The sequence below is a fragment of the Enhydra lutris genome, unplaced genomic scaffold (assembly GCF_002288905.1).
Source record: "Enhydra lutris kenyoni isolate GAN:26980312 unplaced genomic scaffold, ASM228890v2 scaffoldscaffold75, whole genome shotgun sequence".
Lineage (NCBI taxonomy): Eukaryota > Metazoa > Chordata > Mammalia > Carnivora > Mustelidae > Enhydra > Enhydra lutris.
Genome location: NW_019154159.1, coordinates 1991503 through 2127140, shown reverse-complemented (window position 1 = coordinate 2127140; position 135638 = coordinate 1991503). Strand labels below are relative to the sequence as shown.

The window sequence follows — 135638 nt, the reverse complement described above, 5'->3', positions numbered from 1 at the left end:
ACACGTACATACGGACACAGGTGCACGTGCACACACAGACACACTACACACGTACATACGGACACAGGCGCACGTGCACACACACTACACACGTACATACGGACACGTGCATATGTGCACACGTGCATGCACGTACTGGTGGTGACCCCAGGTGACAGCCCCGGGTGGGGAAGCGAGGTCTCTGGGTGTGCAAGTGCCCTGTGGCTGGCTCCCACACCAGGCACATGGGGAGGCGAGAGCTGGACATCTGCGAGCAGCTTTCTAAGACCAGGGCTCTCTGACCGAGCAAGGGCCACTGGAGAGGGGAGCTTGGGACCGAGTTAGACACCCTGGAAGAGCCCTTCCAGCCTGGTTCTGCTTGGGGGCTGCAATCCTGCCCTCCACGGACAGGAGCAATGGGTGAGGCGCCCCCTGCCACCCTCCCATCCCGCCTGGGCCGTAGGCCATCTGCTGTGCCCTGCCCACCAGAGCCTCGCTGGAGGTCAGGAGGCTCTCTGCCCTGCACAGCCAGGCGGTGCGGTCTCTGGGCTCCTGGGACCACAGGTGCCCTCACCACCGCCTCCCCTCCCTTTCTGGCCCCGACAATGACGGCTACAAGCAGCATCGCCTACAGGATCTCACCAGACCCCAAGAGGCATTCACGAGCTGCCCCAAATGCCGTAGGTCCTGAGGGTGTGCGGGGCAGAATGACGACCAGCCCTGGGGGGCCCCCTGGCGCCAGCAGTCCGCAGCCTACACTTCAGGGCTCAAATAGGCCCAGGGAAGCGGCAGCTCCTGGTGGCTCATGTGTCCCCTCCACACACACCATCTCACACCACCCTGGGGGACAGGGCATACGGGGCTCAGCTGGGGGCCCTCCCATTCCCAGGCACTGGCCTTTCTTCAGGCACCACCCAAACACGCTGTTTCTGGGCTTTTCTTCTCTATGTCCTGCAGCAAGCTACCCTACAGGCTCCAGTGTCACATGGTGAGTCACCTCCCAGCGCCTCCCGACTGGCCTTTGCTCTCCCTGCCCCCCCNCCCCCCCACCGTGTCCTTCCTGCCAGGCCAATCTGTCCCTCTAGTGTCCTCCTGCTGGTGGAGACCACGAGCTTTAGTCCAACTTGGTGAGAGCTGGCAGCAGAAGCCTGGGCTGGGGGTCCCAGGGGCCCGGCCCGAGCAGCCCGCCGACTGGCCCCATCACCGTGCATTCTCACTGCTCTGATTAAGTCAAATCCCCAGGGACACAAAGGCCTGAAGTCGCTTTTAAGGAACCAAGTTGACAGAACATCATTCACGTGCGACACGTCAGCCATAAGGCATTCCCGCCAAAGGTCTTCTACTCACGCCTCGTTCAGATCTAACACCCTATTCCCAGCAACATCAGTGACAACGCAAGGGACGGTAAGCAGAAAGGACTGGACAAACCCCAGAGGGGGACACTCCACAAGTCACTGGGCCCAGTCTCTTCCGAGGTCCTTGTCATTAAAAACCCCAGGGGGGTGGGTCTTGCTCTGGATGACAAGTGACATGAGACACTTGATCAAGGGCTGGGCACTGTCCTTTATCAGGTCCTGGTTTGAACAGCCAGCTGTGAGGACATTTGGGGGTGATGGACAGACCTGAATACAGACCGGGCGTTAAGTGACCTCAGGGAATTATGGTGGATTTTGTTGGTTGTGATAATGGCCTTATCTCAAGAAAAAAGTCCTTGTTTTGGAGATATGTATACTCAGATACTTTAGATGGAAATGTCACAAAGACAGTAACTTATTTTAAAATGATTTAGATTTTTCCAGCACAAAGCAAGTGCGTCAGAGTGTTAGCGCCTGTTAAACACAGAATGTTACTCTGTGCTTTTCTTTGTGTTTGAAATTTCACATAATGGTTTTCAAACTTAATAAAAACCAAGTACAGATCACCCGGAGGACATAGGACCCAGGATAAACGCACAGTGGCAGCAATAAAGAGAACTTTGTGGCTCTTACCGAGGGGGAAGGAGGGTGGCTGTGTTGGAAACAGCACGTGGGTGCTCATCAGATGACAGAGCCCTTGAGGCCCCCGGGGGGCCTCTCACTCTCTCAGATGCACATGTCCCACCAGAAAAGCTGCCCAGGGTGACCCAGGCCTTAGACCAGCCCAGAGGATTCTGGAACTGTGGGGAGGCCACTGTCCTCGGGCAACAGCTCCCCACCCCAAGACCTTGGCTCTCTTCATCCCTTTACTGCACCTGCTGGAAGGCCAGGCTGCCATCCACCTGCTGAGGCTTCTGGCCAAGGTCAAGGCAATCCTTGAATCACATACCCCTACAGACCAGGCCCGTGCCCTAACTCCCCTCCAGTGAGTTTGTTCTGTTTCTGGAAGGAAGCTGTCCTTTGAGGCTGGCGGAATCTTCTGGAGCACAGTGCCATACGCCGTGGGCTGCCCCCTGAGCGGTTTCTGTCCAAGAGCCTCTCAGTCGGTTCCCAAAGGTCTGGAGGGGCGGGAGCCTTGCCAGGAAGTCCTTGCATGAGGAGGTTCCTGGTGATGGCGGCAAACGCAGCGGGCTGGCCAGTCCGTGGGTCCTCCCAGGCCACCGCGTTGTGGCTGCAAGGCAGTCCTTGTCCACAAGAGGAGGCACGGTGACCTATCCCCACGACAGCCGCCCCTGAAACCAGACATAAGGACAGAAGGGTCGCGGGTGTCTGTGTTAGGGCCGTGCATCCACCAGAAGGACCAGAAGTGCTGGACCATGCGCGAGCCTGGAGCCGGCCCTTCGGAAGGGCCGGGGCATACCGCGAGATCCCCAGTCAAGGTCATGTCTCCAGGGGGCAGTGCTGGTTCTTAGGGCCAAGTTCATGGGCTGTTCCCCATGTAACGTAATTCAGAGACAGACATCAGTGAGTGCCGACCTCTACACGGTGGCTGTGCTCGTTAGCTTGTCTCCCAAACATCGGGTGACCCCCGAGGTAGCCTGCGCCCCTTGCTGGGAGGAGTCCCAGCTTTTGGGTCTCTTTCCCCTCCTAGGGCTCATCCAGGCCGCAGCTGTAGGGCCGGCTGCCCGTTCTCCCTGGGTGTCTTCCCTCGGACAGCAGACCCGTCTCCATCGGCTGGGAGAGGATGTGGAGGACAGCACGGCACAGCGGAGAGCCCGCGACCGCACCGGGCTGGGCTGGGGCTGGGCTGGGGCTGGGCAGGGGCAGCGGCTCCGGGGTCCCCATCATAGTCAAGAGCCCTAGAGGTTTCGGGCCAGTTGTGATCACCTCCGAGTGTGCGACCGTGAGGTCTCGAGTCAGCCTGCCGTCACTATCATCTGCCTCCTCGCCGCGGCTAATAGTTCTAGAACCTTCCCACAGACGGGCCAGGCCCGATGCCTGCGAGCTCATTTCACCCGGAGACCAACCCTCCCGAGGTGTAGAGGTCTGGGAGCCTCCCCAGGGCTGAGGACTGGGACCCCGGGTTTCGCTGGCTCCCGTCAGGAAAATGGGCCACGGCGGGGCCGTCTGTCTCTCGGTCGGTGGACGTGCGGCCGGTGGTACAGGAAGGCCGCAGTCAAGGGGCAGGTCCCACACCGCAGGGCGTGGGGCTCTCGGAGGTGCTGGGACAGAGACAAGACGACCCTGCCCCGCCAGGTGGCTCTGTCAGATGGCGTCCCAAGGGAGGCAGGGAACCGGCTGAAAACAAAATGGTGTTTGCCCCTTTGAGAGTTAACATCCCCCCACGCTGCCTGCTGTGGGTCAGAGCCGCGAGCCCGAGGACGCGAGAATCAAACGTGTGAATGACCGGACGCATCAAACTCAGTCCTTAGGGTGTGTCTGACCCCCCAACACGACACACACCTGCCCCGCTTCTATCTCTACCTCCAAATAAATGTGTCGGTGCTTTAAGACAATCCCACTCTGTGCTGAATGTCGTTTACTAAACCCCAAGTCAGGAGAAGTCACCAGGGGAATCTGGCATCACGAAAGGACTCTGACTGGGGGTCCCTTCCGACAGCCTTGCCCAGGACACATCTTAACCCACCGGCTGGTGTCCTAGGAAGGTGTTTACTGAGCAGACTATGGGCCACTAGCCTCGCACAAGGGACACGTCTATGCACTCGGGAGTTTGCGGTATTTATCGGGGAGAACGACGAAGGTGGCCCCACCATGAAGCTTACCGCGAAACAGCCAGTATGAAGGCTGGCATCGCGTGGACGGGAGCTCTTCACTGTTGGCTAAGTGTCTGGGCTCCCCAGCCGGAAGGCTATGTTCTCTGCGCAGGATTGAGTGGGAGCGGGTCTGGGTCAGGGCCCAGCATTCAAACGCTCTCGGCTCTCTGCACCGCCAGTGAGGTTCATTCATGATCGCCGCGATTTCCAGGAGAGCGCTGGACCCTAGATGAAGTCCCATTACACCTTCTGTTAAAATCACGCTCATCACATCTACCACTGCGTTTGCGATAGACCAAGCCCCAACCAGGAGCCCAGGGCAAGAGGTCAAACCCCCGTTCCACCACCACGGACTTGCTGTGTTACTTTGAGCAAATGTCTTAACCTCTCTGGGCCTCAGCTTCTTCCTCCCAGTCCTAAGAGTGTTGGATGAGAACTGTGATTCTCACCGGGGATGGTTTTACCCACCCAGAGGACAGCGAGCAACTTCTAGAACCGTAGTCTGTCGTCACAATGAGGGGATGCCAGTGGCATCTAGAGGGGAGAGGCCAGGGAGACCACTGGACACCCCGCAGTGCATGGGACAGCTCGCACAGCAGGGGACTATCCCGCCCAGGACATCAACAGCTCTGGTATCAGGAGACCCCGGGAGCAGAAAAAGCCCCGCCCATGCCAGGTCCAGACCAGGCTGTGGGGACGACAGGACGGATATGCCTTATTGGGCTGGATGCAAACTGGGGGAGTGGAGAAGGTCCACTGCCCTTTCTCCATGGTCCTTCCACAGAGTCTGGTGACACCTCTCAGGAGCTTCCCCGGCTCTGGGAAGAGCAGAGAGCAGGTCAGGGCTGACGGCCGCGAGGCTAGAATGTCCCATTCGGGGATCCCTGGAGTGTCGGTGACTGAGGCCAGTGCACCCTGCTTCGGTTTGTTCATCTTCACGGTGGCGGCCGCCGGCTACCTGGAGACGGGTTGGGGTCCCTGCAGGCGGCCCCTGCGACGCCCCTGAAACGGATCCGTGTCCACTCGGTGCTTCCAGAGGCAGAGAGAGCGACAGTCTGCCTTTTCTTCTAACGACAACCTGGGTGCCTCGTTCCGACCTGCGCTGGGAGCCAGAGCTGGTGCAGGGGGGTCCGGCACGGCCTGTCGCCCCGACGCCCGTCCGCAGCAGGGCAGGCTGGCGTCCAGGCACAGGAGGGCCGAGAAGCGTTCCCCGCGTGCAGCTGGCCTCCTCTCTTGTGACTTCCCAAACCAAGCAGCTTTTTGGGAGGCACGCTGGAGTGTTTAAAAATGAGGCAATAAAATAAACCACTTGTTCTCGGAAGACAGCCTGTTGGTTATTAGGCTGTTTGTGCTGAGTGAACGCCGGCCGGGAATGCGGACGGCGGGGCCCGGGGCTGCCCGCCACGTGCACTGGCAGCAGGGACCCCCCCCGCCCCGGGGACACGGGCCATGTGAGGGTGCCCTCGGCCAGAGGGAAGGTGTGCAGGGACACCGGGCTTGCCGAGCGCTGCGATTTGATCCTGCGATATTTCAACACTTGGCACCGTCTCGCCGTCCGCAGGCAGCTGCCCAGCTGGCCCTGGGGATCCCGACCACCTCCGCCTTCCTGCCCGCGCCAGCCAGTCCCTAAGCATTTCTAAAGAGAGTTTTTGTGTTTTTTTTTTTTTTTAACATTTTATTTTTTAAGTCTCCACACCCCGCTGGGGGCTCGAACTCAGAACCCTGAGACCAGAGTCGCACGCTCCACCGTCGGAGCCTGCCGGGCGCCCCCAAGAGGGCTCTAAAGAGCTGGAAGTGAGGGCGCCTGGGGGGCTCAGTCGGTGGAGTGTCTGCCTTCGGCTCAGTCAGGATCCCGGGTGCGGGGATCGAGCCCCGCATCCGTCTCCTCCCCCCTCTCATGTTCTCTCACTTCCTCTGCCTCCCTCTCAAAAAAAATAAGTAAATAAATATTCTTAAAAAAAAAAAAAAAAGAGCTAGATGTAAGTTTTGTCCTACAGCTACCAAGTCTGGAGAACCAATTAGGCCTAATCCAGTCCTCACGTCGCTCCTCACACAGAACCAACATTGGACGCGTCAGAGGTGTGAAGGTAAAAAAATAAAACCACGAAGTACCTGAAGAAAATGAAGGAGAATTTCACATGGGGAGGTCCTTTCCGAGCAGGATGTAAAACCCAGACGCTCTCAAGGAAAGGAAGAGAAATCTGACGTCATAGAGATTAACATTTTCTCCTCGAAAACAAGCAAAGAGCCCAAGCCCCGTGACAAACAAGACAGCCGCTCCCAGCACAGTCGGAGCTAGAGCTGCCAGCCGGTGGCCTGGCGGGACCCACGGGGCCTTTGGGGCCTGGCTGCCCCACCCCCACCGCTGGCCTCACACCTCTGTCAGGACGAGCTCCTTTCCGCAGGGGTGACAGCAAACCCTGACAACACGGAGGCGATTCCCTCCCACTCGCATGAGGTCCCTGAGGCTCAGGCAGCTCCGCAAGGCAGCAGCCACACCCCGAGGGGACACCGACCCAGGCTGACCTGGGAAAGTGTGCCCCCCGCCCCCGCCAGAGGTGACATCGTCTGTTGGGCGGAGCAACCTCATGGGCTCCTGGGAGGTACGGGTGGTCCCAGCACCTGGTGAACTGAGGTTTCCCTGCCACAGCCCTCCTGCTGAACACATGCCTGTCCCACGGCCTCTGTGTTAGTGCCTCCCTCGTTCTAGAATGTTCTCCTGGAAATCTGCCAGGCTGGCTCCCTCACCTTTGGGTGAGGCCTTTCCTGCTCACCCAGCTGAAGACTGCGACCCCCATCGCACCCCATTACCCTGTCCGTCGTCACGCTTACACTCCCCCAGCACAGGTCACCATGTGAGATGACAGGAGAACGGAGATCACCTTAGCTGTTTCAAGCAGGATGTTATAGAGGCAGCGGCTGCTCATGTCTGGAAGTGGAAAGGGACACACTGGGACTCCCACCTGCAGGCAGCGGCCACTCACCTGGCAGCAGTGGGCCTTCTGGAAGCTGGGGCTACAGGGTGGGACATGCGAGCCGCCATGAGGCTTGGGAGTGGGACACAGTGGGCGGTCATCCCACTAAGCCAGCCCCCACCCCAACCTCACGAAGAAGCTTCCAGTCAGAGGCCATGAGGAAAGGGAACAAATGAGGGTCCAGCCCGTAGGTCTGCCCGCTGTGCCCCCAGGACCAGGCAGGGAGGGCACCTGCCGCCATCCTGAGCCTGCTCTCCCTGGCCAGCCCTGTCTTTCTGCCTAGCTTCTAGGTACTCCATCCAAGCTCCCCTCAGGCCGGGGGCCACCGGGAGGGCTGAAGCTGGAGACTCTGTGGCGTATGGTGAGTGTTACTTAGGCAGAAAAGTAAAGATAAGGAGAGACGAGCTGGAGACAGAAGGGTATGGAGAGGAAGACCCCCAAGGGGCCACAGGGCAGCTCAGCAACAGTACGGGCTGAGCACAAGCCCTGGGCGCCTCCCTGGCACCGGCACAGGGACCCCTTTGCCAGATGCTTCTCCAGAGCAGAGGGTGTGGGCCCTGCCAGGCATGGGCTGTTGCAATGCCTGACACCCCCAGCTCTTAGCCTGGGCAAGCTAAGCCAAGGGAGGCACGTCCAAGGGCTGGGAAGAGACTCTGACTCACTAAAGAACTCCAGGGGTCTCTCCACATACAGCCATGGAGCCTTCTAGAAGCAGAGCATACCGTGTTCCTCTGAGGTTTGGGGTGAACAGAAGGCCGGCACATCCCACCTGGGAGCAATCATAGAGTGCAGCCCGAGGGGCAAGCACCCCGCAGACTGTCCAGAGCCCCCAGACCCAAGGAAGCATCAGCTCCCAGGACCAGGACCTCCCTTCCACACACCTCTGAAGGGTGCTGAGCTCTGCGCCCATCCTGGCATGCAGAGCATCAGCACAGACCCAGCACACCCGCTCACCAGCGCCAACCCGGGGGGCACGCGAGGGCAGCAGCATCCCTGCAGGAAGAGCTTGCGGGGCGGCTCCCGGGGCAGCCAGAGGGCTGGGGCTCAGGATTCGCGTGGTGGGGAGGGTCCCTTCCCCGGCCCCCTTCTGGGGTGAGGCAAGGCAGTCTGCAGAGGCTTTCTAGCCTCTAGGAGCAGGGCCCAGGGTCCACCATTCTTTTAGGGGTCCACAAAAATGTTTTAACTTTAATTTCTTCTAAAAGAAGAAGAAAACAATGAGTATCTCAATGCTGAGTCTGTAAGGATCTAGGCTGGGTCACACCCACCTTTAGACCAACCCACTCGTGAAGTCTACTCATTCCACGTTCGCTCCCCAGATGCTCTGGGGGTGTCCATCCTGTGCCAGGCACTGTCCTGGGCCCTGATGGGGACAGACGCGTGAGAACAGCAAACATCCCACCTCATGACCCCGCAGAGCTGTGTCTCCCTTGCCTTCTGGCTGGTTGAGCCCCCCGATAGAGGGAAAGAGAGAAGGTGCCAGAAGGGGCTGTTGTCCCCCTCCACAGCCCCTGGCTCCAACAGACGTTCAACCCACCAAGCTGTCTGTCCCATTCCACGGGCGTCAGAGTAGAGGGGCAATCAGGGGACACGCTCTTCCTCATGACCCCCTGCCATCCTGTGGCCATTGCACTCCCTCTTGGGAAGAGGGAGGAGAGCGTGTCGTTAAGCTTTCTTATTTCGCTTCTAACTGCAAGCTGTTCTTCCTGGCGTCTCCTTTAGGGGCGTGTCTTCCACCCGATGTCCAGTGTGCTCTCTTCCCAGAGGACCCCAGTAGGCAAGGCACAGGCACTGAGTGTCCTCGGTGTGGGCACGGAACTCTGCACCCTTGTCCTAAGCAAGACCAGGACTGTACGAACACGCCATGTTTGCAGAGCACTTGGAATTGAACATGGTCTCATCATCATTTGCTTGTTGTGTCTTTACAGCTACCCCGATGAGACGGGCCTGCCTCTTCCCACTTCATGGTAAATGATGGCAACAAGTTGGAGGTCTCCGGACTTGGCCTTCACAGTGAGAAGTGCGGCTCGGGGAGGCTAAGTGGCTTGCCCAACGTCCCCCAGCCTGCTGGACTCGTAGCCACCTGCTCAGACACAGCCCTGTCCCCCCTCCAGGCTTGACCATCCCCAAGCTGCAAGAGCTGAAAACAGACCATTCTAGACTTTGCCACCTCAACTTGAACAGCCCACGATTCTATTCTACATTCAGAATATAAGCCTATTGATGGAAAAAAAAAAAACCAAACCCCAAACCAAAACACACAGACATAAACCAGAGAAAGAGGATTCCAGATTAACCAGCTTTTTTTGCAAACGTCAAAGGCTTTGCAATTCTGAGGGTGTGGAGCACAGCTCCTGTATTAGTGGGGGTTCTCCAGAGAGCAGGAATCAAGGGAACGCATACGTAGAAGGAGATCTGCAGTAGGGAATAGGCTCGCATGGTTACAGAGACTGACCGGTCCCAAGACCAGCAGTCAGCACCTGGAGACCGGAGGGCTTCGTGGTGTTTTCTGGTCCAAAGGCCAGCAGGTTTGAGATCCAGGAGACAACTTTTTAGCCCAAAGGCAAGATTAGCTGATATCCCAGTTTGAAGACATTAGGCAGGAGAAATCCTCTCTTCCCTTGTGGGGGGGCAGCCTTTTGTTCTATTCGGGCCTTCGACTGATTGGATGCAGCCCACCTGCATTAGGGAGTGCAGTCCGCTTCAGTCAGGCTACCCATCTAACTGTTACTCTCATCTGAAAAAGCACATCCCCAGAAACACCCACGATAACGTTTGACCAAGTATCTGGGTACTGTGTGGCCCAGCTACACTGACCCATGAACTATGGCTCCCCTTCCGAGAGATTTCAGGAGCCATGAGAGCTGGAGAATGTCCACCCTCGGCCCTGACTTGCAGAATGGAGCTGGAGAAAGGACGTCGCCACTACCCCATGTGGGGACAGAGGATGCGTGTCTGCTATGGGGCCACAAGGTGGCAGCGGGGGAGGCCCTTCCCTGGCCGGAGGAGCCAGGAGGGCGCCCAGCTTCAGCGGGCTGGAAGGCAAGGCTCCCCTTGGGGGCTGACCTTGGGTGTCACTCTGGCTGTAGCACCAGGACTGTCAGATCATGGGTGTAGACGGGGTTCAAGTCCACGGAGACCCACATTGCTCTACAGACGGAGCTGAGGGCGTCCTCCTCCCTGCAACTGGGCCGCTTGCCCCTCGCTGGTTCCCAGAAATAGCCCGGAGAGCAGGCAGCTCACTGTCTGTCCTTCACGGGTCAGGGGACACAGGGCGGTTGGGCTGGTGCACGGATTCCCAGTGATTTGCATATCCGAGGCTCAAGACTGTTTCTCAGTGGGTGTCACCATGGGTCCTGGAGACAGAGTTCTTTAAACCCAAAGGCAAGGTCAGAGCGGGACACTAGTCTGGCCGCTTCTATTGGAGGAGCACGGGCAAGGGGCAGGGCTCTCGAGGGCCGGCCTGACAGCACGAGAACAGCTGTGCGGTCCCCTGCCACCAGGGAGAGGGCTCCGTTTCGCTGTCCCACGCACACAAGCCCGAGATCAGACGGGAGCTGCTGTTCCCAACTGCTCCAGCCACGGCTCTGGTGATGAGGACAAAGGAAAGAAAGCCTGAGTCCCAGCAAGAGAGCCGCTGTGACTCTCCCTCAAGGCAAATTACCTGTCTGAAGTCCTAGCCGAAAATACCCCCACCCCCAAACCTGTTTTCTAAAACAAAACACGGAGCCAGAGAAGCGCCTGAGTCCGACCAATGACTCACGCCCAGGAGCTGCGCGATTGCCCCATGCCCACGGGGTGTCGAGACACCGTGTGGGTCTGGGGGTTCTCACTGCGCTGGTCTGGTCCCAGCCAGATGCATCCCTATCACTGGCCAAGACTCCCGGATCAACCACGTGGACGCTGCGGCTGCTATGGTGACGAAGAACAGAATCCTCTGCATACGTTGACCCTGTTTCCTGCCCCTTTTAAAAAGTTGTCTGATTCAGGGCACCCGGGTGGCTCAGTGGGTTAAAGCCTCTGCCTTCGGCTCAGGTCATGATCCCAGGGTCCTGGAAGCGAGCCCTACATCGGGCTCTCTGCTCAGCAGGGAGCCTGCTTCCCCCCGCTCTCTGCCTACTTGTGATCTCTATTAAATAAATATTTTTTTAAAAAGTTGTCTGATTCAGACACAGAGTGGTAGCAAGCATGTACCACCCCATCTGCGGGCTCGCTGGCCTCGGGCCTTCAGGCGACACAGCCCTGAACCCGTCTGTGGTCTCCCCCCGCACCCTGGCAGCCTGACCCAAGGGGGTGCGGCCCCCCACTCGAACACACCGCGCGGACACCCACAAGCAGTGCTGCTGGCTAGAAATTCCCTGGCTTCCTTTCTTCCCCTAAAAATCCCAATTATTCCATTTCTTCCCCCGTAAAGCTCAGCCTTCGGAAAGCCTGATTTCGGCCCAGCTGCCTCCATCTTGCCGAAGCGACCCCCGGCGCTGTCCTGCTTTGCCCACCTTCAAGCCGTGTCCCCTTGGATGTCCCTTCACCTCTGTCCTTCCTGATCTGTACGATTTTCCCCTTCTGTGCTTTTCTCTTAGAGCCTTATCTGCTGCATTTTTCACTGTGTCCTAGTTCTGTCTGAGTTTCTGAAGTGGTTTCATTCATTTCTAATTCTTGTCACTTCGTTTCTGGGCTTTTCTAATGCATTCTTTCCTGTCCTATTCTCTTAATGTCCTTTAGTTCCTTAAAACAAAAACAAAAACAAACGCAGGCAGACGCACACCCAGAGGACTTGTGGTTGCCAGAGGGGCGGGGGTGACGAGGGACAAACTTCCAGTCATGCAGTCGGGCGTTCCCAGAGACGAGAGGCCCGGCCCGGGGATGTCGACGAGGCGGTGGCGACATGGCCTGCACCAGGCAGTGGCCACACGGGCCGCGGCGAGCGCAGAGGCAGGCACAGAACCGTTGAGTCGGTACGCGGTGTCCCCGACGCTAACGCGACATTGTGTGCTCAGAGGAAACTGTTGACGTTTGTCTGTCTAGCAGGCGCATCTTTCTGGCCTTTCCTGGTCTGTAGGACGCTCTGCACCTGCTCAGCTTCGTATAGACTTGACTTAGACGCTTTTCTGATGCTTATTTTTATGTGAAAGTAGATCGTAAACTTCCAGAATGAAAGGGGCTTCAAGAAAGCGTCTTTAGTTCTCCGGAGCTCCTTCTCCGGTTGCTCTGGGGAAGGTCACGCGAAAACCCTCCCTTCGCGGCTGCCTGCCCGGCTTCAGCCTCCTCTCCCTCCCTCACGCCCTGTCCCTAGTTTTCATCCCACTCCTGGCGGGTTTCCCTCAGTGTGGGGCCCTTCCCAGGGAGCCCGGCAGGCCGTGCTGGAGGCTCCACGGAGCCGACGGCCGTGCCGCACACACTGGCCGCGGGCACCCGGGCTTCCACACCAGGAGGAGGGCTTCGCCGGGCCCTGCTCCCGTCCCCCCGACTGGTCCCCCGGACTGAACGCTGACGAACACTGGGGCTCGGGACTGTGCTGCTCTGGGCCTATGCTCAGGGTTTGCGCAGGTTGCCCATACAGGGCGGGCGGGTCCTGGTAGAAAATAGTTGCCATTTTAACCCTTTCTAAGCCCGCAGTTCAGCCGGCTGCTGCTTTACAGGGCTGCGGTCCTGTTCCCTGAAACCCTGCTTTCCGAAGCCCTTTCATCAAACCAACCCGATTCACTGGGGGGGGGGGGGCACATGGGCAGCTCAGTCGGCTGAACGTCTGCCTTCGGCTCAGGTCACGATCCCGGAGTTCTGGGGTCAAGTCCTGCGTCAGGCTCCCTACTTGGCCAGGGGTCTGCTTCTCTCTCTGTCTCCCTCTGCCACTGTCCCTACTTGTGCTCTCTCACTAGCTGTCCCTCAAATAAATAAAATCTTTAAAATAAGATAAAACGGATTCGTTGGTATGTCATGACATTTTACTGAGATCACTTCCGCCTTGACCGGAGAGCTGAGAGGTGCCCTACGCTTGTGCTCAGGTATGAAAGGAAGTGACGCGTTTAAGCAGAACCACATATTGGAGGTTCGGCGACCCAGAAGAACACTGTGACCGTTGTTCAGGACACCCCACTTGTCGCCTCGCTCTGAGACGGCCGAGAGACAGCAGCAGGCCACCCAGGCTCACCCGTTTCTCATGCCATCCCGGTGAGAGCCTGACACTACACCCACTGCCCGGCAGGCGCAGGCCTCACCCGAGGGCCGGCAGAGGCCTCCGCGCCCGAGAGGGGCTGCTGCGCGCCCTGCCCTCCCCCCAGCAACACGCTACGGTGGGAGGCACGCGGGGGCCGCTGCGGTGGGAACGACGCAGGTCGCCTTCCTCGGCTGCTGGCAAACGCACGGCTCACAGGCGGCCACGGATGTGCGGCCACATCACGCCCCTGCTCCGTCCCCTCTGCCGACTCCCACACACCCTGACCAGGAAAACAGACGACGACGGGGGCAGGCCAGCACGGTGTCTATCCCGGGCTGTTCTGGCCTCGCAACCCTACACACAACCGGCAAGCAGCCGGCGACAAGGGGGCCCAGGTTCCGAAGTCCACACCTGTCCACTTTCTTCTCTCTGAAGCCACGTGATTCGAGGATCCGTGTCGTTACTGAAGAAACAGTGTCTCAGGCAGCCTGCCACGAGCCACGTCTGGCCTCACGGAGTCCAAGGAACACTTGTCGTAGGAGCGAGCGAACCATCGGCTCTGGGTGGCATCTGCGGGTTGGCCGCTCACAGCTGCCTTCGGTCTGCAGGACCGCCCACGCGACTGCAAATGGTCCCGCACATGCGGGGCTCCACTCTGGAACTTCTAGAACCCAGCACCCTGGATCCAGATCTGTCCTCGACCTCTCCCATCTCCTAAGGTCCCACTCTCCAAAGGACGCTGCCGCTGCACGTCCCACAGGAAGAAAGAGACATGCTCGTCTTTAAACAGTTCACATTTATTATCGATAACAGTAAAAAAATCTTTTAAAGACTATCAGTATTGTATTACCAAAGGTGAGGTAATATGTTTACAAAACATTTACAGAATTTGATATGCAAATAAAGGATTGAGGAAGAAAAGTGAGTTAAGACACTAGTAACATTGGGGAAACCAAAAGAACCCTTAGTGCAGAAGAAAGGCGGAGAGTAAGAAATGCAGGGCCTGGAAGGAGGGGCACAGCCGGGTCCACGTGCCGCGGCCCCCTCCGAGGAGAAGCAGGTGCCGCGTCACTCGTGAGCAACCCTGCCGGCGTCTGCGCAGTGATGTGCTTTGAACTCTTAGAGACGCGTTCGACTCTCTGGGGACAAGACAGGGCCACTTCTGAGTCAACTTAAAACGAACACGTCTTCAGACTGGGGGAGGGAGGGACGGCTGCAACTCAGATAGTTCTACAAACATCCCTGGGCTGAGGTGGCCTGTGGAGGGAAGCGTGTTCTTGGCAGCTGTCAGCAAAACCGCCATCTGAGACACACAAAGAGAGAGAGAGAGAGAGAGAGAGAGAGAGAGGAGAGAGAGAGAGGGAAGGGACCACCTTCAGGTCCTTATAATTTAGAAGCAGGAAGCACTGATCGGAAGCAGCACAGGGGCGCTACCTAACCCTAATGTGCTTTCTGGAAACAAGGCTTTAGGTGCCGTGCTGAACCTATCTTTTCAAAGGGAACAACTCCAGGAAGGCCGGCAACCACGGAGAAGCCCCGTCTTTAGTGTGTGGGCCGCCTCACGGGCCTCACCGCCCGGGCATTCCTCCAGAGCCCGCTGGGGCTCACCCACGGGGCACCCACGCCCTCCACACACTTGTCCACACCGTGGCCACCCGCCGCAGGCCCTGGGAGCAGATGGGAAGCAACGCGGCCCAGGCTTCCGTGCCTCACACCTGTCGCTAACAGCCGCGCGGCTTTGGGCTCATATCTTTAAAAACACAAACTCTTCCAACACCCACCACCACACATCACATCCTTATCACAAACACTAACCCAACGCAACATCCAGACAGATTCTCAAATGACCTGCTTTTCCCATTTAAAAAGCTGGAAAAAAACACGGACCAACATGAGAACACCATGCTTGGGAACTGGGAATCCAAAACAAAACACAAAAGGCAAACCAGCTCATATTCTGATCTGCTTCTACGAAGGCTCCCTTGTAACTAGACCCCACTCTCCACCTGCCCCATTTCTCACCAATACCCCAGTGACGTCCACCCCACACCCCACCTCCACCCCTGCCACACACGCATGTGTACCCCCCACGCACTGACACCCACTCCAAAAGCCCCCACTGCCACACTCACACACGTACCCCACACTGCCGCACTCGCACACACTCCACACACGTGCCCCATGCTGTCAGACTCACGCACGTGCCTCCCGCTGCCGCACTCACACCCACATGCCCCACACACATTGCCACACTCACACAAACCCACTGGCACACTCACACGTGCATCCCCCACCATTGCCACACCCACCCCCCACGCCTGCACGTGCAGACACAGCCCCGCAAGCCGGCGGTTTCCGTCTATGCGGCGGGGGGGGGGGTCCCCGTCAGCCCCTCGCTCTCCCGAGGCGGCCGCGCAGCGAGAACACCGATCAGCTCAGACGAACACTGGACAACTTCCAACGGCAAACGCGACTGAGTCTCCAAACAGCCTCCTAGTGACGAGGGAAACCACGTGGGCCCTGAGGCTATCGAGCCAAGAGGCGGCAGAGGGCGCGAGTCTTGAGTGAGCTTAGAATTAGCATGTGCAGAATTAGAATTAGCATTTGCAGAACGACACCAGAAGAAAAAGGGAAAGGATCCCTGATGCGCGAGTTCACCTACAGAAAAATCCTGCTCTGAAAGTACCAAAAAGATGTGGAAAGGAGGAAAGAGAAGCTGTTTAATGGTGGCGGTGCTCTCCTGCTGCTGTGGGGGCCCCCGAGAGCCCCGGGCCCCACCCGCACCCACCACAGGACAGCGGGTCACCTGCCCAGGGGACCCGAGTGGGCTGCTCCCACAGGCTGTCCCCGAGCGCTCCCCATGGAGCAGCGCTGCTTGGAGGACAGGGCCCTGGTGGGCAGCCCCCTGAGCCGCGGGCCGTGCCAGGGACAGCAGGGGGCAACACCGTGACGCAGTGCGGGGACAGGCCAGCAGTTCCTGCTCCGTGTAGGAAGGAGGACCACCGCCGGAGGACGGACGGATGGTGTAGCAATTCATCCGCTAGTGGACAGGGTGTGGAGGTGGCTGGAAACATTTTTTGCATCAACATTTGAGACGAAGTCAACCTCTTAATTGTATACAAACTACTTTGCTTTCGAAAGAGCCCTTGTGCTCTGGTTTGCTTTTGCGCACACTGTGTACAAAATCTATGGCTAAAGAGTGCGAGTTAAAACGACCCGTCGAGACGGTCTGGGCTCAAGGCCTACGCCTCCATCTGGAGAGCTATCTGCTACCTAGAGGGTGAGGAGTCTGCACAGTGTGGCCGCCGGGCGGGTGGCGGGGAGCGGCAGGCTGTCCGAGGAGGCGCGCTGTCCCCTCCGTGCCCTGGGCACGGGCGCCGCGGCACTACCTGGAAATCATGGAGCTGGACTGGGACTGGCTGGAGGAGGTGGTGGCGGCGCTCAGCTGGGAGAACCCGCTGTGGCTGGACTCCAGGCTGGTCATGGAGCCTCTGCGGACGGCACAGGGAGGGGAGAGACGTGAGGCGCCACGGCAGGCCGCCCGCTTGGCACCCCCGGCACTCACACGGCAGGCTCTCCCGGAACCGCGGCTCCCTGCCGGCTTGGCCCACGGGTCCCCCGAGCCCCCACCCCCCAACCCCCTGTGCTGCTGCGGGCCGGGGGCGGGGAGCCCGTACCGGAAGTCCTCGGAGCCGATCACCTCGGTGTAGTACATCACTTTGCACTTGTGCGACGACACCTGCAGGGAGGCCAGCACATCGTCCACCCGCGGCAGGCTGGTGGCGGCGCACGCAGGCATGCTGTGGAACCTCCACTGCAGGATGTAGAAGCCCGGCCACCTGGTCACGTGCGAGCCCTGGAACGAGTGGGGTGGCGCCGGCTGAGAACTCCCGCTGAGACCCCCCGCTGAGACCCCGCCTGGCCCCAAGCCCCAGCGCGCACCGCCCGGCCGGCCCCGCGGCTGGAGAGTCGACTACGCGCTCCTGGGCTGGTTCCACTCGGGTCCGCGCGCCCTGCAGCCAGGCCCCTCCCAGGTGCCGGTGGCCTCTGGGAGGGACTCTTGGCGCCTGTCCGCCCCCAGGACTTGCAGCTTCCGGGGAAGAAAAGCTGCCGCAGAAGCAGGTGGCTGGTGGGATGGGATGAGGGAGCGTGGGCGGGGACCCCTCATCCAGCCTTCAGAGGCTCCAAACAGATCATCTGACCCGGCAGTGCTCTCTCAGACCTGCTTCCGATGCTCTTACTAGAGCATTCTGGCTAACAGAATGCAATCTAGGGCAGAACGTCAACCTCTGAAAATTATCTTCTTCACTAATTCTGGAGCTTAAACTGTTTATTATTTTTAAAACCCAATAAAATACTCTCTTTTCCTCTACTTCTCGGCCCCCCCCGACTGACAGGCTCCTCCCTGAGAACTGTAAAGGCGGCAGAATTACGCATCTATCGCGCAGGCCAGAGCACCTGAGAACCACCGCTCTTCGCATAAGGACTCAACACGACCGGCCACGATACGAAGAATGAGCTGACAGAGCATTTCTAAACGAACGCGAGGGCTCAGTGACGACAGCTAACAGCTTCCCCAGCACATGCTGGTCTCCCTGCTGTTCAGGGTGACTGTCCTCTCGGGGAAGGCTGGATCCCAGCTGTCCACGGGCACAGAATGCCTTTCCCTGCCTTCCATGTCGCTTCTGTGAAACTAACTTCGAAGAAAACTCAGGCACTTGAGCTAAAAGTCATGAATTCATCCCAGAAGCCTTGCTCAGGTTTGAGCTCCCTGTCGTCGGAGCCTCCCTGGGCTTCCCGGGTCATTCTGACTGTAACGAGCACTGGACACAGCCACGGGCGCTCCGTGGCGGACAGACAGCGCCAGCCACGCAGGACAGCAAGGCGGCAGCAGACCCCTCCCTTTAGAAGACAAAACCCCCAAGCTGTGGAGGGCCTTGGACGGCCTACCTGCACGCTCTCGCCTTCTCTGCAGATCAGGGGCGACTCCACCACGCTGTAGTCGCGGCCCAACTGCCACACCCGGTCTATCAGCTGCACGTTGTTCCCTCCGGGGGAGGTGATGCTGTGTGCCCCCAGGGAGTCCTTCTTGGGGGGCTGGGGTGACCTCTTGGAGTGGTAGATGTTGAAGACGATGTCTCCTTTGCACACGTCAAAATCCCAAGTGATCACTGAAGAGGCATCCACGATCTGAATGAGAATCTGGAAGCAGAGAGTGCGTTCAACGGGAGCCCCCGGGCCCCGGGGCCGACACAGTGGCAGCCTTGTCTCTGCGGGGAGCTTCTGGGCCCAGGCGTGTGTGTCGCAGGAAGGAGGGAGGCCTGTCCCGTCAGCCCATCGGCCGTCTCTTCACCCTCACCCACCGTTCCGCCCCCAGCTTCTCCTGCTCTCCCTCCTCCCAGCCCTCCTGCTCCATGTCATAGGCCGAGCTCCGCGGCCCCCCTCAGCTGCACCCGCAGCCCAAACTCCCCGCTGCACGACCCTTAGCACCCGACATGCCGGCTGCCGGCCGTAGAAATGCCATAACAACACAGAGCAGAAGTGACTCAAGGTGGTTCAGAAGTGGTTCCATGGACTGTTCTAGGCTGGCGAGCACGAGGATGTCCCAGAGAAGGTGGGAGCTGAGTAAAGGGCACGTAGAGGAACAGAAGGAAGCGCTCCAGGCAGGGGCAAGGGACGACTCACAAGGAACAGTGGCAGCCAGGGCCCGCCAAGTGGCCTGGGGCAGGGGAGGGCCGTGGGGACTGAGCACCCACCTCAAACGGGAACCTCCTCACGGCGCCCCCGGCAAGGTTCCCAGCAGGGACTGATCTGAGTCAGACCTGAGCGCGTTACTGGGGGCTCAATGGGAGAACCGAGCGCGGTGGCGAGAGCTCAGGCGGCGGCACCCCCTCCTCCCGGGGCGACCCGGCTGGCGCTTCGCCCGTCAGGCCGACCCCGCGATTCCACCACTGCAGCTTCTCAGCACACAGCGACCCCTCGGGATCTCCCTAAACAGCAGATTCCACGGGGCACGACAGTTCTGTCTGGGTGCCGCAACCGTCCTTCCGAGGCACAATGGCTCCCCCGGGGCCAAGCTCTCCCCAGACGCGGCCCCCTCTGCGGACAGCCCCCCCCCCACACCTTCACCGCAGGGACACGGAGTTCAGCCCTTATTTCCGGGCTCTTATGGCCTTCACTTGTGTTTTACTTAACCCCCAGGGCAGGGCTTAGCATTCCGATGTAGAAAACTTCCACCTGCCACATGCCCCGCGATGCACGAGAACCGTCCCCGCCAGGGAGCTCCCTACCACGACCACAGACCACAGACGAGAGCGAGTTACCTGAGACCAAGAAGAACTCGGCCCGCACCAGTCCTCTGAATATGGAATTACCAGAAATAATCCTCAAGACACAGCCATGAAAAATCTGAGACTTCCCCACTGAACCCACGCGCACGGCAGACCAGATCTGCCCCTGCCTGTTCGAACGCGGCAACCGCAGCCGCCTGCGCCACAAGCGGCCGCGCCGGACACACGCCAGCAGGGACAGATGGCAGGTGGCAGTGAGGGGTCGGCTGGAGCGCACGGCCCCGGCGCGCTGAGCTCTGGCTCGGTGCCCCGCGCCGCCGTCCGGAGCAACCAGCCCACCAGGCACAAACGGCACCGCCCAGAGCTCGGGAAAGCACACTCGGTCGTGAGCCTCAGAGCCCAGACCGCCCACCATGTCACAGGACGCACAGCGTCAGCAGGACACGGCAGTCCTCTCGCTTCCGCCCCAAACGTGACCGTAAGAGGGGAAAACAGAAAAGTGCTTTCTCCGGATCCTGCTCGACTTACAAAAACGGGCAAATTCTTCCACGAACAGAAACAACCGAAGTGCAGTCATGAAGAGACAGACACGGAAACCAGCCTTGCGGAGTCGTTAGATGACCTCAGGCGCAGAGTCCGTGTCCCACGGGGAAGCCTCCCACCAGCCACACGCCCTGCGCCCGCGCGTCCCTGGCAGAGCAGAGGTCAGGAGGCCTCGCCGCCTTCTGGGCGCAGGTCCCTCGAGAGACGCTTGTCCCTCAACGCACACTTTCACCCCAACTAAAGGTTTGGGAAAAAAAAAAAAAAAACCCTAAAGGCCAAGACCAGAAAAAGCATTTGATGCTTCCGAAGGCGCTCCTGCTGGGAAGATGTGCTGAGGAAGGTCCCTGGGGAGATGGGGTCCCCGCCACCCGGGCCCTCGGCGCGGACTGCGCACCTCGTGCGGGGCTCCTTTGAAGACGCTTGCAGACTGGTAGATGGTCTCGGTCCAGAGCCGGAGGTCCTCGTTCTCCAGCTCCTCCGCGGTCCTGTACAGAGACTTGGGGACCAGTCCGCCCTCGGGCACCTCACACTGCAAACACAAACACAGCAGTGAACACTGTGCACACGGAAGGGGCCCTCTGAGAACCAACGCTCCGTGGCGGGCCACGTCCCGGCAGGCGCAATGACCCTGGCCGCTTGGGAATGGAACACGCCGGCACCATCCTAATGCTGGCCGCAGGACTGAGCAACCTAACTTTTTAAAACCTCTTAGATCTACGTGTACAGGCTGATGCTAATTTCCCAGAAAATGTGCACTACTACGTTAGAGGTGCGGGACTCCGTTACTAACGCTGCTTCGCGGAAGAATGACAAGCAGTTACACGGCACTGTAAGGAGAAAACACGACGCTAAGAAATGTTTTGTTCTCGGGGCGCCTGGGTGGCTCAGTGGGTTAAGCCTCTGCCTTCGACTCAGGTCATGATCTCAGGGTCACAGGATTGAGCCCCGCATCGGGCTCTCTGCTCAGCAGGGGGCCTGCTTCCCCTCCCCGCCTCTGTCTGCCTCTGCCTACTTGTGATCTCTGTCAAATAAATAAATAAAATCTTAAAAAAAAAAAGTTTTATTCTCAGCAACTACAGGCAAGTTTTATTATAAACTATGACAGTTAATATATAATCAACAATGAAAGCTTTGTTGTCTAACCCAAGTCGGATCAGTCCATAACACGAGACAGAAAGTAATTAAGGAGAGCCCCTTCTCAGTCCGCCTGCAATGGGCTAGGTTAATTAGAATCTATATACTTCACACATTTCCTAGCTGACCTTGACCCAGTGACTCAACACTGAGGTTCAGAGAACCCCAGCACCTCCTACATGATCAGCCTGGGAGGTGGTGAGCCAGAGGCAGCCTCTGTCCGACGGACCCTGCAGGGAGTGCAGGAGAGCCTGGACCCATGGATGGACGAGGACGACTCTCACCGTGGGGAGCACGTCATGGTTGGTCCGGCGTGCCATTGAGTGAGGTCTCCCTCTGCTCCAGCTCAGTCAGAAGGACCAGCCACTTCTGGACTGTTCCTATCGTGAGTCGTCTGGGTGTCTCTCCACAGCTGACCTTCCAGGTTAATCTCCCGGCCCTCGATCAGGGAGGGTCCTGAGGCTCCCCAGCCCCTCACACCGCGCTGTGCCGATATCTGCCATTCCTGACGCGGGACCGAGGTCCTGAGAGCTGAATCCCGCTGCTGTCCAAACTCCTCTAACCAACCCGAAGACTCCCCTGAAAACCCGGGTTGTTAACTAAATACGCGTATCCAAGCTAGTCTGTACACCTCTCAAAAGGACAACTTTATTTTCCATAGGCTGATAGAGATCCTTTCTCTAAGGACAACAAGACTCCCCTCTGGCTTTAGCTGTCAACAGAGGAAGCCACCTGGGCCTCTGCAGCCTTCGGTCTCCCTCACCCTCACGGGAGCCGGGCACGCCCCGGGGGCTATGGTGCTCAAGGACCCCTCATCACAGTCCAGGGCAGAGAGGCAGATGTGGCCGCCCGATAGCCTAGCCACGCCGTGAATCAAAGCCCCCAGATGACAGAAGTCGTTCTCTTAACGTGTCCCCTTCAAAATGTCACCCTTATTTAATGTCAAGGGGGCGATCTGGCAGAACCACTTGGAGCTTTTCAAAGTGTTTTCATAAAATGCACAATTCCTCAGAACAGTTATAAGAATCTGAGCTGCACAGAACTGAGCGAATAAAGGTGCAATTACATTAGGCTCCAAAACAAATTCTCATTATATTTAACAATGAAGAAATACACATGTTGCCAACAATTACCAAAATGGGTCTGTGTGGTTTAGCCCTGGGTCAGAGAAATGTCAGCCAAATAAAGAAAAACAAAACAGAACAAAAAACAATAATCCAAACTGAAAGTCTGAAAATCGTTTATGCCAACCGACACCCACCTTTCCCACCCCCGTGAAGCAGCCAAACACAGAGCGGCTTGCCTCGACACATACCATGCACTCCCCGCTCAGGAAGTCTGGAATGATCTCTTTATCGATGTAGTCCAGCAGGCCTCCGGGACCCTGGTAGTCATTTCCTGCATAAATCAGGAATTTCCTTCTGGTGTTGTCATCAATGAACGGACTAACCTGCAGGTAATGAGAAAAGACACGCAGTCCTTTCGCTTTGCTGTGTGACTTCCACAGATTAAAATTACCTTGTGACAGTATGAGTGGGGGGCGGCAGGGAGCCTGACACACTTTTTCATAACGTCTATTTGCGTAACAAAAGGACTCTCAGAGCTCTGCGGTTTGAGAGGGCCTGTATGTTTCCACATTTGCTGTTTCCTGACTAGTTAAGACGAACAGACACAGGGACAGGAAAGCCAGCCCAGGCGCCTCGTACGCGGCTCCCGGCTTGGGCAGCGGCGCGGCCACACCCACCAGCGTCCAGAGGACCGGGAAGACGCGGGGGGCGCGCAGGATGAGGAGGCGGCCGAGCGTCTCGGGGTAGTTGGCCTCCACCACCTCTATGATGCGCAGCAGGGCCTTGACGCCGGGTCTCCACAGGTGGCGCATGTTGAGCCCCTCCAGGTCCACCAGGCAGGTCCACGAGCTGCGGGGGTGCAGACGTGTGAGCCACGCACTAGACACGCACGCGTGCAAGCCACGTCCTAAGTGATCTTCTTGACAGTACGAAACCGCCATTGAGAGCCGTTTCCAAAACCAGACCAGTTTCTAAAACGTCAAGCGCCAGGAACTGCGCTTCCAGCCCGTGGCCCGCGGCGCACGGACCCATGGGGGAGCCCCGGCCCGGAGCAGCAGCAGCTCAGCGGCTCGCTGACAGCGAGGAACCCCACTCGGACCCGCGCGCGACCCCGCAGACAAGGCGCCCGATGCGCTGGGCCTGACTGGCCGGGCCACCTCGACAGACCAAGCGGGGCACGAGTCTGGCTTCTGACGCCCGGAGTGCCCGAAGCGCCAGCAGCTCCCCCAGCAGACAGACATACTGAAGCTGGCGCTGCAGCCCGGACTGGACCCTCGAGACTCCCTCCTGCCAGGCGGCGCTGCCCTCCCAGGCCCCCGCTGGGCCTTTCTATGTCCACCCCCGCACCACCGCACATTTCCTAAACAGTTCACCGTAGCGACAAGTACGGCTCAGAAATGCAGAATAACGTCCTCGCAGCCCTGCAGCTACGACAGACAAAGCTGACCTGCGCCCCGGGGCTCCCAAGGACCCGAGGACTAACCGGACAAGCCGACCCACTCAGACTGAGGGGACAGCAGTGCCTCACTCAGGGGTACAGATACCAAAATCCAGCACCTACCCCTCCCAACCAACCCAACTGCATGTACAGCTTTCGGTCTTCTACCTTCTGGAATACTGCAGAAAACGGAAAGCTATTTAGACTTGGTTCTAGAAATCTAAAAGCCTAAAAGTCAAAGCAGATTTTGGCCCCAAAAGTCAAGTAGAGGTATTTACCCCACATTCTCAATAAGCTGGAAGGGAAAACAAAATCAATATCTACCTGATAGGTCGACCGAAGACTTTTGTATTTTCTTCACACCGTCTCAGCCCTTCTTCGTTTATGGAAAGAACCTGTGTGTGAAATGGCCACAAAAGCCCACGATTAGTCTAAGTAACAGCACTGCGTCAAGCTATGAAACAAAGTGACAATCACACAGCCCACTGAGCAGAGAGCCCGATGCGGGGCTCGATCCCAGGACCCTGGGACCATGGGCTGAGCCGAAGGCAGACGCTTAACTCACTGAGCCACCCAGGCGCCCTCATTTGTTTGGTTTTTAATTTAAGCACATCCTTCTCTTCGTAACTGTCCACACTGCGGAGGCTGAAATGGGGGGGGAGCCTGGAGTTCGGGGGGCAGGAAGGAAGCATTTATAATCGTCCAGGTAAGAGATGTGAAGACCTGCGAGTAAGGCAGTGCCGGTCAAACACTACTATGAAGAGGCCTGACGTGAGAGAGCTCAAGAGGAGAGGGGAGGGGTGGGACCAAGCCAGCAAACAAGAGGACCCAAAACTGGTCCCCACGAAGTCATCTTGAGGGGCTATACAGATTTTTTTGTTGATGCTTCCCTATGAAAAACATTTTTATAACTTCCGTGCCCTCTTTTGAAATTTAAAAAATATATTAACAGAGTGGCCTGTTTTTAAATGGGAATTTTATGTTTTAATTATCATTGCTTTGAAAACATACAGATTTTACAATTTTTATTACGTTAGTCACCGCACAGTACTTGATTAGTTTTTGATGTGCTGTTCCATGGTTCACGGCCTGCGCCTAACGCCCGGTGCTCCATGCAGCCCGCGCCCTCCTTAATACCCATCACCGGGCTCACCCATCCCCACAGCCCCCTCCCCTCTGAAACCCCGTTTGTTTCCCGGAGTCCACAGTCTCTCGTGGTTCACCTCCCCCTGTGATTCCCCCCCTTCATTCCCCCTCTTGTCTCCCACTGTCCTCCACGCTATTCCTCATGCTCCACAGATAAGTGACCGGCCTAATGACGAACGCTCTCCATGCTCGCTAACACGGTGAGGTCACCGCGCCGCTGGCAAAGGGAGGGGGCGGCGACCTCCCCAGGAGGCACTTACGTATCGCAGCAGAGCCTCCTCCCCGAGGGCTCGCACCAGGCCCTTGGTGTCCATCTGTCCCAGCCGGAGCACGTACAGCGGCCGCCCGTCTGCAGGAGGGGAGGGTAAGGGAGGATCAGCCGCGTTCCTGAAGAGAAGCTGACGGTGCCACCCTAGAAGCCTTAACAAGGAGCGCGCTTTCCCACAGAAGCCGCGGCTGGCTGTGTGTGGACAGGAGCTCCCCCCAGCCGCTGCCCCTGTGCCCAGGATAAGACCCACCAGCCACATCTCAGCCTCTCATCCGGCTCTAACGACCGGTACTGACGGGGTCGCCGCTAGGCCTCCTCACTTCAACCACCAGGGGGCGGAGCAGAGCTGACTTTCAGTGGCAGGGTGTGGGGAACACCTCAGAATACCCACAGAAACTTTTTTTGTGTGATTTTTTTATTCTGTGATTATGGAGTATTTTAAAATTTTGTTTCTTAGAAAAAACACTTTTTTTTTTTTTCATTTCACGAGTTAACAAAACGTTAACGTCTAGATCTTTTTAAAAGCCAGCGTCCCGATTCCTACCCACAGGATCAGGATAAATGAGGACTTCCAGGACATTTTTAAATCCGCCCCAAGCAGCACACGTTGGCTCTACGTGTTTATAGCCCGGAGGTGTAGCACACGGAACCCGAGAGGAACCTCCCTCACTATACAAATGCCCTGTCTTCACGGGCTAGCGACACAGAGGGAGAAAGATCTCGGTGGCCACAGTGTCCCCTGGAGTCCACAGAGTCTCCAGAGCCTGGACTCCTGACACTCGGTGCCAAAGGGGAGCGGCAGAAAGGCCAGGAACGGAATCTGCTACTGACAGGCCACTGAGACTTGTCTTCTGATACTGGAGGGCCAGCCCTGTCGTCTTGACCAAGAAGTCCAAATTTTCCTTGTATTTACCACCCGGCCTCGGTCTAGATCTGTTCTACTTAAAACAAAAAGGTCTTTGTGCTCCTAAATCTTGTTGAAAGGAAGATTTATAAAAGTTGTTTCCCATATTTATAAAATACCTTTGTTAATGTTTCACTAGCAAACCTTAATCTTTGAAGGGTGGGCAAGCAGAATAAACATATGTTGCTAGGAAAAACAAAGAGCTACAATTAATCCGGAAAAGTACAGAAGATGAGGTCCGGAAAACAGACAAATCCGAGCAGCTCTGTTTTGGAAGAATCTGCTGGGGTGGGGGTGGGGGCAGTTCCAGGGCCACCCTCATGCCCGCTCTACACCCACGATTCCATTCTGTCCACGGTCCAGCTCCGAACCAGCAAAGAGTGAGAGTGAGCATGACTCTGGCAAACGCCGGCTCTCCTGCAAGGCGCGCTACGGAGAGCGATCCAAGAGAACTGCGCCCGGCTTAACCCACCCTTCGTTTGGGGGCGTCACTGCCTCGGCTTGTGTTTTCCTTCCTGCCCAAAACGCAGCTGAAGTTCCTCACTGTTTTGATAGAGAAAACCTGGCTACATGTTGTCCTAGATCTTGTAGGGATTGCAGTTGAGGAACGTTCCTTTACTAGCACTGTGCTCCTGAAAACACTGCCCTCCAACATGCCGGTTTTTTAATGAGTCAAAACAAAGTCTTTGTGACCAAGAGAGGAAGTGAAGAAACTTGGTGGCCAAGGGGCCACGAGCCGAGGGAAGGAGCAGACAGCCCGCCTCTGCTGCTCTATGGGGGGCTTCGGGGGGCTTCCGAGGGGGCGGGGTGGAGGGGGCTAGACGTATGGATGGACCCCACTCTGTTCCCGGGAGGGGCCCCTTCGACCACACACAGTGCGGCCTCGAAGCGTGTCCAGGACGCCCAGCCCACCTTTGTCGTGGTGGTGCCAGCCCCCCGCATAGTAGTCCTGCAGGACCTGCGGGGGGCTCCAGGTCTCCAGAATGTAGTCCACCTGGTGCTGCTTTCGCCAAGTCAGGGACTGACACAGGATCTCTCTGGCTTTGTCGATATTGAAGTCCCGGGCGCGTAGGAACCGAAGAATATGCTCATCTTTCGGGATCTAGTGAGAGGAAAAGATGTTTCTAAGCAATGTTAAAAGTTGCTAAGGGGGAAAAAAAAAAACAAGTTACTAAGGGAATAACACTCTAAAACTGTCACTTTTCACCACAGGGAGCTGCATTATCACGCTACTTAAAATTAACCGTTACTAAAGAAAACCTTCCTCAATGCTTTAGAAAATCGGTATCGTTAATCGGAATAATCTTTATCGTGGCCCATCTCTGTTTCGGCCAAGTAGAGCAAAGGCATAAATAATTCGTTAAACATCAGATGCTTCAATCCACAGGACTGACTGAGGGTTACGAGCCGGGTGCACTTCTCCGCACTTCCAGGCCACTGGAACAGTGTGACAATACGCAAGCGCTGACTGTGGTCGGGCTGGTGACATTCGTAACGCACTCCTCCTCTAAAGTCTGCTACCGTGTAAGGTGACCAAAACCATGTCGGAGTCTCCTCTGGCCTGGCTGTCTTCCTCTGCGGCCGCGCGCTCGCCGCTGGTCCACAGGAGACAGGAAGGCGGTGGGAGGCGAGCCTGCCAATGACCGCACTGCTGGGAGAGCACGAGGCACGGAGATGGCGCCCAGGCCCGGCTTCAAAGCCTCACCCCAGTGCTCACTCGCCTCAGGCAAGTGACTTCACTGCTCTGTGCCTCAGTCCCCTCCTACGACAGAAACGCCACCACCTCAGGGAGGACCTCATCGAGATGGTGAGAGCGCCTGGGCCAGGGTGAGCGCACCACAGCTGACAGCCGTGAAGACAGCTGCTGTGGTCTCAACAAGGGACACTGAACAGTCCTCAGAACGTGGCTCTTGTAACTGGGGCTGACAGCTGACGGAACTCGAGCGCGGGCCCACTCCATGCAACCCCAGCTTCCCTTCACTAAGTGACGCCAGCACCCAGCCGGACACGCCAGTCTGCCTGTGCTCGCCACCAGCCCCCTACTGGTATGAAGCTTGTTAGAAAAACCGGATTTCTGAACAAGGCTAAAATTCTACCAAAAACCTCAAAATGAAAGCTCACATACTTCTGGTCTTGGAACCATCTGTGAAATCCTTCCAAAGCTTCTGAAAATTAAACCATCTGAATCCTTGGGGGCGCCTGGATGGCTCAGTAGGTTGAGTGTCCGGCTCTTGGTTTCAGCTCAGGTTGTGATCTCAGGGTTGCGGGATGGAGTCCCAGGTTGCGCTCCTCGCTTAGCGGGGAGTCTGCTGGGTATTCTCTCCCTCTTCTTCTCCCTCTATCCCTCCCCCCACTCTATCTAAAATAAATAAATAAATAAATAATCTTTTAAAAACCTGAATATTTGGAATATAATATTGCCTTGTAACTTGACCTGGAATTGTTCTTAAGGGAGACCCTCCCCTGGTAAGCCTCGAAAAGCACAGCTGACTGTACACAGCGGGGCATCTCAACTCGCCAGGAGGGACTCGGATGCCACACCCAGAAATACAGCTCCCCCGACACTGGGACTGAGAGGGACATCCCCAGCTACGGCAATCGGGAACATGTACTCTCTGAAACTACAAGCAGGACCAGGTCCAGAGCAACAAAGACAGCACCGTGCACAGGGGGTGTAGGTTCTCACTTTGCCCTTGTGGGTCTCCTGGAGCCACTGGCGAAGCCGGATCAGGCAGCTCTCCTGTAGCGGGGTCAAATCACCCAGGTACCTCTTGATGTAGTCTGCGTCCAGTTTGTCTGCAATAGAAGTTGCAGGACAACATTTACACAGAGAACACTGGAACGTGAAGGCTTCCAAACTGGTCCTGCTCAGCAAAGTTAAGTGTGGTTCCTTGAGTCACGGAACTCAACAATACCCCAGGGGCTGCAGAGCCAAGCCGGCACCCTGGAGACCCTCGCTGAGAGTCTGTAAGATCAAATCACTGACCGAGCCCCGGGTCCAGCTAGTGATTCGGTTACATTCCCTGATCACTGCGTGGTCAACTCTATTTGCAAAACTGCAACACTACTCACGACAGGAGAAAATCTGTACCAGATGATGAGTGACTATTTTAATTCAAACTTATATAAAGAAGACCTACGTGACATAAAACTATGAAATAAACCAAGCATGTAGACTTAAACCTATTCTGAAAAGAGCTACTGCGCTCAAGAATACAAGGGGGGGCGCCTGGGGGGCTCAGTGGGCTAAAGCCTCTGCCTTTAGCTCGGGTCATGATCTCAGGGTCCTGGGATCGAGTCCCGAGTCAGGCTCTGCTCAGCGGGGAGCCTGCTTTCCCTCTCTCTCTGCCTGCCTCTCTGCCTACTTGTGATCTCTGTCTGTCAAATAAATAAATAAAATAAAATAATGTATTTTAAAAAAAAAAGAATACAAGAAATCTTCTTCATGATTGGGTACCTAAAATACAGCAAACGCTCACGAGGTGGAAAAATAAAACGTGTCCCCAAACCAATTTAAGTCTCCGCCACCTGCGACCTACTGAATGGCAAACAAATCACACAGTTTTGCTACAGAGAAGAAAGTGTGGGAAGAGAAACCAATACTTCAACAAAACTTAGGAGTGGTAGAATTTTCTTGGGTGGTTTCACAGAGGGCGTCACTCTGAGAAATAAACAGGTGTGTGCGCGTGCATGCGTGCACGTGTTGTGTGTGTGCACACGTGTTTAGCACAGCACACCGGCTACGTGCAGACCCCAGAGCCAGCCACCTCAGCTCAGTCCCAGGGCCACCACCCGCTGGCTGTGTGACTCCGTGCAAGTTACTCAGCTCCTCTGGGCCTCAGGTCACTCATGCAGAAAATGAGGGTAATAAGCACTTTGTAGTAAGACGGAACCACGGTCAAGTGAGTAAATTTTCATTAAGTGCTGACAACAGGGCCTAGCACAGTTTGATGGTGATACAGCTGTGAAAAGGATCCGTTGCTACCTTTCACTCACTAAAGATGCCCTGAAAATAAACACATTTCCTGGTATCAAGAAAAGAATAACTTGATATAACCCTTCCTGCCCATTAAAAAACATTAAATGTTTCTCCATTCTAGGAAAAAAATAAAAGGTGGCAAAGGGACAGTGATTATCTCCATGCGTCCTCAGGAAACAGGCATGGGTGGAGGAAGCAGAGGGGAAAGGACTCCTCGGAGTGCCCTGGCCTGGCTCGCGGGACGACCCTGTCTCCAACGCACCGTCCGGGGTCCCCGCCACGGGCTCGGGCGGCCCGCTGGGGCTGCTGAGGGCCTCGCTACCCGGCCCCTCCGCCTGGGCAGCGTCTGGAACCACAATAGCCAAGGACGCTGCCTGCTTCTTACGCGACGAGGAGGCCTCCGAGGACGGGGCAATGGAAGGGGGAGTCCAGCGGGGCACGAACGTTATGCCTTCTTCTTCCAGCTGACGAAGGTAGTATTCGATGATTTCTTTTCCCTTTAAAACAAAACCAATTTTAAAGGTTAGCGTATATTCAACGTTCAAATCTTTCATCTCCCGCAGGTTTTTAAAACACTAATAAAAACTGAATTACTACAAAATAAATCTATAAAAAGAAAAGTGAAATGCCTTTGTGTTTTTTGTTTTTCTAATTGTTTTACTTCTTCTCCAAAGGTCTAGGAAATCATATCTAAAAAGACAGAATTTCTTTTTAGGACGAGTTAGAAGCACTGATTTATCAAACTTGTACTCAGCGTATGCTTTGTGTCTCCATCCAAATTCGAACACCTTGAGAAGAAAGCAGGCCTTCCAGAAGCTCTCAGAACCCCACATGGATATACTTCACAACCACATTCCACACACTGAGCAGCGGGATAAAAATGAGAAGGAAATGGGGGCGCCTGGGTGGCCCAGTCGGTTAAGCATCCGACTCTTGATTTTAGCTCAGGACATGGTCTCAGGGTTGTGCGTTCAAGCCCCACATCAGGCTTCGGGCTCAGCGGGGAGCCTGCTTGAGATTCTCTTTCCTTCTCCCTCTGCACCTTCCCACTGCGCTCACGCACTCCCCCCACCCAATCAAATAAATAAATCTTAAAAAAAAAAAAAAAAAAAAAGAGAAGGAAAGTTTTTCCACAGATAATAATAATCCAACGGCTGGGGACCCCCAGGAGATCCCCAGCAAGCGTCTCCTCGAGCAGTGTCTCCTGCCCACAGACCCGAAGGTGGCAGATGGGGGTGCTGTCCGCCGGTGGCTCCTGCCTCACCCAGCCCACCCCAGCCTGCCAGTGATTCTAAGCAGGGAGCCACGGCCAGTGGCCACAGGCTCCCTGACTCCACTGGCTGCCAGCATCATCTGAGCCCCCATCCTACCCTACAGCGCCCTGGAACACAAGGCTCGGGGAAAAGCCAAGTACTTCCTTGTCTTGAAACGGCGGGGATCCCGAATGCCCATTCCAGCCTTCTGAAAGCACTGCCGGCTCGGAGCACCTCAGAGGCTCTTGCCTCCGCTTTCCATAAAATCCCAATGTGGACTCACTTTTTTAATGTTGCTGGTGTACTGTTTCATTGCAATTTTTTCCACTGTACTTTCAAAACCAAAGAAAGATTTAATATCTAAACTTGCAGACTGTTCAAAACAAGTCCAATCTTCATTTTCAGGGTGAACCTGTAGATAAATGAGAGATATTCCCATTAACTTTGCTGACAACTGACAAGGTCATTTGCTCTTCAATCAACTGGTAACCAAAAGAAAACATTTTATTTGACCAACAATGTTATTATCATGAAAGCACTAGATGGAAAAATGTACAGGAAGGTTCAAAATCATGAAAAGACTTAAATAATATTTCTAAAGTACTCTAAAAAATTTCTTAAAATGACTGTTCAAAGGAGAGCTTCAGGGGCGCCTGGGTGGCTCAGTGGGTTAAAGCGTCTGTCTTTGGCTCAGGTCATGATCTCAGGGTCCTGGGATCGAGACCCGCATTGAGCTCTCTGCTCAGCAGGGAGCCTGCCTCCCCGCCCCTCCCCGCCGCCTCCTTGTGATCTCTGTCAAATAAATAAATAAAATCTTAAAAAAAAAAAAAAAAAAAGGAGAGCTTCCTTTTCATTCTTGGTTCACCCGTCACCGTATTCACCGAGCAGTGTTCTCCATCATAAACAAATCAAAGATCCTGGCCTTATGAAGCTGACGGTCTGGACGGGGAGAATGGCAATTAGCCGTAAACGTAAGAGGTAAGAAATTCTGCCATTGTTGGAAGACAAGTGCCAAGGGAGAAAGGAACAGTGGTGGAGCAGGCTAAAAGGACCAGGGTGTGTGGGGGTGGGGGGTGGGCCACAGGGAGGCAGCAGAATTCTACAGGGTCTACAGGGTGTTTAGGCCGGCTTCATCCAGAAGGACAGACAGAGCACAGACTGAAGGAGGTGAGGGCGGGAGCCAAGCAGAGACCCGGGGCAGAGTGCTCCCAGCAGAGGGCGCGCTTGCAGCCCTTAGGGAAGCGCGCCTACGAGATCCGAGCCCCAAGACTGCGCAGGCTTGTGCACAAGACAGGCAGGACGGCAGATGTGTGATTAAGAGAAAATGCAAGGCCTTATAAGCCACTGGAAGGCCCCTGGGCTCCTCCTCTGAGGGAAATTCAGGGACACTGTACAGAGTATGCCATGATCTGATACATTTTAAAAGGATCATTTTGGGTTCAGTGCTACGGATATGTTGTAGGAAGGTACGAGAGAAGCAGACAGACCCTATTAGATCCTTCTAATAATCTGGTAACAGAAGCTATTGAAGATGGGGCGGCAGATAAAAGCCCTCAGCCTCATCCTAGAGGAATGCATTACAGGTACCCCCCTCCCCAGAGTCTGCATTCCCCCACTTTGCTTTTCTGAAAGATCTACATATTTACCTAGTTTTGATAACCAAAAGAAATCCAAAGAGGATTTCCGCTTTTAGGAGAAAGGGCAAAAAGCAAAAACAGCATTCACTGTTTTGCAAAAGCTATTAGAGAGCAGCTCACACCCCAAGCCCAAGCCGTGAGACGGTCGCCAAGGCCCCTCCTGGAGAGCCACACTCGGCATCCCAGCATCAGGACTCCGGAGCCTAGAGCCGAGTCTCTGAGCATCTGGGCTTTATCTGCATTTACTTAGTGCATTTGTTAGCAAGATGTGTCCTAAGGTCTCAGAAAACCTTAAAGAGGTTATTTTTTTTGAGTCTGGGAACGCTAACAAATTTTTCCATACAAACTCATGGTAATTTGCTGTTTCGCTCTGCCCCATTTCGGCATACATTCACAGGAACACTCTACTTTCAGAGAGCGAAGGAAAACTAGCTCGGGCCCTTCCGCATATACTTCTAGAGTGTCAGAGTGGCGCCCGAGAGGAAGGGACACATTAAGGTAACATTTAAAGACAAATCAAGGCATCACCAGGCTCCCTTAACTGCTACAATAACGTAGTCCATTCTGCAGTAAACCACACCCGCCACCTTGCTGATCCCACCAATGAAAAATGAGGGACCACAGCTGCTGCGGAGCCACCCTTCGAGACGAGGCAGCGGATGGCGGTGACAAGTGGGGGCCAAGCAGCCCCCCCCCCAGAGTGCGGTGGCCGCACGCGCGTCTGTCCCCGGAGGCCAGTTACTCACGGTGTAGCAGCAGTGCTCATTGATGATGACCCGGTTAGAAAAGGTTTCGTTGTGGGCCTCAATGTGCAAAGTACGTTCCCGAGAATTCAGTGAGTTTTTCTGGACAAAATAAACATAATCAACTCCTGCAATCTTTAGAAAACAAAATGAAGAGAAAAAGGGCTTATTAATAACACCAAATGCAACACGGGCTTTGAATATAAGTTCCTCTAGTTTGGGGATGGCCTAAGGTGTCCCCACAGGCACCTTTTTAAGCAGCCTCGGTGCGTCTATGTCCAGCTTACAGCGCCGTTCTATAACGTGAATAGCCCCATCTTCACTCTTGAACTCATTCACAGTGTCACTGTCCACAAACATCGGGATCAAAGGACATGTAGGAAACCTCCTTTCATAGGCCTGTAAAAGAATTTTTTAAAAAAGAAATTGAACAGAGACGCAACACTGATATTCTCCCTGGGAAAAAAAGCATCTCTTAATACATGTCCACATGTTACATCTTCCTTTTTACATTATAAACTTCTATTGAAAAAAAAAAAAAAAAAGATATTCTATGTTCATGGACTGGGAGACTCAACACAGTAAAGATGTCAACTCTCCCCATATGGATATAGAGGTTTAACATAATTCCTACAAAATCCCAGAAAGGCTAATTATTTTTTAAGCTACAGACAAGATTATTTTAAAATTGATAAGGAAAAGCAGAAGAACTGAAATAGCTATAACAATTTTGAAACAGAAGACTAAATTGGGAGGAGTCACTTTACATGATACGTACGGTATTAGCGCCGACTACACAGCTACAGTGATCCAGGCTCTTGGTACTGGCAGAGGGACAGACACAGAGATCAATGGACAGAGCAGAGAGCCGTAAACTAACCCACACAAATATGCCCAACTGATTTCTGACAAAGGTGCAAAAGCAATTCAATGGAAGAAGTGTAGCCTTTTTTCCCAACAAATATTACTAGAAAAATTGCACACCGATAGGCAAGAAAAAAAAAATGGACCTCGGGACTAAAAATGGACCTAAACCACATGCCTTATATAAAAATTAACTCAAAATGGATCAAGGACTTAACCATTTTTGTAACCTTCTTGAAATGACACCACTATGGGGGCACCTGGGGGGCTCAGTCAGTTGAGTGTCCGGCTCTTAGTTTCAGTTCAGCTCCTGATCTCAGGGTCATGGGAATGAGCCCCGTGTTGGGTTCCACGCTTAGCACTGAGTCTGCTTGAGAGTCTCTCTCTCTCTCCCCCTCTGCCTCTCCTCCCCTAAAATAAATTAAATAAACTCTTAAAGAAAGAAAGAAAGAAAGAGATGACACCACTGTAGAAATGGAGAACAGATGAGCGGTTGCTATGGGGTAAGGGCAGGGGGTGGGGTGTGACCGTAACAGGATAACAAAGAAAGATGCTTGGAAACTGTTCTGTATCTTCACTGCATCAACATCAAGCCCTGGTTCTCACGATGTACCAGAGTTTCCCAAAATGCTACCAGTGGGGGAAAATGGTTAAAGAGCACATAGCATCTCTCCGTCTTATTCCTTATGAATAATGTATTATCAGTATATCGTGAATCTTCAATTATCACAAAATAAAAAAATTAAGAAAAGAAAGTTTCACTTGTTATATAATTCATCCGAGCTTTCAGAACACGCACTCAGGCACCTGAGTTTGCCGTGTGTGTGTGTGTGGTCATCTGTGAAGACATCTTTGCTGAAGACCTTGCTACATTCACACTAAAACCTAAGCCACCCAGCAGCTCACAGGGGTGTGTGAGCAGGAAACCACTGGACTCGGGATGACAAGTGCTGGGCTGTAAGAAGCAGCATAAAAAAGAAGCCCAGGGCCGGGGCATCACTCCTCCAGCAGGTGGCCTAAAAATGCGGGGGAGGAGAGGCTGAGTTCCCACCTCAATCACAACCAAGCACAGACTTAAGAACTGTACAGTGTTAAAAAGATGAATGAAAATCTGAAGGCAACGCAGACTGCTCTGATCCTCCCTAGGACTAGGTGCGAGTGGTCTGGGGCATCAGCGAAGTAACGAGAGCGCCATTTCTGCAGAAAGTTTCCTAATGGGCCCCGTGAAGAGGGCTGATGTGTGAACAGAAGTAATACTCTGATCATAACACCTTTTCTGAAACCCCGTAAAGCACCAGAGCCACCCGCTAACCCCTCTCCGGCTGGTTTTCACTAGTCCTGCTGCAGGTGACCCGCAACCCCCGTACATCTCTCCTCCCCCTCCCTAACATCGCAGGGTTACAGCAATCCGAAACCTTTGGGCTGTGCTGCTGCCATCTCCGTATTTACCAGATCCCACGCTAGCGAATGTGGGAGAGAGGAGAAACGGAAGCAGACGGTTCAGGAAAGGGAGTCAGGGTAACATAAAAGCATGTCCTAAGAATAAGCAAGTGCATAAAAGGCTTGAGGAGAAAGAGAACACCCTCAAGCTTCGGAGAGTTCGTGGTCTGGGAAGGCTGCACGGAAGAGGAAGCGCTGACACTGGTCTGTTTTTAATCAGCAAGGAGGGGAGAGATGTCCAGGAAAGAGAACCCAGGAGTGCACCTCAAGGGAACGTCGGGGTGCAAAGAGGCACCCAAAGCTGGCGGGGGGGGGGACGACGGTGGGCTGCGGTGACACTGTGACAAGGCAGGTCTCTACTGGGACTGACCACATGGCCAGGCCCTGGGGGTGCAGCGCTGGTCGCCCTGGAGCTGACCACCTCTGCACAGGATGGAGGAGGAGGAACTGGACCATGTGATGAGAGTCGCCTTCTCAGAAAATTAATGACAGTCTCGCATAGGACAGTCTGGAAGGGAGGCAAAATTTATGTGGCCACCAGTTGTATTTGGTTTTTTGAATGTTTTTACTTTGAAAGTCAGAAACATTCTTCGTATTTATCTACTCTCCTCCTCCACTCAAATACATTCTGAATCCCATTACTGCTATAGTCTCGATAAATCACACAGTATTTGTCTCTTAATGCGTTTTAAACGAACAACATTTAAGAAGTTTATCTAACTGCTCAGATAACACCACAGATAAGTGTCAAGGAGGCCCTAAAATTAGTTAAAGCACTACACACATGAACAAGTCTAGAAAAAAATTTGCTATCCTTTGTCCTACAGCCACTGAAAACCATCTAAGCCGACTTCCAAACTGTAACGCACGAACGAGCAAACGCACGAACGAGCCGGCCTCGCGCAGCGCAACACCCTGACATACTGACTGCGTGACAACACTAGGGCTTCAGACACAACAACTCTCTTTAACCCACTGGCCCACCCAGGCGCCCCAAAACAATTCTCTTTAGGTTACATAAAGGAAAAGCAAGCACTCGCCAAGAAACGACATAAGCTAGGGTCTCTCTACCCAAAGGCCTATTAGATCACTTTCCAAATACCCATAACAGCTTTTAAACTCCTGAAAGAGAGGGGCCGGCACTGGGCATTTCCCACGCAGCCCGGCCCATGGTTCAAAACACAGTACAAACGCTGCGGTCCCGGTAAAGCCATCGGCCGCGGAGACGCCGGTGCACAGACGCTCACCCGCACCTTACTGCAAGCACCGGGCCGGAAGCATCCACCTCCCTCCCTCTGTGCCGGTCACCCTGCCCCAGACGCCTTACTCAGCCACAGTGCAGACACCAAGTGCCATTTCTCTTGGCATTGCCTAAAACAACGTCACTGTTGGATAAACATTCTTTGACTTATGGAATAAAACCTTACTAAATAAACCAACGAATCCAGCTTTTCGTTTCTGTGCTCACCTAACCTGGGCCAATCTTTCAGAGATATATATAAGATTAATGAATTCTGCATACCGTTGGCACAGAAAACCCTAACTTTCTAGAAGCCTGCAGAAAGCCTTAAGTCTCTGAAATTGCTTACAGATCCCAGATTCCAGGTTTCCAGTACCAATTACAACCTACTAAGCTGCTACAACCTCTGAAAATTAGCAGCACTCCAATTTAATTACAAACATTAATACATGTTCTAGTTTTAGCCACAGGAAGGGCCTAGAAGCAATGACATCTCAGCAGCCACGAGAAACATGGCATCTAGATCGTGGTTTCAATACCACCCCTACCACGGAGGAACGCACGCACCGTGAAGTGGCTGATGACAGGTCTGGAGGAAGGGAAGGTCAAGGTCAATCTGAAGAACTTACCAGAAATCAAGGATGTGCTCGGTGACCGGTGGAGACAGGAGAAAAGGACACAAAAACCAACCCGAAGGGGTTCCCTCCCCAACTCTGGGGTCATTTGAGCACCAGAAAGAGAAAAGACAGTGAAGCTTTATAAGCCACAGAGTAACACTCAAAAAAAACGGGCAGGGGAGGAAATCATGCCGGAAAATGTCACCTAATAACCACCAGAGCGAACGACACAATCGGAGAATCCCAGCTGTGCAAGCACCAATCCTCGGTCACGGGTGCAGATAAGGACCCTCAAATGGCACTGCTGGGGGTGGCTGTCAGATGGGGCATCACAGTCTCACACGATCATCCCGCAGCTTACCAGGTGCGAGGGGACAAAGGAGCCTTTATGCGGAAAGATCTAGCAGACACCACCTGGGCCGAACAGTTCAACTCAGGACCAACAAGCTGACAGGCCCGGCGGGGAGCACGCACAGCGGGCGCGGTCCTCACAACGAAATGGTGAGCCTGGAGCTCACCGCGAGGAACCAACAGACGGGGCCAGGCTACGGAACGCTGTGCAGAACCACCAGCCTGCACTCTTAAAAAGAAATGGAAAAAAAATTAAATGAAAAATGCTAATGTTTGAAAGATGAACACAAAAAAGCAGAGAACGATCTAGAATAAAGGCAACTAAAGAGACAAGACCACTGAACACACTGGCTCTTTGATTAGAATAAAACAGCTGTACGGACGACTTAAGGAAACGTGAGCACGGGTCACACGTGAAACAGTCATTCTGTCGGTGTGAAATCTCTCCGTGTGACGCTGGCGACCGTCAGGCAGAAGTTCTCTTCTTAGGCAATACGTGCATTAGCATTTGGGTCAAAAGTGTTACGATATACACAACTGACTTTCCCATGGTTCTGCAAACATATGCTGTGTGTGTGCGCGTCTGTGTGTGTGTGTGTGTGTGTGTGTGTGTGTAAGAAAGCAAGCAAATGTGCGAACTGATCTAAGTGGAAATGTATACAGGGGACCCGTGCCCAGGGTCCGTACAGGGGCCCCCTGCCCAGTCCTGCCACCGGAGCTCTGAGGCCCAGAGAGCTCCAGCTTCCGGCTGTTCAAGAGAAGACAGCAGTCGGAATTTCTGTGTGACGCTTCCCTATTTTTAAAACCTTGTTTGGGCCAATGAGCCCAAATAAGCAGGCCGGCAAGTCTTCTCTCGGCGCTCAGGAGTCTCGGGGAGAACCGAGGAGAACCCAGGCTTCCACTCGCCCTGCGTTCAGATGACTGCCCCGAGGAGAGCCGCAGGGACTTCCAAATGTCTTCTCTCTCGCGACCATCCGCGGTATCATCAAGTCACTTCCTCGCACTCAGCATTTATCAAACACAAAAATCAAGAAAGGCTGAACAGGATTAACTCTTCCAGAGGGAACTTCTCCAGAGAGAGAGAAACGTTCTTCGCTATCTCTTAAAAAGGAAAAGTTGCTTTTGCCAGAGAACTAACTGTTATCATCATTCGCTCACTCTTTTCGTTTAACACAGCAATTGTCTCACTAACAAAACAAAACCAGGCCCTGGCCCATTTGCCCCTGGAGGAACGCAGCCTTCTGGGTAACTCAGCTCCCTCCCACCTTCCTACACCCACTCTTCCTCTTGCAAAAGGGATTTCTGAGCCTGTAACTCGGGAGCCTGGCAACAGTACTTTCAGTTTTTAACCAACCTTTGGATGCAATTTGGAGATGTGAGAAGCTTGTACTGTGCTGAAGAAAACCATATTTTAGTGAAGACATTTCAACTTGAGAATTAATGAGCTTAACAGCCCATTCTGCCAGGAAAACCCATTTAAAAGAAATTCCATTTAAAGAATCTAGCCTTAAATTGAACTATGTCTGTACACAATTTAGCCAACAAACTAAGCCAGCTGCTTTCCATGTAACAACTTGGATATTCTATGGCACTGGACACGACCATCAAACTCACTTAGACAAAGATCTGGTTCTACCCCAGGAAGAATCCGTAAGGGAAAAAAACTAAACATGGCTGAAGTGTGTGTCAGAAGTCACTAGGGCTCAAGGAAGCAAATATAAAAGCAAAGTGACCCAAGTCCCTCAGAGTTAGGATTCCGTAATTCACAGACTGTCGGAGGGGCAGGGACAGGAAGGGGCCCACCATCTAAGCACCGCGTTACAATCCCAGCAAACCAACAGAGGAGGACACAGGGATGGGGCTGCTTTAGAGACAAGACAGGAACACACATCCCGTAGACAGCAGTGGAACAGAAGACAGGGAGGAGGTGACAAGTGTCAAGGAACTGTACTGGCGCTACAATGCCTGAGAGAGCCCAGGGGAAGGGCTCCGGACCGGGTGGTGAAAGGCCTTCCCCACGCGCACCTGCAGAGGGGAGCAGAAGGCGCACAGCCCGGGGCGGCCTTACAGACCTGCTTACAGAAGGGCGGTTTCTCCGAAGCGGGCCAGGGCCCAGGCCCAGGAGGTCCCTCCGAGAAGAGCTCCAAGCCCTAGGTCTGGTGCCGAAACTCAAAAGCATACCGACAGCTCGGCGAACTATAGATACGGAAAGTGTCCATCGCCCGGGAACCTGGGGCCTGACACTGTCTCCTCACAAACCAGGGCTCAGCTGGTGGGCTCCTCGACCTCCACTACTACTTCTGTTTCGTCCCCAGAAGGGGTTCCGAGTTACGGGCTACTTGGGAATGCACGTGTTCATACTTAGCAGGATATTTACAAACGTACATTTTTGAAAGGGTGAGCCCTTTTAAAGAAAAGCTGTCCTGGTTGGCTACGTTATACTTTATTCATCCAAATTCATTAAGTGACACCCCGGTCTGATGAGCGAATTTTCAAAGGAGCCCAAGGGCATGAGCAAGTGCACGAGGGTAGCACAGAGCGCACAACCGGGGGAGGGAAGCACTACGTTTACAGCCAAATCCTTGTCCTCAACCACCGTTTTCAGTGAGACCCACATGGCCAGCCACGGCAGACTGAACACCCACCGGGAAGCTCAAACAAGAACACACCATGGCTCTACTAAAGCTATAAAGAAATCTGTAGGGACGCCTGGGTGGCTCAGTTGGTTGAGCGGCTGCCTTCGGTCAGGTCATGATCCCGGTGTCCTGGGATCGAGTCCCACATCGGGCTCCTTGCTCGGCAGGGAGCCTGCTTCTCCCTCTGCCTCTGCCTGCCACTCTGTCTGCCTGTGCTCATGCTCTCTCTCTCTCTCTGACAAATAAAAAAAAAAATTTTTTAAAAAAAAAAAAAAAAAAAAGAAATCTGTAAAAATCTGGTCGATCCCAAGCCATCTCCCTCTGAGATCAAACACATTTGAAGTTTAAATTATGGATTTCCTCTGAGAAAACCTCAAATCCCATGGTTCTGATCACACCTTCTTTCCAGGGACCATTTAGTGTGGAGAAGGCATGACTTCAGCAGCCTCCAGGGCTGTGAGCTCTAAGGACGAGGAGGGCAGGGAGATGAATGCCCCAGTAATCAGGCGAAAACACTTGGATTCTCTCCTAGGGCCTCCCCGTTGGAGTAGGAGTGCGCCGTGCTGCGGAAGGCACAGCCACAGCGAAGAACAGATGGCAGACGCCGCTCACATGCCAGGCGCCGACACGCTCCCAACTGCAAACAGTGGAGACAGTTTCCACCAGAAAGAAGCACCTTCTTTTTGCCATGTCTCTCTCCAACACGCGCCCTCACCGCCACCACACCGTGACGGAAACCAGCCATATTACTGTGAAAACACACGGGCGCTCCGGAGAAGTGTGCAAATACCGGCAAGGCACACACGCGTGTCACCGGTGCCCGCACTCACATCTCCACTCCTGGGCTCCAAGAGTTCTCCGCAGGAAACAGTATTGTGAAAGGACAGAAGAATGTCAGAATTTCCTTTAAAACCCACGTATTTTCAGTTAGAAAACAGCACGCAGACGCAGGGCATGGAGCCACTGAGCGTTCCAGGCCTCCATCAGGGAGCAGTCACTGCGCAGTGCCCATCTGTGTCCCCCGCCCGCAGCCCACACCAGGCTCCGCTACACCTGCCCTTTCACTGGCCTTTAGAAGACCAGCAGTGACAGCAGCGGCACGGTTCTCCACGGCCTGGCAAGAACTGTGCGGTAAAAATTACCCACAATATTAAAAAGACTTCACATGTAGGAAGTTTTCATTCCGGAGAAGTCATTAATCTTACTTACCCATACTATGATCATTTTAAATAGCATCCAAAAAAACCACACAATGGTAGGGTATTTTCGTCCTCTTAAAGTAACTGGGGCCAGGGAGACCCAACCGGAGCTTAACGCCACTCCAAGAGACAGTGTTCTTTGTCACAGACCTGAACAAAAGGTGGGATGGAGGGCCCTCCCCCCAGGTGCCCGGCAAAGGTCTCTCCCGAGGAGTAACACTAATTAGCACTATAGGAAGTTCTGCCAATTTTAAGATTTTCTACCATAAATTTTCCTAACACTTTGGGTCCTAGAAATAAATGCTAGTACATGATCCAAAAAAAAAAAATAATAATAATAATGAGCAAAGGACTAAGGAGCAGGAACAACCCCAGCAAGAGCTGGGCACCCCCAAAGTGCCCCTGCCCTGCCCCACCCCACAAAGGCCAGTGAGCCCCAGGCTGGATTTTATCCTGCACACACAGCACTAAGGATCCCACTAACCAGCTGTTCCTGGTTGACAGCAGAGAAATGACTAGAAGTCAGTATTACACAATAGGCAGCAGAAGTCCCAGGACTTCTCAGCATCTGAACCATTGCTCTAAGAACAAAACAAGAAGGAAGACAAAGAATTATCCTTAGAAGAAAAATAATCATGTAAATCTATTAAAAACTTAGCACGTTTGGGGCACCTGGCTGGCTCAGTCAGTAGAGCACGTGACTCTTGATCTCAGGGTCATGAGTGCAAGTTCCATGCTCAATGTAGAGCTTACTTAATTAAAAAAAAAAAAATGAGAGGGGCACCTGGGTGGCTTAGTCGGTTAAGTGTCTGCCTTCGGCTCGGGTCATGATCTCAGGGTCCTGGGACCGAGCCCCGATCGGGCTCCCTGCTCAGTGGGCAGTCTGCTTCTCCTTGTGCCTCTGTCCCTCCCCCAGCTCAAGCGCGCACGTGCGCCCGTGCTCTCTCTCTCAGAGAAAAAGATAAAATCTTTAAAAAAACATAGCATGTTTACATTTGGGTAAAGCTAAGTCACCAACTCACAACAGCAGGATAGTTTCCGGTGTTCCTGGTTAAAGACAGACATCAAACCCTTTCTTCTCTCCATGAGGCGTGCAGCCAATCCTACAGCGGAAGTCTTGATTTAGTAAGGTCTTCTAGAATCCTCTATCTTACAGTATTCGTAATGTATTCCTTTTAAGAATTTCCAAGTAAGGCTACCTGGAAATTTTTAATAACGCAATTTAATAGACTGACACGGAGCTCTCGAGCTTTCAAACCCAACTCCAAGCACGATCTAGCGGTCCAGCCTGCTTGATTAACTGCGCCCTCTGCCTTCTGGCCTGGATGAGAAAGCTGGGGCCCGCCCGGGTTCAGCTGTGTCCGGCTCCTGCAAAGCGCTCAAGACCGACACCTCACACAATAGCCCGGGGTGATTTCAGTTTGTTTACTGTCTTAAAGATCATCACTGATGACATTTCTGACTCTTCGTCCTTAGGCTTGGTCACAGGGAGCTCAAGGCTTTCCCAAACTTCCCTTCACAGCAACCTTAAAATCGCAATAACTTCTCCACGGTGCCCCAAAGCCAAACGAAATAGCATTTATTATTAGGGCCAAACAACTTAAAAAGCATTTGCGTCCTCATAACTCAGTAACCATCTGAAACAATAATACATTTAAGTTGAGGGAAAACGTATTTTTGTTTCCTTCCTAAATACCCAGGATTACCTGGGAGCATGTGTACTTGGGTCCTACAGAGGCTTGGAATCACAGTGGACACTCGTACTCGGATTTCCTGCTGCTCACTGTTCTCAGGTGGCAATGGCTTTTTAGCACAGCAACCAGTGAAAACCCAGCTCCACAAAGATCCTCACACCATTAAAAGAAATTCAAGGGACACCTGAGTGGCTCAGTGGGTTAAAGCCTCTGCCTTCGGCTCAGGTCATGATCCCACGGTTCTGGGATGGAGCCCTGCATCGGGCTCTCTGCTCAGCAGGGAGCCTGCTTCCCTTCCTCTCTCTGCCTGCCTCTCTGTCTACTTGTGATCTCTTTCTCTGTGTCAAATAAATAAATTTTTTAAAATCTTTAAAAAAAAAAAAGAAATTCAAAGGCGCCCGGGAGCCTCAGTCAGCTGGGCAGCTGCCTTCAGTTCAGGCCGTGATCCCTGGGATCGAGTCCCACGTTAGGCTCCCTGCTCAGCGGGGAGTCTGCTTCTCACTCTCCTTCTTGTTCCCCCCTCCAACTGTGCATGTGCACCCTCTCTCTCTCTCTCTCTCTCTCTCAAATAAATAAAATCTTAAAAAAGAAAAAAAATGCAGTGTGATCTAATCTTAAAATGTGAGGCGCCGTGGGCTGGAAGCTTGCGCGGTGTCCAAGAAATGATGACTATCCCCGTGTTTCCTCCAAAATTAAAAATATCCTACAGCCCTGTGGTGCTCTGGGGGCCTCAGAACAGTGAGAGAACTGTGGCTCCCAGTGCTCTGAACTGTACCCATTCGCTCACAAATTCTTCTGCCTGTGTAAAGAGGCGGCATTCAAAATCTAAACAAATGAGCTCCATCCAATCGATCATCCTCCACCATCAAACTTTCTATCAAAAACAAAGGGCCAGTGTTCTAGTAAGTTTCCAGTGTCTGCATAGAGACCTTTAAAAATCAGAGAGAGGGGCAAGCAAGCTTTTCCTGTAAGTGAAGGGCCAGATAACAAATATTTCCAGCTTCACAGGCCAGACAGGCTCTGTCGAGAACACGGCGCCGCCACCAACACGGGAACCAACGAGCACAGCTGTGCACCGATGAGACTTGACTTACAGACACCAAGAAATGAACTTCATACACTTTTTACATGTGAGGAAACTTTATTCTTTGGCATTTTCCCTAACCATTAAAAAATGTAAAAACTATTTTTTAGCTTTCTATTTTAGAAAACAGGCAGCAGGACATCGTCTGCCCACTCCTGATCAGAGATTGTAACAGGTTCCATTTAATTATTTTCTCACAAAAATTCAAGAGTTATTTAAAATGCCAATCAGTCAAAACTGTGAAGGACAAAAAAACTTTAAATAATACAGGAAGAACTGTAAAGCCAATAGATTACCACTTACCATCTCTGTATTTATACTCAACTAAACTGTTCTCCATTTGATGACAGAATTCCAACAAATACTCATCTAACTTATATACACAAATTTGACTACACACATTTCACCCAAAAAACAAGTGGGGAGCAGGGGAGAAGAGGGAATGAATTTGAAAAGCAAGGAAAACACCCACCATTCCAATCACTGAACAAAGGACTCCAGAACCATCCCGGGAACCAGCAGCCCTAACCACACGTGGCTATGTTCCTCGGGACATCTGAGTGGCTCAGTAGGTTAAGTACTTGCCTTCGGCTCAGGTCATGACCTCAGGGTCCTGGGATCGAGTCCCACATGGGGCTCCCTGCTCAGTGAGGATCTGCTTTTCCCGGTCCCTCTGCCCCTCCCCACTGCTGGTGTGTGCTGATAAATAAAATAAAATCTTAAAAACAAAACAAAAAAAAACAGTTCCGCAGTCTCAAGAGCCACATTTAAAGTTTAAGAAGTTGCTCTGCTATTCTTGGCTGGCTTACAATGCATAACTGAATCCTGTAACAAACGTTTTGATCTGACTATTCCACTCCTTTGGCCTAGTTAAAGTCCTGAGAATGTCCGCAGGGCTGTGCGGCAGATGCCCCAAATCCTAAGTCTTTTTTTTTTTTTTTAAGATTTTATTTATTTATTTGACAGACAGAGATCACAAGTAGACAGAGAGGCAGGCAGAGAGAGAGAGGGGGAAGCAGGCTCCTTGCTGAGCAGAGAGCCCGATGCGGGACTCGATCCCAGGACCCTGAGATCATGACCCGAGCCGAAGGCAGCAGCTTAACCCACTGAGCCACCCAGGCGCCCCCAAATCCTAAGTCTTATGATAAATTTCTTCTCTCCACAAAACCCAGAGAGTCATTCATACTTATTGATAAACTAATTATATTAGTCTGAGTTCCAAATCTGTTTTATTCATTAGGCTCTGTTATTTAAAGCCTTTCGTTCAGGTGCAGACTAGAAGTCTGTAACCCTATTTAACAACCTCTGGCAGCAGAGGGAACTTCTTAGAAAACACGCAACCTCTGAACACACACACTGATCACAAAGGTAACTTAACATAGGTTAATTCCTTCAAGGACAGCCTACTGGGGCGGCTCAAAGCTCTCTTCAACCGTTCTGAGGCTGCTCCCCTCCCCCTCAGGCCCCCCAATCCTGCTCTACTCTCCCCCCAGCTTGATCCCTGGTATTCCTTCCCTCTCTAGGTCCCAAGAGTCTTAGACCTAGTTTTGTTTTCTGCCTAGAATGTGACTTTAGTAACTGCTTCTCTTTTTTCCTTTTGCTGACAGCCTAAAAAGTATCCCTTTTATTTTCTAGTTCATAAACATTAACCCAGAGTTTTAAGATAAATTATAGGAAAAATAAAAAATAAATAAATTACGGTTTTACTCTTGATTCTAACAGATCCAAAAAGCTCAGAAAAGCCCTACAGAATTAAAAAGTGTTCTTTTTTTTTAAATGCCAATGTTTTCTGCTGCAATATATAAAAATAAACAAATTGTGCTATGCCCACCCAATGAAACACTCTTCAGCAATACAATGTAACGAACTATTTATTTATGCACGCATGAATGAATCCAAAATAATTATGGTGAATCAAAGAAAACAGACCAAAAAAAGTACATGTGAATCTATTTCTGTAAAATTCTAGGAAATGCAAAGCAATTTATACTAACAGAAAGCAAATCAGTGGTTGCCTGGCGGTAGGAAAAAGGAGAAATTACAAAGGGCATAAAGCACTTCTGGGCTGATGGATATGTTAATTATCTTAACTAAGTGATGGTTTCAAAGGTATATACACATGACAAAACTTATCCAACTGTACATCTTTAAAATGCACAGTTCAGTATTCATCATTTTTACCTCAGTAAAGCTAAAAAAAAATAAAAATAAAAACACAAGTATATATAGGTTTAATTGACAGGCCAACTTAGGGAAGCATTTTCTAGCAGTGCCCAGGATTTCCTGATAAAGAAACCCGATTCCATCAGCCAGCATGGAGCAGGCACAGGTCAAGGGCATTTGAAAGGGATGCAGCGTGGAAGGCTTTGTTCCTAATCGTCAAACACTGGAAGCAGCCACCATGTCCCATAAACTGTGGAAAAACAGAGTGGGGCACATCCACACGATGGAATATTATTCAGCAATAAAGAAAGATCAGCTATCAACCCACAGAAATACATGGAAGAAACTCCAATGACTATTGTTTAATGAAACGGCCGTGTCCCCTAGGATTCCAACCACATGACACTCTGGTAAAGGCCAACGAAGGCCACAGCCAAAAAGCTCAGTGGCTCCCAGGTACTGGAGGGGAGAAGGGAGGGAGGGGTGGGTGGAGCACAGAGGGTTTTTTGGGCAGTGAAACTGCTCCGTCCAATACTGTAAGGTGGACACATGACATTCTACACGTGTCCACACCCACGGAATGCACAACACAGAGAGGGAATCCTAACGTAAATTACACACTTCAGTTAATAATAATGTATTACTACCGTTCATCAGCCAAAACGAACACAGCATACAGGAGGTCAATAATGGGGGAAGGGGAGCCAGAGTGGCTTCGTGGGTTAAGGGTCAGACTCTTGACTTCAGCTCAGGTCCTGATCTCAGAGCTGTGAGATCAAGCCCAGCGTTGGGCTCCACGTTCACTGCTTGGGATTGTGTCTCTCCCTCTGTCATATCCCCTGCTCACGTGAGCACGTGCGCCCGCCCTCTCTCTCAAATAAATAAATGGGAAATTATAGAGGGGTATATAGAAACTTGGTAGTATCTGCTCAGTTCTCTGTAAACCTAAAACTATTCTAAAAAAAAAAAAACATACCAATTAAATATGAAGAAAAGGAGCAAACACCTATTAACTGTGCTATAAGAAAACAAAAAGATGAACTTCTTTTCAGAAGAACCTAGAGAAATTCAGAAGATCCCTTACTCAAAACATTCTCTCCCTTCCCTAGGACAGGCGCTGGAGGGCAGGTGCTGAGGGGGTACGGACAGAAGGCAAAGACCGTGTGCGAAGACCACACACCATGGGGGGAACGAGCTTGAGAACAGACTCCCAAACCCCGGCCTATGTATGCACCATAAAAGGTTACCGAGATTAATGCGTTTACCAGACAGGATCTTTCTATGAAATGTTTCTCTCTATTCTGAAATGAGGAAATGGGAGGCTGAGAGGGGCAAATGTTCCAGGATTTGAACCCAGGTCCGCCCCACTCCTGATGCAGACGGCCTTTCTATCTCAGAGCACAGACCCTGGGAAAAGAGATTGGTTTCAAATCCCAGCTCTGCCCTCAGCCGGAAGATGGCCTTGGGAGGTTACTAAATGTCCTCATCTTCTTTAATGTACAGAATTGTGCAAGATTAAAAAAGGAAACATTTAATAGATCCTGACATAGAATAAGAACAATCGTCAAAACACGTGGCTACTGTCCCCCACCGCCTGCGAGCCCTGCAAAGAGGGAGAGAGTGACAAACCCCGGGTAAGGACACGGCCGCCCTACAGTCCCAAGCAGCAAACTCCGCGATGCACACGGAGAGGAAGGACACCTTTCTAACACAAAATTTTTTTGACATTTACCTTTGCTATTATACTTCGAAAACGCACCCCTCAAGAAATCCATGTGTTCACCAGACTAAAACGATAAATATGTCCCCAGTGGCCCTAGAAACACAAGATGCAAATCTCATGAGGCTCTGGTGGAAACCGACTGTGTCAAGTTTATAAATAGCCAACATTAAAAAAAAACACAAAAAAACCCCTTAGTATAAATACTATCATACATGTCTCCCACTTTCTATAAGGAAAAGAAAAGTCAAACAGAAGCTAAACAGAAATAATCTTTATTTCATTTAGACATTGCAGATAAAATACTCCCTCTGTAATATGAAATAAATATAAAGACATAAATGGGTTTAGCTAGTTGAACCACCAATTAATTAGCTAAATATACAACATTCAGTTACTGGGAGCAGAAAATAAGGCGCTGAAGGTAAACATAACCAGAGCCGGGAAGAGACTTTTGTAAAATGCACGGGGGCTGGTGGGGGCCAGGTAACAAGATGTTCCTTCCCTGAAAAGGTTTCGATTACAGGCGGCCCTGAATCCGGCCTGCTGTCAACGGTATTAAAGTTTTCCACAGAATGAGGAAATACAATATACCTGGAAGGGAAAGGACGCATGTTGGGAAACTAATTGCCCAGCTCCCACGGCCAGAATAAATGTAAACATTGCCCTGCTGTTCCCGGGGTGGGGGAGAGCCATCCCCGTCCCCTGCCCCACTGTCCCCAGACGAAGTCTTCCCTGGGGCATCTCGCACAACCGCTGACCAAAGACAGGACGCCGCACCTGTGCTTATGGACTCAGATGGACTGTTCTATTTATTTTTTATTTATTTTTCAAATGGTCTACTTCAAACTCGGAGCACCAGCAACTTCCAACCCACCCCGCACCCCGACCACGTCAATTACCGAGTGTCTGACTCCGCGACTCCCCAGTGTCCTTTCCCTCCACTCCGGCAGCACGTCCCCCCAGGACTGAGGCACAAACCAGGGAGCCCCAGCACAGAACCAACGCAGAGCTTTGGCTCCGGAGTCAACAGACCTTGATTTGAACGCCAGCGGTGCCCACCCACGAGCAAGAGGCTTCTGTTAAAGAGAAAAGCTGGGGAGATAGGGCACTGGGGAGAGAAGTTTTCCTGCCCAGCAGGGAACTGGGTCAGACACAGATCAAAGGGGGAACCCAGAGGAGAAAGGAAGAGGAATTTTAAAGCAAAGGCCATACGCCCCCCGGCCCTGTCGAGAATCAGGAAAGGCAAGGGTGGGGCGTGGGCGGCTGGCTGGTGGGATCCAGGTTGGTCTGGAGGTGAGCCAGCGGCAGCCGGGCCACCCCCACATGCTGGCGAGTGGCCCACAGTCACTGGGCGAGGCAGCCAGGTCAATTTGGAGGAACAAATTCAACCTCAGTTCTCTCCTTTGTACAATGGAGTCAGAGAACACCTACTCCAAAAAATACACCCTTCCAGTTGTAAGTCAGTCAGTTGGTGGAGCGTGCGACTGCTGACCTCAGGGCCAGGAGTTAAAGTCCCACAGTGGACACAGAGCTTACTTAAAAAGGGGTGGGGGGCACCCGGGTGGCTCAGTGAGTCGTTTGGCTAAGCGTCCAGGTCAGGTTCTCAGGTCCATGAGATCAAGCCCTGAGTTGGGCTCCGCGTTCAGTGGGGATTCTGCTTGGGGATTTTCTCTCTCTCTTTCTCTCTACCGACCCCACCACCCCCGCTCACCAGCGCCTGGTCTCTCTCTCTCTCTAAAATAAATAGATAAATAAATAGCTCTTTAAAAAGAAAAAAAAAATGGTAATTCCCAGGGATGTAATGCACAGCATAGCGATTATAACTAGTAATACTGTACTGTATATTTGAAAGCTACTAAGAGTACATCTTAAATGTTATCACCAGAAAAAAATGTGTAACTATGTGAGGTGATGGATATTAACTTATTGAAATGATCATTTCACAAATATGTACATATATCAAAGCACTGTAGTTCACCTTAAACTAATACAATGTTAAATGCCAATTACATCCAAAGAAAGCTGGTGGGGGCCCTACCCAAAAAGTAAGTGTAAGCGGTAAATGAGATACTGGCAGCATCCTCCATTTCTTCTGGATCTAGCTTAGATCTGCGGAATTAACACAGTGTCTACATTATTTTTTAAGATTTTATTTTTAAGTAATCTCTGTACGCAGTGTGGGGCTTAAACTTACAGCTCCGAGATCAAGAATCACATGCCCTGGGGCGCCTGGGTGGCTCAGTGGGTTAAAGCCTCTGCCTTTGGCTTAGGTCATAATCTCAGGGTCCTGGGATCAAGCCCCACATTGGGCTCTCTGCTCAGCAGGGAGCCTGCTTCCTCCTCTCTCTCTGCCTACTTGTGACCTCTCTCTCTCTGCTAAATAAATGAATAAAATCTAAAAAAAAAAAAAAAAAAGAATCACATGCCCTTCCAACTGAACCGGTCAGATGCCCCAAAAGTTTTAAACTTTTAAAGTTAAAAATATGATACAGTTGTATTTGAGGACCATTTACAAAACAATCAAAAATTCCTTTCATGAAAAACAAACATGACTTTAAGGATCACGAACATAACATGACTTTAAGGATCACGAACATAACAGGACCCCCACACATACCTTTCCACAGTAAGGTGACATCGTCACAGGGAGTACATGCTGTACACACTGCTCTAAGTCCGACCCAGAAGCCGAGGTCGCGACCATTCCTCTTTTGCATTCTCAGCCGCGCCGATCAAACTAAAGGACAGTCAAACGCACAAACTACCACTACGGGCTCGGTTCACGGCACAGAAGGCCGCACGCTGCTATGCCAAACGGTCGGGGCCAACATGTCCGCGGAGCCCCCACCCCGCCTCTGGTTGTTTTCAGCCTCAGGCTGGGTTTCGAACAAACCCAACTTAAGGACCCGGCTGCCACGGATTCACGCAAGTGCAGCAAAATCGAACTCCATCCAGGTCAGTGCGCGCCGAGCCTGAATAACGTATGGGCGCCTTGTGAGAGAGAGAAGGTTTTTGGACCTTTGGTGTTGACCAATTATTTTATTATGTTACTTAAACATGTACAAACTAGGTAAAAGCTCATACAATTATAAAGCCCACGACATACGTTTACTAGGAAGGGCGACAACTTGTTGGAGCCGACATCTCCTTCAGCGCAGACACAAACTGAGGGCCGGGCACGGCGCGTTCAGACCTGCGGGCCGGCCGGGAGGGGCTGCACGTCCACCCACCATGCCCGCTGCTCTCTTTAGCTAAATCTTTATTTGTACAGCTCCCTGTCTGCGAAGCACCTTAGCCTACACTTGGCTCAAACACATCTACATATTAATTCCACCGCAATTCTTTTCGCATTTGCTTTCCACCGTTAAAACAGTATTACTGGGGGCACCTGGGTGGCTCAGTGGGTTGAGCCTCTGCCTTCGGCTCAGGTCATGATCCCAGGGTCCTGGGATCGAGCCCCGCATCGGGTTCTCTGCTCAGCAGGGAGCCTGCTTCCCCCTCTCTCTCTTCCTGCCTCTCCGCCTACTTGTGATCTCCCTGTCTGTCAAATAAATAAATAAAATCTTAAAAAAAAAAACAGAACAGTATTATTGGGCACCCCCAAATAACCCTAGCAGGAAACCACATTCTGTCCAATAGCACTTAGTTATGTCGGGCACCCAGGTGATCTCGTACTTTCAAAATAAAAAAAGCACATTAGCCAATCCCTGTTGAATTAAAGGACACAACAATGGACCCTTGAACACAAGTCTGGACCATGCAGGTCCACAAATACACAGATTTTTTTCAATAAATAAGGTACAGTATGGTAAATGTATTTTTTATGACTTTCTTAACATTTTTTCTTTACCTCATTTGATTGTAGGAATATGGTATATGACAGACACAAAATCTGCATTAGTCAACTGCTTACGTGACCAGTAAGGCTCCAGCCAACAGCAGGCTATTACTGGGTAAGTTTCTGGAGCAAAAGTTATATGCAGGGGCGCCTGGGTGGCTCAGTCGCTGAGCGTCTGCCTTTGGCTCAGGTCGTGATCCCAGTCTCCTAGGATCGAGCCCTGCCTCAGGCTCCCTGCTCGGCGGGAAGTCTGCTTCTCCCACTCCCCCTGTTTGTGTTCCCTCTCTCATTGTGTCTCCCTCTCTGTCAAATAAATAAATAAATAAAATCTTAAAAAGAAAAAAAGTTATATGTAGATTTCTGGGGCGCCTGGGTGGCTCAGTCAGTTAAACAGATGCCCTTCAGCTCAGGTCATGATCTCAGGGTCCTGGGATCAAGCCCCATGTCAGGCTCCCTGCTCAGCTAGAACACTGCTTCTCTCTCTCCTTCTGCCCACTGCTCTGCCTACTTGTGCTCTCTCTCTGTGTGTGTCAAATATATAAATAAAATCTTTTAAAAAAAGTTATAAGCAGATTTTTAACTGCACTGGGGGGAGGGGAGGGTCCATGCCCCTAACCCCTGTGTTCAAGGGTCAACTGTGGTTAGAAAAAAAACGGGGTAGACACATCTTTTAAGTAGATCTTTATACTTAAGATAACTTCCGTCAATAAATCTTGAAGGTCGAATGTTTCAAAGGCCACAATTACTAAAGTCCCAGGCAAATAAGAGTGTCTGGAGTGCTATGAAAGGTTTCTCTTCTCTCAGGTTTCATGTGCAATCACATGACTGAGCCGCAAGATCCAATGGCCTCCTCAATACACCACGACTTACCAAAACCATCCCTGATCCATAAACTGTTCCGTCTCATCAATGGCAAAAAGAGTCTATAGGTGGCAACAAAAATAGCAATTTTGCATATTCCTCTTCAAATCAAGCTGGATTTGGCAGAGTACTGTCTGACTCTCCAGAGTGTAAAAAATAAACCCATGGACTTCAGAAAAGCATCTGGTGTTGCAGGGAATCGCAGCTGTCAGCTTTGAAAGACGCCACGTGTTTGCCGCATAAAAGAATGTGATGAGCTGCGGAAATACTATCCGGCTTCATGAACCAGAATAAAACTCCATCATCAGGAGGCCGGAAGCAGGAGCTATATCAGCCCGACGGGAACGTATCTGTCGCGCGCTCTTTATTGGAGGCCTGATGTGCAAGTCGCACCGCCGAGGCCTTCCAGTGCCTGCTTCCCTGTTCTCTCTGCCGCTTCTCGCCCCTGACGATGGGAGCCACCACCGTACTTTGGGGGCTCAACCCCCGCTGTTAGGTGCTGATTTTTCTTCAGAACCCAATAGCAACGGCAGCCACGAGATGTAAATTACAGATATACTTTGAATAGATGGGACCAAATTCAGGGATAGAATTCTTCAAGGAAGTTGTCTTTTGGATCTAGAATCTATTAATACAAAGGGCAGGGGTGCCTGGGTGGGCTCCGTGGGTTAAAGCCTCTGCCTTCTGCTCAGGTCATGATCTCAGGGTCCTGGGATCGAGCCCCGCATCAGGCTCTCTGCTCAGCAGGGAGCCTGCCTCCCCCTCTCTCTCTGCCTGCCTCTCTGCCTACTTGTGATTTCTGTCTGTCAAATAAATAAATAAAATCTTAAAAAAAAAAATACAAAGGACAAAAAAACCTAGAGGGAGCCACATTTTTTTTTCTTGACATTATAGTCAAAAACTTATAAAGATCTTAAAAGTGCAGAGTAAACACAACAGCCGAAAAGCAGAAGCAACCCAAGTGTCCGCTGATGGATGAACAGAGAAACAAAATGTGGTATATACATAAAATAGACTATCCAGCCTTAAAAAGGAAATTCTGACACCTGCTACAACATGGATGACCCGTGAAGAAATGATGTTGGGTAAAAAGCAAATCGCAAAAGGACAAATGTAGGATTCCGCTCACATAAGGAACAGTCATAGTTCTATTCAGAAACAAAAAGTAAAAAGAGAGGCCAGGAGATGGGGGATGGGGAGCTGGTATGTAATGGGCACAAAGTCTCTGTGCGGAAAGGTGGAAAAGTCCCGCGGATGAATGGCAGTGAAGCTGCATAACGCTGTGCACACACTTAGCTGAACCGCACACTCAGAAATGGTTAATGTGGCAGATTTTATACAACTGTCTGCTTACCACAATAAAATATAGTACAAGCTTCCTCCACCTGAAAATTAGGAAAGTCACACAAATAATGAGATTAAGACGAGTGCGAAGAAACGCATGCTGTAACTTTGGGATCACAGAACAAACTCAAAACGGCAGCCTGGAGAAGCACAAAAAGCCAACCAACAGTCTCTCTCTTGGCACGCCGAATCCTTCAGAAGAAAACAGAATGTAACAAGGGTCTCTATGAGACAGCCTGTCGCAGGATCTAGTCCTTTCCAAAAATGTAAAAGTTATAACTGAAACCAACTTCCCTTTCTCCTATTCCATTTGCTACAAATTCTAATTAAGGAGAGCTACACCCATGCTTCTCAAACCTGAGACGTTATCAGAACCGGCCACGCCGCTGAGCCGACTCTCAGAAGATCCTGATTTGGTAGAGAATCAGAACTTAGAAATGCCAGAATTTGCATTCTACACCAACTTTGTGTTAAAAGTAAAATGAAGACAACAGGTGTTTGGCATAAATCCTGCAATACAACCAACGATTTCTTAAAGAAGTAAATGAATTTACTTCTTAAAATCTGTACCTTACGGGGCGCCTGGGTGGCTCAGTGGGTTAAGCCTCTGCCTTCAGTTCAGGTCATGGTCTCAGGGTCCTGGAATCGAGCCCCGCATTGAGCTCTCTGCTCAGCAGGGAGCCTGCTTTTCCCCCCTCTCTCTCTGCCTGCCTCTCTGCCTACCCGTGATCTCTGTCAAATAAATAAATAAAATCTTTAAAAAAAAAAAACAACTAAAAAAAAAACCAAACTGTACCTTACAGCTTTTAGGCTGGACTTGGTTTTTAAGACATACACAGGGATGGGGCGCCTGGGTGGCTCAGTGGGTTAAAGCCTCTGCCTTCGGCTCAGGTCATGGTCCCGGTGTCCTGGGATCGAGCCCCGCATCGGGCTCTCTGCTCTGCGGGGAGCCTGCTTCCACCTCTCTCTCTGTCTGCCTCTCTGCCTACTTGTGATCTCTGTCTGTCAAATAAATAAATAAAATCTTTAAAAAAAAAAAAAAAGACATACACAGGGATAAAGCTACGAAAAAGAAGAGAAACACACACATTTATGATTAGGACTACCTAATATTACAGAATAACTTATTCCTAAAGGAAAAAGAGTCATATAATAATCAACCTTTCAGGTTTAAACCTGAAGATATCTCAAAAAAAAAAAAAAAAGCCACACACACGCACACACACAAACTAGACTACCATACTACCAGAGTCAGCAATTTTTTTTCTTTTTTTAAGGATTGTATTTATTTATTTGACACAGAGAGAGATCACAAGTAAGCAGAGAGTGAGGCAGAGAGAGAGAGGAAGCAGGTTCCCTGCCAAGCAGAGAACCCGATATGGGGCTCGATCCCAGGACCCTGAGATCATGACCTGAGCCAAAGGCAGAGGCTTAATCCATTGAGCCACCCAGGTGCCCCAGAGTCAATAATTTTTAAATGAATTTTACGTTCTATAGGAGAACCAGAGAAATGAAATGCTTTTATATTCGGTATTCATCACTATGGGAGAAAAGCCACTCAAAACACCAAATGATACATAAGCCAGGACACATTTTTTAGTCAACTACAGCGATTGTAAACTTCACTGAATAAGGACGCTGTTTTACCCACAAAACACGATCTGAGTCAGATTCCTTCAAAACATAATTCGAGTATAAGTAGTAAATACGTCCAACCAAAAGCAAATGACCCAATGCGACCTTCAGTCAAAATGTTCACTACCAGAAGCAGGAGGATCACAGGAACACAAGCGCAGATCCAAGACTGCCTGATTCTTCAGACAAGTCTGCTTCGGGGAACTCACCCCACGCTCGCCTTACAAGCTGCAGCTGGAGAGACCAGTGAGGTGACAGCAGCCCATGAGAGCAAAGAGAGGGAATCCCACCTGGGAGAAGTGAGTCCGACCAGCTAGAGCCCACCAGGTGGGAAAGAGGGAGGGGGACACCCCCGGGGCAGTTCGCAGAAAGGCCCAGAGGCCGCGGGAAATAGCAGCACGCTGACCGAACTCCAACTGGTCCAACAGAGCTGGCCGTGTGGCAGCCGTGGGGGGCTCCTGCGGGGAGGTGAGGCTGGGGAGAGAGGCAGGAGGAGAGGGGGAAGGGCCCCGGGCACCAAGCTGGGTACCAACTGCAGCCTCACTTCGAAGGTGCGGGGCAGACACTTAAGAACTCCAGCCTGGAACATGCTCGGGTTTACAATCAGAGCCCCTGGCGGCAGCCCAGGCAAAGAGTAGGTGGGTGAGATGGGGTCAGGAGTGCGAGTCCAAAGGCCCCGAGGACGCCAGGAACTGTCATCGGAGAGGAGCCAACGTGACTGGAGACGGGCAGATTCAGAAACAGTTCGGGTGGGGGGGCTGGCTGGCTGGGTCAGAGGAGCACGCACGTGACTCCTGACCTTGGGGTCGTGAGTTCCAGCCCCACCTGGGGTGTAAAGATGACTTAAATAAATAAAACTTTAAAAAATCAAAGGGTGGGAGGGAGGGAGAAAAAGAAAGACAAATGGTTCAGGAGGCATTCTGAACAGGGGAGGGTCTGGTCATCACTGAGCCTGAAGGGTGAGCCGGGAAGGCAGCCGGGGATGCCGAGGTTTCTGGTCTGAGGGCAGAGCAGGCCACGTGGCAGTGGCACTCGTCAGAAGCAGATCACAGGAAAAGGCAGAGCTTCCGAGTGGCATTTTACTGGGGTTTTTTTGGTTTGTTTTTTTTTGTGTATTTGTTTTCTGTTAGGCTATGTTCTTTGCACAGGCAGGAGGAGGGAGTGGATTCTGTTTCAGAGACACTAAATTTGTATATAGTCAAATGGAGATGTCCTAGCAGGCAGCTGGCTGGGAATCTGGAAGCTCCTGAGTGGGAGTCTAGGCTGAAGATAAACTCTGAGAGCTTCTGTTTATAAAGTAACAGCTGAAGCCGTGGGTTTAACTCAGGCTGCTCAGGTGAGAGGGAACTGGATGGTTCTAAGACAGCATTAACTACCAATTAAAACACCATGATGTTTATGAGGCCCAGAAAACACGAAATATACAACCGGTGGTCCCCAAATAGCAAAACAAGTATCATCAGAGGAGTTGTCTGTCCGCCCCCAGAAAGGCATGGAAATCGGGAGAGAGGCGAGATAGGTCAGAAGCGCAGGCCAGAGAGTCCCACATGCAGCCTCTAATCAAATATCCAAGATACTGGGGCGCCTGGGTGGCTCAGTGGGTTAAGCCTCTGCCTTTGGCTCAGGTCATGATCTCAGGGTCCTGGGATAGAGCCCCGCATCAGGCTCTCTGCTCAGCAGGGAACCTGCTTCCCCTCTCTCTTTGCCGGTCTCTCTGCCTGCTTGTGATCTCTATCTCTGTCAAAAAAATAAATAAAATCTTTACAAAAAAAATATCCAAGACACTGACTGACACACCGTGTGCTTATCAGCAACTCCAAATGTGCTCTAGACATGCCCGTGCGGAAACACGCAGGAGGGCCATGCAACAGAGGGCAAGATTTCTGAATGGAAAAGGGATTCAGCACGCATCAAGACACATAGAGCAGTTACCTTATAGAGAGTGATAATGACATATACATAAGCTTTTCATTTAAAAAAAAAAAAGAAGGCTAGTTCACCTAACATCAGATTGGACCCAGCAAAAGAATCTGAATGTGGCACATGCTCTCAGTTTCAATGTGTAAGTCACTCCCTGAGAACTACACAAGACTGTTTCCCTCTTACACAGGTTAAAATCAAGAACGAAGACTCAGTTACGACAGGAGGCAAGCCACGGCCTCTCTTCAGTGAACTTCTCTGTGGTCACTTCTCCAACCAGCCTGATATCCCTACCCGGGGCTCCCATGGAAGAAGCACCGTTAGCCAGACCCCTCAGACCACGCCCCCGCCACCCCGACCTCACTAGCCCCCAGCCAGGCCTCCACCAGCACCCTCCGCTCTCAGTCAGACCTACTAGGAGATGAACTCCTTTCAAGTGCTTTCTGTGTGAAAAATCAGAACTAATGAAGTAGGTTAAAAAGTAACTATGGATAGACCCAGTTTAATGGGAAAGAATATTCTGCATCTTATTTGCAATTCCACATTCTTGAAGAGGGTCCCTGGGGCCAAAGAGGAGCAGCAGGTTTTCGCCACTAAATCAGTAAGGCCAATCGCCATCACCCAGCATTTCAGCCAGAGCTGCTACGAGTTGCTGACCTGATTCGAGGTTCCATCTGCTCCTATCCGCTACTGTGAACAATTAAGTCAGCCAAAGGTCAGGGGGACGGGACTGGACGATGACCCAGTTTCTCTAACAAAGTGAGGGCATGAAAGGAAACAAAGGGAAGGGAGAACGTGGGAGAAGTGTGGAGAATGAAGACACAAAAACCAAGAGCGATGGCTGATCTGGAGCAGGATCCAAACAATTTCTGAAAAGACATTGTCCCAGACAGTCAAGGTAAGTCTGAACACAGTGTTTTCGTTAAATATCATGAGGACATGGTAATCATGTTTACAAAAGAAAAAGGTCCTTATTGGTTAGAGATACATGCTTCAGGAGTTAGGGATGAGTTCGCAAGATGTCTGAAATCTACTTGAAATACACCAGGCAAAGGGGGGGGCAGATGATACAGTAGTAGGGGCAAAGTGCTGCTCCTGCTGGCATGGGGTCATGGGCCCGTGGCACTAACTGGACACTTCATCCTAGAGAGTGTACGCTCATATACGCTTGAAAATGTCCATAATACAAGGTTTTGGGGTTTTTGTCTGGTATTTTGTGTTTTCACAAAAACAGGTAAATCAAAGAGGCAAGGAGCTGAGTCAGATCCTGCTTTATTTCTCCTTAGGATATTTCCTACCAAACCACAACTATCTTCACCCTAGCACATTAAAAATAATCTGGAATGCATAATGTGTTGGCAAGTGGGTGTAAGAGAAAGGAAAATGCCTAGTTCTATACAAAGTAGCATGTAATGAAAGTGTACTATAATTGTCCATTTCCAAAACTAAGTGAGCCTGACTAATTACACCCCAGCTTGTATTAAATGCAACAGGACTCACACTATGGCACTCGAACAGCCTATAAATGAGAAGACTACAATATCCCCCCACTGAAAACTGACCTTAATACGCCATCAAAGAAACTGGATCATTTCCCTCCATTCCTGGACTTGAATAAATTGCTGAAAGTCAGCTACCCAAAATACAGGACACTGATTATTCACCTCTGAGTAAAAACAAAGCCCACTGCCCATCAGGCTGCCTGAAGATACAACCCCGCCTCGATCAATGAGAGGACGCATTTCAGTATCACCACGAGAAACTGGGAAACCAGAGTCAGGGATGCTGAAAGGCCCAGGGATGAAATCTAGGATGAGAGGAAGAAGACGTGCTTCAAGAAGAACAATGAGTGGTGCCTGGGTGGCTCAGAGGGTTAAGCCTCTGCCTTTGGCTCAGGTCATGATCCCAGGGTCCTGGGATCGAGCCCCGCATCGGGCTCTCTGCTCAGCAGGGAGCCTGCTTCCTCCTCCCTCTCTGCCTGCCTCTCTATTGGTCATCTCTGTCTGTCAAATAAATAAATAAAATCGTTTAAAAAAAAAAAAAAAAAGAACAACGAGAGAAGGGACGACAACACTTCAATCTAAAATGCCACTCAAAGCCCTGACCTGACCCTGACCTGACTCAGGTCAGAGGGAGAAATGGTGAAGGTGGGACAAGTGGCTCAAGATTTCTTCCGGAGGATGCACGGGGCTTCAGGAGGCAGGCGGCTGCCAGGAAGAGTGAGCAAGGACGAAGCCAGTCCGGGTTCCCGCGGACTGGTGCCCCTCCGCCCCAGCCAACCTGAGCAACGATGGAAGTGGGGTGGCTCGTGTGCCGGGCCGCCTCCCCAGGAAGCGCTCTATTTCTCGGATTTCTGCACACCTCGCTCTCACCCCAAAAAGACCAGCCTCAGTTCAACTCAACATGGGGCTCTTCTCACTGCAGCCGCCCATACAAGTCCGCCTGGGGTCCCCAGGCATCCCCTGCTGTTTTGATACGGGAAACCTGAATGGACAGAATAAAGCCTAAATATAAGTAGGAATTCCTGTTTAATCTAAAAGAAATCTTAAAAATAAAAGAAATATACACATTCAGAGAAGTCATTTACTTACTGATTCATTTCACCTCGTATTTGGAGGTAGGGAAGAGGGGAGGGTGTAGGAATCGCTAGGCCCTGTCCTCCCTACTCTCCGTTCTATGGTCTAATTCCTCCGCACCACGGCCCGACACCAGGCAACTGGCCTAGTCACTGGGCCCCCAGCTGGTCTGTGGCAGGGACTAGATGTGCACCCAACTCACAGCAAATCTCTCCTGCCTGCCCTCATCATCTAGTCTCAGCGGGAAGCCAGGAGACACCCGGGGAAAGGGGCTAAAAACACAAAGAATGAAACAAACAAAAATACGAGAGAAAAAAGCACAAGCAAATGGAGTGGGGGTGGGACATTCAGCGGTGACTACTCACCGGCAAACGCCTTCTCTGCTTGTTCAACCTACAAAAGTGTGTCGCTCAAACTACCAGTGAGGTGCCGGTCAACAGGGCTTCGTGTACTTTATAAAGATGTCAAAAAAAAAGTCAGATTCATCACAAAAGGGCTCTGTTCCGAAGGGCAGCGCTGGCTAACTGAAAATCATAGTGCGTTACTTCTCTTCCACGGAGAAAACATAGACTCTCTCGTCTGAAAACAGGCCACGGAGTTACATGTGCGGTCTGAGTTTCCAGCAGACCCACCTCCCAAAGCTTCTGCACACAGACGTCCACTGATCAGGTGCCACCCGGGGCCTATGACATGCTCAGTGCCAACACGTGAGGGAACGAGGAAAAACTCCGCGAAGTCACTGCCCCCGAGGAACGTATGAAATAGCTACGCGGAACCCGGAGCATAAACCCCGGGGAGCAGGGGAAGCAGCTGACCCTGACGAGCCCGATGACAAGACGCGGAAGAACAGGAGAGAGGCCCGGGCCGCCCCTCAGAGGCCGGGGAGGTGGGCAAGGTCAGCAGGACCGGGCCCCACACAAACGAGATGGGGAGAAGCAGGAAGGGAAGGGGAGGAGGGAACTGTCAAAAGGGTGCGCGGGCCGGAAAAACACCGTGAGGCACCCAGCACAGCACAGGACATATTTAAGAATCCGTGTTTGTGAAGTAAGGTTAAACAGAGAGAGGAGGACAGGAAGGGCCTCGAGGAAGAGCTCGGGAGTTTACAGCAGGTGAGACAGTAAGAGGTCACTCAAACGGGACTGCCAAGTGGACACAGCGTCTGGCAGGAGAACACAGGGTGACCCGAAGGCATACAAGACGGAACGAGCAGGAGACAAAGGGACAGAAACGTGGGACCTGAGAACACAATCGGAGGCTGTGTCTGCTGGGCCACAGATGGCAGGGGACAGGGGACCCTGGAAGGCGGCTGATGCTCCTGACAGCGGAGCCCCAGGCACACTGTGCTGGCATAGGGGGGCAACGGGGCCTCGCCCATCACGGGCTCCACCAGGTCAAAACAACAGCTGTCCTGGGGCCTGGGGCCGAAAGGGATAAGGGGCCAGTCCTCACTCCACTTGTGTGCGCTGGCGCCGAGCTCCCTGGGCCACGAAAGACAGACGACAGGCCTTTTCCCAGCAACCAGAGGTACAGGGCCCTCTCCCAGCCACACTCCCACACCCTCTTCCACCCGCTCCCGGCTCCTTCACCCCTCCTCGGGTTGGCAGTAAGAGGCCTGCAACATCAGAGGGGGAAAGCTGTGCTTGAAAATGTTTTGTTTCAAAACTGTGTTTTCCGGGACGCCTGGGTGGCTCAGTGGGTTAAGCCTCTGCCTTCAACTCAGGTCATGATCTCAGGGTCCTGGGATGGAGTCCCTGCATCGGGCTCTCTGCTCGGCAGGGGGCCTGCTTCCTCCTCTCTTTCTCTCTGCTGCCTCTCTGCCTACTTGTGATCTCTGTCAAATAAAATCTTTAAAAAAACAAAACAAAACAAAACAAACAAACAAAAAAAAAACCCCTATGTTTTCCCCCAGAAATGTCAACATGAAACTCACCTGCGAGAGCATCAGAGTCCTCCCTGCCATGCCAAGCTCCTGCTCTGTGGGATCCCCTCCCTCTGCCCGGGTGAGACCCCAAATCTTAATTGTCCTTCAGGGATTCACTATGCCTCCCAGCAGCCCAGGCAGAGACTGGACAAGCCAGAGGCAGGCTGGGGAACACGAACCTTCAGAAGCCCCTGCAGGCTGCCGGACGACGGACTCGGGAGTAGATCTCGGCCACTACGTACGCCTCAGATTCCTCACCCTCCAAGGTGAGACAGGGGCTCTCAGGCCATTTCTCCACTCACTGAAGCACTAACATGCTGTTTCTGGGCAAACATCTCACAAAAGCAAGCCCTTAAAATGCCCTAAGGGCCCGGGGGGAAAACTCCCCTCCATCTTGCTTGTTTGCCATCTAATTCAGAAGAGTCAGTGAAAACATCAACATGATTTCTTCATGCTACGGGTACACTGATCCCAAAAGATAAATTTTCATTAAATCAATCAAATACAATTAACAAACAGGAGGCCCACCTGTCTCTAGTTACACTAGGCGATTTCCACCTAAGCCATTTTCTAGCAATACTGAACTCAGTCTCTCTCCCAGTTGACAGACAAGGCCATGTGTCAACTGACTGGCATTTTCCCCAACAGTCTCCTTCCCCCAGGGGTCCCCCGAAGCAAGACTTGGAGGCTCAAATGCATTCCCCAGGCCAACCACCTGCCCAGCACTCCCACCACTACCCAGCCCTCGCTGTGGAGCTCTCTCAAATCCCTTTCCCTTGGAGGAGCATCTGGCTGGCTCAGTCGGTAGGGCATGGGACTCTTGGGTCTCTGAGTTGAAGGTTCAATCCCCACACTGGGTGTGGAGCTTACTTAAAAATAAATTCTTAAAAAAAAAAAAAAAATTCCCTTGAAGCTAGAGTTTTGTTCCTGCTTCAACTATGTCTCTCTTCACCCTGAAGAACTGCACAGAATATTTCCAGACTAAATCTATTATACTACTGTTTCTCCTCAATGAAAAAAATAATAATAAAGCAAGGTAAATAAAGAGAATTTTATGACATACAATTCCAGTCCGAAAAGTGGCCAATGACACCATACAATAATCACTAAGGACTTAAAACATTCTAGGTCCTGGGGCGCCTGGGTGGCTCAGTGGGTTAAAGCCTCTGCCCTCAGCTCAGGTCATGATCCCGGGGTCCTGGAATCAAGCCCCACATTGGGCTCTCTGCTTGGCAGGGAGCCTGCTTCCCTTCCTCTCTGCCTACGTGTGATCTCTGCCTATGAAATAAATAAATAAATAATCTTAAAAAACAACAACAACAAAACATTCTAGCTCCTGTCTAATTCTGGAAGGAGAATATATTTCATTTTCAGATTATAAAATATTTTCCACAACCCAAAAGAAAACGACTACTTGCCTCAAAACAAAAGCAATTTAAAAAGCAATTTAATTTTAAAAGCCTAGGGGGACGGTTCAGAACTTCAATTTCAAATTCTCCCGTAAATCCACGCATAAAATGAGCAGAACAAACGTCACCATTTTGAAAACAAGTAAGGAAAATAAGGAAGTTGATCATTAGACGGTCAAAACTCCTCTTTATGTCTAGTGTCTGCAGAAGAGACAAAAAAAACCTTTGCCTCCCACAATCAGGGTTGCACTGAGCTTTTAACATCTACTGAAAGTTTTACGAAACAGAATGCACCACTCCTGGCTCCTGTGCCCCCTGAGGACCTGGCCTGGCCCAGTCCCTAGAGGCCCAGCCCCTAGAGGCCCAGCCCCTAGAGGCCCAGCCCCTAGAGCCGTATGCAGCCTCACAGGGGGCCACTGGGCTCAGCTGCTCCCCACACCTCCCCCCCAGCTCTACCAGCCTCTGCCACCACCCCGGGGTGGGGGGGGTGTAACCCACAGGCTGGCCAATAACCTACAGCCTCACTCCGGGGTGGGGGGGGGTGCCCAGATCAAGTCTCTCTAGAATCTGAACTGGGAAACATGACGAGACGCGGTCACTTAGAAACTGAAAGAATGCAGTGATGGAGAACTTGTGACCAGGCCGAGCTAGGGCTGGGGGGGGCTCTGAATAGCTAAGAGGGCACGAGAGCTGAAGCACAGGGGAGGGAAAACCAGGAGTGGGCAAAGCAGCCGACTGGCAGGAGAAGGGGAAGAGAGGCTCCCCACTATGGAGCAAGGCCGGGGCCAAGCCCCGCGGGGCGAAGTTGCAGGGCCAAGTGCGGCCGAGGTTCCCAGAGCTGCCGGGAACCACCTTCCAAGGCCCGGTTCTTGGAGCTCAGCCCAGCCAGTTTGCATTCCTGCATTTCTGTGCGATTCCCATCACCCCATCGCACCACATGTGTCCCCACGAACAATACCCCTCCTCAGGCTCTCTGGAGCGGGTCTTGGCAGCATACGACCAAAAGCCAAAGCAGGGCAACATGCAAACAGGAAACAAGCCCTCCTGACAAACCATTCACAGAAAATACTCAACAGTCCTGGTATTTAAGGGAAACGCGGAGGCGCCTGGCTGGCTCCATCAGTCAAACACAGGACGCTTGGTCTCAGGGTTTTGAGTTCGAGTCCCGCACAGGGTGCAGAGATTACGTAAAAATGAAATCTTCAAGGAAAAAAGAAAGGAAATGCAGAACTAAAAACTCCACCCCCATGCCAAAAGAAACCCCCCCCAAAACCTCACACGGACCGAGAAGAGGCACAGGGAACTTTCTGAGGTAATGGGCAGGAAGGTGCTGCGTCCTGACAGAGGTGTGGGTCACTCTGCCATCAAAACTGATCAAAGTGACCATTTCACTGTATGTAAATTACGTCTCAGTTTTTAAAAATTCTCTAAGCCTAAACTGTTTCCTTGAGAGGGCTTGCATTTGGGGGTTATTTTTCAGAAATATATTGCTCCGGATAGATGTCACCAACGAGGCTGCCCAGGAGCAGCCTGATGCAAAAACACCCGAGTTTCTAGTTAAATATAGAACAGAAACAGCCAACACTCATCAATGGCGTTCCGGGTCAGAGCAGCAGCTAACTCTGAGGTGCGAGGGAGGGGGCAAGTGGGACTCCTCGCTGGGCTGGTATGTTCTGGATCTTGATCTTGGTCCAGCTGGGCATTTCCACCCTTACGTTCATGACCAAAGCATTTCCTGTACTTAGGCTGTATTACACCTTAACAGTAACACAGAAAGAAAGAATACCCAAGAATAGTCTAAAAGTGACTGCGTCTAGTGAAATGCTTATCTTCAGCCAAACTCTTCAGATGAATAACAAAGAAAATTAAGACTTGAGTTAACCCGTTGGTGGAGTTCTGCTATGCCACCCGAACTTGACTTCAGGGGGAAAAACTCATTCAGCAGAGTCGTTAGAATCATCAAATTAAACTCCATCCCATAGTGCTCATTGTTATATAACTGAATTCCGACAACCAGAACAGGCTTCTCAACGAGCAGCAGAGGGAAGAAAAGCCAATTTCCACATCCCTTTTCTACTTCAACGAACAAACAGAAAGAGCAAAATCCAGAAGAAGAAGTATTTAGTCAGAAACCCACTTCTGTGTTTTCAGAGAGAATTAACTCAAATTCACATATTAACCGTAGGTGCATTTAAAAAAAAACAAAACACGCGGGTTTTCATTTTTAGAGATTTACGGGTTTTCATTTTTAGAGATTAACGGTTTAAAAACATTTCAAGAACTCTAGATCCGGATCATAAGCATAAAAACAGAGTAAGTAACAGCAGAGCAATGGAAACAAATTATAAAATTAACACCTGTTTACAGATCATCCCATTTGAATACTTAAAAAAAAAGCCAAAGACTAAATTAAAATGTCAAGTACTTACAGCCATAATTAATTCAAAGGGGTGTTTATACACCCTCACCGGTGACTGGTATTTCTGCACCATGATTGTAACACAATAGCAACCGTCTCACACCTGCCAAACACAAATATATATGATTAAAAAAGCCATGATTAAGTCTGGAAAAAATTACGTGTGCATTTACTCATCATACCACAGTCTAACTGTAGAAAGGGACCTCAATAGGTCACATAATTCCCTACAAAATCCCGAAGAGGACGCTTGGACTGTACAAGGAAGGAGAAGGTGAAAAAACAGTAAGGGTGAAGGAAGTCCAAGTGTCATGAGGGAAACAGCTCTGCTCCGCCCCCCCTGCCCCCCCACCCCGGACCTCTCCAGGGGCTGGGCTGGGTGCAGGATCCCAGTTCTTTCCCGCACTGAAACGTTATGATCCAATAATTAGTTCCGGAATCATTTTCCCCTGCCACAACTTCTACAAGAAGCTAAATGAAAGTGATGGCACTTCAAGATATTAAGTCTGGTGACACACAAAAATAAAAACGGGAAGAAAATCCTACAGTATCTCAAATTATGGAATACTCCTCAAAAACTAGCTTCAAAGTAAACTTGTCAATCCCTGTTTTCTAACTGCGTAGACTACAATCTCAGAGGCCTGTCTTCAAACGGACAGCAACACCAAGCACTCGGGCTGAGCAGACCTCCAGCCTCAGACCGATGTTGATGACTGTCAATAATCACTAAATGGGGCCTACTTCCCAGAGAAAGGACTCCTCCTACAAGATAACCTATTCCCACTCTGGTGCCAGTCTACACGTATTTTTCTGAAAAATACACGTCTTTTGGAGTCCTCTGTGTGACTTTACTTTCCTATTTAAAAGTGAGGAAGAAGGGGCGCCTAGGTGGCTCAGTGGGTTAAGTCTCTGCCTTCAGCTCAGGTCATGTCTCAGGGGCCTAGGTTGGGCTCTCTGCTCAGCGGGGAGCAGGCTTCCCCCTCTCTCTGCCTGCGACTCTGCCTACTTGTGATCTCTCCTCCCTGTCAAATAAATAAAGTCTTCTTTTAAAAAAAAAAAAAGTGAAGAAGAAAAATAAATCCAAAGAGCCTACCTGTCCTGCTGAGAATAATCATTAAGGATGTCACTTCATGCTGAATACGGTCAGAGAATATTCGAACCTACAAAACGGAATATCCTCAAGGCGCCCAAAGTCTAGCTGTAATAAAAAAAAAAAAAAATGGAGATATATTTTATTTCAGAAGATTCTTATCTCTATCATTCCATTTCACCAGGTCTGGAACTCTCTGGTGTTTGTTCAGCATATCTCTCCCGGCAAGAACAGGTTATGTTGGACAACACCGGCAGTCTGAAAGCTGCTACAGAACTACTCCCGGTGACCTCAAAGCAGTCATTTGACTTCCTTCGGACTCGGTTTCGCCTCTGTAAAATGAGGTTTCGGGTGAGATAATCTCGAAGAACGTCCAACTCTGAAATCACAACGTTCAGAGCCAAACTCCGGAGTCCTGCGCCTCACTCCGCCCGGCACTAATACGGGGTCTGGGACTGGGAGGTCCCGATGCGCCGGGACCACGTTCTATTCCGTTCTGCAAACCTGACCAGGCTGGTGCACAATTCTGAAATGGGAAAAATTAACTTCAGAGCATCTCCCGGAGACAGGGAGGCTGGTTACAGGGTATAAAAAGGGTTGCGGGGGTTGGGGGAGACTTGAAAAGCAGAATGCTCGGTGGAGACACTAACACCCATTCAGGATTCCACCGCCCGGAAGAACCCAGAGTGACTACGCCGGGAACCTGCTAATTCACGAGCTTCTCAACTCCTGCCGGCGCCCGGCTTCGGATGCTCAGGTCCGGAGATACGTGGGACTCCGGAGTTACAACGGCCAGGTGGCATCCCGGACCAGGGCAGCCTCTATTGCATGACAATCGGTGCTTAAAAATTAGCCAATGGCCGGAACCAGGGAGTCCGCCGCGCGCAGGCGGAGGGGCGGCCGGGCCCTCGGGTCGGTCCGGAGGGTCCAGCGCCGCGGCTCCCGCGGGCCCCCAGCCCCGGCCAGCCCGGGCGTGGGGAGCCGAGGGCGGGCGTGGATCCCAAAGTCTGCTCCCCCCAGGGAGGGCTCCCGGAGTGCGAAGGTGGGGGCGAGGGTGGGGGCTACCGGGGCAGCGGGGGCGGTGGGGCCCGCTCCGGCCCCGGCCGAGGAAGCAAAGGGGCAGCGAAGAGCCTCGCGGCGCTGGGAGGGGCCGAGCCGGGGTCGCGCTCGGAGCCCGCCGCGGAGACGCGCGCCTACCTCTTGTCAAAAAGGCCGGGCCCGGGACGCGGGGCGGCGGGGGGCGCTCATGCCGGCAGCTCCGTGGTGCCGTCGCCGTTCTACTGCCGGTGGCCGCAGCTCCGCCGCCGGTTCCGGGGAGTGGACCGGGGCGGGGGGGGGGGGGGGGGGGGGGGGGGGGGGGGGGGGGGGGCGGGGGGGGGGGGGGCGCGGCGAGGCTCGAGTGGTTGTTACGGGTGACGGGGAGGGCGGGGCCGGGCGGCCGGAAGGAGCGCGCGTGCGCGAGCGCAGCCGACGGACGAAGGCGGGCGCGACGACCGTTGCTAGGGGAGGGGGGGGGGCACCACCCGGGCCGAGCCGCGTTGCGCAGGCGCCATCTCGGGGGCAGGCGGGCGTGGGAGGAGCTCGGAGCTGGCGCGGGCCGTGACGCACCGGCTGGTCTCGCTAGAGGCCGCTGGCTCCGCCCTGTTTGCGTCACGGGGCGGGGCGAGGGGCGGAGCGAGATGCCAAAGGAGGCTTCGGGCTCGGGTCCGCTTCTGGCCTTCTGGTTTTGCGGCTGCCCGGGGCCGGGGCCAGGGCGCTGCCCCGAGGTCTGGCCGTCGCCGGAGGGCCGGGGCCTCCTCATTTTTTGTGCACTGCTCCGGAGCGGTAGGCCTCCCCCTTTGGTGCCCTGACCACATTCTCGCCGAGTAAGGCCCATGAGGCGGGTGCCCGGGCTCGGGAGGGGCTGGGTGGAGCCGAGCGTCGTCTTGTAGACACGTCCGGACCCCGCGGTGGAGCTGACGTGGGGCCAGGCCGGCCCCCCGAGACTAGGGGGGCGGCGTTCCGGCGGGACAGCGCAGTTCCAGCCGCCCCTCCGAAGCTCGAGTGTGATGCACGCGGAGATGCGATCCCTGAGGGGCGAGGACCTTGGAGGGCCACCGCGCTCGTCCGCCCACACAGCCAGGCTGGCTCTGCAGCCCACGGTGAGTTCTCCTGCGGTGTCCCCGCTGCGCCCTCCGCATGAGTCACCCTGGGCGGCCGCACGTCGGATGCACAGCCCATTTCCGGAGCGGCTGCGGAATTTCCTTCAGGGCCACTTGAGCAGCCAAACGGGAACATCGAGAACATCGCTGACGACTTGATCACGCCTCGTTTTTCGCAAACCATCATTTTCCAGCTGGAGCACCCACACTGCTCACGGCGCTCAGCTCCGACTGGCTTTCGCCTGTTTGTAAAAATCACACCCACCTTCGAAAGATGCTTTCAAAAAAGAGACATCCCGGGAATGACGAGCCTCCTGGTGGGAGTGAACAGCAGCTCCTAGGAAATGGTCTTGGTGAAAACTGACCGGATCTGATAAGCCCGAAGGTGTAACCACCAATGTACAGGACACAGAGGACAGAGGAACAAGCCAAATGATACCATGGGGAAAACAATGGCCTGAGTGTCAACCCTGCAAGACAAACACATTCTTTATCAGATAAATTCCAAAGGAAGGAAAGGGGGAAGGGCCTACAAGGGGTTGGGAGATCACCGATCTGTACACTTAGGACTCCTACACTTTTGTCTGTATATAGTACACTTCAGTTAAAACTTTTCAAGAAAAAAACAGACCTGAGACATCAACCTATTGCGGTATATGAACTTGATTTCCATCCTGATTTTCACAAAGTGTTATGAAACTGGGGAGCTTAAACACTTTGAACATACAGTGATACTAAAAAAATTACTAATTTTTAAGGCGGGATATGGTATTATGGCTAACATTTTTCAAAGAAGCCCTGTCTTTTAGGTACACGCTGAAATACTTTGGAGCAAAATGATGTATTGTCCAGGATTACCTTCAAAATAAGCCAGGTGGGGAGAAGAGGGAGTAAAGGCTTAGATGAAATAAGACTGGTCCTAAGTTGGTAATTGATCATTGTGTGATTGTGTCCATATCTGTGTATGTTTGTAATCACCAATAACAAAACGTTTTCACACATGAAAAAGATGGCCTATCACCCCTGAGGCTGGGAAATCAAGACATAATTACAAAAGACATATTTGAAGATGTCTCAAGAAATAGTAGTACCAATCCTACAAGAACAGGCTCTCAAGGAATCTAATTGGAAGGAAACAACCCTTGTTTAGATGTATAAATTATGGTATGTTTGTTTTTAAATCAGTCTTACTGCGCAAGTGTCTGAAACCCATAAGAAAGTCTACCGAGGGTCATACTACGGAGTTCAGTGAAAAGAACCAGTCCCTGTCTTGTTAGCACATGCACACGGAGCTCTTACTGTATGGCAGATCCTGTGTGAGGCATAATGATGAGTACGGTGTGGAAGAGAGAGCAGAGAAGTGAGGGGACCAGGGTTGGCGGTCGGTGACCAGAACCCCCAAAGTAAAAGTGTCATGACAAAATAGAAGCGTATGTCCCCCACCTGTGAACTCAGTCCAAGGCTGGTATGGTGCCTCCATCACCAATATCAATGGCCAGCTCCCCCAAAGGACCATCAGAATAACGGGTTGATGAACCAAACCAAGGCAAAGGTGACTGAAGCAACAACAGCAGGGGAGAGCTCCACTGGACCAGAGTCAGCCAGGAGACACTCTTGGTCCATCAGCTGGGGGAGGTCAGGGGTACATTTCAGGGTGTAAGGGTCTTGGCTTAAGTGTTCAAGGCAGGCCTCTCAAAGCTGAGACCTCAGAAGGACCGGGCCATTTTGTGATGTAGTTGTTAAGGCCTGGTGGACACAACCAGCAGAAGGTCTCGAAGATTCTAGTCTTTTTTTTTTTTTATTAAAGATTTTATTTATTTGTCAGAGAGGGAGAGAGAGAGAGCGAGCACAGGCAGACAGAATGGCAGGCAGAGGCAGAGGGAGAAGCAGGCTCCCCGCCAAGCAAGGAGCCCGATGTGGGACTCGATCCCAGGACGCTGGGATCATGACCTGAGCTGAAGGCAGCTGCTTAACCAACTGAGCCACCCAGGCGTCCCGTCGAAGATTCTAGTCTTGATAAGGGAACAGTTGTCTGATAAACAAGCCGTTTACCCGGTGAGCAAACTATCCTCCTGAGAGGGGGTCGTTTGCCAAGATGAGCCACCATTTGTTAGAAAATCTTTTTCAGGAGTATCCTGAAGCAAATGGTGAAGCTCTTTATTGGTTACTTATCTGACCAGGCAAGAATTCTCTAGATAAACAGTCCGTGTTGACACAGGAGTCCTGACAGTTAAGCTATGTGGATTCCGGTGGTCTCATTCCTCATCATCAGGACCATGGGTCCCTTCTGTCTTGCTGCCCTGCCCTTATCTCAATGTCAGCTCGGCCCCCAGCCAGCAGGTAAGGAGGAGAGAGCAAAGAGTACCATACACCTTTCCTTGAAAGACACTTCGTCGATGCAGCATGTGTGTGAACACAGAGGAAAGGGCAAGACTGATGGGATGGCGCAACACTAGTGGGGGTGACACAATGTGGCCTCCCCCGTCTGCAGCAGCACCCCTGCTCTCTTCCTCAAACTCTCTTGAAAGTCGTACTACGGGAGTGTTCTAAGACACCCTGAGTGAGGTCCCAGGTCAATGGGCATTTTTATTAGTAAATCCTCACCTATCCGTTGTCACCTCTCATTTGGTGGCTGAAAGCCTTGATGGGTGCCCTGGGATGGAGACCGAAGACTCCCAAGTTCTCGCATCCACAGAGCGACCCTCTGGTTCCTTTGGTTTCTCAGCTGAGTTACCTAGGGCCACCCCTGGCTGATGTGGTCAGGACGTGGTATCAGTGGCCTGTTCACATCTGCCTGGGCACCGACACTGAGCCAACAGGATTAACCAGAGTTGGGGACACTGTCCCTGCTCCCTACGGCCACATCTTCTCCAATGCTCTTAGTGCACTCCCAGGAGTCATCCCAAGGAAAGCATGGGAAGTTGGTGACACTGAGAGGATTGGGGGTATAGGTTAAGGGGAGGGTCATGGCAGGAGAGACACTAGGAGGCAGGTGACAGTCCTGGCTCAAATTTCAGCCTGCAGAGCCCAACCCCTTCCCCACCACAGACACAGCAACGGGAAGTAAGGTCTGAAAGATCCCTTTGAATGTAACTAAGAGTCAGGGTCAATTAAACATCGAGGCTGTGTGGCTCGATGTTTAAGATTAAGTGGCTTTTAATCTTATTCTCCAGCAGCCCGCCCCACCCTGGCATTTTCCCCTTGAATGTCGATCTGTCCCAGGGACATGTCGGCTCTCCTCCATGTCTGGAAGAGTTCACCTTCTCATTTGGTGGTAAAAGACAGCCTCGCAAAACATGACAGATTCTCCTGACATGGGCCATCTGGCAAAGTTTCCAGCCTGGAAAAGTATGGACAGTGTAGCTCACCCTACAGGCACAGTTTCCTGATGGAGCTCTGGCAGTCTTCCCGCGGCCTTGAGCTAATACCATTGCATCATTCGCAACCTGGGAAAACTTCAGGCCGAGAAGCCAGAACTGCAAAAGTTATCATCTGACCTTACACATTTCTGAAATACCTCATTTCAATCTGGAGAGGCAACGTTCTCCTTCCCTTAATCGGTTTCGCTGCCAAAAAAGCCTTCCTTCTTCCAGGGCCCTCTTCGTGCTGCTGGCAGAGTTCCGTTTCCAAACAACACAAACACAAAACTCACGCTTTGGCTCGAAAACCACACTGATGACAGAAATAAATGAAGCATCAAAGGCTGCCATCTGAGATCTTCTATAAACCCCGTCCCCAGCTTTCCTTTGTCCAGAATGATTTTTCTTTCCACTTCCACTCTGTCTGTTCATTTATTCATCCCTTTGTTAACTCAGCAAACATTTATTCAGCTCTGTAATTTATTCCGACACCACATTAAGCACAGGAGTGTGGGAAGATACAGTATATAAAAGCAGACCTGCCTTCCAGGTGCTCAGCCTGCTGCATAGGGCAGACATGGAAACAGGGACGATGTAGCTGGTAAGTTCTGCAGCCCTCCCTGAAGCCTTTCCTGTCACCTGTTCTTTTTCCATAATGCCTATGAACTTGACACTTCCACTTAGGGCATACCGCCTTCAATGAGACTGGAAAAGAATCGGGTCTCATCAGACTGTAACTTGCTTGGGTCCTAGGACCATATCCACTCATTTTCTTCTCCTTGTCATGGCACCTGCCATTTTCCAGAACCCTATTAAATACTGGATGGGCTGAAGTCATGAGCCTTACATTAGATCTTCATTCTGAGTGCATTAAACACACGTCTCTGTCCCATGGACTGAGCGGAAGCATCCTTGGGGGTGGTGCTCTCCCCACCCTGTTCTGTCCTCTGTGTCACCGAGCTAGGACACTGAGCCTCGGGAAGCAGCCGAGCGAGAGAATTGCTACCCTGTGGGGAAGCTTGGCGCTCATCCGATGAGATTTAGGGCGACAGAGGATGTGACCTGAGGCCTTGCGGCTTCCAGCTCAGAGACCCACAAATAGCCAACCCAATCATACTTCTTTGTAGTTTGTTTGTTTCGCAAAATAGAGTCCTTGCTTCTGCGACCCCGACGCAGCTGCGTGGCACTTCTCTGGCAGGCCAGATCGGGACTTAGCAAGTCAGTGATCGCTCCCAGGCTGCTCCTTGCTGGTTGTACAAGATGGAGGTGGGGTTGGCCGGGCAGGTGCAACAGAGTGCCAACAAGGGACAGGCCGAAGGTCACACAGCAAGATGACGCCGAGTTAGGGACAGAAGCAGAGCATCCTAAATGAGATCCACAGTGCATTTTCCCCAAGACTACAGAGGGAAGAGAAAGGCCTGCTCCACTCTCAGTCCTGTGGGCAGAGACTATGGACCTCACACAGAAGAGACAGAGAGGGCCCAGATCTCCCCCACTTTCTCTTTGACATGGATGAAAGACAGAGCGACCTCGGACCCCGAAATCTCCTGACACCCCAAAGGCTTTTGGCCATAGTCTGGGGGGAAAGGAGTGTGCGTTTCTGTTTGATTCCTTATTGGGAGTGCAACCCACAGCCAGGCCTCCCGCAGCTCTGCCTCCAGAACGTTCTGTGACCTTCCGCCGAGAGCCACACATCTGTTCATTTCACACCACGCTGAAAACCCCGTCTCTCAGCCCTTCCCACCTTGGCAGTGCCTGACTGGACCATCTCTGTAGCCCAGAGCACCTTTTGAGATCTTTCTCTTCCAAAGGAAAAAAAAAATTTTTTTTTTTAGATTGGATATTCATGGGATTTGATGTCAGAAAATGCATCTCACAGGGTTGTAAGGCTTAGATAAGACAGTGTTCGTGAAAACACTTTGTAAATAGTTAGCCTCTGTGTACATGCTTCCCGTAGCCAGACATCTCACAGCTCTGCCTCCAGAACATTCTGTAACCATAGATTATTTTTACCCTGCCTACCCCTTTGGTTGGTTACTAGTATCATCCTCTGTTTATTTAGATTAGTCCTTCCCCATCTGAAATTTCCCCCAAACAGAAGAGGAAAACAGAGTGCTGATCAAAAGACCAGTCCTCATGTGAACGGCTGGAAGCAGACTTACCCCTTTCTTGGTGAACCACCTTCTGTAACTGCAACCTACATAGCACTTGAAGGTGTCAGGGAACATAGGCAGACACAGTTGTCTTGCTTAGTGGGGCACGAGAGCCCACCCCACTCCAAAACATTAACGTGTGAATGCGTAACCTTTCCTAAAAGGAACCACGCCTCCCAACCCTGCCTCACATGGTGGCCTCTGTCAGGTATGGTGCTCTTGCGAGGCACGACCCGAAGCTGCCCCCAGGACACTGGTGGGGGGTGTTCTGCTAACGCAAAACCAAGAGCCCGGTCAACCTTCCTCCATACCCCCAGGGACACAAGTTACACCTTTGAACTTGACTCAGCAGGGAGAGCGGACTTTTTAACCACCAGCCTGAGGACAAAGACATCACTGTCCTTGGTAACCAAGGCTGGCCTCTGTGTCCGGGCTGACCTTGTTCAAAGGTTTGGCACACGCACTTGTCACAGGCAGGTGTGCAAAGGACTTCTCTGGGGACCAGCCTCTTGGCCACTCAGGAGAGTCTTCTAGGAATCCCTGTGATGCTGGCAACCTGAGTTTATTCCATACTCGGGGAAACCGAGGCACAAGGAGGCCAGTTTGTTCAATCCCTACAGAGAATTGAGAACTTCGGAGCCAGCCAACCGTGTCTCTCCTCCCATACAACATCTAAATACTGTGCCCTACTTAGTTAAATGCAGAGCTCTGGCTGAAGACAAAAACAGCTCCTCGGCCGCCGACCAACTATATTGGGCCAGCACACCTCCTCATCAATCCTCAAAAGAGCCCATTTTACAGATGGGGACACCGAGGTACACCCAGGAGAAGTACGTTTCAGGGCAGAGACCCTAAACCCAGCCCTGACTCCAATGCTCATGGGGGTCTTCCCACTGCCTTAACTTCTCTCTGCTGCCCTCAGTTTCTTTGCACTTTGTTCTTTCCTCCAGGTCCTCAGTTTCAAGATTTATCTGCCCAGGTGTGCCACGTGAGAAGTCCATCAGCCGTCAGCACATCAGGCTGTGGAACGCTGGACTCGCAAACACCTGACAGGTGCGGGGGCGCGGACATTCTCGGACATTCCACCTAGCAAGCAAACCAAGAACGTCTCTGGCCTTCAGGTCTTTCCATATGGGCCCTCAGTAGCAGTTCGAACTGTCTTGACTTATAAATTCTTTAAATAACAAGTGGCAAGACCCTGTACGACTTTTTAATGTCCATTTATTCTTCCAACCGTCTGTTCTGAGATTTACAACCGTGGAGCTCCTTGAGTGCCTAACACACGACATAATGGAGGGAAGGGAAACTTCGCAACTTTGCAAGCAAGGGATTTCGTTCAAGCTTTAGAATGCTGAGTGAAGTAAAAGGTACCCTTAACTCGGCCCAAAAAATATGAGGAAGTTTCTTTCTTTTCCTTTCATTCCCCCCTCCCTTTTTTTAGTAATCTCTACCTCGTGTGGGGCTTGAACTCATAACCCCGGGATCAAGAGTTGTGTGTTCTCCCGACTGAGTCAGCCAGGCATCCTAAGAATAAGTGGATTTAAAGAAAAAGTGGGACTCCCGGATGGCTCAGTCGGGAGAGTATGTAACTCTTGATCTCAGGGTTGTGAGTTCGAGCCCCATACTAGGTATAGAGATTACTTGGGAAAAAAAAAAACAACAAACTTTTTTTAACTTACAAAAAAATAAATCCACTTCTTTTTACATTCTAGCAGCAAAGACTGCAAGGACAATTCGAATCTTAATGCAGAGTAAAGCTTCTTCTCTGACAGGAGACGTTGAAACCAGTGGCTTAACTTCTGCATCTCTTGCTTTCAACAGTTGAGCAACTCTGCAAGTTAAAAGGAAACAAGACTTCCCAGCAGCTGAGTCAGCCCCAGCTGAAAACAAAAACAAAAACAAAAACACAACCCAGAGGAAGTAAATGAACGCAGGAAAACCCGAGGGGCCTCCAAGTGGTTTCTGCTACCTCGACCCTCAGATTTGCAGCGCTGGGACCTGGAACCCTTCCAAGACCCGTTCACTCACCTTGGCCAAGCCTTCGACATTGAAGGAGGCTGCGTCAGGTAATGTCTGCTGAAAGCTTGGCACTCTTCATGGCCAAGGACAAAACTTAAAGTTGAGCCTTGACGCCCTGAGACTGGGACCTTCTTAGCCAAGCCTGGGAGCCCCCATCAGTGGTCTGGCTCACGTGACCCAAGTGACAGTTGTACCTACAGAATTTCAGGCCCCACGACTGCCAAGTGGGTCCTGTTCAGTTCCTGATGTTCCCAGAGATCAAACAATTCCCTGGAGCAGACCCAGCACAGGCCTTTTGTTGCTGCTGAGGCTATGATTATCTCCTGTTAGGAGCAGCCAGGTTTCCTAAACAGAGTAGACCCAGCAACATAGTTGACACCAAAGCCCTCCACAGTGGTTCCAACCACACAAGGGTAATTTTATTTTATTTTATTTTTTATTGTTATTATTTTTAATATTTTTTTAAATATTTTATTTGTTTATTTGACAGAGAGCTAGAGAGAGAGTACAAGTAAGCAGAGCGGCAGGGAGAGGGGGAGAGAGAGAAGCAGGCTCTCCGCTGAGGAGGGAGCCCGATGCGGGGCTCGATCCCAGGACCCCAGAATCATGACCCGAGCCGAAGGCAGCCGCTCAACCAACTGAGCCACCCGGGCGCCCCAATTTTTAATATTTTTTTTAAAGATTTTGTTTATTTATTTGACAGACAGAGATCACAAGTAGGCAGAGAGGCAGGCGGAGGGAGAGGAGGAAGCAGGTTCTCTGCTGAGCAGAGAGCCCGATGCGGGACTCGATCCCAGGACCCTGAGATCATGACCAGAGCCGAAGGCAGAGGCTTAACCCACTGAGCCACCCAGGAGCCCCACAAGGGTAATTTTAAATTTTTTAAAAGTTAATGTAGTGTTTTAAATAATCAAATAATATCTACCCTCAGAGACTCTCCACACAGCACCCATGTCCCCATGTCTTCACTCCTAAAGCCCGTTTTGTTCAGGCTTTTGCCCTTGTCCACATTCTGGGGCTCCTGGGGGAAACTGGGTGCTGCCCCAGATCTGGCAGGTAGACCAGACGAGGCGAAGGCATCCCTTCTGCCAGGGACTGATTTAGGAGTGAGCATGTCACCCAGTCCTGACCAATGAGACCCGCAGGACAGTCTGCCAGGAGGTTCTGGAAAGGTCCCTGCACTGTGACAAAGGAGATGCCTGAACAGAAGTCCCCTATTTCTGTGTGTGGACACTGTTGTGTCCAGGGCCGGCTCCACGGGTGCTGTGTGCCCGAGGGGAGCCAGCGTGTGCTGGGGAGGATGCTGGGACCACAGAGAGGAGAGGAGGAAGCAGAGGGAGTCTTTGGTGACAAGCCCTGGTCATGTGCGGGGCCCTCCCTTGTGTGCTAGACATCAGGTCCTGCAAACACATCAGCGTTGTCACTGGGCCATCCAGCTGGACGAAGGGTTTTCTGGTCCTTGTGGCTAAAAGCAACTTGAGCCCATTCTCATTTTCAAAACATGTTTAGTATATGTGCTGCCGAAGCGAGCACTCAAAACATGTTTAAATGCACAAACACATTTAAAATTAAAAACCACCTATAATCCCACCACACCGTAATGACCACAGTTTATGTCCTGGTGCTTCTCCATCACTCTTCGGCAGTGTTAATTTTGATGTCTAATTACATAAGGAATCCACTTGCTTCCAGCAAAGAACTCCAACAGTGCAATTGCCTTATGCAGAAAGGAAAAAAAGCTGCTGGGAACCTTCTGCCCCCTCATCCCACCACCACCGCAGTGGTGGACCCTTTGCAGTGTTTTTTCTTTCTTTCTTTTTTTTTTTTTAAAGATTTTATTTATTTATTTGACAGACAGAGATCACAAGTAGGCAGAGAGGCAGGCAGAGAGAGAGGGAGAAGCAGGCTCCCTGCTGAGCAGAGAGCCTGACGTGGGGCTCAATCTCAGGACCCTGGGATCATGACCTGAGCTGAAGGGTGAGGCTTTAACCCACTGAGCCACCCAGGTGCCCCTGCAGTGTTTTTTCTGAAGGGTGCTCTGCTCCTGACTGATGAAGGCCCGCACATATGTAAACTGTAGAGTGCCTCAGATGTGGGCGGGAGAAGGAGAAGTCAAGAGGAGAAAAGAGAACGGGATGGGAGCTTCCACTCCCTTCTGTACCCAGGGCTGGCCTGGGCAGAGTAACAGAGTGGAGAGATCCTGGGTTTTGAGCAAAAGAATCTGGGTTCAAATTCATGAGTCACCGTCGAAGGCTGTGTGGCCTTGGGCAGGTCCCTTAACCATTCTGAGACTACGTGCTCATCTGGAAAACGGGAACAATTATGCCTAATAGAGTTTTCGTGAGGGTTGGAGATAATGCACAAGGTAGAACTTATTTATTTGACAGACAGAGATCACAAGTAGGCAGAGAGGCAGGCAGAGAGAGAGGGAGAAGCAGGCTCCCTGCTGAGCAGAGAGCCTGACGTGGGGCTCAATCTCAGGACCCTGGGATCATGACCTGAGCTGAAGGGTGAGGCTTTAACCCACTGAGCCACCCAGGTGCCCCTGCAGTGTTTTTTCTGAAGGGTGCTCTGCTCCTGACTGATGAAGGCCCGCACATATGTAAACTGTAGAGTGCCTCAGATGTGGGCGGGAGAAGGAGAAGTCAAGAGGAGAAAAGAGAACGGGATGGGAGCTTCCACTCCCTTCTGTACCCAGGGCTGGCCTGGGCAGAGTAACAGAGTGGAGAGATCCTGGGTTTTGAGCAAAAGAATCTGGGTTCAAATTCATGAGTCACCGTCGAAGGCTGTGTGGCCTTGGGCAGGTCCCTTAACCATTCTGAGACTACGTGCTCATCTGGAAAACGGGAACAATTATGCCTAATAGAGTTTTCGTGAGGGTTGGAGATAATGCACAAGGTAGAACCATTATTCTAAATTGACAAAATTTAAATTCTAAATTGACATTATTCTAAATTGACAAAATTTAAATTCTAAATTGACATTATTCTAAATTGACAAAATTTAAATTCTAAATTCTAAATTGACAAAAATATTTGTCAATGTCCTATATCTCTTTCTCGACACTTCTACCATATGCTGAACATGCTTTCCCCTGCCCTCCGCTGTCCTTGCTCCATCTGTATGGGCCGGGGGTTCTTAGCTGCAGACAAGAGAGTCTGCCGCAGCTGGCTCAAGCCAAAGGGATTTCTGGAGGGGCAGAGAGCTCACAGAACTGTTGAGATGGCCAGAGATGCAGGCCCTGGGCCGGCTTCCGGGAACAACCGACTCCCCGAGTTACACTGAAGAACCAGCCCCCAGCGTCACCTCCCCGGGATCGGGAAGCTGCCAAGTCAGGATGTTGCTGCCTTGGCTCCCGCCTCCAGAGCCGGGCTGGCTCTGCCAACGATCCATGCCAACAAAACGATGCCCTGTCCCCTGTCTCCGCGTATGTCAGTTCTAAACCCAAGTCTCCTGCAGGAGCACGCAATTAGTGGAATCAAAATCACACCTCTGAGCCCCAGCGGGGTTTATGTGTCTACACTGGAAAGGGGATACCTACAATCTGGAAATCTGAGTACAATCAGGGCATGGAGACAAGGTTCAAAACCTTCGGGGCAGCCTCACAGTATGGTGGGGAGTAGATCAAGGATACATGCTTGGGAGTCATGCACCTGTGTCCTGGTCCGTTGGAAATGGCTTTGCACGTGACCCAGTTAGACCCCAGCTGAGCTCGGCCGCAGGAGGCAAAGCCAGGAGATCGATCGATCAGGCCATGCCTAGGGGCACAGGTTTTGATGGGTCCTTCACATTCATACTTTTAAAAACAGGTTCAGGATGGGGCTCGGGACACACTACCCCCAGTTATGGCACCTTGGCACGTTAAATAGTGCATACTGAAGGGACTTGAGAAGACAGCTGAAGCAGAAAGTCCATTCTGACCTTCCCCTGCTTCTCCCCTGACACAGGTCATAAAATCCTGCCATGAGAGGTGCCCTCCCTACACCCGGGGCCACAGAGCATCCCTCCCTCCGATGACGGGGGGATGCCAGGAGAAATGCCAACCAACAGGCCTTGCTGAGCTTACCCCAGATTACCACCCCTTACCTCAGATTCTTTGACCTGTCCCATCCCTCCACAACTGTCCACTCAGCATCAAACCCCGCACAAAAATGCTCAGGTTTGGGGCACCCAGCTGGCTTGGTCAGCGGAGTGTGCAACTCCTGATCTCAGGGTCCTGGGTTTGAGGCCCATGTTGGGGGTGGAGAGGTCTTAAAAATCAAATCTTAAAAACATAAAACTACTCAGGGCACCTGGGTGGCTCAGTGGGTTAAAGCCTCTGCCTTCGGCTCAGGTTGTGATCCCAGGGTTCTGGGATTGAGCTCCGCATCGGGTTGTCCACTCAGCGGGGAGCCTGCTTCCTCCTCTCTCTCTCTGCCTACTTGTGATCTCTGTCTGTCAAATAAATAAATAAAATCCTTAAAACAAAATAAAACTACTCAGATTTAACTGTCTCTTCAAGGCTTCACTTCCTATCCCACAAAACTTCTATTAAATAATCGTGCGTGTTTCTCTCCTGCGACTATCTTTGTCAGTTTCATTTTCAGACCTAGCCAGGGACCCTCCGGGAGTCCAGAAAAGCTTCCTCCTCCCCGTGTTTGCCCATTCTAATCTCCAGTTGATGAACTCTGGGGCAGGGTCACAAATGAGCCAACATCATTTTCAGTGTAATAAAAGAAAATATTGTCAGTCAGGGGCAAATGGAGCCGGAGGGTCAGTGAGGCCTGGGAAAAGTCCCCACAGTCACGTTCCTGAAACTGTTCCTGTTTTTCTAAGTGGTGGCCCCTTCTCTGGCATGGGATCGGAGCATGTCTGCACAGGTGCGAATTTGTCCGCTACTCCTACCTTTGCACCAGGGCGAGGGGCCGGCAGGTGTGAGCCCAGTTGGCTGATGTCATCCACGGATCACACACTCAGCACAAGGACGGACCATTACTGTGGAAAGGGCCCCCAGGACCAGCCGGACCGGCCCTCTTCTTAAGGGTGACGTTCTTAAGGACCCGCACGTGCAGATTTTGCACTCCCTCAGCGTGAATGATTTCATCAAACACTCCTTCATTCCGCAGGTGGACAAAAGAGAGGCTGACTCGTGTCGCGCCGGGGAGCTGGCGTCCCTGACCACCGCCGTCTGCTGTCCCGCAGGGCGCGGGCTCAGTCGAGAGCTTCTCCGGCGAAGGCGCTGATGTGAACCTCATCGTTTCAACTCCTGAAAGCAGCAGCTGCTTGGGGCGTCCAGCTGGCTCAGTCGGTGGAGCATCCGACTCCCGATTTTGGCTCAGGTCATGATCATAGGGTGTCGGGCCCCGTGCTTGGCGTAGAGTCTGCTTGAGATTCTCTCTCTTTCTGCCCCCCTGCCCCTCCCATACACACACACACACACTCTCTCTCTCTGTCTGTCTCTCTCTGTCTCAATAAATAAGTAAATAATCTTAAAAAACAAACAAACAAATAAAATGGAAGCTGTTCATTCCGGGGTAGGACAGAAGCCTGGAATCCAGCCATAACCCCTAAGGAGAGGTGCCTAAGTGACCTTCTAGATCTCTTTTCCTTCCCCCATCGCTGCACGCAGAGGCTCATTTTCCTGGATGTCACTCTCGCTCCTGGGACTCTACACAGGAAGACAACACCACCAGCGCTGCCTTCCTGTTGTGGAAGGGGACGGGACGGTTACTGGAAGGTACTAGTTATTTCTTTCCCGTTCTAAAGCCCCCGGGGGGACCTGGCCCGTCAAAGCCTGTGCTCCCTGCACATTGTGCTGTGTGCTGCGACAGGGGCAAGGCCGACAGCAGGAAGCAGGGGCCGTAACTTCTAGACGTGCCTCCCGAATGCAGGTACATACACGTTAGAACAATCAGACGGAAGAGGTTCCTACGCCTGCGCAATGATACCTTGACTGAGGAAAGATGACCTGCCCTGGCTGGGGCCAGGGTTCTCCTTAGGTCAAATGCCATTTCTGGAAGAGCAGCTGGAAATACCCTGTGCTTTGTTACCTTTGGGATTGTCCTCCATAACAGAAAAGTGTTCATTGTCCCTTGGAATGTGTGGGGCTCAAAGGACAGTCCAACATGGGTGACAGACGACCGGGTTGGCGCCGATCTCTGCGTACGCCTGCGACTCAAGGTAATTATTCATAATGCCCCCCTGTCACTCTCAGAAGTGACCTGGTTGGATGGTAAATTTTAAGATCATAGATTTGTAATTGTCGAGAAATGGGGAGACAACACCTCTCTGTGGGGACGGACCCCCTTGAGAGCCTGCCTGGGTCTGAGGCATTAGGTTGATGGAAGAAGCAGCTTTTCTAAACCCTTCCAAAGAGCTGTCTGCTGCACCCACCCTTCATGGCTCTGAGCAGCGAGATACCCCAGCTCCCGAGGCACCAGGGAGCCCTACCAAAGCCAGGTGGACCTGTTGGCCTTCTCAGCACGCCCGGATTGGAAACACCGCCTCATGCCTGCCATCTGGTTGACCCTGCAGCTGACCAAGATGAAACGCTGGTCTTGCTTCTTGGCCTTCAGGCCTCAGGCCTTCTGGTCGTAGGTTCCAGAAAGCATCAGTACCCCACGCTGGTGCAGCGACTGAGAGGGAGGGGCTGGGCAAGGGTCTTCGGGGAGTCTCAAAGACCTGACACACCCAAACTTAGCCCTTTGCCTCCAGCTCCATGGTCATGAAGGCCGGTCTAACCCCTCAGCCCTACGAGGTTTCTTCCCGCAGGAAGTGGCCAGGACCAACAGGAGGACGGGTTTTCTTGAGCAATCACTGGGGTCAGGCCAGCTCTGTGGAGAACATTCTCATCTAGGGCCTGATCTGTGAAGTGACTCTGTAATTCAGCAGCTCTGCCTAAACGCCGTAGAACACATCGATCACGATGAGGCTGTCAAAACATTCATTTAGCTGATGAGAAGAGCTTATTAGGGCTTTTAAAAATACCAGTCTTTCACAAAGATGTTGGTTGGGTTTCTTCATGCACCCAAAAAGTGTCTTTGTACTCAGATTCGTTCACTAGCATTTACTGCAAAGAGGAGAGAGGTGAGAGAGAAACAGAGGGGTCAGCGGTGTTCAAAAGACCCAGAGATCGCCAAGTATGGCATGAAAAGGACACTGAACATTTAATTTTGTAAAGATGGGGTGTCGGCCTGAAATCACGGTCCCAAAACTCCCCCTACCCGCAGCCTCATCCCGGCTCACACCCTCACTGTCCATGTGGGTGAATTCTACAGTGAAAGACTGAGTATCCTGCCAGGCGGGTCGTCAGAGGAGCCAGAGGGTAGGTCATGAAAGTCTGTGGAATTCCACAGTTGTTCAAACGTGCTGTCACTATTAAAAATGTCTCTTTGAATTTCAAACAAACAAACAAAAAAAACCCCAAACTCGTAGCAAATTTACGTCCCTGTCAGTTCCCCGACTTGTAAAGCACAATACAAAAATAGCGGGAAAAAAAAAAAAATACCCGATTTTGGGGCACCTGGGTGGCTCAGGTCATGATCTCGGAGTCCCGGGATCGAGTCCCACATGGGGCTCCCAGCTCCATGGGGAGTCTGCCTCTCTCTCTGACCTTCTCCCCTCTCATGCTCTCTCCCTCTCTCAAATAAATAAAAAAAATTCTTTTAAAAAAATACCGAATTTCGGTTTAACTCTGCCCCAAGAGCCAAGTCTGTCATGCTGCTGCTTGAGGATGTCATCTGTCCCAGGAGCACACGCCTTTCTCCTTGCTGCCCCCTCTGGAACTTTGAGCCTCTCCTACCTGGGAGGGCTTTTGTCCCAGGATCTGCTCTACCAAATCCAGCCCCATCCCTCAGGGCTCAGTTCCCCCACAAAACACCCCGATGGAATGGTCAGAATTCACTCCTCCTTCCTCCGGATTCTGGGTCGGCTTTTGCTCATACTGTTAGTCAAGCTCTCGGAAGATTCTCCCTTGGGCGGCAGTCCCCAGGCTCACCAATCCCCCTCCAGCAGCACGAGCCCCCCCAAAATGAGCTCTTTTGCATCTTTACAGCTTTGTGAATTTCTGTAGGGTTTATAAAGGCATGGAAGTCAAACTCTTTCATTTCTTTCATTTTCTTTCCTGCACAATGATCTGGTTTCAAAGCAGCCCTTAATGGAGAGGATTTTACATATAAGTGCTCCTGCTCTGTTCTGCCAAGCACTCTCAGATACTTGGAAAACATCTCCCATGACCTCTCCCAGCGCTAATTTTGTTCCCTTTCATTTAGGAAACAGTGACTTGCTTTCTGGGTTTTGGAAAGCAAGAGAACACGCTGCTTTGGTGGCCACAACTTGCAGGCTAGACAGAGCTCCCTCTTTGGGGAGGGGGGCAGCATCCCAGAAGGGCTGTAGCCACCGAGTAAAGGGCCTGAGAGCCGTTCCCACCCAGCCATCATACACAGAGCCCAGGGTCTGGTTCCCAAAAGGGTCTGAAACAGGTGGGGTCCTTGAGGGAGCCCCCCTCGCCCAACCGTAGCTGCCAAAGGCAAACCCAGAGGACTTGGGGCTTTAGGCAGACCATACAACCACAGAAATGCTCTGCCTGACATTCCCCACGTGAAAAACCCACATTTGTATTTAGCAGTTTATTGGTAGCTGGCGGACATCAGACCCAGGAAAGAGCCAGAAGGCCATAGTTTTCTGGAGTGACCCATGACAGACGAAACAAAAAAACTGGGACTTACTTCATGCTTTGAAGATGGCTCCTGACTCCTGAATCAGAAGGGGGTATGGAGGGGTGCCTGGGTGGCTCAGTCCTTACACCTCTGCCTTTGGCTCAGGTCCTGATTGAGCCCCACATCAGGGCTCCCTGCTCTACAGGGTGCCTGCTTCTCCCTCTCCCACTCCCTCTGCTTGTGTTCCCTCTCCCTCTCTCTGTGCCAGATAAATAAATAAATAAATCTAAAAAGAAGGAGAAGGAGGAGGAGAAGAAAAAGAACACAGTGGAGGGGATCAGCTCCCAGGACTCCAGGATAATGTCACTTATCACAGATACCCAGAGGGGCCACACAGTATTGTAAAAAAAGGTGTCATTTGGGACGTCTTGGTGGCTCAGTCGGTTGGGCGTCTGCCTTCGGCTCAGGTCATGATCCCAGGGTCCTGGGACTGAGTCTGAAGTGGGGCTCCTGGCTCAGTGAGGAGTCTGCTTCTCCCTCTCCCACTCCCCCTGCTTGTGTTCCCCCATTGCTATCTCTCTCTTTCAAATAAACAAATAAAATCTTTTAAAAAATAAAGTAGCATCAAAATTTTAAGCAGAAAAATCTGGTTTTCTCGATAAGAAGAAGATTGTTCTACAAGCCTGGAAGGAGCATGTGCGTTTCCAGGGGGAGTGACAACTGGTGGCGGGTCTGCTCAAGGCTCAGGTGCTTAAAAAAAAAAAAAAGACTGATTTATTTGAGAGTGAGAGAGACAGAACATGAGCGGGGGAAGGGCAGAAGAAGTAGCAAACTCCCCACTAAGCAGGGAGCCCGACCTGGGGCTCCATCCCAGGACCCCTAGATCATGATCTGAGCCGAAGGCAGACGCCCAACCAACTGAGCTGCCCAGATGCCCCTTAAGTGCTTTTAATTCATCTTTTTTGAACGTACACCATCAGGTGCTCAACACAGGGCTCAATTCCACGACCCTGAGATCACGACCTGAGCCACAAGCAAGAGACTGACGCTCAACCAGCAGAGCCACCCCGGGGCCCTTGCACACTCGTTTCCAACTGAGAAAACAGGACCGAACTGCACATAAGATTTTAAAGTAATTTTCACTGAAGTATAGCATTCAAACAAAAATCACAGATCCTCAGGTAGTAAGTGGGTATCACGAAGAGACGTGCCTGTGTGGCCACAGCCCCAGCCAAGAGCTCTTCCAGGACTGCCCCCCCCGCCGATGCCCCTCACCCCCTGCCTGGTCACCCACATCCCAGAGGGAACCTCTTCTGCTACAACCACAGCCTACTGCTATTGCCCATGGCCCTCACCCATGAAATCACACCATCTGCCCACCGTGCGCTTCCTGTCCTACGGAGCTCTCACTCACGCCCAGCGAAAAGCACAAACTCTAGGCGTGTTTTCACATTTGCACCCACTGATGACCTGCCCTGAGAAGGTAAAGATAAGGACCAGGTCCCGCCAGCACCCCGCCTCCCCAGAATAACGGGTTTTCTGACTTCTGTCACCGCAGAGTGACTTTTGTCTGAGTTGGGACTTTGTGTCAGTGGAATCAGACAGTTTGCAGAGAACTTTTTGCTCACTCACCACAGTACCAGGAGCCCTTTCCATGGCACAGCCCTTCCACAATCTGTTTACTCGATCTCCCCCTTTCTGTCTCTGGTTGCCTGCAATTTCTGGTTGATTTTGAGAACAAAGGAGCGGAGACACATCAGGCTTTTCTGAGTCATAGAGGCGGGCCTGCCAGTGGTCAAAATCCACTCACAGGGCCCGGTCCTCATGCCTGGTTATCACACCCCCGCCCCCCCTCCACCCCCAGCAAGTGGCCCTTCCAGCCACTTCCACTTCCGGCCCTGATGGAAAGGAGACTGTCCCCTGCTGAAACAATTGTTTTCTCACAGTCCCACGACCCACAATACGGCCCCTGCCGGTCCCGGCCGCCAGGCAACCGAGGAGGCATTTCCTCCCGGAGCTCCGGAGCTCCGTCAGCCGATCTAATTACCCCAGCGGAGCGCAGTGTCCCCAGACAGGAACTTTTCTCTCATGGGTGCTTTGGAAAACAAAGAATGTTCCTGAATGCAAACCAAGTAAACAAGCCCACACCTCTATTCTGGGTAATGGGACAAAAGTTAAAACCAAAGCAGTTTGCCTGCAGTGGTTTCCAGCTACTGTGTTTGCACGGAATTAGGAAGCACGGGGCTGGGGGGGTGGGTGGTGGGAGGGGTTGGGGGGGAGCCCAGCATATTCCCGGGAAAATGTTTGCAGGCCGACAAAGCAGTATGAGGGATGACTCCGCTTTCCAAAAATGTGCATATTAGGAGATTGGCATTTCATGCCTTGGGGGAACACAGTGGTCAGTTGGGCAGGGGTGAAACTGGGAGCCGGAAGCAGGTAGCTGGTGAGGTACTTGTGGATCATCTCGGTCCTCGTAGAGCATGGGCAGCGGTACACGCTTCCAGGGCCGGACAAAGAATATAAACACCACAGAAAGTGAATGGAAGGTAGAGCTTCGGACAGGGAGTTTGAGATCACTCTCTTTCTTTCAAAGGGAAGCAGGTAGAAACTCTGATCGAACACCCTTTGCAACTGTGTCCCAGAATTTTTTTTCTTGGGATGACCGCAGTTCTAACAGAACCGAGATGACAAGTCATTTGGGACAGAAGAGGCCACTCGTGCACACGATGATCTGTAAAACCAGCGTCCCCTCCCTCTGGCCCTGTGTCATGTCCAGGGGCGAGAGTGGGGGTAGGGGGGAGTGAGAGCCGCCTGGCCCCAGGACACCCTCCCTGCCTGTCCCCGAGATGCATAGGTGATCTGGCTGCGGACCTCGGGCTGTGCTGACACTTTGACTGGGTAGCTGGGGACTCGGGCTGAGGGAGCTGCTGGCGACAGCTGGACCGTGCGGGCCGCATCACCCCCAGACCCCACTGCATGTCGACCTGTGTGCCGCTCTTGCCAGAGGTCAGGAAGAGCCCCTCTCGCCGCTCTCGGTGCTGCCGGGCCACCGGGGCTGTGGGATAAGGGGTGAGGGGTCCTGAGGTGGCAGGTACTTTCTGCCTGTTCTCTCCCCTGGGGGTCTACAGGGTGCTGGGCCGAATGAAAAAGACTCCTCATCGCTGCCCCAGGATCTGACGGCACGGACACTCCCCCGTGGGCAGCCGGTTTTCCCCAGGACAGAAGGGACTCTTCCCTAGTAGATGACAGCTCCGGGGCATAAATGAGTGCCTGTCGCGGACAGGCGTGGACTGGGTGGCAGGTGCAGGGGCTCACAGGAAGTTAGCTGTGGGGTGAGGTGAGGGCACGGGGAAAACTGGGAGGGACTGGAGGCCGGAGCCGGCTTCTTGCCTGACTGGAGAGCGGACCTGAGTAATTTCAACTTCCCCTCACTTGGGAGGAGGGAAGTGGAGGATTTCCTTGACTCCCAGCAAAATTAGATAAGAAGAAAGCCAGGGAAGACGCCCAGAATAAGAGGCATTTTTTGTTTTTGTTTTTGTTTTTTGGTACTGTTTGATTTTCTGAGTTCCCTTATCTGCCTCAATGCAGAGCCCCCGGAAAAAGTCCAAGTGTCAGGGCACCTGGGAGGCTCAGGTGGTCAAGTGTTTGACTTCCTCTCAGGTCATGATCTCAGGGTCCTGGGATCGAGTCCCACACGGGGCTCCCTGCTCAGCAGGAAGTCTGCTTCTCTCTCTCTCTCCCTCTGCCCCTCCCCACCACTTGTTCTCTCTCTCTCTCTCAAATAAATAAATAGAATCTCTAAAGAAAGAATACAAGTGTCATAAATGCCCTTCCCAGGCTAGGATCACAACCGAAGACCGTGGACTCCTAGCAGCTGAGGAGAGCAGTCCACACCGAGATGAGAAATCAGCCTTGTCACAGGACTCTCACATCTGCCACCTAAAGGCTCACTCACCTTTCCTAAAAGTCTTCCTTTCCTGCAAGTGTCCTTCTCCCCTCCTCTCCCCCTCGCAAGATGGTAGATGAGCCCTGGATTCTAAACCTCCTCCAGGCACAGGTTTCTGTGAGCTCCACTACAAATTTGCCTTTTTCTTGCTAAACTGTCTTTGTCAGTTTAATTTGCAGGACTCCAAAGACAGCACATAAGAGGATAGAGGAGTTCACATCTCTTTACTACTGGAAAAGAAAAACATCCTTAACACTTGTTAAGGATGGTGAGGCAGGCGTGCCTGGGTGGCTCAGTGGGTTAAGCCTCTGCCTTCGGCTCAGGTCATGATCTCAGGGTCCTGGGATCAAGCCCTGAATCCGGCTTTCTGCTCAGCGGGGAGCCTGCTTCCCCACCTTCTCTCTGCCTGCCTCTCTGGCTACTTGTGATCTCTCTCTCTCTCTCTCTCTCTCTCTGTCAAATAAATAAATAAATAAATAAAATATTTTAAAAAAGGATGGTGAGGCAGCTCCATCTGGGACCCTCATGACAGGTTGATGGGAGTAGGGACCAGGTGCTGGGATTTACAGCGGGGGAGAGAGACTGGGCTCATCTCCCAAGTACAGCAGGGACAGGCGGGAATTTAAAACCAGGGAGCACAGGAGCGGAGCAGCAAGTAGAAAACCACTACGAGGCAACGTCATGGGTGAGGCGGCTTCTGGCTAAACCGACCCAGCAGGATTCTGGCTGAAGGCAGGCCAGGGCGTCAGGCATCACCCAGGCCGGTGGAGGATGCGGAACTGGGTCAGACATCCAAGAAGGGCAGGGGGGTGGGTCTGGTGAAACTGATTTAGCAAGGTTCTTGCTAAAATTGGATTTTATACAGAAGTCCATGGATGGGCCTAGGAGCCTGACTGAAGTTTGCTCAGCAGCCTTGGGTAAGAAAGCTGTCCATGAAGGTAGAAGAAAGCAATGTTAGGCATTCAACCACACTGTGAGGAACCCCCACGCAACCCACTGAAGGAACCAAAACACAGAAAACACCATCTGTGATAGAGCCAAGCCGTTGCAAGACAATGGGTCCTCCTGTGCATTTGCTATTAGTCAGGTGACAGCGGAGTGGGACTGTCCCCTCCCAGGACACTGAGAGCATTATCCTCCTCACATTTAAAAGAGGAGGCTCTCTGGTCCTAGGGAAGACATTCCTGAGTTGTGAGATGGGCCAGAGACTAATTTAGCCCTGAAACAGATTAGCATATCTGTGAGAAGGGCCGAGAAAGAAAGGCAGAGAGCAAACGGAGAGACGGTGGGGGAGGCTCATCCCCTGTTTCCTACTTTTAAACAATGGCTTATTTTTACAGGATCTCAGATCTTCTTTTTTTAATTGAGATATAATCGGCATATAACATTATATGAGTTTCAGGTGCCTGGCACCGTGATTCAATGTTTGTATAGACTGCAAAATGATCACCACACCCGTCCCCCTTCCCTGGTTTCCCACAGGGAGAACGAGACCTCCAACTTTCTGTTTGCATTTCACCCTTCCACGCAGTATAGGATTCCTGAAGCCAGACTCCGGAACACCAGGAATGTCCTGGAATTCTTCCTTTCTCCAGCTGCTTTTCATCACCTGTGTTCTCTGAGACTAGGAAACGAGGACCACCGACAGCAGCTGGGGGTGCAGCCGCCCCTCTTTGCCTGAGAGTCCGAGACCTCGCTAGCGTGCCCTGCCCTCCAGAAGGGACAGAACCAACCATCCGACTGCGACACAGGGCTCACGCTTTTCCCGTGGGAAGCCGAGTTCCCAAATGTGACACCTCTGGCATTGGCTCTGGATTAGACATATCGAATCATATCCAAGAAGGAAGGAGAACAATTCACTGACGATGCACCTAGTTCCTTTGCCAGGAAGAGTAGGGGGAGCCTCCCTGCACTGTTGATCACTGCCAGGGAGAGGCTGTGGATAGGGCCCATCTATCTATGCCAAATTTCTTGCAAATTGGGATGGACTCTGCAAACTTACACATGAAGGTCAAATCTTAGTGAGTGTGTGTTTTTTTTTAAAGATTTCATTTATTTATTTGACAGAGAGAGACACAGCGGGAGAGAGAACACAAGCAGGGGGAGTGGGAGAGGGAGAAGCCGGCTTCCTGCCAAGCAGGGAGCCCGATGCGGGGCTCGATCCCAGAACCCTGGGATCATGACCTGAGCCAAAGGCAGATGCTTAACAAGTGAGCCACCCAGTTGTCCCCAAGTCTTGTTTTTTTGGCTCCAGAACCCGGTGGGAGACCTTGAACAAGTTGTTGATCTGAGCACCCGCTTTGGGGCTTTCCGTCTACCTCCTGCTGTTACCAAGCGCTAAATAAAATCAAAGTCTTACGATGTTCACCAAAAGGCATGGGGTGATTGTGAAAGCACTCGGCTGGGTTCGCTCCCTAAGCAGCACCCGGAAGCGTTTCCACGGGAAGGAAGCACCAGTCCACAGGCACGTGTCTGCCTCCCGTGGCCTGTGGGCCCAGCCTCTGCTCAGAGAACGTGTGTTGACATGAGTCAAAACAGCTACGGAGGAGAACAGACCCCACCAAATACGCCTCTTTGGCATATTACTTTAAACCGGCTCTTTTTAAGAAACTGCGTCACAGGAGAAGTTCTTACCCTTTCGAAAGAGACATTTCATTCTGAGGGAAAGCTCCATGTGTGCGGGTGTCTCCTGAGGTCTCCAGAAACTCATCAGTGGGAAAGGTGTGGGCCTAAACCCTCACAACACCCTCACCCTGTTCTCAGTGCTTTTCCTGATCACTTCCCACAACAGACCCCCACCCCCACCCCAACATTCTCTATGCCTTTAGTGGGAGGTGGTATTTAAGGTGATGGCTTTGGCCATTTTGGGGAGTAACTGTATTTCCTGTCATGTATATAGGAGGTGTGCATATTATTAAACAACTGTTTTTCTCCCACTAATCTGTCTCATGTCAGTTTAATTATCAGCCCAGCCAAAGAACCATAAGGGGCAGAAGGAAACCTCTTCCGCCCCCACAGCCTCACAGGGTGACCTCAGCTGACACCTTCTCTGGCCAACTCCCTCCTGCAGCTACCCTTCTGCCCCCTCCCCCACAGCACTCCTCCCATGAAGGAAGTTTCCTTTGTGCTGAACTCTTCGGGACAGGACCCTGGTCACGGTATCCCACCTGGTGGGGTGGCCCCCCCCCACCCCAACAATCATCCTTAGTAAGATGGTCTGTTCCCTAAGTCTGGATTTGTGTTTTATTTGACACTGGGCGACAACATGGCAGAGGCCTCAGTGGGGAGACCACGGACGTCAGAGTCAGGCAGCACCAGGTTCAGGTCCCTGGCCCACCTCTAGTTGCGTCCTGCCACGTGGCCTTTGCACTTGCTTTTCCTGCCACGTGGAATGCCCTGCCCTTTTCCCTCCTGGCCCACTGCTTCCTGTGATTCAGCTTTCAGTGTAGATGCCACCCATGAGGCCTGCCCCCTCCGCCAAGCCAAAGCAGGAGCCCCAGCAGCACTCAAAGCAGGGACCAGGCTCTTTGTGTGTTCTATGTGATGTTTTGTTTTTTGGGGGGAAGGGGTCTTCCCTCAACTAGAAAGTCCGCTCCAGGGCTGTGGTGACGGTCTCGTTTCCCCACTATCCCCAGAGCTTAGCATGGTATCCAAGTGTGTGACCCACATCTGTGACTGAGAAAGTAGATACTAGCCTATGACCCCGGGCAGTCCTCAATGAGCCCACTCCCCCACGCAAAGTGAGAGGTTCAACAAGGTAACATTTGCAAATTATTTGGCACCTCCTCGACCTGTCATAAATTTTGCTTACTATTCTCTCTCAGTTATACAATATTTCCTTTTCTCTCAAATTTTAGAGAATGTTCAAATTTACCTCAAAAGGACTAATGAAGGTCAGGTTAGGACAACGATTCTTTGTCAGATTCCTGGACCGTCTCCTAGGCCTGTCTGTGCACTTCCTTATAAAATCCAGTTTTAGCAAGAACCGTGCTAAGTCAATTTCATCAGAAACCCGCCCCCGCCCCCGCCCCACACCCCTGCGCTTCCTGGATGTCTGACCCGGTTCCGCATCCTCCACCGGCCTGGGTGATGCCTGATGCCCTGGCCTGCCTTCAGCCAGAATCCTGCTGGGTCGGTTTAGCCAGAAGCCCCCTCACCAGTGACATTTCCTCTTAGTGATTTTCCATCAGCTGTCCCACTCCTGCTCCCTGTCCCTGCCACATTTGGAACCGAACCCCATTCTATCCTGAGCTCTCTTTTCCTTTACTGCACTAGTTCTGAATAAAAATCTGTTTTTACCACTTTAATCCAGCTCTGGTTTTTGACAGCTGGGAGGTTTTTAAATGATCTTTCATGTGACTTTAGTTTTATTAGACAAACAGTAAGGAGATGCTTACCGTCTCACAGACCCCCCTGCCGTACCGATGTATGGAACGGCCTCACTGAATGCAGCTTAGATACTAGAGAGGCCTCGGTGCACAGAAGGTAAGAAATCATTACCACTGCATGCCATGTCGGGAAATCCTTCCCTAATATAGGAAGCCGGTTCATGAATATGTGTAGCTACCGCTAACAACCACAATTTGGCACGTGTCAGACAAATTAAACCTACACCCAAGTCTACCGCCAATGGGAGGTGCACCAGGCCACCAAAAATGCCCTCTCTTACTCCTCAAAGTGTGGTCCCCGGACCAGCAGCACCAGGGAACTGGTGAGAAATGCAGAATCCCAGGCCCCACCTCAGCCCCACCGCACCAGGATCTGCTTTTAACAAATCTGCCAGGGATTTGCGCGTGTGCGTTGTTTGGGAAGTGCTGAACTAGGCAACGCTTTCCTTTACCTTTTTTTTTTTTTTTTAAAGATTTTATTTATTTATTTGAGAGTGAGCGAGCATGAGGGGTAGGTCTGAGCAGGGACCCTAACATGGGGCTCCATCCCGGGACTCCAGGATCATGACCTGAGCTAAAGGCAGTCCCTCGACCAGCTGAGCCACCCAGGCGCCCCTTGTTTATGTTCTTAAAACCAAATTGCAACAAGATGCATTCTTAAGCAAGTCAGATAGGATGTCGAGGTCAAAGAGAGGGTATAAAAAACTGATCTAGGGGCACCTGGCTGGCTCAGTTGGTACAGGGTGTGACTCTGGACTTTGGGCTTCTAAGTTTGAGCCCTATGTTGGGTGTAGAGATTACCTAAAAATCAAATCTCCAGGGACGCCTGGGTGGCTCAGTGGGTTAAGCCTCTGCCTTCAGCTCAGGTCAGGATCCCAGGGTCCTGAGATCAAGCCCCGTAGGGCTCCCTGCTCAGTGTAGAGCCTGCTTCTCCCTCTGTCTGTTGCTCTGCCTACTTGTGCTATCTCTCTGTCAGATAAATAAATAAAACCTTAAAAAAAAAATTTTGGTGGGCACCTGGTGGTGTTGTTAAATGTCTGCCTTCAGCTCAGGTCATAATCATGGGGTCCTGGGATCAAGCCTCACATCGGGCTCCCTGCTCAGCAAGAAGTCTGCTTCTCACTCTCCCTCTCCCACTCCCCCATTGCGTTCCGGCTCTGCTGTCTCTCTATCAAATGAATGAATAAAATATTTTTTTAAAGATTTATTTATTTATCTGACAGACAGACATCACAAGTAGGCAGAGAGGCAGGCGGGAGGGGTGGGGGGGAGCAGGCTCCCCACTGAGCAGAGAGTCCTACACGGGGCTCGATCCCAGGACCCTGGGACCACAGCCCGAGCCGCAGGCAGAGGCTTTAACCCACTGAGCCACCCAGGCACCCTAAAGAATAAACTCTTAAAAAAAAAATTGGCCTAAACCTGGCTTGGGACAGAGCCTTTTTCTGCCTGATTAAAATTCTGGGGAAATTGGCATCCTTTGATATAATTTTTAAGGAATTTCCTGGGAAGCCTACCCACCAGCTAACTGTCAGACCTGCAGCCAGGATTCTTTTTGTATTTGCCCTGACAATAATCCAACCTTCATATTCTCCTGTAAAATATAAAATTCCTAACTAAAACTGAACTTCTGAATTGGCCTACGGGGGGGGGGGGGGGGGGGCTTTTCCCCTCACGCAGGTGATTATAACAAAACCTAACAACATTTTCCTAACGACACTGTCTGAAGTCTTCTTTCACACATCTAAGGAACGAGCAGAATGGACACATGACGTCATGTGGTTGCCCTTGTGTAACGTTAGGCCGAGAAGATCCGGGGCACGGCCCATGGGAACAAGAGCTAGTGACCAAAGAATGCTCAGCCAGAGAAACAGCAGAAACGAGGGGAGAACAAGAAGGAAACGAAGAGGGTCTCGCAAGGTGAAGCCGGGAGGACGGTAAGCATTGTTACCTGCAAGACAACACAATGGTGAGCTGAACAGAATTCACACAGGATGATTGTACTGGAGGAAGGGGAAGGGGAAACAGAGGGGCTCTGTGAGCGCTTGGCCTGAATCCCCCAGAATGGAAGTCGACAGGCGAGGCTTAAGACAATGAGCCAAAAGCAGCAGCACATACACGATGGTGGGAAGCGGGGAGACGAGCGCGCCTGGAAGACAGAGTGATGTGAAACGGCTGTCGAGGGCAGGGCCCCCGGCAAGAGCGGTGCAGGGAGCAGCTGTTGGGGCCAGCCTTTTAACCCTGAGCTTTAAAACTCGTGCGTTGTTGGGGCACCTGGGTGGTACAGTCAGTTACGCATCTGACTCCTGATTTTGGCTCATCATGACCTCGGGGTTGTGAGATCAAGCCCGGCGTTGGGCTCCACGCTGGTCGTGGAGCCCCTTAGGTTCTCTCGCTGCCCTTCCCCCACCTCTCTAAAAACAAAAACACTTGTGTAGTTACTTTAGGAAAAAAATTAAAAAATGAAAACAAACACCAAGCAGTGCTTACGTGTATGTTAAAGCAACCGGAGGAAGGAAGCCCTCTATTTCATTTAGACTTCTTTTTTTAAAAGATTTTATTTATTTATTTGACAGAGATCACAAGTAGGCAGAGAGGCAGGCAGACAGAGAGGGAGAACCAGGCTCACCGCAGAGCAGAGAGCCCGATGCAGGACTCGATCCCAGGACCCTGAGATCATGAGCTGAGCCAAAGGCAGAGGCTTAACCCACTGAGCCACCCAGGCGCCCCTCATTTAGACTTAATATTTTTTATCTCCTCCATTAACTTTCAAAGGGGTATGGCAATTTGGAACAGAGACGGCACAGGAGTGAAGGGGATTTGGGGACGCTTTGCCCGTAAGTCTTCGTGATGGTTGACAACCAAGTCAAGGTTTCAAAGGGGCACGAAAGTGGGGAGTTTGACTTTAAGAAATGTGTTCCGCGGGGACAGCCATGGGCATGGAATACGGTTTACAGAGCCTCTAGTCGAAGTCAGCATTAAAAGCCCAAGTCTGGTTTTAACAAAGAACATGTTGTTCAAAGAAAGTTAAAGTCTTATTTTAATTCCATACGATCATCTGAAGGTTTTGCTGACGGGGGCCGCAGGTCGAAAACAGTGTTGCGTAACCAGGACACAATGGCTCGGCTGCCAAGCCTGAGACACGTGACCTTCCCCTGACTCACTCGGCTCCATTTTTAATTACACTTGCAAGAAAAGAACTAGTTTTCTGCTGCAGTTGCATAATTGATCTGAAAAAAATATTGGAATGAAGAATCGCTTTTAAACACAGTCATTATGTGTAACCCCGTAAAACCAAAACAGGCCCCTGCCCCGTGAAGGTTAGAGGAGAATATACTTTGTTGTCTTCTTGGTAGTAATTTCAATGACACAGATCTACTCTTTGTTGGAAAAAAAAAACAAGAAGTACATGGTTCCTAGAAGTGGCAAGAGGCTAGAGAACAGACAGTGGGTGAGACAGGACGTCTGGGCGGTCTCTGGCTTCATCTACAAGATGAAAGGCAACAGGCTGTCCCAGGAACTTCTATCCAAATATCTCTTCCCAAGTCCAGGTTAGTTCCTTGAGGAACAACACGGTTATGGTTCAACAGAGGTGAGAGGGCGCCTCCCACAGCGGCACATTCCCTCTGCATAGATCACAGGTCCCCGCGCTGGGCCAGTCTCTTAGCCCAAGAACAGGAAATACTTCGAAGGCCAATACTCTGCCAGCAGGGGAAAATGGTCCCTAGAAGAGGAGAGAAAACTGTGAGCTACTGACTCCTGTCTGGGAGTAAAAGTGAGACTTTCCTACAAGGCCCTGCAAGACCAGACACCCAGACACCTCCAACCCTCCCCAGAAAGCCGCCTTGGTCACCCACCTCCCCCGCTCCCCCTGCCAGGATGCGCCGCAGACTTGGCGTGACTTCCTCTCTTCCCTTAGGATGCGGGCCCATTCCTGACCACCCTGATCTGAAGCGGCAACTCCACACCCGGCTCCATCCTGGCCCCGTTTTCCTTTCCTCCAGAGCACACCCCATGCTTCTCCCCTTCCCTCGTGACCTCTCGGAGGGCGGGGAGTTGCCCGTGCCTGGCTCCCCAGCCCAGCCTAACGTGCCAGGGGTCGGTGCTCAGTTAAGCATGTTGAATGCATCAGAGAGCAGTCGAGGTTCCCAAACCCGGGGACATTTAGTACTCCACGTAAAACGACACTTGGAGATTGTAACTCTCTTTTTCCAATCCAACAGCACCTTTCGAGCGGACGAGGATCGGCAGCCTGATCCACAGGGGCTCTGCACAGATCTTGTTCCGTGTTGCCGCGTACCTTTCAAGGGCAAGTGCAAGCGACGTCCTCCCGAGAGGCGCTTCTAAACCCTTACCATAGCGTCTGAGGCCTTGAGGACTGGTATGCGTTGCACGCAAGTCTTTACCAAGAAAGATCTCTCACACCGCCTAGAACTGGTCCCCCGGAGTGAGTGTGGACGGAAAGTTGCGTTAGGACATGCTCTCGTGCTCTTCTCCCCAAGTGCGTGTCCCGCGCCTGGGCGAGGGCTTGGCTCGTCCACGACATGACGAATGCTTCCCAGGAGTTGTGTGCAATGGGGACCTCCTGGCAGAGTCCTAACAAGGAGCCCAACCCTGCAGATTAAACTTCTGCAGAACTTTCTGGTGAAATAAGGGCTTGGCGAAATTAAAAACTAAAATTGGACCAAGTTACAAAAGCGAACAGGGTGGCGCATCAGAACTGCGTCCTCTAGTGGACAAAGAGAGAAGTTCAAAACCATGCAGCAGGCTGTTTTCTTAGTCCCTTTTCTGCGACAGGCCTTTTGTGTTCCATGTTTTAACATTAAAAAACATTGCTTCTTATGGGCTGTGCATTTCATTACCCACTGCTATTATTAAAAGGCCCAGCTCTTTGAAAAGACTGGACTCCGGCCGGCCTCAACCCTCTCTTACATAATCCAGAGGAACAAAACCCAGAAACGCTGAAGCCTGTCCACGTCATATGGGCAGCCTATTTTAGCTACTTTGGGGTAAGCAAGTTCTTTGGGGTAAGCAAGTACACCATCGCCGCGCCCAGGCCAGCTGGAACCGAGTGACCGAGCAGGGGACAGCTGGGGAATATTCTCAGGTAGGGCCTCAGCCAAATGCAATTCTGAGCCCCTCCTGTGGGTTCCGGGCTTCCCTCCCATCACCGACAGAGCCGCGCACGCCGCACCAAGGTGCAGGATGGATGGAGGCTGTCGTCTTGGGGTGCGGCCCCAGAGGAAAGGGGCAGAGGTTCAGTGAAGCACCCACACTGGGGAAGCATCTGGAGGGGTGAGGAGGGGAGGGGCTGCCAGGGAAGACTGCGGGATCTCAGCCCACACCCCTCTGAATCAGAGCGGCTGTCTTCGTCCGTCCTTCTATTCTCCGCAGGCTCTCCTGCCCTGCGAGGTCTCAGACCGAGCCCCATGGACGCACGGGGGACACGCGGGCACCCTCCTCTGTTGACGCTAACAGCAAACGAGAATGAGAGGCCCCTGTACACCACAGCTGACCCCACCAACATAAAGCACTCCTGTGCCATCATTTTCCGTGCTAGAAACACGACGTTCCTGTGGGGGTGCGGGGGGCGGGGAGCTAATGCTTCTGATTCATCTATCGAACCAAAGGTTGAAGAACCTCACTGAGTCAGTCTACAGACAGAGCCCCACCGCTGCTCCATGACACACCGAGGCCACGAGGCCCCGTCCACAGCTGCTGCGCCCGAGTGGACGTTCACATGCCAGAGAGACACCCAGGAACAAGGCAGTGAGCGGGATCCAACCTATTTCTTCCAGAAATACTAGTATGTATGATTTCCCCCAGGACACGTACCCCAACACGATGTTAATTTGGGCAATTATCACGCTTCCTCTAAGGTCCCCCATGCAGAGGAGGGCAGGGCCCGCCCTAGAGTTATGTGGTCTCGTGAGTGGCCCAATCGTGAACATGAACCCGGTGAAAAAGCCAAGAGGCTATAGCAAACCTGCCCGAGCTCCCACACCTGGGAGCAGGCAGGACCCTCCTGCGACAGACGGCACCTTGTCTGCCAGGACCTGCTGCACGCCAGCGCTCTGGAAGCTCGTGGCCGGAAACACCATGAAACGCCCTGAAAATCCGAGAATGGGCAACAGCCAGTCCGTGGGTCTGCCGTGCTCCTGAGCACGTCACACGACTTGCTGACTCCTCACAGGTGCCCACCTTTGGGAGTCACCGTCCCTGTGGTCCCCATTTTACTAAGAAACAGGGAAGCGACCAGCCTAACGTGACACAGTGGGCCAGGCTCGGAGCCGGGATGGGAAAGGCCCGCTAACGCTCGAGCTGCCGACAGAGCGGGTACTTCTGCCCTTCGGGCTGACAGGCCGGCTGCCGTCCCCCGGGGGGCCATGCCTCCTCTCCACAGTGACGGGCTCTCAGACAGGGGTCTGTGACAAAGCCCACCAACGGCTTCCCTGGCAAGGTCTGAAGTTACGTTCTTGGCTCTGCAGGACTCGTGGGGCAGCCCCTCCCGGAGTTGGGCTGGACCAGAAGAGGGTTGAGCCAGAGGATGCTGAGGCAAGAGATTCACTAAGTACGGCAAAAACAGACACAAGCGAGGACGACAGGCAGGAACTCTGGGTGTGGCACTAGGTCTGAAGGTCAGGATAACCGTCCCAGACTACGTAAAACACGTACAGGTCGTACCTGTCACGTAAAGACAGCAGGAAATAGAGGAAAGGCTTCTCCTTTCCTCACATCGATACGTGGTGAGCATTCAGAGAGAGGAAGGCCGGGAGAATTCTCCGTGGGGGACGGCACCCGCACGGGGCTCGAGACCCAGGTGAGGAAGCAGAGGTGGGCAGCGCCCAGCAGCTACCGGCGACCAGTTCTGAGGCCAGCAGCCACTTTCTGGAAAACTCTATCCAAAGTGAAGTCTGCACAAGGTGAACACGACCCTAAACTACACTCGCCACCCCTTCCTCCTAGATCACGGAGACCGAGGTCACCTCCCTCCACATGCCCCCCGCTTCTAGACAGCCCCAGCGCCCACACGTCCTACAGAGAAGCGCGAACAGCTCAATCTCCTCAGCTGGGAACCGTGCCGCCAACTGTGCACCTCAGCAGCAGAGGTGACACACTGCGCGCAAGGTCGGTGGGGACCAAGACCATAAAGTGCACGAAAAAGTCTCCTTGGGGATGGACCCCTTTTATTTGTATCCATACAAAACAGGGTCTTCAGCAGGTCGGCATTCAGAAGCTACATGGCTGAGTAAATGAAACCCAAGGAAGCTGGAAAGTTCCAAGCCCCCAACAATTACACTTCAGGTACACGGAAGCATTCACCCCGCACACAGATCTTCCCGTGAACTCACCTGCAAAGAAAGTACACTCCGTCAGTTTTCATTCTACCTTCGTAAGTCTGTTAGCACCATCAAACACCCCCCGAGATCTTACCACCCAGAATATACCGCGGAAGGTGCCCTGCAGTGACCCTGCGTCTACCGGCCCCTCCTCCTTTCAGGTCTGCAGGCTCCATGCAGGGCTGGCCACCTCCCCGGCCGGTGGAGGCAACCACAGGGACTTCCTACCCACCCCGTCCCTCTCCGGCTATCATCTGCACAGCACCTGGGGCCCGCCTCAGACACCTGCCTGCATGGAAGCCGCAATGAAGCTGGGCTCTGACAACGCCGCGAAACCCCACCCCAGCCTCTGCGTTCCTACATTCTCTTCCCTGCCCGCAGCCACATGCTTCCCCAGATTGGCCCCGACTCACGAGCTGCCCACATCCTCAGGCACGTCCACCCCTCCTGCCCTTTGCCACGTGTCATCAGCAGGAAACAGCCTTTATGTCCCCACGGGGTCACATGCCATTATGTCCTATTGGCTATGTCCCTTCCTGTGGCTCCACAGCACTTACCATGCCCACCTCTCTAGATTCTAAGCCCCCCCCAACACTGTGACTCCTCCCTCCCTCGGCCCCCCGGGTCACAGACAGCATGCCTGGGCCACTGCAGGCACTCCTCCATCCCTGTGCTCACGACCACCCAGGAGGCCAAGGGACGGAGTCACTTCGCGAGGAGCACACAGCCTTCCAGCCAAGAGCACAAAGGCACTGGTAGGTGTGAGCTCGTCAGAAAAGCAGAATCCCTCAGCCTTTCCCCGGGAGGGGATGAGGTGCAGGAGACGTGAGTCTCTGTGCGGCTCGATTCCAATAAAGGGGCTCCTGCGTCTCCGATACCCGCTAGACCTGTGCTCTCCAACACCATGGCCACTGGCCACATGGGGTTACATACATTTAAACTAAAATGAAAACCCCAGTCCCCCGGCAACACCAGCCACACTGCCAAGTGTCCGACGGCTACACGTGGCTTGTGGCTGCTCTACGGGACAGGGCAGACCCAGACCATCTCCAACACTGCAGAAGCTCCACGGACGGCACTGTTTTGTACCTAGTGTTCTCGTGCGATTACAGACGTTAGCACCTCATCCTCTTTAAAATCAGAAACGTAGGGGCACCTGGGTGGCTCAGTGGGTTAAAGCCTCTGCCTTCAGCTCGGGTCATGGTCCCGGGGTCCTGGGATCGAGCCCCGCATTGGGCTCTCCCCTCTCTCTCTCTGCCTGCTTCTCCCCTCTCTCTCTCTGCCTGCTTGTCATCTCTGTCAAATAAATAAATAAAATCTTAAAAAAAAAATAAATAAAATCAGAAACGTTTACGACCCAGAATGGCCCCCGCGTGATTAGGAAAGATTGAAATACTCCTGTGAGCCACAGGCCCTGCGTGGTCTGGCCCCTCCCCACTTTTCAGCTTCACCCCACACCATTCCCCTTGCTGCTGGGGTTACAATGGCCTTCCTCCGGGTCCAACACTGGCCACGTCTGCTAGCTCGCTGGGCCTTTGCATGTGTGGCACCCTGGCCTTCCAGAGAACTCCTGCTCGTCCTTCAGAGTCCAGCTCAGGAAGGCCGCCATCTGCTCCTCGTGATGTAGCTGCTAACGAGACCGCGCTTTCCTTCGGGATTTTGGCCTCAGCCTGAATCACACCCTCTGCAGGGCCATCATTTGATCTCATCTCCCCAGCGGGGCAGAAGCGCCCCGAGCACAAGGGCCTGGGCTGTCCCGTCCGTCTCTGCGCGCACGAACATTGGGAATGGCGCATGGCGGAGGTACCCGTCGGTACGCACGAAGTCCACTCTGCTCCGCGGTACCAACTCCAAGGCTCCCCCCGGCGTGCGGCCTGTTTGCAGTATCATACATGATCACCAAACTGCTGCTAGAATGCTCACACCTGTTACTGCAAATTCAAACCCCGGGAGGCACTGCTCCCGGGAATTTTCTCTAGGTCAGGCTCGGGCTGCCTGGTACAAGGCTGCACCCACAGCCGCGCGGGTTCAGCAACGCAGGAGCCTTTCCCCAGACCATCTGCCTCGAGACTCTCCGTCCCGGCGCGTGACCCACGCACCTGGACTCCCGCACCGAGCGCGGAGGGCTCGCCCCGCCCGCGGCCTGCCCGCGTCTCACCGCCGGGGGCTGGAAGTTCTCGTTTTCTGACGAACCCTGGGGAGAGAGAGTCGCACGGCGGGTCCCAGGAACCGGAGGCTCAACCGCGGCCCACGCGCTCCGCAGACCCCCGCTCGCCCCCGGCCCGGCCGCAGCCCCGCCCCGGCGTCGGAGCCTGAGTTCGGCCCAAGCCCCCTCCGCCTCCCCCGTCCGGGGCCCTGCTACCCAGGCTGGGGCCGGTGGCGGCGGAGACCCCCCCCGCGTCACCCAGCGCCAAGACTCCCCTTCCTTACCCACGAGGAAGCGCGCGCCTCCGCTCATTCCACGCCCCCTGCGCCGAAGCCGCGCTGCACACGCACTTCCGGCCGGAAGTGACGACGCACCATAGAGGCGGGGGCCAGAGAGTCGCCCCGGGCTTTGAAACTGGGTCCTCCAAAGTCGTCTTAAAGGGGCTGAAGCCGGCGGGTCCTAGCCAGCTGCGATGGGGCCCCTGCTTTCGAGCTCATCCAAGTTATGACACGTATCGGTGCTTCGCTTTTGGTTAGGGCTGAATGACATCCCACGCTAGAAGACCGGGGTTTTATGTTCCAGTCAAGAGGACTGTGGACGTGCCAAAGGCCCCACCTGGGGCAAATGATGACTTGCTCCAGTCGGCCAAAAGGCAAAAGCCGCCCGCCTTCTGCTTTCCTTCTGGCCTCTCCAGCAGGGATGGCCCGAGCAGCCCGGACAGCGATCGCATGTGTCCTGAGTCTCCTGACAGAGTGTGTGGTCTCGCGGGTACAGGTGACAGAAACCCAGGCCGAGTCGCATTAGAAAGTGCACTTATTCTTTCCTGTGCCCGGTGTCCCCGGGCGGAGCAGCTGCAGGGGCTCAAAAACCCCATCCAGGGATGGGGTCAGGCCTCTGGAACTCTGGCTCCACCCCCGGCCCCGCCCCTCTCCCCTCTGGTGCAGGGGGTGGGGGTGAGGAGGGGCACAGAGGGGACAGCTCCCACAGGAAGTCATCTGCTTGTGTGAGGTCAGAGGTGTAGTAGGTCTGGGAGGAAAAGCACAATTGCTCCCGTGGCTATGCGTGCCCTAGTCCCCGGACCCCGGATGTGTCACCTCACAGTGCAGAAGGGACCCTGCAGATGAGATGAAGCTAGGAACCCCGGAATGGGGATATGGTCCTGGACTGTCCAGGTGGGCCCGACGTCATCACAAGGGTCCTTGTAAGACAGAAGCAGGAGAGTGAGACAGAGAGGAGACATGACCCTGGAAGCTGCTGGACTTGAAGGTGGGGAAAGGGGGCCATGAGCCAAGGAACGCAGCAGCCTCTAGAAGCTGGAAAGAGCAAGGAAAGTCTTCTCCTCCGGAGCCTCCGGCAAGAATCAGCCCTGCAGTCACCTTGATTTGTCACATTTGGCTACAAGGGAGTTTGCAAAACGTACTGTCTTTTACCTGCGTGCTCCTGTTGCCAGAGGGAAAGGGGAGGTGACTCTGGTCTCCGCCTCCTGGTGCTGTGCAGGGTGTTTGGAGGCTGGAGGATGAAAGGGCCAGGTGACAGCTGGTGCCCAGGAAGCGATGCTTTCGGAAATCACAGATGTGCTTCTCTGTGTCCTTCTTTTCAAAAGGTCCCCTCCGAACACCGGGCACATTTGTACCTGTAACAGGAACTCTGAAAATTGGCTGTGATTCACTGATTTGCAAGACCCTCTGTCACTTTGATGTAGCAAACGAGCTCTTAGAGTAGTGGCTTGTCTTACAAGAGTCACGATGGAGGGAGAGGAGCAGTGCCCAGGCTTGGAGTGCTGCCTAGTAGTTCAGAGTGACTCCCACAGCTCATCTTAATGAGGACTCTTCAACGCTCTTCAGTCTGGTGGCTCAGAGAGGCCCAGGAGGACCTGGCTAAGCCCTGTCACCACTCAATGGCTCTCAGTGTCCTTGCTCAGAGGCCAAGGGATGGCAGCAAGCCTGGGGTTCAGCAGACAGGGGCTGCCTTCCGTACCCACCTTAGGAGACTTCCCTTTGGGGCCCAGGGAGTCCTGGGTACTATTTGCCTTTGAACCTGATGCTCCCCAGCACACCCCCTTTCTGAGGAGTGAGCACCCTGCCCCGGATTTGCAGCTCTCCCAGGGCTGAAAACATGTTCTGGAGGCTGAGAGTAGATTTATTTGCTCATTCTGCCTTCTGTGAAAGCAGCCAGTGGGAGCTGGACCCCCTCATGTGCCCAGATTTATGCCCTTGCCAAGCAGATATGGGCAGCCCCACAGCCACCCATCTTGGGATACATGCTTTCCTGCAGCAGCTGGTGCATTAGTTTTAAACCTATTTATTTAGCCGGGCACTCAAAGGGCTTCTGATTACTGCCGCTCTGCGGGGCTGCCGGAACCAATTTCCTGAGGGTGATGGATTTCTTCTCATTTGCTGCTCTCAAGCTGTGCGTTCCTTCTGGGTTTTGGAGGAAAACATTTTCAAAAGATGCCATTTTCCCGGGACCATCCCCCAGGGTGGGGTGGCAGGGGGGTTGTCCTGGGCTGCCACCACCTGGTGCTTTCTGCACAAAAATAGGCAAGTTTCGGGACCCCTCACCCCCCCATCCCCCACCCCCCAGAAGCACTGTGGAAGCCAGGCTGGGCCTGGGTGAGGAGCAGAGAGGAGGGATGGGGCAGAACTGGGGAGGGAAGGGGTGGGGCCCAGAGGTAAGTGGAGAGTGGGAGGGGAGGGGAGGGGAGGGGAGCCGGCCTTCTGCTCCTGTTTGGTTGTCTTCCGGGCAGTGTTTCTTTGGAAGTACAGCAGAATCACCTAAGAGCTTTAAGGAGCCTGACACCAGTGACCGCCCCCCACAAATACTGATTTTGTGGGTCTAGGGTGTGGCCTGGGAATCAGAATGTTTAAAAGCTCCCCGTTCACGGGGCTGCCTGGGTGGCTCCGTTGGTTAAGCGTATGCCTTGGGCTCAGGTCTTGACCAGGGGTCCTTCTCCTGATGACCTTTGTCCGGTTTTGGCTTTAGATAAGATTGGGTGCTCCCCTTTTTTCTTCTGAAACAACTATAGTATTTGTTCATTTTATTTCAAAAGTAAGCTCCATGGCCAACGTGCATCTTGAACCCCAAACTCACTCTCCACAAACGGAGCCAGCCAGATGTCCCTGAAACAAGTATTTTCTTCCCGGTGTTGGAGGAGTGGGAAGCAGAGAAACATGAATACTGATTCAATTTCTTTAATGTTCATTGTTTTATTCAAGTTTTCCTTCCTTAAGTCAGTTTTTGTAATTTACATTTCCTCAGAGAATTCTCCATTTCATCTACATTTTCAAACGTGTTGACATAGAGTTACTCACAGCCTTCATATGTAATTTTAAAAATCTATGAAGTCTGGAGTTAGGTCCCCCTTTCTATTCCTGATACTGTTTGTCTTTTTCCTTGCTTCAGTTGGCTATAGTTGTAAGATTTTATTTGTTTATTTGAGAGAGGGAGAGAGCGTGTGCTCGGGCATTAACATGGCAGGGGGTGGCTTGGGGCAAAAGGAGAGGGAGAAACAGACTCCCCGCGAGCAGGGAGCCTTATGTGGGGCTTAATCCCAGGACCCCAGGATCATGAACTGAGCCACCCAGGAGCTACTGAGATACCAGTTTTGAAGCAAGAAAGTTTTGTTATTGGAAGGGCAGCTGGATGGACCGGAAGGCAGGGGATTGTTCCCAAAGCTGCCTTGCTTGCCTTGCTGAGTCTAGGACGGCTTATATACGTAAGAGGTGGGTAAGGGGGCTCCTGAAAGCTTGAGGGAGGGGGTTCTAGAAACTCTTCCGGACAACGAGGCCCTATTTGGGACCTGGTATGAGCAAATACGTCAAGACGAATGTCACTTCTGGTCCCCATTAGGTTTCTACAACCAGTGCGTAAACAGGGAGTAGGGGTAAAAAGGCAAAGTTAATGACTAACCGTGCATGAGGTTAACAGGTGCATGAAACATAATTAAGTAGGGACCAAAACAGAACGTGGAGCTGAGTTAATATTGCAAATAATACGACTATAGTCCTGCTTACGTTCTCAAGACAGGTCTAGGAGCCAAGCTTCTGGCCCCAGGGATCTATGGGTAACAGCGCCAGAGCAGTTAAGCATTCAAGGTAGAATCCAGATGGTCTGTGCGTCTTTATGTCAATGTCCTCAGCTCTGCTGCGTATTTCAAAATGCTCATAACAAATGTAGGGGGGAAAGGGTAGGAAACAGCTAGGGGGAGCCCCCTGGGTGTGGGTCCCCCAAGGCTCACTCTTGCCCAGTGAGGCTCATCGTGGTAGTAAACAGAGCGGGACAAACTGGGGAGGTTGATTCGACAGATGCTAATCTTGACCTGTAGTGAGTCAGAGCTGCCGGGAGCTCACAGTTGGGAGGCTTTTAATCTTGCAAAACAATTTTGCAGTGACATAAATTGTCTCAATTACGTCCACTTAGAGGGAAAGTGTTTTAACCTCATGTTTCAGGAGGCTGGGTCATAAATGAAAAACACTGGTCTGGACTCCGGCAAATCCAATTTTCAACATTGGGTTCTATTACCCGTGAGCTGGGCTCTCTCGGGCCAGTCACTGAACCTTTCTGTTTCAGTCCGTTCCCCCATGTGTCGTGTGGCACAGTTACGTCTCCCTCACACGTAGGGTTAACAGGAACCCGGGCTTGGAAACCTGCTGTGCCTGGTGCAGCTGAGTTCCCAGGAAGGGGTAGTTTTTATTCCTCTCCGTATGGAAGTATTGTATTTGATTGTATCTGGACTACGACTCAGAAGGATAACATATGTCGGGATTTGAGCCCCGAAGACATCTCGTCAAGTCCAGTATTTCTGACATGTGCTGTTCACGGGTCCTCTCCGTCCACCCCTTCTCAGCATCTTTGATTTTCACTGGAGCTTGACAAGAAAATCGGCTCTGTCTCCGGGTGTTCCACAACATGTCAGCGTCGCGCTGTGATTTGCTACATGTCTTTTCTCCCGGCGTCTTTCTTTCAAAACAGCAGCTACGGGAGTGAGGAGCATGTATGTGTTTTATAAATTCTCGCTGCCTCCTGCCAATGGCTTGGCGAGCTTCCGATTCCGTGATGACGGCGAGAATGGGCCCGCGGTGATGCCCGCACCCATTTATCACCCTCTCCCGAGCCGACGGCCAAGACTTCGGCTCCGACTTCCACCCACTTCCACCCGGCCTCATCTCTCACAGCAGCAGGCTCCGGAGAGGGTCTGCTCGTTCCTGCTTCCGTGAGGAGTTGGCAGTGGGTGGGAGAGGTGGATGGTAGAGTTCCCGTCCCCCTCCCTTCCCCTCTGGGCTGTAGGTGCTTCCAGACACACACGACCTGTCTCCAGTCTGACACTGCAAGCAGCTTGTTCGGAAGGATGCCTGGCTGGGGAATGGAAAGGAATGGTCTTTGGGATTTTTTGGCTTCCCATGGGCCGCTATTCAGTTACCCACAATGGAATTCCTAAGGAATGAGTGCTCTGGCCAGCTCTGGCCCCAGGCTTTCCAGCGGCTCCCGAAGAAGCCATTCTGCTTGTCCCCAGGCACTGACTCATTGTGTGGCTCCTTGAGACGGTGCCCAGCGGTGCTCAGGAATAACCCTTGTGGCTGGAGAGCGATGGGAAAATCGTCTTGCCTTCTCCCCCCGCCCCCGAAGGTTTTTCCACTCTTTCTTGTCTTTACTGCACCTATGACAGTTTGCCCAGGGTGGAACTCAGTGAGGCAGGAGAACAAACACAGACTCTTGAGTCAGAGGGCACTGAGTTCGAATCCAGGGTCCCCACCTGTGGTCAATGAAGGAGATCTTGGCTTCCCACTCTCCACGCACTCCCTGTATCAGATTCAGACCCTGCTGCTCTTGGGCATGTGGGTTTGGAGTCCCGCCTGCTGGAATGGGCAGCACAGGCGGCTGTGGGGGAAGGGACCCTGTGGCCCCAGGTGAGGCCTTCAGCTGATGTAGGAGACAAAGGTAGAAGGAAATGTAGGGAAATGAGATGACCTTAGAACCTGCAGAGTGTCACGTTCCTCCAGAAAACTCCCACCTGTTTCAATTTTATTTATTTATTTGACAGAGAGAGAGAGCACAAGCAGGGGGAACTACAGGGAGAGGGAGAAGCAGACTCCCTGTGGTGCGGGGAGCCCCATGTGGGGCTGGATCCGAGGACCCTGAGCCGAAGCTGGAAGCTTACCTACTGAGCCACCCAGGTGCCCCCCGACCCCCCGCCAAGTGTTTTCATATCCGTGCCTTGCTAGAGGGAAAAACAACCTTAGCTTGGCAGTAGCCAGGCCTCCGGGGTCCTGGAAGTCTTGTTTAGCAGATCAAAGTCCGTTTGAAACTTTGTTTTGTCTTGACGTCCCCCAACCCCAAAGTCCCGGGGCAGCACACGGCAACAGACCTTTCTGTCCACAGATCCTGCCCACTGGCTTTTATAAAAATCACCTTTTTTGGTACCAAAGACATCACAAGAATTCTTTCCGGGCCCTGGGCTCTGGACCTCACCAACGTTCCAAAACATCATTTCTGCTGTACTTCCTCTGCCCACCCCAAGACGGACGTGCCCTGGCTGCTGCTGGCCCCAGACGGGTGCAGACGGAGCCCCCCCTCCCCAGCCAGCCCGCAGTCCAGAAACAGCCCTCTCCAACCCAGAGAACTGCGAGTGAGAAAAATCAATGTTGACAGGGTTTGGCTAACTTCTTCTTTAAAGGACCGGCTACTAATTATTTTAGACAGAGCCAGATGGTCTCTGTTGCAGCCCCCTCAGTCCGAAGGTGTAGGGCATAGCAGCCACAGACAATCCATACACAAATGAGGGTGGCCGTGTCTATAATAACATTTTATTTATGGACATCAACATTTGGAATATCCACAGATCTCTCATGTCACAAAATAGTCCTCTTGCAAATTTTTTTTTTGACCACCTAAAAATATAAAAACCGTTCTTAGCTTGTGGGTCTTAGGGAAATTGGTGCTGGGCTGGACCTGGCCCTCTCTTGCCATCCTTGGCTACCCGCCCCCCTGCCCCCAGGAAGTCATTGAGATCCGTAAGATTTCTTTGATACACAGAGAAACAGATTAATACACCATCTTAACGATGCGATCTTGGACAGAACACCCTCCCCAAATCTCAACTTTTTTATCATAAGATGGAGGCAAAAGTAGACTATTTCTCTCAGGGTAAATGAAATAATAGGGGAATTGCTTCATTATAGGTGTTTAATCTATTGTGATTTTATTCTGGGTTCCAGTGGTTTGGGGTGGGGAGGGCGCCAAGTGAAGGAGGGTTTCCACCCCCAGCAAACCACACAGTGGGACTCCAGGGGCTAACTCTCAGCATGGAGGGTCTGTGAGGAGAGGGATGGGGGCCAGGCTCCTAGCTGGGGGCTTGCTGAGCTCCACCCTTCCCTGTTCTGCTCTGAGGACAGACCAGGGCGTGGAGAAGGCGTCCCCGGGAGAGCCCAGCTTGTGTCCTCTGGAGCAGTGTGCAGGCAAACGTAGGAGCTGCTGTCTGCTTCCCACCACTCCGGCTGGAGCAGCTGGTGATGCTGGGCAAGTAGGTACTGCGATGCCATTGCCCAGAAAGAAAGGATGGGGGTTCCCCCAGCCCACATCTTCCCAGGACCTAGGATGCGCCATAGAGCTCCTCAATGATTTGTCCAGTTTTTGTGAATGACCACGACACCAAGGACAGGCAGCAACCGTGAACCGCCTGGGGATGCCCCACAAAGGGCTAGGGGCCCAGACCGTTGGCATGGCCTGGGGGACACGGGCATCGTTTTGGAGGGTGTTCTCAGCCATGGAGATGTCCAGCAGGAGTCTGGACGTCCCCCTAGGGAGGTGGACAGATAAGGGACCTGCCATCTCCATGGAGACCACCTTGTGGGGCTGGCACTCCCTGGGGTGTGGATGGAACCAGACCAAGTCAGAGAGAGCCACAGGCAGCTACGCTGGGTGGGGGATGGGACCCAGGGTTCAGAACTGGGCTGAGGCTGTGGTTTGCAGTGAGAGGGAGTTTCTAATAACTGTGAGGGAGCAGGAAGCAGTGGGACCTCGCCGAAATGTCAACAGGAGACGGAAAGCAGAATATAACAGAGTATGGCTGATGGCATTGATCAGAGAACATGTAAAACCATTTTGTGTTTTTATGTTTATTCCCCGAGGCTGCTCCATAAACCAGCTACGCATCTGACTGCCATCCTCGCGGCTCCTCTTCGCCCCGTCTCCCCACTCCCCGCCAGTGGGGAAATGTTGCACAGGGTTTCAGCCTCTTGCTGGAGGAGGGAAAGAGAGGGAGAGGTGGGAGCGAGAAGCACAGGGCCGGTGGCTATCGGCCAGGACACATTTGGGCCCAGCACGCGCTACTTATTTCCATCTTCCCTGAGCTGGTGAGTGCGGTTCTCTGACCGCCAACGGGATTTTACTCCAGGTTATAACCACATGGGTGATAAAAACGTGGAAACCCAGCTCAAAAGACAGTTCACACTTCTGAGCCCAAATGAGCCAAACATTTGCAGGGCTAAGCAGAGAGGACAGGACAGAGTACACGGGAGGGCAGTGTCCTCCAAGGCCAGTGGCAGGAAGAGAAGAGCAGGTGTAAAGACGTGAACCAAGGGGCACTGCCAAGCCTAGGAAGCGGCAGCAGGAAGGAGAGCCCTCGCGATGACGGAGGGGCTGGAGAGATAAGGGTAGAAGGGACAAGGTTCCTGCAGTTGGCAGAGGCCTCGCAGGACGGCCTGCCAGCTGGAACTGCTTCTGCCGCAGCCAGGATCAGCGTTCGGGGGACGGCTTGTTGTAGAAGCAGGATCTCGGGCTTTGGGGTCCGACATCCTGCCTCCCGCTCAGTCTAGCTGCGTCACCTCGACCTGGATAACTACCCTCCTGCAAAAGCCTTCATCTCCTCCTCCACGAGCTGGAAACAATGCGTGTCTCTGGGCTTGTTCTAAGGATGAGATGAGAATTCTGTGAGCTCCCAGGACGGTGCCCTGTGCCAGGGAGAGGCCAATGCGCTGGCTCATTTCTCTTTCCCCCCTTTTCCTTTGAATTCCACAAGAAGGTAGCCGCGGCCGGGAACCCAAGGATACATTATTTCTTCAGGTAAAAAGGATTAAAGTCCTTGTTGGCGGGTTGCTTTGGAGGCCAGAGATGGTGTGGCCAGATTGTGGGTGTGGGCATTTTAAAGCAGGGATTCCCTATCACGCCCACCCTGGAGGGGAACGGAGCCCCAGTGGGGCTGTGCCCTTCCCAGGGTGCCACGTCCAGCCCTTGTGCATCTGTTTGCTTGGAGGAAGGAACGATGGGGTCAGGACCGTGGGGACTTTGGGAACCAACGTGGCACCAGCTGGTTGGAGCAAAATAATTTACATGTGGACCCATCTCCTGTAAAATGGACACACCGGGGGGCCCCCGGCTAGCTCAGTCTGTGGAGCATGTGACTCCTGACCTTGGGGTCCTGAGTTCGAGCCCTATGTTGGGTGTAGAGATTACTAAAAATAAATTAAAATTTAATAAAGTTAAATAAAATATGGGGTGCCTGGGTGACTCAGTCAGTTGGGTGTCTGACTCTTGGTTTCAGCTCAGGTTATAATCTTAGGGTCATGAGATCAAGCCCTGTGTCCAGCTCTGCGCTCGGCTGGGAGTCTGCTTGAAATTCTCTCTCCCTCTGACCTCTGCCCACCTCCCCACTCAAATGAATAAATAAATATTTAAAATAAAATAAAATAAAACAAAAATGAAATAAAACAAGACACACCAGCAAAGCTGATTTCTAAAGGGTTATGAGTGAGCCAGGTTTTCTGGAACGCCTCCTCAGCTCTCGAAAGTGTTGCTTGCTGTCAGCTTGAATCTGAATCACCTAGAGCAGCTATGAATGGCCCGTAGGTGTCTAAGAGCCAGATCTTGAAATCATCTCCAAAAGCTGCAAGGACATCAGTCGCCTCTCCTTCCATGTTTCATGGTTACAGCCAGAGAGACAGAGACAGAGAGAGACAGAGAGGAGGAAAGGAGAGACAGACAGATGGCGGGGGGAGGGGGAGGGAGAGAGCGAGTGTGCACGCTAAGGAAGGATTCTCGAGATAACAAAATACCAATTTTTGCCCTTCTGCGGGTTCCCATTTCTCAGGCTGCCACGGATGTCAGTGCAAAAACGGTCATCCTGTGTGCCCAACGCCAGCCTGAGTATGGTCACCTGTCACTGCTTTGCGTTGACCAGCTTTCTGCCGCACGCTGTCCTTCCGTCACCGCGCTGGAGGGAGCGGCGTGTTTAAACCCACGCCCGCGTACGGGATCGCTCCCCTTCCTGCTGGAAACGCTCCTGCAGACAGAAGGCAGTGGGACCAGGGAGAGGAGAGTAAGACCCAACACGGTCCCTCTGCCTAAGTGCCCTGACGGAGCGTTCCTGGAGCGATGACGCCGGGCGATCCTGTGACGCGGGGGGACCGTGGTACCACCTGCTGGAGGCAGAGGGAGGAGATGCAGCCACGGAGACCGTGGGTGCTGCTGAGGCTTGGCCGTGGCCTCGTGGACACACTTCTAATCCACCGGCCACACCTTGCTGATGGGTCACCAAGCGTCAGAACAAGCCCAGGGACAGTGGTCTACAAACACTACTGTAAACGTTTGGTCTACTGTCTGTTCACCCCATAGAGCTTGGGTTCCATGAGCATGGGGGAAGATTTGTTTTAAATTATTGTATCCTCAGTAATTAGAGCAGGGCACAGAGTGGTACCGAAGATATTTGGGGAATGAATGAAGGAAGGAATCAGTAGGGAAAAAAGCAAATGCTCCTGAAGGTCTCACAAGACGCTGTTACTCCCCACGTTTCCTGCGTAGACGCCAGAGTTTGAGAACCACGTGCCCAGGGATCGTGGCCCATTTGGACATGTTTCTTCATCAGCTCTGATGGGTTGGGTGGTCTCTGAAGTCTCCGGGGCTCAGACCATCCTGCTTCCTCCATCACCCCCTCAAATTGTTCTGGAAATCTCCTTTATCCCATTTTTGGGGGGCAGAGATGAAAAAGGACAGGGGAAGTTTAGCCTCCAGATCCTCTGATTTGCTTAACAGGTTCAGAGGAAAAGGCACTTCTCCAGCGGAGTGCTAAGGCTGGCTTGCAGTCCCGTTGGTGAAGGAAAACACAAAAGCAGCCCCTGGCATTGAGAGAGTCTGCAGGACCCGAGGAGGGAGGGGGGACATGCTTACAGATACAGTATGCTTGGGGCAGCCACCACTTCCCCGCCCCTTGGCCCCTCGGCTTTTGGGGGGGAGCATGGGGACAGGGTGGCAGTCCCCTGCCTCCCACTCGCTCCCTCGCCCAACCATGTGGGTCCCCCCGCGCCAGCTCTGCACAGTGCCTGTGACAGCGTGTCCCGGAGCCCCTGGCGGGCCGAGAGAGGGGTTTATCAGCACAAAACACTCCAGCCGCTGGTGGGTTTTATGGGATTCCCAAACCATAGCAAGTGGAAGAATGCTTTCCCCCCCACGCCTCCCTCAGGAGAGAAAGAGAGAGAGAGAAAATGAGGTTGGGAGAGATGAAAGGCTTTTTTTTTTTCTTCCAAAAATTGGAACCTCACTTCAGATGAAAATAATACGTCTTGAAGGCGGTGATAAGATAGAGGTGAAAATCACCCTGCCTGTGTTTAAGACAGCGCCTCCTGTCATCTCCCAGTGCCCCCCGTCAAGTGGGGACCGTGTTCCCTGCTGATTGAGAAAACCTAAGTCGGAACAAAAGCTATCTTTAAAACATGGTCTCCGAGAACATTAACCTATTTTTAAAAGTGTTTCATTTCAAGGCTTCAACACATCCCCTTCCTTCCTTCCTTCCCTTCCTTTTTTCTTTCCTTCCTTCCTTTTTTTTTTTTTTTTTACAATCCGTGAGGCAGTTGTGGGGAGCAGATAAAATACGGCTGCCAATTAGCGCTGTGTCTTCCTCGCTCGTCCAACGGCTCCATCTTTTGTTAAGCTGTAAATGCGTTTTTCCAAGCCACTTGGCTTCTCGGATGCTGTGTATTTAATTTCCCTGGAACATTCTTGTAGATCAGGCGCTTTCAAACTAGCATGTCATCAGAGCCCCATGGCTTGGGGAGTGGGGCCACGGGGCCAGGACACCAGGTAGGGGTGAGGGCAGCCTGCTGTCTGGCTCCGTTGTCAGCTCTGTACCGGCTCCTCCCGGCTGGTCCTGGAGGGACTGGAGGTCTCAAACATCTTCCCCTGGTCAGCACAGCCCTGACCACCGCCTTTCATCTTCCCCGAGGCTCTTGGCCCAAATATGTCTTTAGCATACAAAAGTGGCTCACCCCTTGACCCAGAAAAGCCTGACTTTCTAGAACATTCCTTTACACTCAGAACAATCGTTTGGACGCTTGCCCCTCCAAGGTCCGCCTGGATGAGTCTGGCCGTGCGGACATCTTCCGAGCCCTGCTGACCATGGGGAATGGCCCTCGGCTGAGGGGCTTGAACTCTGTTGTGTTGACCCTAACACGAGCTTGACAGCCACCCATGGGATGACAGCTGGTGCGCGACGACCTGTAGGGCCTGGGGGTTGGCAAGAGAGGGTGGTGAAGCCTGGGAACTGATCTGGGGACGCTTCATGGGCTAGGGACATCTCCGTAGCCTTGTAAAGATGGGGAACAAGGGAGCTGAATGTGGGATGTGAGCAAGCCGGATGTGAATGATATTTTGCGGCGGGAGCGGGCAAACCCAGCGTGGAGGGCCCCAGGTATGAGTGCAAAGAAGGGGACCTCGGACACACACGGAGCTTGTTCTCAACCCCAGGGTAAGCGGGGAGCCCAGTAGTATGCGACCTGCCAGAGGCTTACTGTGGAATGAATGGTGTCCCCCCCTGCAAAAGACATGTTTAAGCCCTAACCCCCAGTGAATGTGGGTCATTGCATTATTTGGAAAGAGTGTCATTGCAAATGTGACCGAATCAAGAGGAAGATGTGCTTGGTGAGCGTGGTCTAGAGCTCCGTTCCAGTGTGACCGGAGTCCTTGTAAGAAGGGGAGACACACACACGCACGCACAGGCAGACACGCACACACGCACACACACACGCACGCGCAGGCACACACGCACATGCACACACGCACACGGACACAGTGGCAATGCCGTGTGGATTGCCGTAGCTCCCGGGAGCCAGGAGAGCGGAGGCATGGACCAGTCTCTCTCAGGGCCTCCAGGTGGAAGCCAGCCCGCTGACTCCTTGGTTTGGGACGTGTGGCCTCCAGAACGGGGAGAGAAGAATTTCTGTTACTTTCACCACCCCATTGTGGTCACCTGTTACGGCAGCCGCGGGAAGCTGACACGCCGGCCTTCTAGAGTCTAACGACAGCTGGGAAGTGGATGGTGGCTCCTTTCCCAAGATGCTCCAAGCGAGCACCAGGGTCGGGATGGGAACCCTGGCCACCCGACTCCCCAGAGGGCCAGCCCAGGGCAGAGACGGCTCCGTGCCTCTCCTCTCCTGCAGAGACACAGACCCGTGCCAGCGTGTCCACCTCTGCGACGCCTTCCTCCCCTGTGGGGCCAACCTCTCCCTTCCCCATCCCTCTACCTTTGGCCACACTGCCCTCCACTCCCTCTGGCCTCCGGCAGGCGAAGGAATGCAGCCCTCCATCCGAGGCTGAAAACCCTTCCACAGAGGGGATGGGTCAGGTTCCCGCCAACCCCTGTTCCTCGTGCAGCCCCCTCCGCCACTGGTCACACCAAGCCTATTGCTTTCCAGAGAGCTGGCCCTAGGTTTGCCCAGCGGAGACTCTGAGCTGTTGGAAGGTACCTAGAGTTCTGGTCTCTGTCCTGGAATACTCCTCCCTGCGGTGAGCCTGGGAGCCACTAGATGGCAGGAAAGACCGAGCCTGGACTAGTCTCACCGCCAGGGGATGGGGGGGAGCAGGGGAGACCCAGAAAACCCACTGCAGGAGAAGGGAGGGCATTCGAGCCACCGGTGCTCGTGAGGGACCCAGGAAAGGGGCTCAAAGAATCAACAGGTGGTGAGGACGAGCTGGGGCCTTGGATTGGGACGGAGGTCTTTGGGGGTCCACCTGGTTCCTCCATTTTGAAGCAGGTGGCTTTCCAGAGCCCCAGGCATTCTTCACAGGAATTACAAAGCCTGAGGCTGCTCGCCAGACTGTGCGCATCTGTGTGTCAGGCAAGGAGACCCAGGGAGATGGGGGGAGCACCACAGGGCAGAGCAGAGGCTGCCGGGCTGCACAGGCCTGGGGGAGAAGCCTGGCACCTCTATCTACCCGCTGTGACTCCAAAACAGGCCACTTACCCTTTCCTCACCTGTGAATTGGGGAAACGGTGGCAGGGTTGCCCCGGACAGTGTAAGGAAGAGAAGCACAGTACTTGATACCCCGTTTAGCTCAGAGATGTTAGCAACATCACCAACTCCAAAATGCTTGCTCTCCTTGTTTTTTTTTTTTTTTAGTTTTTTTCTTTTTTTAAGCCATCTCTACCCTGAATGGGGGGCTCGAACTCACAACCCCAGAGATCAAGAGTCACGCGCTCCCCGCCTGAGCCAGCCAGGCGCCCTCATGTGCGTTATTCTTCACGGCACAAGGTTATCTTCGCAGAGGGGTTGGGTGTACGAAAAGCAAACCACACTGAAACTGACTCACACGGGAAGTCCAGCTTTGAATTGTAGTGGGGTCAGCCTGGCCTCTTCTTAGAGCCCTTCCCAAGATGGCCCCTTCCCATGGACGGCTCAGCAGTACTGAAGATGTACTCAGGCTCCCTCCCTGAATGTCAAGGAGGAAGGACCCTGGGTGCTGGGGCCCCGGGGAGGCGTCTCCACCTGTCTTTATCTTCCATAACTGTAAGGAGTTGTGTCCTGAAGGGGCCCCAAGGTCAAAGCCAAGAGAACAAGCCTCAAGCCAGACATTGTTCTAAGGACCAAGCTGAGAGTGGGAGCCATTGCGTGGAGCCCAGTGGGAAAAGAATGAGGCCAGGCAGAAGGTCTGGGAGGTCACGGGGCTCGGAGCTCAGAGGGGCGACTGGCTGGAGAGCAAGCCTAGAGAGAACGCATGGGGAGCGGCCGCCTTGTAGGTCATTCTGTGGCTGGTTTGGGTGGCTGGTTAACAAGGCTTGGTGAGGATATTGTTTGGTTCTCTGGGGGGACGTGGGGGTCAGGAGCTCAGGGGTCTGGTCGGAGGCCTCTGTGTCCCTTCCAGGAGCAATTCTGTCCAGAGCGCGGACTTTCAATAAACGCTCTAGGAGACAAAGAGCCAACGAGTAAAAGCTCGAGGCATCCTGGCCTTCATTCACTTCCCGCACAGCAGGCAGGATGCCTGCAGGTTAATTAGTTCCTCGGATCCTTGCAAACCTCGGAGGCAGAACCACTTACGGTCGCCATCATGCGTCACCACGTTCGGGATCCCTGGGCCCAAATCATGACCAGCCCATAAGAGGCTTCATGGGCTCTTTGGACCCAGGGTTGACTGCGAGGAAGAAGCAACAGGGAAGGTTAGTGAAGACATTTTAGTTCCTAAAAATAAGTCTGACCATAATAGCTACCATCTATCAGATGTATATGGCGAACCAAGCATTTTGTGTGTGTTACCTAATTTAATTCACAATGACCTGCTCGGACAGGGCGCGAAACAGCGACTCTCATCCTGCAGACGAAGAAATTGAGGTCCAGAGGGTTGGTGGAAAGGCTTTAAGTTGCAAAGATTGCTTCAGGCACAGTTCCACTTCCCCTGAGTATTTTCGAGGGGCCTTACAGGAGATCCCATGAGCATGGCTCCACAGATAAGATGGTTTGGGCAACACTGGGTTAAGCACCGTGAAACGGGGCTCCTTGCGGCAGGATTTTCCCTTCCACTGAGCCCAAGCGGATGTCTGAGAAAGGAGGGTACGGAGGCATAACAGTTCCAAAAGCTGGTGGGACTTGGGTTCCAAAGGACACACTTTGGGTGACGCTGCTCCCTTGGAATCGGGAAGACTGACACTCACAAGGCGTTAGCAGAATAATGGCTCCCCAGAGACATCCTCCCTACCCTGGAACCCATGGAAATGTTAGTTTCGTGTGCAGGGAGAGAGTGACCTTGCCCAAAGAGAGATCTGGCCTTCGGCTTTCGCCCTCAGCTCCCGGAACATTACCTCTGAGCTCTTGGAAGGTCCTGTCTGCTAAGAGTGTCTTTGTTTCCCTGGGGACCTTGGGCCAGCCAGATAGTGTATGATAACAATGAGTTTTAGGGTTGGGACCTTGGGCCACATGGTACTAACTTGACCTCTGGAGAGGCTGCAGACTGAGGCCAGCCCTGTGGACAGTCAGCTATATGGACATGACCGAGACCCACTGAAAACAGTGCACACCGAGACTCAGGGGAGGGTCCCCGGCTAGCAGTACTCCACGGGTGCTGGAAGAACGAAGGGCTGTCCACGTGCCGCTGTTGGAAGGACACCTGGAAACTCACCTCTCCCAGGCCCCACCCCACCAGCCTCTTCCCATTGCTTTTAATCTCTGTCTTCTCACTGCAAAAAACCATAACCATGCGTGTAACAGATTTTTTTTTCTAAGTTCTGTGAGTCTTTCTAGTGAATTATCAAACCAGAAGGTGGTCTTGGGGACTCCCAAACTTTGCACATGGCAAAAAGGACTTTGTAGGTATAATAATAATTGGAAATTTTTTTTAATTTTTAAAATTTATTTTTTTAATTAATTTTTAAGCTCTTTTTTTTTTTTTTTTTTTTTACAAAATTGGAGATCTTAACATAGAGAGATCAGTTTGGATTAGTGGTAGGGGGGAGGGAATCTAATCCCACGAGCCCTTCAAAGTGGAGAACTCTTTCCAGCTGAAGTCAGAAGAGGAAGCAGAAAGAGTTCGTGGATGGTAAGGACTCGACCTGCCATGGCTTGGGGGGGAGGGTGGGGCACAGGAGAAAGAGACCGAGCATCCTCGAGGAACCAAGACTGGCCCCGGTTGAAAGCCAGCAAGGAAGGGGGATCCTCAGTCCTACAAGTCACAGAACTGAACTTGGCAATTACCCGACCGACCTTGGAAATGATTCTTCCTGAAACTTCCTGATCAGAGCCCAGCCTGACTGACACCTTGATTTTGCCCTTGTAAAACCTAGAGCAGAGAAACGAGGGGAGCCTGAACATTTGAACTGCGACCTACTCATTTTCTTTCCTTTTAAACTGCCAAGTTTGTGGCAATTTGTTACAGTAGCCATAGGAAATTAACACACTCACCCAACATGGATTCTTTCTGTTCCTGTTTTCTGGACTGAATTGCATGATCTTTGGTCCCCCTGCCGTCATGCCCCATCTGTAGTGTCTCCAGGGTCTGTCTCGCTCTGTCCTGGCTCCAAGGGTGAGGCCGGAGAGCCAAAGCTCAGAGGGCCTTTTGAAGTTCTCTGTATAAAATAGGGTCTTTGAAGCCTGGAGGGAGAGGCAGGGAGGCAGGGAAGATGTGCCTGGCCCCACAAAAGCTATTTTGGATTCCAGCACAAAGATTCCAAATCTAGAATCCTTCTCCAGCACACAGACTGCATGGAAAATTAAAGTTGCTTAAATATAATTATCTGGCTTTATGCTGAGTTAAAGAAGCCAGACACAAAAGAACTCATTCTGTGTGATTCCATTTCTGTGAGGTTCTAGAAGAGGCACAACTAATCTTTGGTGACAGAAATCAGAACAGTGCTTGTCTTGGGAGGTGGGGGGGGGGGGGGTTTTGGGGGGGGGTGGGGATTGACTGGCACAGGGCAGGAGGGAACTTTCTGGAGGAGAGAAATGTTCTGTATTTTGGTAAGACTGTGGGATACACTGTATTTGTCAAAAGTTATCCAGCTGTATAATTAAGATAGACACATTTCAATGTATGTAAATTATACTTGGATTTAGAAATTAGGAAAAATTAAAATAATTGCTTAGAAAAAAAATTAGTCTTGTGAACAAACCTATGTCATTTAGAGGAGAGATGCTATAGCCTTACAGATAAGGAAAACATATTTCTCTCCAGGATCTAAATAACACATTTCAGCAGGCAGGATTGGCTCTGGGGTCCAAGGGCGACTGACAGATGGTCTGTTTCTGCTGCTCCGTCCCCAGTGGGTCCGACTGGATGGGAAGTTCATCAATGTGTCATGGGCTGAGAGAGAATGGGAAATTCTGGTGTGTGGTTTAGGTCTGCCCAAAGCAGGGATTGGAGCACAGGACGTTCTGAGGTGCCTGTCAGGTGGCTTTGGGGACACCTTCCACCACCCAGCTGCCATCTGTGTGCAGGAGACACTGGGAGAGTGTTTGGGGTTCAGAGGTGTCCCCTGGTGTTGAGAAAACACTTCCTTAAGCACCGGGGTGTTATAGTGTTGGGTGATCCCTACTGATGTTAAAGGTTGGGTTTGACCTGGCAATGCCTGCTGACCTTGGTGGGGGAGGGCAGTGTCCTTGGGAGGGGGCAGGTGGAGGCAAAGAGCTCCAGAGGTCCAGCCTACAACTCCTTGGAGTGCTGGTTCTAACCGCATGAAGGGGAAGGGGTATATCTGACCTCCCTTGCCAGGAGGCGGGGACCCGGGCTCTGGCAGGGCTGAGGAGGGTTTTGGTAGGGTTGGTGTGTGGATGCCAGGAAGGTCTGGGTCAAGGCTGCAGGCTGTGTGCCTAGAGGAAGCCCAGCCCCCACAGGCAGACCTGGGGAACAGGACCAGTCCCGTCATCAGTCCTAAGGGGTGGATGGGCAGAACTCTGGAGGGGAGTCAAATTGGAGGTTCGTGCTGACAACTAGCAGGAAGGAGGCAGGGAGGCAGAGTCTGGACAGGTCCTGAGACAACAGAGCCTTTCAGAGGTACCGGCAGTGATCGAGGGCAGGCAGGGTCTGGTAAGAGTGCTTGAATCTTTCCAAATGTGCGTCCTACTGAAAGCAGCTGGTTTCACTGTAAACTCATTCCACTTTCTTTTTTTAACCTTTAGATCTAGGGGTGCATTCGTAAATTTTAATTACCGACTCTCTGGACCAAAAGTTAAAACAGCTGTGATTTATAGTACCTCGCAATTTCTGCAGCATAAATACTCCCCCTGTGGCTGATTCCAATCTATCAGCATGAACAGAGTTAGGCGATACCATTCACCTAGTGTTTCCACTAGGTGAATAACCTCAGGAGCACCGAGAACGGTAAAACGGGGTAGTTAAGGTGATGAGCTTGAGCGTTCATGATCTCTTTATAGAACCAGGTCTCTGTAAGTTTGCATAATTTATATTTTTAGATAATGGCTTCATTTAACAATGGCTTTGCCAGAGTCCTGAAAATTTCAGTCCTGTGAGCAAGTAGGAGCTGACTCCAGGACCGCACCGTTAGACCAAATCCCAGAGACATACAAGCCAGAGGAGCTCCAAGCTGGGAGTCTGGGCAGTAGCCAAGCCACTGAGAAGTGTGACCGGAAGAATGGGGTTTTCAGCAAGGCTCTCCGCCGAGAGCACACAGCCCTGGGAGAGGCAGGAATGGAACAGGCAGACCCTCGGCAGGGCATTGGTCCGGGAAATGGGAGCTTACTTTCCCTCGGTGCCCTCCCACTCATTCTTCGTGCATGATTTAATGCTGTGCCCTGATTTAGGATTTCTGTTCGCCTTCCGCGCCCTCCATGTGAATCTCAGTGTCTGAGCGTTAGTTGGAGGTTTTTAAGCTCCTGGATGTCTGGTTATTGATTCTTGGCCTCAGCTGGACACTGACATCATCCGCAAGACTTTAAAAAATTTGGAGGCTTGGGTTATAGGCTACCCCTAGATTCGGAATTATTGGCTCTTGGGTGTATCCAACAATGGCTGGTTTAAAGACTCCTTGGGCAGTTTAATGTGCGATGATGTCGAGGTGTGGTTCGTATCAGTCAGTTTACTCAGACACTGATATCCTCTGTGTGTCAAGTCCCTGATATGACCCAGACACTGGGGAAATAGGGGAAGAACCCCTCAGCTGAGGAACTTATAGTGCATGTCCCGAGGGGGAAAACAGGCCACCGAGTGGAATAGTCCTGGTGTCTATTCTCCAACACCCACTGTGTCTGCAGCAGAGATGCAAAAATTGGCAACAGGTTCCTTCCATCCCTGCCTGAGTATCCCTTTGTGATGTGACTTTGGCAACCCTTCCATTCAGAAGGGTCCTTGACTTGGTCTAGACTTGTGATTTGCTTTGACCGACAGAATGTTCCAGAAGCAGCATGTGATAGAGTTTAAGCAAACCACGTGGTTTGCAGGTGCTATCTTCCACATGACTGCCCTCAATTCAGACACCAGCTGCAAGTTCAGGGGCTGGCTATGAACTTGAGGGCCCCCACAAGCAACCTCCAGTTGGACAATTCACTTAGAATGACTCACAGAGCTCGAGAAATTGTTATCCTAGGATTACGGTTTTATAGTAACAAAAGCATACAAATTAGAACCAACTAAAGGACAAGGCGGACAGCAGTAGGGGTCCAAACATGAAGCCTCCGGTCATCCTCCCCATGGAGTCCTGGATGGTATAACCCCTGCTGGTTACAATTTATGAGAGCACATGAGAGTATTGCCAATGGGGGAAGCTCACAGAGCTTTGGCGTCCAGAGTCTCACTGGAGCTTGACTTCCCACCACTACACGCTGACCTTCAGTCACCAGCTCCTCTGGGCATTCCAAGTGCTATGGCATGTCCCAAAACCCACCATGAACCACATGGTCAACTCCCAGGGGCCAAAGCCCAATCAGGCAAGACACTGCAAGTGTCCAGAGATCACCTCCCAGTAGCTGAGGGCAGAGGCCAGACCTCTGTCTGGGTGAGGTTTTTCTGAGCTTAGACCTCAAGGAAACTTCAATTTCCACTTGTGCCTTCTTGGAATGTTCCTGTTACCAGGCTGGCCTCCCTGAGGGTGGGAGACCACGTGGAGAGAGATGCCACGGGACCGCCAGCACCCAGTGCCAGATGGGATGAGTGAGGCCATCAGACTGTCCAGGCTCTGTCGGCCACCAGACGACCGCACCCGCGGAAGTGACCCTAGGCTAGGCTGCCAAAGAAGGTGTAGGACACACCACTCGATTTGAAATTTATGTAAACAATGAATTTTTTTTAGCATTAATGATTACCCAAGACATACTTATCCAAAAAAAAATTATTTGTTGTTTCTTTGAAATTAAACTTTAACGTGGCATCATGCGTTTTTATCTACTAAATCTGGCAGTCCTGTCAAAAGGGAGACTGTAGAAGACCAGCCAGTGGAGCCCAGCCTGAACTGTTAACGTGTGGAGTCACGAGCACATCAATGGTAACTGTGTAGGATGCTATGTTTTGGCTGGGGGTTGTTTGTTCCTCTCCACCAGGATTCTCAAACTTCACCACGTGCTAGAATCGCCTGGAAAGCCTATTAAGATGCCACTTGAAGAAATTAATAGCATGTTCAGGTCTCACCTAGATAAAATGTTTTTACATAAAAACACGTGCGTCTCACGTATACAATCTTAGAGATTTGTATTTAAGACATCTTCACTTCCTTAGGAAATTGGAAGTTCATCTTGCGTTGAACGGTGGCTAAACCCTGGGAATTAGACTAAGTATAGCTAATGAAATATAGTTTTAAAATGTGCAGCCTGCTGAGGTCCACCCCCACATTTTCTGATTCAGCGGCTCCGGGACGGGGTCCAAGAATCTGCATCTCTACCAAGTTCTCCCTCAGTACTGAGGCGGCTGGGCTGGGTACCACTCCTGGACCACCAGGCAACCCTGCTTCTGTGGCCAGTGATTGGCCCAGGGAGGAGCATGTGACTCCGTCCTGACCAATGAGTGCTGAGGAAGTCTGCGGATGCGCTTCTAGGAAAGGGTTTCCTGCCTCTTTTCTTCCTTTGGATGCTGTTCTCTGGATTTGGTGCCTGGAGCTGCCTCAGCCGTCTAGTACCCCCGGGGTGGGGGGCCCAGCCTGGGGCCAAGGCCAGCACCCCGGGGGAGAGGGCTGGGGGAGAAAGGGGCCGAGCCCTTGTGACGTTGTTGATTTTCTGATATGAACTTGCTCCCTGCCCTTCCCCTGCTGCTCTTGCTCTGGACACAGCAAGGTCCCTCATGGATAAAGCCAGGTGGAGTCAGGGCCCCTGTGACCGCAGCTAGAACACCCAAGCGGACCTACCTACCTGCAAGCAATTGCCAAACGGCGAGGCAGATGCCAGAAGGAAGCTATACCCTGTATCTGGGGCGGCTCACTTAGGCGCTTCGTGAAGATTCTCACGGACAGAGCTGGACGTGATGTGGGGGTCAGATGCTGGCCTGTGAGGTGGGAGAGAACGCCGGTCTTTCTCCCTGGGCCCAAGGTCAGAACGGCTGGGACCACCTGGCGGCTGGTGTTAGGAGTGCTGTGTGCACCTGCCAGGGGCAATCATGGGATCAACCGAAGGTTTCAGTCGCCGATGCCCCAGGATGGCAAGAGGTTGAAGAGGAGGGGAGGATGGCAAAGGGGTGCTCTTCCAGCTCTTCTAAGCTCCCGTGGAGCGGGATGGAGGCAGTGGGGCTGCTTCCCCACTAATTTCATGTGGGGAGACAGCTTTACAGAATGTGAGGAGAATTAAAAGGGATTTGCACTCCTGGGTATGGCTTAAGGAGACAAATAAACCCTCGGTTATTGGATTAGCATCACTGGGGCAGCGGCTGATCCAACTTTGCTCTGGGTGCTCCGGAGCAGGACACTAGAACTGCAAAAGCGCTTGGCCACTGGCCAAACCCTGTCTCGGGGCTGCAAGGTTTTTTGTTTTCTTTAGCACATGATCTAAAAATAAAAGAAGTAAGATCCAAAGTCCCCAGCAAAGGCCATTCAGATGCCGCAGCTTGACTGAAGTCCTTTCTCTGACAGATACAGGTCCCGGAACAAAACGAGGGAAGGGGAGAGAAGAGGACAAGGGAGCTGGGTGCCTGGGTCACACAAGGTCAAAGCCTCTGTTGCGGGGCTCTGGGAAACGGGTGGTGAAACAGGAAGAAGTCATTTGACCATAAAGGGGTAATTTGTGTGAAAGCCAGGCTTGAAGTCATTACTCATCAGTGAATCAGGAGTCATGAGTGTGACTATTTTTTTGTTTAAAAATCGAGCTAAAACTCACATCATGTCAAATAACCAACTTAAAAGCAAACAATTCGGTGGCATTGCCTACATTCACAATGTTGGGTGACCACCGCCTCTAACTAGTTCCAAGACATTGTAGTCGCCCCAAAAGGGCACTCCAGACCCACTAGGCTAGTCACTCTCCCTTCCTCCCTCACCCCAGCCACCACCAATCTTCGGTCTCTATGGATTTACTTGTTCTGGAGATTTCATAAAAATGGGATCTTACAACATGTGACCTTTAATGTCTGGCTCCCTTCACTTAGAATTCCATTTTCAAGGCTCGTCGATATATTACATATCAGTATCTCACTCCTGAATATAATTATAGTGGATTAATATTCCATTGTATGGATATACCACATTTTGTTTTTTTGTCTGTTTGTTTGTTTGTTTTGGATATGCCACATTATTAAAAAAGAGTATTTATTTATTTGAGAGAGAGAGAACACAAGTGGAGGGGAGGGGCAGAGGAAGAAGCAGACTCCCCACGGAGCAGGGAGCCCGACGTGGGGCTGGATCTCAGGACCCTGGGATCACGACCTGAGCCACAGGCAGACACTCACCGACGGAGCCACCCAGGCGCCCCTGGACAGACTATATTTCGGATTATCCGTTCACCTGTTGATGGACATCTGGGTTGTGTCCACCTGTTGGCTCTTACGAATAATACTGCTTGCACATTCTTATTCATGTATTTGTTTGAATACCTGTTTTTAATTCTGTGGGACGTGTTTTCCTTAATTTATTTTAGGACATGTTTCTAGGAACTTCTTCGAGGCTAAGACTAAGCGTACAGGCACACACACACACACACACTCACACATGGGCCCGCTCATGCTCGTGCCCACACACACATCTGCGAAACCAGAATGTTACCGCTCTTACACTCTCAAGTTGGTACACAAGCAGTTTAGGGACTGGAATGAAATGAACCCTGTGCGTCGGCATCGTGCAGGCTCCACACTTAGTAGAAACCGAATTTCTTCCCTGGGAATGGCCAAGTAAGTGCTAGTACAATCGGAATATGGAATACAATGCAGCCATTAAGACAATTTTGCAAGACGGATGCCCCTGGGTCATGAGATTCTGTTCCGCAGAAGAGGCAGGAAGCCAGAGTCTAATATGCGATGTGATCATTATTTGGTTAAAAATCCCCATGCACAGATGAAAAGCTGCAAGAAAATGCATGATGGGACTCTGGGTTTTATTTCCCTTCCTTGTAATTTTGTATTTTCTGCATTGAAAACGTTAGGAGGATTAAATGAGTTAATGTATCTAAAAGACTTAGAATCGGGCTCACCGCAGAAGAACTGTAATAGAACTCTTTGCTCTCGTTATAATGATTTCTGCTCAGAAATAGACCATTTTTAAAGACAAAATACCTCTTTCCACCCTTCCTGAGGATTGGAGTGTGCACCTCTGAGAGGGCAGGGAGGGTCTGGGGGACCCTGGGGGGCCGGCGGCGGCTGGCCCCACGGATGTGGGAAGGAAGGCAACCCTTCCTGTCCTGGGCAATTGTCCCAGGACAGGGTGAGAGCCTCCCCTCGTTCCATGTCACCTCTGAGATCCCCTATCCATTCTAGAAATTCTGCAAAGAGGTCTCTCAGCACATTGTTGCTATGAAAGGTGTACAATTGCATCGGGCTGGAGTCCAAGGGGACACCTGAGGGTGGCTTTGGTCCCAGGGGAGGTATCGTTTCCAGGTATCCATGGGGCTCTGCCCTTGAAAAGGACCCCAAGACAGGTTTCATCCTCGAATACCTGGGATTCTGGGAGGAAGAGGGGGGCCAGCAGGGGACAGGAGGGGATGTGCTTGTACCCCTTGCCTCCCAGCACCCCCTTCAGGGGCCCGCAGGGCGCCGACCCAGGCATCCAGCCGCTGTGCCTGCACGGCTTTGCCACAAGGCGGAGCTCCGGAGCTTGGATGTGCTCGCGCTGAAGAAGGAAAATCCTCTTTTTGAGGCGAGGGGCGATGCTTTAGCCGCAGCCACAGATCCTTCCTACACCGGGTGCCGCAAGCAGGGGTGCCGAGCGGCTGAGGGGGCGCTGAGGAGTGGGTTTGGAGTAATTTCTCTGCCTGGCCTCAGGGCAGGGCCTGAAGGCGCAAGGCCACCCGCAGAGGGTGTGTGCTCCTCCCCAGAGAGCAGCGGCCTGTGAAGGAGGCTGGGAGGCGGGAGGCAGAGGCTTCAGATGCTCAGCGAGGCCGGAGGGCGGAGGGGTTCCGAGCTGGCCCCTCCCAGCCCATCTGTGGGGGGGGGGCAGGGGCAGGCGGGCAGCAGCTTCTGGGGTGAACAGTGTGGTTTGGGCCCTGAGGAACATCTGCTCAAAGTTAAGCCCTGGCTGCTGGGGCTCTCCAGGGCCTCTGCCACGCTGTAGCTGAAGACCCAAGTGTTGTGGGAACGTGTGTGAGAAGGTGTGCACGGGTGGGGCCCTGCGCGTGACTGCGCATCCTGCGGTCGGACACCGGCCGAGCACCTAGCTGGGGCCAGCAGGATGTTTCCGCCTCGGGCTTAATGAGATGAAACCGGATCTCATCCCGGCCAGCGGAGAACCAGAGGACGGCCCAGAGCGGGTGACACACGCGTGCACACACGCGCACACCCTCGGGCACGCACGGTCACACACACGGTCCACTCACAGACGCACGCACATACGTGCTTGCGTACTCAGGCATGCACAGACACACTCAGATGTGCACACACACACACGAGTGCATACACGGGCACACACAGACACTCACACACGCACACCGGCGGTCCACTCACAGACACATGCACACACACGCCCATCTCTGGTAGGAAATAATGCGACAAGACACTCCAGAATGAACAAAAAAATGTCGAGGCTGGTACAAGCCAAACCTGCAGGCTCCTGGTTCCCCGTAATCAGCCCCATGGGGCCGAGTCGTGACTGAAGCAGAAACCCAGTGATTTGCTTGCTCACAAGCCACAGAAGGGCCCTAAAGTCTATCGCTCCGGTGGCTGTGCTTTTCTGGCCACTCACCGAGTTGGGGAGCCGGGTCCCCATGAGGAAAGGAGCAGAGCTGGGCTTGGCCAGGCTGACAGCATAGCTGGCTGAAACCCACCCCACCCCCCTCGCCTGCCCCCCAGGGCAAGTGACGGGGGACGGGGGCGATGTTCCCCTCCTGCCGGCTTGCAGAACTGTCTCCTCGGCCTAGGTCTGCTAAGTGGCCTGCAGAACCTTGAAAATAGAGCTGGGAGCTGTCTGTTTCCACCCTGGGTGCTGGGGGCACCCCCCCACACCCGCTGGCCCCCAGCCCGGAGGCTCCTGCCTTCACCTCCTTGACGGCTGGGTTAGAGAACAGGCTCCTCTGACTTTGGGCTGAGGCATCTCTCACCCTGGATCCACCTTCCTCTCTCCTCAAATTCTGGGACCCCCACCCCCGAGGTCCCTCTTCTCTGGTCCCTCCTTCTTGCACACTTTTTTTTTAAGGAAACTTTTTTTTTTTTTTCTCATGAGATTTGTCCCTTCTCTCTTTGCACCCACCTCATCCGGGTAGGAGGCTTTCTGCAAGGAGGGGTAAGAAGAGCTTCCTTTGCGTGATTCCAGCTGGAGTCGGTGTAGAAGAGACGAGCATCCACCCTGCAGAGGTTTGTAGGAACCAGGTGTCCTCTCGGGTCTGACTCCAGGACGGAGCTGGGACCCTGGGGTGGAGAAGGGGTATGGAGGCAGAGAAGGCAGGGAGCTAGAAAGAGACAGGGGGGTGTTGGGGAGAGAGGGAGGAGGCCAGGGAGAGAAGGGCTTCCCAGTTAGATGTTAGCCCAAGGGAGTGAAAGAGTATTTGCACTGGGCCTTCCGGACACCATGAGGGCCAGCGTGCCCCAACCCTGAGACCTTCTCTCCTTAGAGCATCTTCACACTACCCGGGCCCCGATGCTGCAGGGACAGCTTGCAGGTGACCCGCAGGCAAAAGTGATGCTGCTGGACCTGGCCGGGGACTCTGAGACCCCAATCCCAGACCAGTGTCCAGATGCACCAGGTGCCCCCTGCCCAGGGTGAGGGGCGAGGGTGCGGACGACAGCATCATGTCAGTGACAGGGGCCAGAGTGGGCAGAAAGGGAGAGATGGACGGGGCCACCCAGGGGCATGGGGAGGGCAGGACAGCACAGCTTCCAATATATCTGCTCTGGGCAGCCCTTGGGAGGGTGAGAAGGGGTCCCGGGCACTTCAGCAACAGGCCTGGTACCCACCGGAAGGGGTGGCCCGGACCTGCCCCATGGACAGCCCAAGCCCTCCTCTCCAGGTTTTCCTCAGCACTCAGGATAAAGCCTGAACTTCAAGTACTTGGCCCTGAGACTATCCTTCCTTGTGACGGGCCCTGAGACTGTCCTCCCTCGTGACGCTGCTGCCCGAGCAGGCCATGTGTTAGGCCTGCAGCTCAAGTTCCCAGAGCCCGAAAGAGCAGAGTCAGAATTTGAATGCGGACCTCTCTGACTCTGAAGCACTGTGATCGTGACCTTGTGGATGGCGGTGGTAGCTGAGGGCTAGGGGGAGACTTCCCGGAGCCAGACTCTGTTCCAAGTGCTCCTTCCACCTTGCTCCTCTGGCCCTCACACAGCCAGCGAGCCCAGGGCCATTTGAACCACTGTTTGTTTGTTTGTTTTAAGTTTTATTTATTTATTTGACAGAAAGAGAGCACGAGAGACATGAGCGCACAAGCCAAGGAAGCAGCAGGCAGAGAGAGAAGTAGGCTTCCCGCTGAGTAGGGACCCCCCCCGAGGCAGGACTTGATCCCAGGACCCTGAGATCATCACCTGAGCCAAAGGCAGATGCTTAACAGACTGAGCCACCCAGGCCCACTGAACCACCGTTTTATGGACAAGGAAATGGAGTTAGGGTTCTGAATGGGGACTGGACAGTGAGTATTTCAGGGAAAGGGAAGAGGGTGAGAAGCCATGATGGTATTCTGTTGGGAGATATTGTCCGAGCAGCAGCATGCCGGGGGCCATGCCCGGCTCAGCTCTACGGAGTGACAACTCCCACAGTCGTCCCTCACTCCAAGAAACTCCTGATGCAGAAGGGCACAGGGTAGCTGGTATGCTATGAAGGTGGTGGGGGCAGGAGCTGCCGGTGAGGGGACTCACGTGTCATTCTGAGGAATTTGGACATTCTCCAGAAGCCCTAGGACCCCTTGAACCAGGGGAGGAACCATCAGCAGATGGACAACTTCTCCTGTGCCCCTCCCACTCTAGCACGCTGGGGAGCGCTTGTTCCTTCTGTAGTAGGAAGAACAAAATTGGCATTTAAGACAACATGAAATGAAACCCAAGTGTGCCCATTTCTGTCCATCCCTGGGGAGGGTTCTGGTATAAAGCCCATGTACGTCCCTTAGACAAACACCTGTTCTTCCTGTCCTGCTCATCCCTAAGTAGTGGGCTTTAGCTTTCTACTGGTCCATGGAATTACTCAAACAAACAAATCACATCCTACCAGGGAAACAGAGGTCACCTCAGCCTTTTAATATTACAGTGTCTGTCTCCCACAGCCCATCGCCACACTCACTCTGTTCCTGAAGGCAGCCCTGTGTGGTTTGTGGTCCCACATGGCCTGCAGGGTCCTCCCCTCAGGCTCTGAGTACATGTGACTAATAAACTGTGGATAATCATCTGTCCAGGGCTGGGTGCTGTGTGTTTAGTCCTCCCTCCCCGCCAGGGTCAGGAGGAGGTGATGCAACATGTGTGTTTGGTTTTGCAAAGATGCCTTGATGGGCCTTTGTGGTGAGGAGAGCAGGTGGGGGCTCTGAATGAGGCGGGGCTGCACCGAGGAGGAGAATGTCCCTGGGACTGTGGCCTGAGCAAAGGGCAGAGAGTCCTGGGGAAGCAGAGCCATGGGTGAAGGGTCCTGATGGGACCCGAGTACACTGAAGGTGGGGCTGGAAGAAGGAGGGCGGGTGGAGGTGGGGAGCGGTGTAGACATTTCTCGAGTGGGTTCTCTAAGGAATTCAAGAAGAATAGGGGATATTCACTAACCATAATAATCAGAGCTTTTATAGTGCATGGCCGTGTCAGGTGTTTTGTTTTGTTTTGTTTTGTTTTGTTTTGTTTTGTTTGCAGGAAGAAGTGTGTCTAATTTTCAAGAATGCCCTCAGAGTCAAGTGTTTTTCCCATTTTGTGGATGAGGAAAACAGAGGCTGGAGAGGCCAGTCCTTGGTCCACAGACACAGACTAGTGGATGGTGGAGTTTGTCTTTAAACCCATGTCTGTCTGGCTACAAAGGCTCGACCCCTCACCGCTGGCTGTGCTGCCTCCAGCAGGTGACAGGAGGACCAATGCCATGTGGCCAAGGCTGACCCGGGGTCTCAGCTGGCCCACTCTCTGGATCTCCTCTGGCTCTTTGTTCTTCATTTGCATAGACTGGGGAGTAGCCCTGGAGAGACGCTTCTCATCAGGGATCCTGAAGTGGAGTCTCCTGGAGAGGAGACCCTGCCTTGAGCAGTTGGAATGGGCATCATGCTTGGGTCCCTGGGCCCCTGGACTGCCTGCCTCGCTCCTTTTCAGGGACAGCAGGTAGTATTCAAAGTGACAGTTTAAACCAACAGGACTGGCAAGACAGGGAGGCAGGCTGCCGCTCTGGCTGCAAAGCTGCTTCTTCTGTTCAGCTGACAGGGTATGTGGGGAGGTGGAGGAGGCTCGAATTTAGCTTCTGTCACTGCCTTTTGGATAAGCTTGGCCTTGACGTGGCTGACATCACAGCACGATTGAGGGAGTTTTCTATTTGCACAGTTTTCAATTTATCTTCTGCTTTTTTTTTTTTTTTCTTAATGCTTTGAAGAGGTTTTAAGTGCCCATCAATAATACTTTCCAAATGTTCACAGATGTTGGGTAATTGATTGGGGCTGGCATCAGAGCGTGAACAAGGGAGGAAGGAGAATGCCTGTGAGGCATCCTTAGCATAGTCAAGCATGCTCTAACTCCCTCTCCACCCCACTAATGGGTTAATGTGGTTAACCAGGGCCAGAGTTGGGGTCCCTGGTGGAGTAGACTAAGCACCTACTTGTCTGTTCTTGGTTGTCTTAGAAAATGTTCTTTTTTCCGCTTTACTTTTAAGTGAAATCCAATGTGAATGTTACTGTTCCTGTAGTTGAAAAGATCAAATAATAACAAAAAATCGCAGCCCCAACCCTCGGTTCTGGGACAGCCAATTACAGTGTTTTCATCTTTCCTTTCTGCATTTTGTCTCCATGATTCTAAGTGCTATGCTTACATTGTTATTTTCTTGATTTATTAAGTTTAGATATTGTCTATTTATTTCCTATTCTGGTAGGTGAGGATTTAGCTCTTTTATACTTGAATTTCCACCTCTTATTCTTTCCCAAACTTTCCCAATATGGTTATATTGCTTTTTTTTTTTTAGTTAAATAGCCAGTGTTTGTATTATTATGCCTATCTAAATATTGCTGTTTTCTTTCTTCTACAGCCTTTTGTTTTTCCCGGTGTTAATCATTGCCTCAGGTTTTTTATTTGTATATTTTTCAATTTCTCTTTGGTAATATTTTCCCACATGCTTTAAAAAAAATCTCAGATGGTTATCAATAATATCTTCCGAATATTCACAGGCATTAGGTAATATATCTGTTCCATTCTTTTCTTGGAGACTTCTCTTTTTGCTCTGATCTGGATCCATCCTTTCCACCACTGTCCCCCTCTCCATAATTCTGAGACTTCAACATTTTCCTGTGCTTAGTTTCCTGTTACTTGGATCCCAAGTTTTTGTCTAACTTGATTTATGTCTTTGTTTTGCTGGAGCACATCCGCTGAAGCTTTCATAGAAAGGGTAAGTGGGGGTAAGTGTCCTAGTGACTCTGAAATCCTTCTATATAGAAAGTCCTACTCTGCTCAGTCCTCCCACTAACTCCTTCCATAATCCAAAGAGACAAAGTCACTTAGAACCAAATGTCAGGCCAGAGTCAGGTGAGTTCCATGTGTCACAAGAGGAGGACAAGCTATGGGTCCTTAGCCTCCAGAGGAGTCTGCGTCCTGCATCTGCCCAGGATTCACCCCAGCTGACTGGCCTTGCAGATAAATTCCTGTCCTCCCAACCAGACTACTCAAGTGTTAACCTATCACATGCTTTATATCCTCTATAAGATCATATGGAGTGAGCTCCTGCCTTGGACACCAACTTGGAGGTCCAGCTTTGGGTGGGCCTTACATACTTAGTGGCCACAGGCTTTTCCCTATAGACTGATGTTATTTTTCTGCAGAAAAGAATACTCCCTCCCACCCCTACACAGCCTACTTCCCTTCCTAGGCCTGTATTTACTGTGTGTCATAAGGCAGTTCAGGTGGCAAGGCCTTGAGATCAGAGTCAGAGACCTGTAAACCCAGCAATCGTGAATAAGTCACTCAACTCCATTTTACAGATGGGGAAATAGAAATTCAAAAATTCATACTTCCCCATGGTCAAATAAGAACATATACAAAGGGGTTTTTATGGTGTTTAAACATGACACAGAGTTTGGGATTATTATTACTCTTGAAAGAAATCAAGTTATTCCCAGGGGTCCAGTCTACCAGTTAATTTGCCAAGTTACTGGGATTTTCAAGGTCAATTTTACCTGTGGGCAGAGTCTATGCAGAATTGAGTGACTTTCGGGGCACCTGAGTGGCTCAGTCAGTTAAGTGGTTGCCTTCAGCTCAGGTCATGATCCTGGGGTCCTGGGATCGATCCTTGTGTCAGGCTCCCTGCTCAGTGGGGAGTCTCCTTCTCCCTCTGTCTCTACCTGGCACTCCCCCTGCTTGTATACTCGCTCTGTCAAATAAATAAATAAAATCTTAAAAAAAAATAAAAAGAGTGACTTTCTTAATGCCAGAGGGACCCAGAGTTTCTA

General features: G+C 52.2%; 1 protein-coding gene and 1 long non-coding RNA gene across 2 annotated transcripts; both read right to left on the bottom strand.

Moving 5' to 3' along the window:
• Positions 1-14010: 14010 nt before the first annotated feature.
• On the bottom strand, positions 14011-68940 carry LOC111160358 (SEC14 like lipid binding 1). Its single transcript, XM_022523416.1, has 18 exons — positions 68858-68940; positions 67664-67768; positions 66581-66673; positions 33886-34035; positions 33640-33771; positions 31540-31668; positions 30266-30500; positions 28711-28820; positions 26937-27126; positions 25113-25201; positions 24031-24101; positions 22946-23117; positions 22517-22651; positions 20462-20596; positions 18185-18436; positions 16912-17090; positions 16624-16725; positions 14011-14537 (listed from the first exon to the last, which is right to left on the bottom strand). Exons 3-18 carry the CDS (start codon positions 66641-66643, stop codon positions 14522-14524), a joined length of 2160 nt encoding a protein of 719 aa, XP_022379124.1. The 5' UTR covers positions 66644-66673; positions 67664-67768; positions 68858-68940; the 3' UTR covers positions 14011-14521.
• A 32524-nt stretch (positions 68941-101464) lies between these two features.
• Positions 101465-103913, bottom strand: LOC111160355. Its single transcript, XR_002641469.1, has 2 exons — positions 103739-103913; positions 101465-101651 (listed from the first exon to the last, which is right to left on the bottom strand). It is a non-coding gene; the product is annotated as an uncharacterized LOC111160355 (long non-coding RNA).
• Between the last annotated feature and the right edge of the window lie 31725 nt (positions 103914-135638).

Excerpts from the sequence above, each read along its gene's own strand:
- LOC111160358 (XM_022523416.1), bottom strand. The coding sequence starts at position 66,643 with ATGGTGCAGAAATACCAGTCACCGGTGAGGGTGTATAAACACCCCTTT. Across the intron at positions 30,501-31,539 it reads ACACCAGCAACATTAAAAAA|GGAAAAGAAATCATCGAATA; the intron begins GTGAGTCCACAT and ends TTTGTTTTAAAG. Across the intron at positions 24,102-25,112 it reads AGGAGGCTCTGCTGCGATAC|GTTCTTTCCATAAACGAAGA; the intron begins GTAAGTGCCTCC and ends TTTCACACACAG.